Source organism: Lotus japonicus, chromosome 2 (assembly GCF_012489685.1).
Source record: "Lotus japonicus ecotype B-129 chromosome 2, LjGifu_v1.2".
NCBI classification, from domain to species: domain Eukaryota; kingdom Viridiplantae; phylum Streptophyta; class Magnoliopsida; order Fabales; family Fabaceae; genus Lotus; species Lotus japonicus.
The window spans coordinates 82,337,468-82,481,646 of NC_080042.1; the positions used below are offsets into that span (position 1 = coordinate 82,337,468).

At 36.3% G+C, this 144,179-nt stretch overlaps 9 protein-coding genes, 2 long non-coding RNA genes and 5 pseudogenes across 25 annotated transcripts in view; 7 read left to right on the top strand and 9 right to left on the bottom strand.

Moving 5' to 3' along the window:
• Nucleotides 1-7,560: 7,560 nt before the first annotated feature.
• On the top strand, nt 7,561-11,462 carry LOC130740278 (probable LRR receptor-like serine/threonine-protein kinase At3g47570; annotated as a pseudogene).
• A 2,687-nt stretch (nt 11,463-14,149) lies between these two features.
• LOC130740279 (probable LRR receptor-like serine/threonine-protein kinase At3g47570) lies at nt 14,150-17,957 on the top strand. The gene is made up of 3 exons (XM_057592819.1): nt 14,150-17,126; nt 17,230-17,595; nt 17,759-17,957. Exons 1-3 carry the CDS (start codon nt 14,432-14,434, stop codon nt 17,785-17,787), a joined length of 3,090 nt encoding a protein of 1,029 aa, XP_057448802.1. The 5' UTR covers nt 14,150-14,431; the 3' UTR covers nt 17,788-17,957.
• Nucleotides 17,958-18,956: 999 nt separating this feature from the next.
• LOC130740280 (probable LRR receptor-like serine/threonine-protein kinase At3g47570) lies at nt 18,957-22,460 on the top strand (annotated as a pseudogene).
• Nucleotides 22,461-23,414: 954 nt separating this feature from the next.
• On the bottom strand, nt 23,415-35,694 carry LOC130740283 (G-type lectin S-receptor-like serine/threonine-protein kinase At4g27290). Of its 3 annotated transcripts, none has more exons than XM_057592826.1 (10): nt 33,957-35,694; nt 33,351-33,493; nt 28,602-28,713; nt 26,108-27,341; nt 25,155-25,271; nt 24,870-25,027; nt 24,590-24,800; nt 24,275-24,512; nt 24,036-24,186; nt 23,415-23,951 (listed from the first exon to the last, which is right to left on the bottom strand). In XM_057592826.1, exons 3-10 carry the CDS (start codon nt 28,659-28,661, stop codon nt 23,643-23,645), a joined length of 2,478 nt encoding a protein of 825 aa, XP_057448809.1. In that variant the 5' UTR covers nt 28,662-28,713; nt 33,351-33,493; nt 33,957-35,694; the 3' UTR covers nt 23,415-23,642. The 3 variants fall into 3 exon arrangements, with proteins under 3 accessions (XP_057448809.1, XP_057448810.1, XP_057448808.1); XM_057592827.1 differs by having other exon boundaries at nt 26,108-27,316; nt 33,957-35,693; XM_057592825.1 differs by lacking the exons at nt 28,602-28,713; nt 33,351-33,493; nt 33,957-35,694 and having other exon boundaries at nt 26,108-27,800.
• LOC130740285 (probable LRR receptor-like serine/threonine-protein kinase At3g47570) lies at nt 28,723-32,830 on the top strand (annotated as a pseudogene).
• A 3,641-nt stretch (nt 35,695-39,335) lies between the features above and the next one.
• LOC130740282 (probable LRR receptor-like serine/threonine-protein kinase At3g47570) lies at nt 39,336-43,127 on the top strand. Its single transcript, XM_057592824.1, has 3 exons — nt 39,336-42,044; nt 42,163-42,528; nt 42,692-43,127. The coding sequence occupies exons 1-3, from the start codon at nt 39,392-39,394 to the stop codon at nt 42,709-42,711; spliced, it is 3,039 nt and encodes a 1,012-aa protein (XP_057448807.1). The 5' UTR covers nt 39,336-39,391; the 3' UTR covers nt 42,712-43,127.
• Nucleotides 43,128-45,716: 2,589 nt separating this feature from the next.
• LOC130740284 (rop guanine nucleotide exchange factor 14-like) lies at nt 45,717-52,370 on the top strand. 6 transcript variants are annotated; one of them, XM_057592831.1, is made up of 8 exons: nt 45,717-46,595; nt 47,425-47,572; nt 49,620-50,012; nt 50,490-50,647; nt 50,737-50,811; nt 50,908-51,177; nt 51,482-51,829; nt 51,922-52,370. In XM_057592831.1, exons 2-8 carry the CDS (start codon nt 47,497-47,499, stop codon nt 52,279-52,281), a joined length of 1,680 nt encoding a protein of 559 aa, XP_057448814.1. In that variant the 5' UTR covers nt 45,717-46,595; nt 47,425-47,496; the 3' UTR covers nt 52,282-52,370. The 6 variants fall into 6 exon arrangements, with proteins under 6 accessions (XP_057448814.1, XP_057448812.1, XP_057448813.1 ...); XM_057592829.1 differs by having other exon boundaries at nt 46,451-46,595; nt 47,399-47,572; XM_057592830.1 differs by having other exon boundaries at nt 46,580-46,595; nt 47,430-47,572.
• Nucleotides 52,371-53,311: 941 nt separating this feature from the next.
• LOC130740281 (probable LRR receptor-like serine/threonine-protein kinase At3g47570) lies at nt 53,312-57,466 on the bottom strand. 3 transcript variants are annotated; one of them, XM_057592822.1, is made up of 3 exons: nt 54,316-57,466; nt 53,864-54,235; nt 53,312-53,722 (listed from the first exon to the last, which is right to left on the bottom strand). In XM_057592822.1, the coding sequence occupies exons 1-2, from the start codon at nt 57,011-57,013 to the stop codon at nt 53,874-53,876; spliced, it is 3,060 nt and encodes a 1,019-aa protein (XP_057448805.1). In that variant the 5' UTR covers nt 57,014-57,466; the 3' UTR covers nt 53,312-53,722; nt 53,864-53,873. The 3 variants fall into 3 exon arrangements, with proteins under 3 accessions (XP_057448805.1, XP_057448806.1, XP_057448803.1); XM_057592823.1 differs by lacking the exon at nt 53,312-53,722 and having other exon boundaries at nt 53,785-54,235; nt 54,316-54,876; nt 55,072-57,466; XM_057592820.1 differs by lacking the exon at nt 53,312-53,722 and having other exon boundaries at nt 53,785-54,235.
• A 1,742-nt stretch (nt 57,467-59,208) lies between these two features.
• On the bottom strand, nt 59,209-60,837 carry LOC130737124 (putative receptor-like protein kinase At3g47110). Its single transcript, XM_057588893.1, has one exon. It carries the CDS (start codon nt 60,835-60,837, stop codon nt 59,209-59,211), a length of 1,629 nt encoding a protein of 542 aa, XP_057444876.1.
• A 3,644-nt stretch (nt 60,838-64,481) lies between these two features.
• Nucleotides 64,482-67,729, bottom strand: LOC130737125 (probable LRR receptor-like serine/threonine-protein kinase At3g47570; annotated as a pseudogene).
• A 4,337-nt stretch (nt 67,730-72,066) lies between these two features.
• LOC130740286 (probable LRR receptor-like serine/threonine-protein kinase At3g47570) lies at nt 72,067-75,865 on the bottom strand (annotated as a pseudogene).
• Nucleotides 75,866-77,772: 1,907 nt separating this feature from the next.
• LOC130740287 (uncharacterized) lies at nt 77,773-82,448 on the bottom strand. Its single transcript, XR_009020091.1, has 2 exons — nt 82,139-82,448; nt 77,773-81,641 (listed from the first exon to the last, which is right to left on the bottom strand). It is a non-coding gene; the product is annotated as an uncharacterized LOC130740287 (long non-coding RNA).
• A 5,973-nt stretch (nt 82,449-88,421) lies between these two features.
• On the bottom strand, nt 88,422-102,943 carry LOC130740288 (uncharacterized). 2 transcript variants are annotated; one of them, XM_057592834.1, is made up of 4 exons: nt 102,755-102,943; nt 90,819-91,149; nt 90,525-90,704; nt 88,422-89,640 (listed from the first exon to the last, which is right to left on the bottom strand). In XM_057592834.1, the coding sequence occupies exons 2-4, from the start codon at nt 91,059-91,061 to the stop codon at nt 89,008-89,010; spliced, it is 1,056 nt and encodes a 351-aa protein (XP_057448817.1). In that variant the 5' UTR covers nt 91,062-91,149; nt 102,755-102,943; the 3' UTR covers nt 88,422-89,007. The 2 variants fall into 2 exon arrangements, with proteins under 2 accessions (XP_057448817.1, XP_057448818.1); XM_057592835.1 differs by lacking the exon at nt 102,755-102,943 and adding an exon at nt 102,662-102,752 and having other exon boundaries at nt 88,423-89,640.
• Nucleotides 102,944-104,921: 1,978 nt separating this feature from the next.
• LOC130735777 (NDR1/HIN1-like protein 12) lies at nt 104,922-106,894 on the bottom strand. Of its 2 annotated transcripts, XR_009018560.1 has the most exons (2): nt 105,883-106,894; nt 104,922-105,066 (listed from the first exon to the last, which is right to left on the bottom strand). XR_009018560.1 is itself a non-coding variant. In XM_057587675.1 (1 exon), the coding sequence occupies exon 1, from the start codon at nt 106,603-106,605 to the stop codon at nt 105,934-105,936; it is 672 nt and encodes a 223-aa protein (XP_057443658.1). In that variant the 5' UTR covers nt 106,606-106,893; the 3' UTR covers nt 105,622-105,933. The 2 variants fall into 2 exon arrangements, 1 of the variants encoding a protein (XP_057443658.1); XM_057587675.1 differs by lacking the exon at nt 104,922-105,066 and having other exon boundaries at nt 105,622-106,893.
• A 1,319-nt stretch (nt 106,895-108,213) lies between these two features.
• LOC130740290 (uncharacterized) lies at nt 108,214-111,613 on the top strand. The gene is made up of 5 exons (XM_057592836.1): nt 108,214-108,710; nt 108,797-108,874; nt 109,827-109,908; nt 110,542-110,684; nt 111,101-111,613. The coding sequence occupies exons 1-5, from the start codon at nt 108,420-108,422 to the stop codon at nt 111,296-111,298; spliced, it is 792 nt and encodes a 263-aa protein (XP_057448819.1). The 5' UTR covers nt 108,214-108,419; the 3' UTR covers nt 111,299-111,613.
• Nucleotides 111,614-143,590: 31,977 nt separating this feature from the next.
• Nucleotides 143,591-144,179, bottom strand: part of LOC130740291 (uncharacterized) — a 2,779-nt gene continuing 2,190 nt past the window's right edge. For 3 of the 4 annotated variants that reach the window (XR_009020092.1, XR_009020094.1, XR_009020095.1), the window contains one exon: nt 143,591-144,179. This exon is cut by the window's right edge and continues 427 nt beyond it. This is a non-coding gene — a long non-coding RNA (uncharacterized LOC130740291). The other variant, XR_009020093.1, reaches the window with a different exon arrangement.

The following is a 144,179-nucleotide window of genomic DNA, read 5'->3' on the forward strand; positions in this document are numbered from 1 at the left end:
CTCTCTTAATTTCTTTTCATTAATTTTAATGATCTCTTTTGGAATGTAATGTTTAGGAAGAATGAGAACTGTTGGTTCAATTGGGACCTACTGAAGTTTATCTATTTGCTTATGCATGTGCTCTACTGGTGATAAGCAATGACAGCACCCCTTTATATACATTAATTTTTGCCCATTTTACATGACTTTCACTCTGTTGAATGTGGACTCAGTGTGTTTGGTTTATGGTTGAGTCCTATACTTTAGAGAATACAGCAGAGACCACTTAAAATTTGAGTGGATATTAATCTTAACTTTAGTTTTTCTTCTAATTTAAAGCATTAGATCACTGCCATTAACTAAATATTTAGGACAAAAATTTAGTATGGTCTTTATAGTACTGACTCAATTCTAGAAAGAAAAAACAAATAGGGGAAGTTGTAACATAAAATTACTCAAACTTGTAAATGTTTTCACCAGGGAAACTAATGGCCTAATCCTACTTGGGCCAATCTGATGGTTAGAGTAGGATTAGGATTAAGAGTACATGTTTCAGTAGGCCAATCCTCAGTAGCATAATTCAGCAATGTAATGAAAAGTATATACAAGATAGTACCAAAATCACCTTAAAACAGAACATGATCTCATGATACAAGAATTAGACTCATGAAACAGATCTCTGACACTCTCAACAATAAAAAACAGGGATACATATGAAGCAATAATTTCATCAAACACCTGGCATGCATGCGCTGGCGCAAACGCAAACGCACATAGACTCATTTGTTTTACACGATTTCCTCAACAATCAAGTAGCGATGCATAGAAATGAAAGCAAACACATCGAGTGAGAGATTAAAGCATGAAATTAAGGTCAAGAAGGTTTGGTTTGGTTTGATTTTACCTACTTCAGTGAGCAACAAACGATGTCATGTTCGGTTCTCACACACAATCAACTCAATTCCATTCCCTTCTTCCTCCTTGTCGTTCTTCGATTCTGCATTTTCGCACAATGGAAAACTCAAAATTCAAAATCGGAATACTCGGAATTCAGAATCGGAAAATTATAGAGGAGAAGACGCACACACATTGGAATCTAAGCAAATAGAAAAACCCTAGAGATATAGATGAGTTAGAAAGATAACCAGTAAGAGAGTGAGGCGAGGGTTGTGGTGTTCCGGAAGCTCTGTCACGGTGGTGAAGACAACCGATGCGCGGCGGTGATGCGCGGCGATGATGCGCGACGCTGAAATTCCGATCGGTGCAGAGTTGCAGAGTTTGTGCGAGTGAGAGATGAATGCGTGTGTTCGATGATTGTTCAGTGGGTGATTTTCAACTTAGCTATAGATATATTGTTCACTTTTGTTGAATGAGTGATTTTCGAGCAAGATATTTTTTAAGAAAGAGTAACCTTTTTTTTGAAATTAAAAAAAGAAACCATTTTTTTAAAATGAAAAAAAAGAAACCTTGAATGTTAAATTATCTATATATATATATATATATATATATATATATATATATTCTAACGGTCTTTCAAAAATATATATATTCTAACGGTCTTTCAAAAATATATATATTCTAACAGTGAGGTTTGTTATATATATTCTAACAATATCAATTTTATAAATAATAGATTGATATTATCACGTTCAAAAAAAAGATTGATATCATCACTTTAAAAAATTGCTTCCAAATAGCTACTAATTAGCTGCGAATCTGATCCTAAATTAGTGGCATTCTAAATAAATGCCACAAGTAATTTGCTGCCAAATAGCTACTAATTAGCTAGGGTTGCGTTCTCAAATTTGTGGCATTCTACTTAAATGCCAGATTAATATCACTTTGGGGCATTCTTTTATAAATGCCACAAATATAGTGCCACTAAAAACAGGTTTTTTTGTAGTGTCTGCAGATCGCCAAGTGGAGAAATATGATCCTTTGCTACGCTGGCTAGAGTCAGAATTCGGCTTTAAGCCTGTTGTATACTCAAACTTTTTTGGTGGAAAGCAGGACGATGGTCTAGTAATGGTTGTAGAGAATGTTATGAAGAAAACCTCAGATGACTGTGAATTGGTCTAGTTTTGTAATCGCAATTTTCTTTCTTCTTTTCAATGTTATAGTTGTAATTAATTTAATGCTAAGATAGTCTTAAATCTTAGCTGTAATTATTAACTGCCATGCATTGTAGGGTCATTTGTGTTGTGGTTGTATTAGCTATTGCTTGCTTAAGTGTTTCATTAACACATTCCAGCTGTTCCAAATGTCTATTTTCCTTTTCTGGGTACTTGGTAGTTTATTTCTTCTCCATCATTCTTCAATCATGATTTTACAGTTGTTTGGTGTGTCTTCATGTGTTCTGCATTATTTTGTAGTCACTTTTTCTTGTGATTTCACTGTTGCTGAGTAAATAGGTTTATCATTAATCAATTTATAATATCATTACTTTGCAGTTAGCTTGTTTCTCGTGAATAAATATTTTAGATCTAAAACACCATAAATGTTATTTAATTTTAACATGGAAGTGAGGCCAAAGTGAAATTGTATAGGAGTTTCCTACAGATTTTGGAACAGTTATTTCCTACAGATTTTGGCACAATTATTTCCTACAGATTTTCCTACAGTTATTCCTACAGATTTTCCTACAGATTTTCCTACAGATTTTGGCACAGAATAAATTACATACGGAGGTATTACCAATGGACAAAAATCTGTAGGAAAATCTGAAGAAAATGACTTTCCTGCAGATTTTTAGCAAAAATCTGTAGAAAAATCTGCAGGAAATAGCCAAAATTTTAGTAGTGTCCTTACAATATACATTATATATGACTAATTAAGTAGTACTGACATTTAAGAAATTTATAAATATGGCTGGAAAAAGAACTAAAATGAAGTACATATTTTTTAAGAGATTAGTTTCTATGCACTGATGGTGTAAATAAGTTTTACACAATCACAACCCTCCATTTTGTGAGCGTATAGTTAATTTTGAATTTAATAATATTTAAAATAGGAAATGGAAAGATGTAATTGAATGATTGATTAAAACTTTTTACACTGCATAAAAGTTAATCTCATTTTGTAATGTCAATTGAACTAAAATCAATTACTGCATATGTAAGTTTAATTTTTAAATTCATATTCTTTTTCTACGAAACACAAGCATCAAATCTGATCATTTCTTAATCTTAAAAAATGATCATATATTTTAAATTTTTACAGTTTTAAATTAGTCCATTCTATCCCTAAAATAATTAGTCCATTCTAACTTAAATTATCATATCAAGGGAAATATATTGAGGGGCAACTACAAGTGTGAAAACTCATGGAGTGTAAGTGATGACGTCCTTCCTATTTCTTATAAAGATTGATAATGTTTTTATTTTTGTTGTGACTTAAATTATAATATGACAGTAATTTATTATTTATAGGGATTTATTTAGGGATGGCAATGGGTCGGGTAGGGTGCGGGTTTTGCCAAACCCAAACCCAAACCCGAAATCAAAAACCCACACCCGCACCCGAACCCGAAATGGGTGGTGAACTTAAACCCACACCCGAACCCATTGGGTTTCGGGTTCACCCGACCCGTACCCACACCCGCACACAACCTCAAACAAACAGTTGAACTCGGAAACCCGACCTGAAAAAGACTGTGAAGAGAGCTATATTATGTAATGTAACATTGTAATTGCCATGTTACTGTTAAATTAATATGCAAGATGCTGCATATATTGTATTGCACAAGCAGAATACTTAGGTTTCACTTATACAGATCCGGGTTCGGGTAGGGTTCGGGTGCGGGTTTGGCCAAACCCAAACCCGAACCCGAAAGTGATCGGGTAAAACCCGAACCCATTTAACTCGGGTTTTCACCCAAGAAATCGGGTCGGGTCGGGTCGGGTGCCCATGGGTTCGGGCTTCTCTGCCATCCCTAGATTTATTGTCCATGGTCAGTGTGATTCCTTTTACACACATATTCGATTGTTTTTCACCAAATTAAAAAATAAATAGAAATGTTTGACCCTATGTGACATGATATAATTAGATGTCAAGTGTAAGAATATTTTACACTAACAATTTTACACCATGCAAGAATCCTCTCATGTGAATAATCTGAACCTTTAATTTATTTTTTAACAAAATTTGATGGTGAATATTAATTCCCGCACAATTTTAATTTTCAAAATCCAGTTTTAGAACGTATAGTTTGATTATGTGTGCTGGTGATCTTGTATTCTCGGAATGAATATTCTTCTTATATAACAAACTACGACCGAGTCCTATGCATAGTTGCAACTAACATCTACGATTTTTTAGCTTCAGTATAGCTTATATATATTTTGAAGAGATTAAGCTGATAAAGTACGTAGGGATTTTCATTCATCCACAAAACCCCCAAAAACTTACTTTTTATTCTTGCCACTTGTCTTCTACCAGGTCTTGTACTTGAGGTAAATATGGATGTTGAAGAAGGATGCATCGAAGTTCACTCATCTCACATTGAAGATGCTAGTGGCGCCATGCATCTAAGATCTTCAATTTCTGTATTTACCCCAAATTCAAGGCATGACGTACGGACTAGGAAAAATTACATTCTCTGGTTGTGTTGGTCTTAGACTTGTGTTAAACATAGAAGTTGAAGAAGGATGCATGTAGTGAAGAAGTTCACTGATCTTGCATGTGTTAGTGGCATTTCACAAGTAAATCTTCGACTTCTATATTTACCACAAGTTCATTACTATGTTCTCTATTTTGGACTCCAATCCTATGATATATCATTGGACCAATAGATCCCGCGGGTATAGTTGCATGCTAAGGTATGCCTTATTCTCTAATTTTCATGTTTGAATTCAATGAACAGTGTTGCGTCCCGAGGATTAGCTCAAGTGGAAAGAGTTAGGGGACATAAGGGTTGGGGAGGGGAAGGTCCAGGGTTCGAATCCTGGAAGGGAAATTTAAAGAGATTTTATAACTTACTAACAACTAACCACTAACATTTGCCTATAAAAAAAACGTGAACAGTGTTGCTCATACTGTACAGAAAAAGCAAATGTTATTATTAACTTGGTTTCTAGTTAATACTTTCTTTCTTTTCAAATTGTAGAAATACAGCTCCCTCTCTCTTTTTGGACAAGTCCTACCAATGGAGACCCGTAGGGATGGCAATTTTCACTTGCATATAGGGATCCCTGCGGGGATTGTCTCGTTTGGGGCCCCGATCTTGGGGAATTTTTCCCCGTGGGGATGGGGTTGGGGACCAAAATTCCCCCGAGACATGTTTGGGGATGGGGTGGGGATCACCCTCCCTGCCCCGCGGAATCCCCGCCCTGTATACATAAGTAAAAAATCAATAATACCCTTAATAGTAAATTCAATATTAGTTGAACTTCATTATATATTTTCATAGAATTTGACATGTTCCATTCTCATTTGTGCTTTCTATATTAAACTATTTGTAGTCCAAGTAGGAATTTACGTATTTTTTATATTTAATTTAGTTTTATTTTATTTTTAATGATGTGTTAATGGTCCCCATAGGGATCCGTGGGGACCCGTGGGGAGGTGGAGATTGGGGATGGGGAGAAAATTCATCGCGCCACGGGGTTAGGGAGTGGGGATGGGGACTTGAAAGAGATGCGGCACTCCCCGCACAATCCCCGCGGGGGTGCCATCCCTAGCTAGAGACATGTGAGGTACACACAGTCTTTTGATTAATTAATTTTGATCTGCTACCAATTTTATCACAAAAGGGATACTACACGAAACATCAAGATGTCAGTTCAAAAAAAAAAAAAGATGTCATTTAACTAATGTTTTAAAATCAGTGGAAGACGTACAAAATCATTGAGAATAATTTTTTTTCCAATATTATTGATCGAAGGAATATTTTAGGAAACATCAAGATATTATAAATGAATACAAGACCAACAACATAAAAAAATAAATTTGCTAATATATTTTCTCATAAAGTCATGTCATATTATTTTTCTTATTGTAACAAAAAAAATTATTTTTCTTATAAAATCATGTGTACTACATTCTCTATGACAAAACTTACAAACAGTTCCACAAGTACTATTTCTTTGTTTTCCAACTATAATAACACTTCTGTCAAAAAAAAAAAAAAACTATAACAACACTTAATATTTTTTCAATCTCTTTAAAAAAATATATTTTTTCAATCAACAATAATATAAAAATATATTTTGTTAATTATCATTGATATAATTTTCTATTGATTAGATAAAGAAGTTTTTTTAATTTAAAAAAAGATTAGAAGTTTTTAAATTTAAATAATCTTGATTATCATCGCTATCAAAATATTTATTGTCAATGAAATTCAGGTAATTGAGCAATGAGCATATATTTTCTAATTCACGAAAATCAATTTTTCATTGATATGGATTGATCCTGAAATAACAATTGCCCTCCTTCATTCTTCCAAGTCTTTTTTTTTTTTGAACTCTTCATTCTTCCAAGTCTTGATCACTCCCTTTCAGCTTAGAAATATATGATAAGGGTATATTAAGACTCGAATGGTCGATGTACTTATGTAAATACAAAAGCTTATTATATGCATATATACAGTGACGGATCCAGGAATTTTGTGTCGTGGGGGCAAATACACATACAAATTTCAAGCTGTAAAATTACAGTATATTACTCCCTCCGTCTGATATTATAAGTCACATTTTCTAAAAAAAATTATCCCTAAATATAAGCCACTCACTAATATATATGAAGCTTTGAGAAATAAAATAAAAATATCAAAATAATAGAAACTAATTGTGCAGTTTCACGATTTACAAGCATTAAATGAAAATCACTGTCTCACACTCACTTGTATAGGTTTTTCTCTAACTTTGAGAGTAGACATTCATCTTATTAAATAGAAAAAGAAAGCAAAAGTTGATCTATCAGTGGCATTTAAAAAAAAATTATCCAACTATGGGGGCAACTATTAAGTGTGTGGGGGCAATATAATATTTTATATTATAATATATAAATAGTATGAAGTAAAATGCAAAATAAGGTGGGGGCAAATGACCCCATTTCCTCCGACCTAGGTCCGTCCCTGCATATATAAAACCTCAAAATTAGACCACCACTAAAAAATTTCTATGCAGTCTCTTTCAGTCATGGATCATATGCAATGCCATAAACTAATGGACTAAATTTGTATACAAGACAAAAGGTAGACCCATCGGTGAAGAAAATCACATGCAATGCCATAAAATAATTAATCGACTAAATTTGTCTCAAATAGATATTTTAGAAGAAATGAAACAATTTTATATAATATTATTTTTTTGGTTTTTTTTTTGTTTTTTTTTAAGGCAAATGTTAGTAAATTAATCCCTCCTCCGGGTTCGAACCCGGGACCCTTCACCTTCACCTCACCCAACTTTTATGTCCCCTAACTTTTACCACTTGAACTATCCTTGGGGACATATTATTTTTTTGGTACATTTTATATAATATTACTATGTACATTGTACAATACGAAAATTAATTACAATTGAGGCAAACATAACTACATAAGTATTTTCTTTGTTACCACTCACTCAACCATCAAACCACGTATATTAGAGGCTAGAGCGCGCTTATTTATGTAACTAAAGATACTCACTCAAATTCCAGTATCCTATTTAATTTCCTCAACCAAATGAAGTTTTTCTCTGACATGTTTCCTGCATCTTCATTTTGGTTATACCTTCTCTTTAGTTTCAACCTTTGCCTAAACGCAACTGCCTTATCTACCTCCAAAAACCAAACAGATCATATAGCATTGCTCAAATTCAAGGAATCAATATCCAGTGATCCATCTGGAATCCTAGAATCTTGGAATAGTTCAACCCATTTCTACAAGTGGCATGGAATCACATGCAACTTCAAGCACCTAAGAGTAACAGAGTTGAACTTAACAGAGTACCAGTTGCATGGATCATTGTCTCCTCATGTGGGTAATCTCTCTTTTCTCACAAAACTCGCCCTCGGAAAAAACAGCTTTCACGGAAATATTCCACAAGAACTGGGTCGGTTGTCACGGTTGCAACAACTCTACCTCTCTAACAACTCCTTTGCAGGGGAGATTCCAACAAACTTAACAGGTTGCTTTAATCTCAAAGCCTTAGCCTTAAATGGAAATAATTTGATTGGCAAGATACCAATTGAATTCGGGTCTCTTCAGATGCTTCAAGTTTTGAGGGTATATATAAACAATTTAACCGGTGGAGTCCCATCATTCATCGGGAACCTTTCATCCTTAACATCTCTCTCGGTGGGTATGAATAACTTGGAGGGAAATATTCCACAAGAAATATGCCGCCTTAAAAACTTTACAATTCTATTTGCGGGTGAGAACAAATTGTCAAGTGCATTTCCTTCTTGTCTTTACAACATGTCATCTCTTATTTTCTTCGAAGTTGGAGGCAATGAATTTGATGGCACTCTTCCACCCAATATTTTCCACACCCTCAGCAATATTCAACATTTTGTAATTGGCGGCAACCAAATCTCAGGTTCAATCCCGACTTCTATTGTTAATGCCTCTACACTTTCACAACTTGAAATCTCTGAAAACAATTTCACTGGACAAGTTCCAAGTCTAGGGAAGTTGCAAGATCTTGGGTCCCTAAATTTGGAAACCAACCATCTAGGTGGAAATTCAACTAAAGATTTGGATTTTTTGAAATCATTGACAAATTGTAGTAAGTTGGAAATGCTAAGTATAGCCTACAACAATTTTGGTGGTCCGTTACCAAATTATGTGGGCCATTTATCCACCCAACTAAGTCAACTATTTCTTGGGGGTAATCACATATCAGGAAAAATTCCCGTGGGATTAGGAAATCTTACTAACCTAATTCTTTTGACCATGGAAAGTAATCACTTTGAAGGGACTATTCCGGTTGCTTTTGGAAAGTTTCAGAAGATGCAAATGTTAGATTTGTCGGGAAACAAGATGTCAGGAGATATACCAACCTCCATTGGCAACCTCACTCAATTGTTTTATTTGGGTCTAGGACAAAATAAGTTACAATGAAATATTCCTCCTAGTATAGGAAAATGTCAAAAGTTGCAATACCTAAATCTTTCACAAGACAACCTTAAAGGAATCACACCTGTTGAAGTTTATAGTCTTTCCTCATTAACAAACTTATTGGACTTGTCACACAACTCATTCAATGGTACTCTACCAGAAGATCTCGGAAAACTTAAAAATATTGATTGGGTAGATGTCTCTGAGAATCAACTGTCGGGTGATATTCCTGGCAACATTGGAGAATGCACAAGCTTGGAGTACCTTTTTTTACAAGGGAATTTCTTCAATGGAAAAATACCATCCTCTTTAACTTCACTCAAAGGTCTTAAACGTTTAGATCTTTCACGAAACAACTTATCTGGATCAATTCCTCAGGATATGCAGAACAGTTTGTTTTTGGAGTACTTCAATGTTTCATTCAACATATTGGACGGAGAAGTGCCAACAAAAGGTGTCTTTAAAAATGCAAGTGCATTAGTGGTGACCGGAAATAGAAAGCTATGTGGAGGCATTTCAGAGCTGCATCTACTGCCATGCCCTGTCAAAGGTATAAAGCATGCAAAACACCATAATTTCATGTTGATAGCAGTGGTGGTAAGTGTTGTGGCTTTTCTTCTCATTCTGTCATTTATTCTAACCATGTACTTGATGAAGAAAAGGAACAAGAAATCATCTTCTGATACACCAACAATTGACCAGCTGGCTAAGATTTCATACCACGATCTGCATCGTGGAACCGGTGGGTTCTCAGCTAGAAACTTGATTGGTTTAGGAAGTTTTGGTTCCGTGTACAGAGGAAATATTGTGTCAGAAGATAAAGATGTAGCCATAAAGGTGCTAAACCTCCAAAAGAAGGGAGCTCACAAGAGTTTCATTGCTGAATGTAATGCACTAAAAAATATTAGACATCGAAATCTGGTTAAGATCTTAACATGTTGTTCCAGCACGGACAACAAAGGTCAAGAATTTAAAGCTCTAGTTTTTGAGTACATGAACAATGGAAGCTTAGAGCAGTGGTTGCATCGAGGGAGTGGAAGTGTAGAGCTGCATGAACCACTGGACCTTGAGCAAAGATTAAGTATCATTATTGATGTTGCTTCTGCATTACATTATCTTCATCAAGAATGTGAGCAGTTGGTCATTCATTGTGATCTAAAGCCAAGCAATGTCCTTCTTGATGAAGACATGGTCGCTCATGTGAGTGATTTTGGCACAGCAAGACTTGTGTCAATAGTTGATGGTACTTCTCACAAGCAAACTAGTACAATTGGAATAAAAGGGACTGTTGGCTATGCTCCACCAGGTATTAGCTAAACTCTTGAATATTTTTTCTTTGAATTCTTCTATCTTTTGATGTTAACTTGATGTTTTACTTGTTATAGAGTATGGAGTTGGTTCTGAAGTGTCCACATGTGGCGACATATATAGCTTTGGGATTCTTATATTGGAAATGCTTACCGGAAGAAGACCTACATATGAATTGTTTGAAAACGGTCAAAATCTACATAAGTTCGTGGAAATTTCATATCCTGATAGTATTTTACAGATTTTGGACCCGCATCTTGTATCAAGAGTGGAAGATGCATCAGGAGGAGAGAACAAAGGGAATCTTACTCCAAATTCTGAGAAGTGCTTAATATCACTGTTTGGGATTGGACTTGCTTGTTCAGTGGACTCACCAAAACAAAGGATGAACATAGTGGATGTTATTAGAGAGCTAAACATTATCAAAAAGGGATTTCTTGTTGGTGAGATCATTTGCGAATGTTAAATGCTTAATTGCATAACATATGCCAACAGTTTAGCTTTGAACTTAATAAATTTCTTAAGTACTAATAATTATTTGTTTTTTTTTTCTTCTTAATCTTGGTATGTATTTCAATTTATTCCTATACTACGAAAGTGACATAGGCTTATTCTTCTATTTCAGGTGTTCCTGGTCGTTAGTAATTAAAGCTGAAATGAAATGTTGCGGACTTGCGGTCATTAATTTGAGATGAGAGGTGTATACAGTATAAAAGCACTGTAACTTTTTTGTTTTTTTTTTCAACCTGCAGTGTGGAATCGTCCAATATAATTTACACTTATAAGTTTCATGTAAAATCTGTTGATATTTGATAATAAATCCTTTCAATAGTTAATGGATGTAGTCTGTTAGTTCAATAAACAAGAAAGTATAGCAGACTGCAAATCAAGTAGATCGAAAGGCAGACAAAATTTATGAAGAAACGATGAACTTTGAGGCTACTGAACCTTCCCATTTTGAAAGGGTACCAAAGCAACGCCTTGAGCTAAATTGTATTGAATTTTTCTATTAAAGTTGTCCCCAAGTCAAGGTCGTGCGCATTAAGTCACAACCTTATTCTGATGGATTTTCCATCACCCTCGTAGGCCATGTTGCTTAAAAATGGGATAGTTAATGAATAATAAATGTCATTTTCCCTGTCTAAGTGTATCCAGAATTCCACCTTATATTAGTAATTTATAACGCCAAATGGATGATGGCTGTAGCAGCCAATGCCATTCCTAGGGGTTATTTTTTCTTTTCTGTTTTTCTTTTCCTTTGCTCTTTGTTGTTAAGCATCAAAAAAAGCCAATGTCATTCCTTTCCAAGTCTCATTTGCTATCAACAATTAATGAAATTAAATAAAAGAGAGATTTTCTTACTTCCTTGAAATCTGATTGGTTGACGGTGTAAAAACACTTTACATCGTTAGTGCATAGAAATTAAACTCTTATTATAATCTAAATTGTAATTTTCTAAGGTTAACCCCAAGTCAAGGAGTATGCATTACTCTATGCATTATTATAATCTAAATAGTAATTTTATGTTTGATACGACTTGTTTTCAAAATCAGCTTTTAAAAACAGTTTTCATTTTCAGTTTTTAAAACTAAAAACCAAAATAGTTAAAAATATTTTCATTTTCAGTTTTTAGTTTTCAGATATCAGTTTTCTAAATTTTGAAAAACATATCATTCAAACTGTTTTCTTCTTATGAAAATTGTTTTTAAAAATTGTTTCTGAAAATGTTCTAAATATCGGTACTATTTTTTTTACCAGTGATGATATACACATACTGAAATAGTGTAAATCGTAAACCCACACTTGTGAGATTAATCTCACGCACCACATCAAGTAAACTAGTAGTCAAAAGTTCTTAAACGGATGTGTTATTTATCAAAAAAAAATAATCATTAACAGATGTGGACTAAAGACTTTACCTGATAATTCCAAATTGCCAAAGAAATAAAGAATCTTTTAGAATGAAGAAAAAGAGTAATGCTAGGGACCGGGAGAGAGAAGAAGAAAAATGCTTTGAACATATATAAGAAAATGGTGCCGACACGTTAATGGAGACCATTATTTTCGGTCAAGAAGTTCCCATTAAAAAAGTATATCTAGTGTCTGTCTGCATATATAAACTTGCTTTAATGTAAACCGGGTTTGGATCCTCATCCAATCCAATTAATATATATACATACATAGAACTCCTCAGATACTCACTCAAATTCCACGATCCTACTTCCTAAAGCCAAATGAAGCTTTTTCCTCTCATGTTTCCTATAACCCAAATCCTTCCTAATTACAATGTATGAAAGCTGTAGTGTTTAGAGTAATAATTTTCTTTGTGGATTCACTTTGTTAATAATATCTGTTATGATGGAACATCATTTCATTTGAGAAATTTTATGATGGAACATCATTTCATTTGAGAAATTTTTGGTGGTGTTAGGGACATAGGGGGGAAGCATAGAAACTTCCCACTTTTTATTAGGGTGTTAAGTGAAGTGATTTGGTGGTTAAAGAATCAGAATTGAGAAGCTCACACACATTAAAAATATGTAATGTAAAAGTGACCAAGTCCTAAAGCTAATGAGAATTTAGAAAGATTTCTTTAATTTTGGAATAAGGGGAAGGTTTTGCAGGTGAAAAGTACATAATCTTTCATCATTACATATCTTGACAGTGGTAATTTTTCTATTGTTGGAATTAAGCCACTAAATTATGGTCAATGATTAAATTTCATGGCATGCTATTGATATTCTTGTTTAAGTTAGTGGAGGGGAGAGGTCTCTTCCTTCTTTCTGAATTCATTAATTTACAGGGCAGTGCAATGTGACCATCGTAGCCCTCTTTTTCATGAGCACCTGTTTTTTACATGTTAATCAGGTGAGAGGGCACCAAAGAATATCAATAGAAAATACTTTAAGTACTCTTTATCTAACAGTATCAAATATCCAATTTCTTTTGTTTGTTTCTGCGCACACAGAGGATTTCCTCTTTCACAAAACTATTTAATATTCTACATCTTCCATTTTCTTGATACCCCCTCTGTCTAACTAACTAACTTCTCTATCTGTTCATAACTACCATCTTAAGTCTTAACTATCTAAATTCTCTAGCATTTCCCTTCCCCTCTCCTAACATACAACACAAAAATAGAAACTAAATTCTCTATCATTTACTTTTCACAAAATAGCATTTCAGATTACATAATGAACCAATTGTCCAAAATAGCGAAGATGAATCAAATCACAAACCAATTGAACCATCAGTCCCAAATCAAGATAAGAAATGAAAACAAAAAAAAAAAACTAGATCTCAAAATGTGAAAGGAAGCAATTTATACCTTCAATTTAAGCTACTAAAAGTAAGAATCAGAACAAGAAGTGCAGCAAAAAAAGATCATAAACAAGGAATCAGAAATTCATCATTATGAAGAAACGTAAATGGAGGAATTGATAGTGTTTGTCAATTGCCTACTATAGGGATCAATTTATTAAAGTGAAAAACAAGAAACTATAGCAGACTGCATATCAAGTTGATCGAAAGACAGACAAAATTTATGAAGAAACGATGAACTTTGAGGCTACTAAACCTTCCCATTTTAAAAGGGTACCAAAGCAACGCCTTGAGCTAAATTGTATTGAATTTTTCTATTAAAGTTGTCCCCAAGTCAAGGTCGTGCGCATTAAGTCGCAACCTTATTCTGGTGTATTTTCCATCACCCTCGTAGGCCATGTTGCTTAAAAATGGGATGGTTAATGAATAATAAATTGCATTTTCCCTGTCAAAGTGGATCCAGAATTCCACCTTATATTAGTAATTTACAACGCCAAATGGATGATGGCTGTAGCAGCCAATGCCATTCCTTTCCAAGTCTCATTTGCTACCAACAATGTGGGGAGAGCGTTAGTGATGCTTTTTAGTCATGCCACCATCGAATGAGAGAAAGAAAGAAAAAGCATAAACGATCAGAATGTTACTTTAATGTTTGCAGTCTGTTAATTTTTCTCCTAGTGTCTTCCATGCAAACCGGGCTTCGATCCAACATTATATATACTGATATAGAGCTCTCCTAGTTACTCACTCAAATTCCAAGACCCTACTTCCTCAATTCAAATGAAGCTTTTTCCTCTCATGTTTCCTGCATCTTTATTTTGGTTATACCTTATTCTCTTTACTTTCAAACACTGCCCAAAAACAACTGCTTCTATTTCCAGAAACCAAACAGACCATCTAGCATTGCTCAAATTCAAGGAACAAATCTCTTATGACCCATATGGAATTCTAGATTCATGGAATCATTCTACCCACTTTTGCATGTGGCATGGAATTACATGCAGCTCCAAGCACCGAAGAGTGCACCGAAGAGTAACAGAGTTGAGCTTAACAGGGTATCAGTTGCATGGATCATTGTCTCCTCATGTTGGCAATCTCTCTTTTCTCACAAAACTCTACCTCCAAGAAAACAACTTTCACGGAAATATCCCACAAGAATTGGGTCGGTTGGTACTGTTGCAGGTGCTGTATCTCACTAATAACTCCTTTACAGGGGAGATTCCTACAAACCTAACAACTTGCTTTGATCTCAAAGGTTTGGGCTTAGGTGGAAATAATCTGACTGGCCAGATACCGATTGAAATTGGCTCTCTCCAGAAACTTCAAGTATTGGAACTTGCGGTAAACAATTTAACTGGTGAAGTCCTTCCATTCATAGGGAATCTTTCATTCTTAACTTATTTCTTGGTGAGATATAATAACTTGGAGGGAAATATTCCAGAAGAAATATGTCGCCTCAAAAACTTGGCATATCTACAAGTGAGTGTGAACAAATTGTCAGGTACATTTCCTCCTTGTTTTTACAACATGTCATCTCTTATTCTCTTCTCAGCTGGAGTAAATGAATTTGATGGCTCTCTTCCACCCAACATGTTTCACACCCTCCCCAATCTCAAACTTTTTATCATTGGCGGGAATCGAATCTCAGGTCCAATCCCCACTTCTCTTTCAAATGCTTCAAACCTTGATTACCTTGAAATTAGTGAAAACAATTTCATCGGACAAGTTCCAAGTGTAGAGAAGCTGCAACATCTTCGGTGGGTACAAATGTTTTCTAATCATCTAGGTAACAAATCAACTAATGATTTGGACTTTCTGAAATCACTCACGAATTGTAGTAAGTTGCAACATCTGGTTATAGCCGATAACAATTTTGGAGGTCCTTTGCCAAATTCCGTGGGCAATTTATCATCCCAACTCAGTTACCTTGGCCTTGGGTATAATTACATATCGGGAAAAATTCCTGTTGAATTAGGAAATCTAATTAACCTAACTCTCTTGGACTTGAAAAGTAACCACTTTGAAGGGACAATTCCGGTTGCTTTTGGGAAGTTTCAGAAGATGCAATTATTAGATTTGGGGGGAAATAAGGTGTCAGGAGATATTCCAGCCTCCCTTGGAAACCTAACTCAGTTGTTTCATTTGGGTTTAGAGGAAAACAACTTAGAAGGAAATATTCCTCCAAGTATTGGAAACTGTCAAAAGTTACAATTCTTAAACCTTTCAAGAAACAACCTCAAAGGAACCATACCTGTTGAGGTTTTTAATCTGTCCTCATTAACAAATTTACTAGACTTGTCACACAACTCACTGAGTGGCAGTCTGCCAAAAGAAGTGGGAAGGCTAAAAAATATTGATTGGCTAGATGTCTCTGAGAATCAACTATCAGGCGATATTCCAGGAGCCATTGGAGAATGCATGAAGTTGGAGTACCTTTATTTACAAGGAAATTCCTTCCATGGAATCATAACATCATCTTTGCCTTCACTCAAAGGTCTTATACGATTAGATCTATCACGAAACCGCTTATCTGGGTCAATTCCTAAGGATCTACAGAATATTTCCTATTTGGAATACTTCAATGTTTCCTTCAACATGTTGGAGGGAGAAGTACCAACAAAAGGTGTCTTTCAAAATGTCAGTGCATTAGCGATGACGGGAAACAAAAAACTTTGTGGGGGTATTCCAGAGCTGCATTTACTGCCATGTCCCGTCAAAAGTATGAAGCATGTAAAACACCATAGTTTCAAGTGGATAGCAGTGGTAGTTAGTCTGGTTGTCTTTCTTCTCATGTTGTCATTTGTTCTAACCATCTACTGGATGAGGAAAAGAAACAAGAAACAGTCTTCTGATACACCAACAATTGACCAACTGGCTAAGATTTCATACCACGACCTACATCATGGAACCGGTGGATTCTCAGCTGGAAACTTGATAGGATCAGGAAGTTTTGGTTCTGTGTACAAAGGAAATATTGTGTCAGCAGATAAAGATGTTGCCATAAAGGTCTTGAACCTTCAAAAGAAGGGAGCTCACAAGAGTTTCATTGTTGAATGTAATGCACTCAAAAATATCAGACATCGGAATCTGGTTAAGATCTTAACATGCTGTTCCAGCACAGACAACAGAGGTCAAGATTTTAAAGCTTTAGTTTTTGAGTACATGAAAAATGGAAGCTTAGAACAATGGCTGCATCCAGGGAATGGAAGTGAAGAGCTTCGTGAACCACTTGACCTTGAACAAAGATTAAGTATCATTGTTGATGTTGCTTCTGCATTACATTATCTGCATCAAGAATGTGAGCAAGTGGTCCTTCATTGTGATATAAAGCCAAGCAATGTCCTTCTTGACGAAGACATGGTCGCTCATGTGAGTGATTTTGGCATAGCAAGACTTGTCTCAACTATTGATGGTTCATCTGACCAGCAAAGTAGTACGATCGGAATAAAAGGGACTCTTGGCTATGCTGCTCCTGGTATTTTCTAAACTCTTGATTAATTGTTTATTCAATTCTCCTATCTTTTGGTGGTAACTTGATGTCTTACTTAGTATAGAATATTTACATTTTTATATTTTAGAGTATGGAGTGCTTTCTGAAGTGTCCACATGTGGCGACATATATAGCTTCGGGATCCTTGTATTGGAAATGCTTACTGGAAGAAGACCTACAGATGAATTGTTTGAAGATGGCCAAAATCTGCATAAGTTTGTGGAAATTTCATTTCCTGATAATCTTTTACACATTTTGGACCCACGTCTTGTATCAAGACTTGAAGAAGCAATAGAAAGAAAAAACAGAGGGAATCATACTCCAAATTCTGAGAAGTGCTTAATATCACTTTTTAGGATTGGACTTGCTTGTTCAATGGAATCACCAAGAGAAAGGATGAAGATAGTGGATGTCATTAGAGAGCTAAACATAATCAAAAAGCTATTTCTTGTTGGTGAGATCATTTTTGAATTTTAAATGCTTTACTGTATAGTTTTTCCTTCCAATAAATTGCTTATGTAGTTAATATTCGTTTTTTTCTGCCTCAATCTTTGTATGTATTTCAATTTTTATCTTGTGCTACGAAAGTAATAGGCTTATTCTTTCTCCAATTTCAGGTGTTCCTGCTCGTGTCTATGCAGCATAGTGCCCTGCAATTTGAGCTCAACCATCTTTGTGGATTTGTTCAATAAATTTCCTCCGGTTCTAGCCATTTGCATTTATGAGTTCATCTTTCATGTAACATCTATTAATAGTCAATGAATGTAATACTATATCTAAGTGATGGACTTATAATACTTTCCATACTTATGTCCATTATGATCAGACGTAATTATCCAAATTTTACAGCAAAATTAAAGCATCAGCGAAATAGCCGAGAACTCTTTCTAGCTTCAGTTTTTATAATATAAACGATGAAGTTCACAAAGGTAAACAAAAATTAACTAATCCTAACTCAATAGCAGGGTGCTCAACGGTATCAATAAACAATAAACAAAAGCAGAACACACCTCACGTTTTACTAGCTCATTGCAACTGATCTCAATAACAGAGATTTTTTTCAGAAAGCAAACTCAATAAACAGAGATATTAATTAGATGTTGTATATTTTAAACTTTTTCCTTGCCATCTTGGTGAAAAGTCATCTTTGAGAGTCACAATACTGAGCAAACTCACATTTGCATAGCATAAACTGCCTTAACCAAGTACACACAAAACGTTATTGAGCAGTCATTTTCTGCTTTCTTGCAACTGGCAAAAGGATCATTTCATACGCTAAGCGTAGACTAAATGACCGATAAAATTTGATACATAACAAACAATAAACTAAATTGTAATTTTCTAAGGTTGACCTCAAGTCAAGGAGTATGCATTACTCTATGCATTATTATAATTTAAATTGTAATTTTCTAAGGTTGACCTGCCATACAATGAACTTATGTTCAGGGTTGACACCAAGTCAATGAATGCCATGGCATATACGTAACTGTAGGATATTAGATGGAAGGAACCTCTGCTAGTATCATAATCATATAAGAAAATCAAGGTTTCATTTCACATTCGTCCTCCTCTCTTTTCTTTTGAATGGACAAATAGTAAGTTATTAAGGTAAGGAAGTCCCACTATATATCATAATAAATGTGTATGTATGTACGAAACGTATTCTGTGGTGTATTTATTTCTTTGATACCAGTACACCACACACTCAACCATCAAACCCCAACATATATACGTATATAGAGCTATCTATTTATATATGTAACTAATTAAACATACTCACTCAAATTCAAGTATCCTATATATTTCCTTAACAAAATGAAGCCTTTTTCTCTCTTGTTTTCTGCATCTTCATTTTGGCTATGCAGCCTTCTCTTTACTTTCAACCTTTGCTCAAACGTAACTGCTTCTACTTCAAGAAACCAAACAGATCATTTGGCATTGCTCAAATTCAAAGAATCAATATCCAGTGATCCATATGGAATGCTAGAATCTTGGAATAGTTCTACCCACTTCTGCAAGTGGCATGGAATCACATGCAGCCCCGCGAATCAAAGGGTTACAGAGTTGAAGCTAAGAGGATATCAGTTGCACGGATCCTTGTCTCCTCATGTTGGCAATCTCTCTTTTCTGAGGAACATCGACCTCGGAAACAACAGCTTCCATGGAGATATCCCACAAGAATTGGGCCGGTTGTCACAGTTGCAAGGACTCACCCTCACCAATAACTCCTTAGAAGGGGAGATTCCGAAAAACTTAACAAGTTGCTTTGGTCTCAAATCCTTAAACTTAGGTGGAAATAATTTGATTGGCAAGCTACCGATGGAAATTGGCTCTCTTCAGAAACTTCAAGCATTGGAGGTTGCGAAAAATAAGTTAACCGGTGGATTTTTTCCATTCATAGGGAATCTTTCATCCTTAACATTTCTCTCGATGAATCTTAATGAGTTGGAGGGAAATATTCCACAAGAAATATGCTGCCTAAAAAATCTGACATTTCTACAAGTGGGTGCCAACAAATTGTCTGGTACATTTCCTTCTTGTCTTTACAACATGTCATCTCTTATTTTGTTCTCAGCAGCAGGCAATGAATTTGATGGCTCACTTCCACCCAACATGTTCCACACCCTCCCTAATCTCAAAATTCTTACAATTGGCAAGAATCAAATCTCAGGTCCAATCCCCACTTCTGTTGCAAATGCTTCTACCCTTGCACATCTTGATATCAGTCAAAACAATTTCATCGGGCAAGTTCCAAGTCTAGGGAAGCTGCAAAATCTTTGGAGGTTAAATTTGGAACACAACAATCTAGGTGGCAATTCAACTAACAATTTGGATTTCTTAAACTCATTGACAAATTGTAGTAAGTTATTTGGGATCTCTATATTAGATAACAATTTTGGAGGCCCTTTGCCAAATTCTGTGGGAAATTTATCCAATCAAATCAGTTTACTGTATCTTGGGTATAATCACATAACAGGAAAAATTCCTGTTGAATTAGGAAATCTAATTAACCTAAATCTTTTGGTCATGCAATCTAACTACTTTGAAGTGGCTATACCTATTGCTTTTGGGAAGTTTCAGAATATGCAAGTATTAGACTTGAGTAAAAACAAGCTGTCAGGAGAAATACCGGCCTCCATTGGAAATATCACTCAATTGTTTGATTTGGGATTAGGACAAAATAAGTTAGAAGGAAATATTCCTCCAAGTATACGCAACTGTCAAAAGTTACAATACCTAAGCATTTCACAAAACAACCTTAAAGGAAACATACCTGTTGAGGTCTTCAGTATTTCCTCATTAACAAACTTACTGGACTTGTCACACAACTCTCTCAATGGCATTTTGCCGGTAGAAGTGGGAAGACTAAAAAATATTGAGTGGCTTGATTTCTCTGAGAATCAACTGTCAGGTGATATTCCTGGAACTGTTGGAGAATGCGTGAGCTTGGAGTTCCTTTTTTTACAAGGGAATTCCTTCCATGGAATCATACCATCCCCTTTGGCTTCCCTCAAAGGTCTTCGACGTTTAGATCTTTCACGAAATCATTTGTCTGGATCAATTCCTAAGGACATGCAGAATGTTTCATTTTTGGAATACTTAAATGTAATTTCATTCAACATGTTGGAGGGAGAAGTGCCAACAAAAGGTGTCTTTCAAAATGCAAGTGCATTAGCCGTGACTGGAAACAAAAATCTTTGTGGAGGTATTTTAGAGCTGCATTTACTGCCATGTCCTGTCAAAGGTATGAAACCTCCAAAACACCATAATTTCAAGTTTATAGCAGTGGTAGTAAGTACTAGGGTTGCTTTTCTTCTCATTCTGTCATTTATTTTAACCATCAACTGGATGAGGAAAAGAAACAAGAAACAGTCTTCTGATTCACCAACAATTGACCAGTTGGCAAAGATTTCATACCATGACCTACATCATAGAACCGATGGATTCTCAGCTGGAAACTTGATTGGATCAGGAAGTTTTGGTTCTGTGTACAAAGGAAATATTGTGTCAGGAGATAAAGATGTTGCCATAAAGGTCTTGAACCTTCAAAAGAAGGGAGCTCACAAGAGTTTCATTGTTGAATGTAATGCACTCAAAAATATTAGACATCGGAATCTGGTTAAGATCTTAACATGCTGTTCCAGCACAGACAACAGAGGTCAAGATTTTAAAGCTTTAGCTTTTGAGTATATGAAAAATGGAAGCTTAGAACAATGGCTGCATCCAGGGAATGGAAGTGAAGAGCTTCGTGAACCACTTGACCTTGAACAAAGATTAAGTATCATTGTTGATGTTGCTTCTGCATTACATTATCTGCATCAAGAATGTGAGCAAGTGGTCCTTCATTGTGATATAAAGCCAAGCAATGTCCTTCTTGATGAAGACATGATCGCTCATGTGAGTATTTTGGCATAGCAAGACTTGTCTCAACCATTGATGGTACATCTCAACAGCAAAGTAGTACGATCGGAATAAAAGGAACTCTTAGCTATGCTGCTCCAGGTATTTTCTAAACTCTTGATTAATTGTTTTTCAAATTCTCTTATCTTTTGGTGGTAACTTGATGATTTATTTATTATAGAGATTTACAGTTTTTGTTATATATTTTAGAGTATGGAGTGGGTTCTGAAGTGTCCACATGTGGCGACATATATAGCTTCGGGATCCTTGTATTGGAAATGCTTACTGGAAGAAGACCTACAGATGAATTGTTTGAAGGCGGCCAAAATCTGCATAAGTTTGTGGCAATTTCACTTTCTGATAATCTTTTACAGATTTTAGACCCACATCTTGTATCAAGAGTTGAAGAAGCAATAGAAGGAGAAAACAGAGGGAACCTTACTCCAAATTCTGAGAAGTGCTTAATATCACTTTTTAGGATTGGACTTACTTGTTCAATGGAATCACCAAGAGAAAGGATGAAAATAGTGGATGTCATTAGAGAGCTAAACATTATCAAAAAGCTATTTCTTGTGGGTGAGATCATTTTAGAATTTTAAATGCTTAATTGCATAGTTTTTCCTTCCAGTAAATTTCATATGTATTTAATATTTTTTTTTCTGCCTCAATCTTGGTATGTATTTCAATTTTTTCCCTGTGCTACGAAAGTAATAGGCTTATTCTTTCTCCAATTTTCAGGTGTTCCTGCTCGTGTCTATGCAGCATAATGCACTGCAATTTGAGTTCAACCTTTAGTGTGGATTTGTTCAATAAATTTCCTCCAGTTCTGGCTGTTTGCACTTATGAGTCCATCTTTTATGTAACATCTATCAATAGTTAATGAATTTAACACTATATCTAAGTGATGGATTTATAGTACTTTTCATACATTATATCTAATTCATATATTTAGATGCAAAAATATATTTGTCAAAAAACACTTCCGTTTTCTGCTACTAATGGAATACACTAAATTTCTCATGAAGATGTTAGAAATTAAAATAGCAAGGTTCCCTATCACAGAACAAATGAACAGAGCCACAAACTCCGGGGACTAAATGTTGTCGCCAACATCTTAATTAGACCAAGTTTATAAATGCATGGAAAGACCATGTTTTGGATTTAAAATGTACCCTTATAAATTCACGCACTCACTCTTGAAGTGCTCAATGTGCAAGTCAACACAAGGAAATACAAATTGTCTTATATCAAAAAAAGAATAAGAATAAAGCACATAAAGAATCTACATATCTTAAATACAAAACTCTCAAACAAGGATCTTCATATCTTAAAATTAAGTACCTGTGGACTTGGGTGAAGCACAGAATTACGGATGTGCAAGAATCAACCTTTAACTCCCATCAGCTGCATAAACTCCCTTTAACTTCTAGAATTTGCAGAACACATAAGCAATATCATCATCTGTGTATGCCATTGCCAACAACAATAGATAGCTTTCAATGTGAATTGGCAGAACCCACTACAAAACTAGGATGAAATCACACCAAATCGATATTTTAACCAGTCCAAGTACTCAGAATGATATTTCGTGGACCTCCCACCACATGTGCCACCACCTCCGGCCACCCGTCATCCACCTCCGATCACCTGTACTACATTCAAAAATCGGCCCACTAGTCACCAATTGGCTAATCTCTTGGCCAACCATCTTTCATCATCGCGGCACAATTTCCTCAAAGACAAATTGAAGTCAATGAATCTGCCTCATCTTGCAGGGTGTGTAATTGATGGGATATTTTGTTGATAGATTTGTTAAATATAAAATTAATTATTTTTTAAATTCTGAAACAACAACATCCTTGAAACATCAGATTACCAAACCAAAGCAATTTAACTGTCATATTCTATTGCAAAAAGCAAAATTACCTTCACATAATTTTTTGTTTATTTTATACACGTGTTAAGATACACTAAATAGATAAAACAGGAGTTCATAATAGAAAAAGCAACAGCTATTTCATTGATTGGTATCCTCGAATAACCTATTTATCCTACATTGGAAGGTGAAGTCTTTTCATTTTCTTGTCCCCCTGCCATATTCTATCTCGCATCTAACTCTGTGATGGTTACTTCATTAGCTGAGCACAGTTTATGATTTTCTGACCACGAATGTGATTTGAGTCTAACATCCCTTTCAGTATAAAAACCAGGAACTTTGGGTTGTGGCAATAATTTCTCACCATTTAGCATCAGAACCACATATGACATGTCTGGTCTATCTTCCGGCCTTTGTTGCACGCACAACAGGCCTACTTGTATGCATCGTATGACTTCGAAGGGTGTGCATTGCTCCCTTAACACTTCATCCAATAGTTCTAGCGCTCTCTCTTCACTCCATAATTTCCACGCCTAACAAGGTAAGAGTCAAATTAGTAATAGGAAACAATTCAAGTAAGAATAATAGAATATGATTAGCAAGGTGAGTATGCTTACATATCCAAGAAGATTATGGTCATGTTTTGGGTCTGAAAATTCCCTGTTCTTTTTCCCGCTTACAATCTCCAGTACGATCACACCGTAACTAAAGACATCTGATTTCACTGAAAAATGTCCACGCACAGCATACTCGGGAGGCATGTACCCACTGAATATATTATTTTGAAAGTAAAATAAGTATTACTTGAAAATGCAATATCAAATAAATAACCTTAATGATGTAGGGACTAACTTACTATGTTCCAGCGACCCTATTTGTGTTAGCTTCAATTTGGTCTCCCAAAAATAATCGAGCCAACCCAAAGTCAGATATTTTCGAATTGAAATTGGCATCTAGCAATATATTGCTAGTTTTCAAATCTCTATGAATAATCCTCAGCCTAGAGTCTTGATGAAGATAAAGAAGTCCTCGAGCAATGCCTCCAATAATGTTGAAACGCTTAATCCAATCCAATGACATCTTTTTGGTTTCATCTGTCAATTAAACACATTCAGAACAACACTTGTAGTCTCCATATGAAATAAGAAGAATAAAATGAAAAGACTCCAACCAAAAACAAAGTAGTCCAAGCTTTTATTGGGCATGTATTCATAGATCAACATCTTTTCTTCTCCTTTAATGCAACAACCGAGAAGCTTTACGAGATTACGGTGTTGAAGTTTAGCAATCAACGCTACTTCAGTTTTAAACTCTTCCAACCCTTGTCCAGACTTTTTTGAAAGTCTCTTCACTGCTATCTCTTGTCCATCTATCAATATGCCCTGAAAAATAATGATATTTGTTAAAAAGTTTTTAATGAAAGGAGAAGTCATCTATCAATTGTTTATCACCTTATATACTGGTCCAAAGCCACCTTCTCCAAGTTTATTACTACTTGAAAAGTTGTCAGTGGCATGAGCTAAGGCTGACAAATTGAATATTGGCAAATCAACATCTTCCTTTCTCGGTTTATTTTTGCAATGCTTGTTGTAAATATTTCTTGCAGCCCCTGGTTAGTAATTAGAAGATATAAACACCATGTCACAACCATTGATTGGAAGACATAAACACCATTGACACAGAACATGCTCATTTCTTTTGTCAATGTAAGACAGTAAATTATAATATGAATTTACCTGGATTTTTAATTATCAATATGGATAAACATGTCATGAATCCAAAAATAATCACACCAACTGTGATTCCCGCTATCTTCTTCTTGGTGTTTCCATTGTCATCCGCTGCAACTTGATCTGAAAGATATAGAGCACGTTTAGTCTCCAACTTTTTGAACAAAGTTTTATTTAACAATCTACTAAGATTAAAAAAAATTGATTAGAAACTGTGAATTTTACTCAGCTGAATTTATGTATTACAATGAACTCTCATAAGTTATTTATAGATGAGCTGATATTAGAATTAGGGAGACCTAACTCACCGAAAATCTAGCTCAAGAGTTAAGGGTTGCTCTACCTTTTATAAACACTTGAATGGTCATATCTCTAACCAATGTGGGTTTTCTAACCGCTGATGGTGTAGGAATGATACAATAATGCAATATAAATAATCTATCCTAGCAGAACCCTTATTCAGTTAGTAACCGACTCAAACAAACTAAACAAACCAAGAATAATGCTACAAGGCATGTCCTTGTTGACGCAGGAGCCAACACGACAAGTAGTGCATCCCAAAATGATTTTTTATTTATTCATTAATATGTAATTTGTTTAAAACAAGGAAGGTACAAATGATGGATCGTGGTCGTGAGTGTCATGTTAAATAGCAACGCTCACAAACTAAACAGAAACTGTTAGAGAAGTAGTTAAGCTAGCAGGACTCTCATCAGGAACAGATTCTGGTAATACTATTGACCAGAGGTGAGGTAAGGCAGTGTAGTTAACTAGGAAAATAAATGACATATAACAATTAACATGCATCAGTAATAATTTCATTTCATATGTCATACATTGCCATGTAACAACACAATGTTTGTTCAACGCAAACTTGGATGTTCTTGTATCTATTCCACCCACTTCTTTGAGAATAATGCAATAATACGATAGAAACCAAAAAGAAGTTGAGCGAGTACCTAGTTCTGAAGGTGGGACTCTAACATAAAGATCTTGTCCCCGTTGAGAGTATTTCCTGACGTCAACCATATTATGAAACCAAAGTAGACACCCAGTTCCCCCGTTAGTAACATATAAGTTTGCATATGCTACACAGGAACAGTTTCTGAGACACAACACCTTACATTCCTCAAGGTTCATGGTCTTATTGAACCAAGACGAAGACGTGTCTGGCAATTTCGAATACGTATAAGTCCAGAAACCATCCGTGTAACTGTTTTTGCAAATAGTTTTATTCCTGGGAACACAGCCGTCAGTCCAATTCTGTAAACTCCACTGTTGAGGAGACTTGGGAGCATATCCTTTCAAGCATTCACAAGTTGCAACGTAACCGTTAGCACTGCATATAGAATTTGCACCGCAATAGGCGTATTTGTCGCATTCATCTAAGCCCGCTTTTGTGACGACTTGCCGGCTGTTACCTGATCCAATTGTCCAAGATATAACCTCCCCATCACCTGAAGGGAAGAGTCTATACAAGCTGGCAGCCGAACTTTCAAGAAACTCGAACTCATAATACACCTCTTTTTCGTTGAACACAAATGTTTGATTGTATTTTGGATCTGGAGCAGGATATCCACGAAGAGACTCGCCGTTCCACTGGTCTGTTCTAGAAATTATATCAGACCCCTTGAATGCAAACACTTGTGGATATCCTCTATGGTCAATTCTCATTGTGTATTCTCCCTTGGCAGGGTCATCCGTGCTTTTCCAAGATGACAGAAATCTCTCTAGACCAGTTTCTAAGTTCCATCCAAGCTTCATTCCCGGCATCAAAGTGTCACAGGGATAATCAAAACTCTGCCACAGAAAGCTGTCGTTGTTGGCATTTTTCACTACCAAATTTCCTGAATCCAGTAGCTGAGCGGCCACTACTGGGTTATTATTCCCTGCTGCTGATATATTGGATGACCAGAGAGTACTGTTGTTTGCGCCGTCGAGAAGCAGAAGAATCCCGTTTTGATTGAGTTTTAAAACTCCAGAGTTGTTCTGCAGAGGTTTTTCTCGGTTGGCCACCCATACCACTGTTAAAGGAGACACGTTCCTGTACCACACACCCAAGTATTTACGCGTTGAATTCCCGGGGCTGAAGAAACCGGCTTCAATATTTCCACTTGCTGAAACTAAACTTTGACCGTCTCGGATAGAATGATTCACTTCTAAAGAGTCTAGTGAAGAGGAAGTTCTTGTCAGCTGGGAGAATGATAAGAACCACACTAACATGTTATGCAGTAGTAATACCATTATTTTGTCAGAAAAAGAAGCTTTGGTGATTGCAGGTTTTTTTATTATGCAATACAGAGGAAGTGAAAGAGCACGCAATAGAGGGAGCAACAACAAACTCTTGTGGCAGCACCCCATTCCATTGTAGTAGGAAGAAGACTATTATGACTTATGAGTTGAGTTTCTGAGGGGAGTGAATGAAGAGGCTTATGACTCTATGAGGAGGAGATTAAACAACTACAGCATTTCTTATTTTAAAATTTCAATACATATTATCTATTTCTTTTATTTATATCCTCATTTAGTAAATTGTCTTGCCTATCAAATTTTGTCTAGATGGATCACTTTTCTTCTGTGTCTACTAATGAGTGAGTATTAATGTGGGTTAATTATGAAAATATGTAGAAAAATAAATGATACTCGAGTTTTCCAATCAAAACTTTTTATCAATAAATGACATCTTATTTTTTTTGCGCATAAACCTTAAGCATTGCTGGGTACACTTGTACCTGGCTAGCTAACTGCTAGCAATTGAGGTAGTCTTGGATAAAATATTTTTAAAATATTTATTGTCAATAATGATAGTTGAGCATACAAATAGTGTAGACATCTAAAAAACACTCTACATTTCTCTCTATCTATTATCTTTTTAGATATATCGCATTAATTACTTCTCTTCCTATCTCACTTTAGTGTCCGGTAGATATTTATTCAGATGTCTACAAATCATTTTTCATGCTAGGTAATGGGTATAGCTATAATTGTTGCCGAACAAATTTTTCTCCAAGTGATGAAATCATTCTTAGATCAAACTTATGTGAAACTTCTCAATTTAATGCTAAGACGATTTTTCCAATTTTCCTTAGTGTTGTGATCAAACGATATTGCTTAATCTTAAAACTGACAGCATTATAAAATTCCAAAATTAAGTGTAGGACTCAGCGATGAAGAAATTTGACAAGCAACAGACAATAAACGAAATTGTAATTTTTTAGAGTTGGCCATGGAAAATTTGACACGCAACAAACAATCAATAATATAATATTCTAAAGTCAAGTAGTGTGGTGAAGGACCATGACTTAAACGTTCATCATTTCTGACTTGAAGTTAGGATGAAATTTTAGGACGTAGTATGTTCAGAGCAATATTTCAATGACATGGACTATCTCACTCAAATTTCTATGCGGTCCCTTTCAGTGAAGAAAAACTCATGCGATAGAAGGAACTTACGTGCAAGGATTGATTCCAAAGAAAATGAATGCAATGACATATACTGATAAGCTTATCCATTGGGGTAAGGCTTCAAATGATCAATGCTCAGCCTCCAAAAGTTATATACATTCTGATAATTAATTGCAAAAGCTTATGATATGAGTATATTAATAACATTATGATATAATAAAAGCAGAAAAATGATATAAATATATGTACAGTCCGAAAATCACAATTCGAGGCAAACAGAAATATTTTCTTTGTTACTATTCACTCAGCCATCAAAGGAAATATATAAAATACATACACAGAGGCTAGAGCTAATATATGTAACAGAAGATACCCACTCAAATTCCAGTATCCTATTTCCTCAACCAAATGAAGTTTTTTCCTCTCATGTTTCGTGCATCTTCATTTTGGTTATACCTTCTGTTTACTTTTCAACTTGGCTCAAAAACAACTGCTTCTACTTCCGGGAACCAAACAGACCACCTGTCATTGCTCAAATTCAAGGAAGAAATATCTAGTGATCCATATGGAATCCTAGAATCTTGGAACAGTTCTACTCACTAGTCACTTCTGCAAGTGGCATGGAGTCACATGCAGCCCCATGAATCAAAGGGTTACAGAGTTGAACCTGCAAGGATATCGGTTGCATGGACCCATATCTCCCCATATAGGCAATCTCTCTTATATGGGAAACCTCAACCTTCAAGACAATAGCTTCTACGGAAATATCCCACAGGAACTGGGTCAGTTGTTACGGTTGCAGGTACTGAGCCTCACCAATAACTCATTTGTAGGAGAGATTCCTACAAACCTAACAACCTGTTTTGATCTCAAAACCTTGGCCTTAGGTGGAAATAATCTGGTTGCCAAAACAACCTGTTTTGATCTCAAAACCTTGGCCTTAGGTGGAAATAATCTGGTTGCCAAAATACCAATTGGAACTGACTCTCTCCATAAGCTTGAACTATTGGAGATTGCAAAAAACAATTTAACTGGTGGAGTCCCACCATTCATAGGGAATCTATCACACTTAAAGTTTCTCTCAGTATTTTATAATAACTTAGAGGGAAATATTCCACAAGAAATATGCCGCCTCAAAAACTTGACATGGTTATCTGTGGGTGTGAACAAATTGTCAGGTACATTTCCTTCTTATCTTTACAACCTCTCAACTCTTACTTTGATCTCGGCTGCAGTCAATGAATTTGATGGCTCTCTTCCTCCCAACATGTTCCACACCCTCCCCAATATCCAAACTTTTGCAATTGGCGGGAATCAAATCTCAGGTTCAATCCCCACTTCTGTTGCAAATGCTTCTACCATTACACAATTTGATATTAGTGGGAAGGGGTGTTCGCGGATTGGATTGGATCGGTTTTGAGGAGAAAAATCATCCGATCCGATCTCATCGGTTTTATGATTTTGTCATCCAATGGATTTTTTACTAAATTCAAATCCGAACCAATCCGATCCAATCTATAGCGGTTTGGATTGGATTGGATTATTCGGTTTTTGTTTCACTTTTTTATATTTTGGAATTGTGTTGTATAAATTTTAAAAATATATAATATATGATACATAATTTATAACATTCATAAATTATAACATAGTAACAAATTTTTAAATTATGATTATAATTGTTTACTTTGATGCATGTATATAGTTCAAATAATTACTTGAACTTTTTTTATTAAAACGTAATTTTATAAATAAGCATGTGTGATATAATCAATATATAAACAATAAATATGTACTATGTAAGTGTAAATGGAATGATATATGTATAACTAAAAATATACATATTTGTGAATGTTCGGTTTGGATTGGATTGGTTCGGTTTTGGAAATCAAATCCGAAATCCGATCCGATCCAATAAATAATTTCGGTTTTTTCAATTTTCAATCCGTTCGGTTTTCGGTTTGATTGGATTTCGGTTTTTTTGGATCGGTTTGTCGGTTTTGTTTGGATTGGTTCGGTTATGAACACCCCTAGGAACCATTTCATCGGACAAGTTCCAAGTCTAGGAAAGTTACAAGATCTTCAGTTGCTAAATTTGGGTGCCAACAATCTAGGTACCAATTCAACTAAAGATTTGGTTTTCTTGAAATCACTAACAAATTGTAGTGAGTTGCAGCGTCTATCTATATCCGACAACAATTTTGGGGGTCCTTTGCCTAGTTCAGTGGGCAATTTATCCACCCAACTCAGTCAACTATATCTTGGGGGTAATGACATATCAGGAAAAATTCCTATGGAATTAGGAAATCTAATTAATCTACTAGTTCTGACCATGGAAAATAACCACTTTGAAGGGACTATTCCGTTTGCTTTTGGGAAGTTTCAGAAGATGCAAGGGTTGAAATTGGGTCGAAACAAGGTGTCTGGAGATATACCAAACTCCATTGGAAACCTCACTCAACTGTTTCATTTGGGTTTAGGACAAAATAAGTTAGAAGGTACTATTCCTCGATGTATAGGAAATTGTCAAAAGTTACAATACCTAGACCTGTCAGGAAACAACCTTAAAGGAAACATACCCGTTGAGGTTTTTAGTCTTTCCTCATTAACAAACTTATTGGACTTGTCACACAACTCACTTAGTGGTAGTCTACCTAGTGAAGTGGGCAAGCTAAGAAATATTGGTTGTCTAAATGTCTCCGAGAATCAACTGTCAGGTGATATTCCAGGAACCATTGGAGAATGCCTGGGTATGGAGTACCTTTTTTTACAAGGGAATTCCTTCCATGGAATCATACCATCCTCTTTAACTTCACTCAAAGGTCTTCGATATTTAGATCTCTCCCGGAACCACTTGTCTGGATCAATTCCTAAAGATCTACAGAATAATTTGTTCTTGGAATACTTCAATGCTTCTTTCAACGTGTTAGAGGGCGAAGTACCAACTACAGGTGTGTTTCAAAATGCAAGCGCGTTAGCAGTGACAGGAAACATAAAGCTTTGCGGAGGTATTCTAGAGCTGCATCTACTGCCATGTCCTGTCAATAGTATGAAGCATGCAAAACACCATAGTTTCAAGTTGATAGCAGTGATAGTTAGTACGGTTGTTTTTCTTCTCATTCTATCATTTATTCTAACCATCTACTGGTTGAGGAAAAGAAACAAGAAACCATCTTCTGATTCACCAACAATGGACCAGCTGGCTAAGATTTCATACCATGACCTACATCGTGGAACCAGTGGGTTCTCAGCTAAAAACTTGATTGGATCTGGAAGCTTTGGTTCTATATATAAAGGAAATATTGGGTCAGAATATAAAGACGTTGCCGTAAAGGTCCTAAAGCTTCAAGAGAAGGGAGCTCACAAGAGTTTCATTGCTGAATGTGATGCACTAAAAAATATTAGACATCGGAATCTGGTTAAGATCTTAACATGTTGCTCCAGCACAGACTACAAAGGTCAAGAATTTAAAGCTCTAGTTTTTTAGTACATGAAAAATGGAAGCTTAGAACAGTGGCTGCATCCAGGAAGTGGAAATGTAGAGCTTCATGAACCACTAGACCTTGAACAAAGATTAAGTATCCTTATTGATGTTGCTTCTGCATTACATTATCTTCATCATGAATGCGAGCATTTGGTACTTCATTGTGATCTAAAGCCGAGCAATGTCCTTCTTGACGATGACATGGTCGCTCATGTGAGTGATTTTGGCATAGCAAGACTTGTCTCAACTGTTGATGGTTCCTCTCAGAAGCAAACTAGTACAATTGGAATAAAGGGAACTGTTGGTTATGCTCCTCCGGGTATTTTCTGAACTGTTGAATAATTGTTTCTTCATATTCTCCTATTGTTTGGTGTAAACTTGATATAGAGTATTTACGTTTTTTATATATATTTCAGAGTATGGAATGGGCTCTGAAGTGTCCACATATGGGGATATTTATAGCTTCGGGATTCTAGTATTGGAAATGCTTACCGGAAAAAAGCCTACAGATGAGTTGTTTGAAGACGGTCAAAATCTGCATAAGTTTGTGGGAAATTCATTTCCTGATAACCTTGTACATATTTTGGACCCACATCTTGTATTAAGAGATGAAGAAGTAACAGAAGTAGAAAACATAGTGAATCTTATTCCAACTGTTGAGAAGTGCTTAGTTTCACTTTTGGGGATTGGACTTGCTTGTTCAGTCGAATCACCAAAAGAAAGGATGAACTTAGGGGATGTCATCAAAGAGCTAAATAAGATCAAAAAGGCATTTCTTGTTGGTTAGATCAATTGAGATTTATAAATGCTTAATTGCATCTGCTACAGTTTGAGCTTTTAGCTAATAACTTGTTGTGTAATTATTTGTTTGTCTGCCTTAATCTTGTTATACATTATGAAATTCCTAAACTATGGAAGTAATAGGCATATTATTCAATTTGAGATGTTCTTGCTAAAGCTGGAGTCAAATGTGGCAGTATAATACAATGTAACAGCTAAACTGTCGCTGCGGAATTGTTCATCTTTCATGTAACATATATCAATAGTATCCCAAGCCAAAATCTAATACCAATCGTGTAGAAAAGAAATGAAGGAAGGAGATCAGGAATCAGGATTATGAGCCACTGGTCTAGCTGGCTGTCAAAGTTGTGTCATTGAGATGTAGAACTGGAATGAAGGTGTGGTTGCAGAGAACTGGAGGATTATTTAAGTCCAAAACTGACTATAGAGCTCCCTAATCTAATACTCAACAGCAAACACAGACACAAAATACAGCACTATAGTATTGAGAAACAACAAACAGTTGAAGAACATACCTCAGGTTATGCTCATTGCAACTCTCAATAACAGAGATATCTGATGCATTGTATTTTAAACTTTCTCCTTGCCATCTTGGTGAAACTCATCTTTGAGAGTCACAATACTGAGGGAATCCACATTTTCATAAACCTTCCCTAACCTGGTACATACAAGAAGTTATTTTCACATGAAAGAAAAATCTTGGAACAAACAATTCTTCAGTAATTAATATAAGTGAAAGGTCTGAGTGAATGCCATATCTTAAGATTCCAATAGTCAGAAATGTATATTTTTTGCAAAAGTCTAGGTTCATAGTATCATAATTCATAATTGTTCTAAAGTTTGTAAATAAGGTGTTTCCATTTTTCAAATATTATTGGATTTAAAGGAATATTGTACAGGACATTTGCAGTATGTATATATACAAATATATATCAAATGATAATATTAACTAAAATAGAAGAGAACAAAATAAAAGTTGACTGAAGTACATATGAAAAGCCATAACATGAAAGAGGTTTTCTTCTGGACTCTGAAACTTTATAAGATTTTCTCAGCATTGTTGTTCTTGAATAACCATGAACACAAAAACTTGAACCCATTATAAGTGTATTGAGCAGTACCTGTGGATTTGGGTGAAGCACAGAATAAAGGGTGTGCAAGGATCAACCATTGACTCTCATCAGCTGCATAAATCTCTTTAACTCCCCAGATTTCACAACACAGAAGCAATATCATCATCTGTTTATGTCATTGCCAACAACAATTGATAGCTTCCATTTCAATGTGAATTGGTGAACCCACTTGGCCCCGTCCCTGTAATTCTGCCATCCTTTCAATAAAGCAAAGTAAGAGCATCTCGGATGTCGGCGGTGCCTGATCCAAGACCCGGGGTCAGGGGTTCAAATTTTTTAATGAACACGTTGATAAAAATATAATTAAAAATAACTATACATCAGAAAATATATAAGTCCATAATTGATACAAATAGGTGGATTTTTGGTGTAAGTAGGTGTAAAACTTAGTCTAATAGTATAATTTAAAATTTTCAGGGTTTAAAAAAAATTATATAGGGAAATAAGGGCAATTTTTTTTGTTCTGAACCCCCTGAACATAAGGTAGATCCGCCCCTGGATGTGGGTTCCTTAGTGCTGTTTGACATTCCGTTAGAAACGTGGTGTTTGAATTAATGTGATTTTGTTAAAATGGTTTTGAGAAAAATTGTGTTTAAATAAATGTAATTTATGTTTGGATGATTTGTAACAAACGTGATTTGGAAATAATGAATATCTTTTGGATGATATTAATTACTTACGCTTGAAAGATGTAATTAAAAAAAGAGTTTAATTTTGATGCACCGACGGTGTAAAGTTTTTTTACACTGTCAACCAATCAGATTTCAAGGATGTAGCATGTCAATTAATGAAATTAAATAAAAAGAGAAATTTTCTCACATCTTTGAAATCTGATTGGTTGACGGTGTAAAAAAACTTTACATCATCCCTACATCAAACTTTTTCTCTTAAAAAAATATCACTCCTTTTGCATTAAATCAAATTAAAGACATTTCATAAAACTTAAAATTAACAAATCAACTGGTTCAATTTTTTTTTTTAACAAATCAACAAATTAGTATGCCACGTTCAAAAACAAAACAAATTAAGTTTATAATAATGCTGTTACTCAAAATCCAACAGCATTATAAATTCATTAAGTTTGTTAAAATAAAATTCATTAAATTGTTTTAAAAAAAGGCTGAATAAAAATATAAACCGTGAAATGACTTTGACAAAAATATAAAAAAAAAAACCAGAGAGAACGCGTAACAGTAAAAGGAAGGAGAAAGAAAGGACGAGTTGAACAGAGATGGAGTCGCCGAGCGTGAGCGGCGGACGGAGTTGGCGCACGAACGGTAGATCGCGAGCGGAGTCGCACAGATCTGAGAAGAACGACAGAGCATGAACGGAGTTGCACAAATCCAAGAAGAACGGCGGAGCGCAAACGAAACTACACAGATATGAGAATACGTGCGCGCGAACTGGCGACGGCGGAGGAGGGCACAACTGGTGGCTGACAGGATGCGTCGGATCTGGTTGGTGAAAGCCAGAAAAATCAGCGTTGAACGTCAAACGCCCAACGCCACAGCTCCAATTTATCAATTCCAAAAAAACGTTGTTTTGGCCCAAATTCGCGTTCATGCGCTTAGAAAAACACCCATCCAAACGGTGTGGCAAAGCTGGTGAACCGCGTTTCTCTAAATGCAACGCACGTTTCGCCCCTCTAACGCCCATCCAAACAGGCCCTTAATCCAGTTGAAGCACTTAAACAGCAACCTTGCAGTTTGGAATATCATTTGAGCACCATGAGAGTTTGCCTGCTTATTATTATTATCTGCTTTTTGACTAAAAAATTATATTTTATCTTTCATTCGTTAACTGAAATAATATCATGATCTTAAAATAATATATATATATATATATGAGGTTTAATGAGACTCAACTAAAAGTAAAATAAACAACTGTTGTGGGAGATAAATTTACTTAAGTTGCTTAAATTTTATGTGGCAGTTTTAACCTACGAGAATAGTGTTTAGGCAATCTAACTATCAACTATGCATCGGAGATGCTCTAATTCCTAAGTTTTCTAAATTTATAAACTATTTTTCATAAAGCATTTTAAAGCCTGATTTTTAGTTACAATTATTATTAATTTAAACTATAATATATAGGCGTGATTTTAGGGCATATATGTATCCTTCTAGGAAGCTATATTGTTCAAACCGGAAATATCCAAATTATGGTGAGGCTAGCTCTTTTAATGAGAGTATGTTCATTCACAAGACTCGAATTCAAGACATTGCAAGTGGTATTAAAAATAATCAATTAATTATTAAAAAATTAAAATGCAATAAAATAAAGTAAAAATATATATATGTAATACATTTCGTACGTTGATTGGCCAATGCGCATTTTGGACCAAATTACTTCTCTCCCTTCTTCCCATTTTGCCCCCCCCCCCTTCATGTCCTCCTTCGACATCGCCACCTTCTTCAGAGGTTTGCTCTTCAACAATCCTAGGAGGATAACCGACTCCGAGCCATCATTGTTACCTCCTATAACATGTCGCCATGCTCGTCCTTCTTCTTCGATCATTGGTTTTACATCACTGCTATCATCTTCTCCAATAGAATCTTGGAGAAAAGAAAATTTGAAGTTTGTATTTTAGAGGTCAAGAAAAATCCACATTTTTTTAGGCCCTCTGAATCAGAGACTCAACCAAGCAACCTTGAAGAATCTTGCAACCAAGTCTAGGTGTTGTTTCGATGGCTGTATGTTTTGGGGCTGTAATAGCATTTTGGTAAGAATGAGTTCAATGGGGGTTTTTTGAATAAATGAGAGGAAGGTGATGGCTCGGCGCACGCTGGTTGGAGGTTGCTTGTTGGTCGTAATAATAATATTGGTGGTACGGTTCATGGGTGAGAAGAACAATGGTCATGTGGGGTGAGAGGAATGGTGGTTAGTTGGGTCTCTTTGTAGTTGTGCGGTAACCGAATGAGTGGTTGCGACACTATCCTTCATGCCAACCTCAACCACCATCCAACCCCTTTTCCTCTGGCCTTGGATCAAACCCGTTATATAAAACATTTCGCCACTTCTTTGATCTTCTACCGCAAGAACTAAGTTGTTGGAACTTCTACTTATCATCACTGTGAACCATCAATCTCGCAATCGTCTCAAACAAAATGACTTCAAACACTCGAAGAGAAAAAGAGATGGTGTAGTATATGATAATTTACATTTTTATCCTTTAATCATTAATCGAACAATCTATTTCTATCTAAAAAATATTTCAAGAATCTTGAATCAAATGATGTTTAATAAATAGTCCACCATAGACCGTTACTAAACATCCACCCTAATTTTTTTTCTGCGGAAAATTAACAAGACCCAACTTATAATATTACACTATAAATTAAGGTTTTAATATATGATCCATGTCTTAAAAAAATCTCAATAACAGATTAACAGTTTAGTTAACGCTCCATCCACATTTCACCGAATCTACCACCCCACCACCGCCACCGCTCTTCAGGCTTCCGTTATCTCCTCCACCTAACTCGTCACCACCACCGAGGGCACTGAACTACTCTATTCTTTGTTATTCGCAAGGAAGCAGAAACTGCGATTGCTTGCAAGGTATGCTTTTTTTCATTTTCTCTTTTATTGAAAGGTTGATGCTTTTCTGCGTTTTGCATTGGGTAGGTATTTTGACTTTTCAGCTCAGCATTGATTACTGACTGCTTAAGACATATCAAGGGGAGACAGTCATTGACTTTTCAGCCCAGCATTGATTACTGACTGATTAAGACATACAACAACTTCCTAAAATTTTACTATTATAAATTGTTATAAAATCAATTCCTTTCTGACACTCTATGTTTTGGTCGAACTGCTGTGTGTTGTTTATCTAACATATCATTTTCACTATGTTCGACTAATATGCATGTGATTTAGATATTTCAAAGTTTCAATGTCCCACATTGCTCGCGTGCATGGAATTTGGGCCACGATCATGTGCATTGTCCACTTCATTCAAACCTTAGAAATTTCGTTTTGGTTGATTGTGCCCTCGAAACGACTTTTTTACATTGGTGGTATATTTTTTACAAATATTTACCAATATAGTGCATTTTTTTTTAATTACCAAGTTTGGCAATACCACTTTTTTTTTTCTTTTTTTTTATTAAAATCGCCACTACCAGTGGCGATACCAGTTTTTTTTTTTATTTTCTTTATTTGCGACGGAAAATTCCGTCACAAAAATCATAGTGCAAAATATAACCAGCATTAGTGATTTTCTTCTTTTGCGACGGAGAATTCGGTCACGAAGCATATTCCGTCACTTATTTTTGCGACGGAGCCCTCTCAAGCTTTCGTCGATAATTCAGTTTCCATAGTTCATAAGGATTTTGTGACGGATAAAACTGCTGTCGCAAATACATATCCGTCGCTAAATTCTTTGTGACGAAGTACTTCTCCTCCACATTCTGTCACTAGTGCTGTTTATATTTTGCACTATGATTTTTGTGACGGAATTTTCCGTCACAAAAGAAGAAAGTCAAAAAAAAAAAAAAGATTGGTATCGCCACTGGTAGTGGCGATATACACTAACTTGGTAAATAAAAAAAAAGATACACTAAATTGGTAAATATATGTAAAAAGTATACTATCAAGGTAAAAAAGTCCCTCGAAACATCTCTGTTTTCCTCATTGGAATTAACGGTTTTTAGCTCACTTTGCTAATGATCCTCATCTCCAGGGCCACAGGCCCACAGCCCAGGGCCTCCAAAAAGAGGGGTCCCAAAAAAATAATTTTCCAAAGGCTACGGTTTCTAAATTGTTGCCTAAAATCTTTAGGCAAGAGTTTACAAACCGTAGCTTTTTATGAGATCCAGAGGGTTTCAGACTTCTGGCCACAGTTTTTTGACTGTGGCACCGCGCCCGTGGCCTTTTCTCCAAAAACCACCCCACTTTGCTAAATAATTTTTTTCCCACCCTTTTTTGCTAAATAAATATTTTTTTTTTACATTATTCAGAAAAAAAAAATCTTAAGCTTTCCAAAAAAAAAGTAGTTGCATTTAAGACCAGTTATGTACTTCTCTATTGAAGGTGTTCACAATTAATAAGAGAGAATTGCAGATACAAGTAACTTGATATTTGTTGGTCATATTTAAGAGCTTAATTAGCATTGGAACGTGAAGGTTTCCTTGGGATCTTCTACCTAATTCACTAGATAAGTGGATATGACGTTTTATTTATGTTAGTCACATTTTTGAAGTTGTTGATGATATTTACAATTTAAATAGATAATGTTCTTTAAAAAAATATTGTTAGGGTCTATCTTTATTATTTGTCCAGGGCCTAAAAAATGTCGGGACCGGCCCCGCTCATCTCTGTATATATACAGCTATATCTAACTAAAGGCATTAAAGACATTCAAACTCCACCATCTTAGAATCTTAGAGCCTTTTGTTCCTCGAGTCCTCCACCAATTGAAGATGTTTGCTCCATTTTTATATCTTGTCTTTATTTTCAACTTTGGCTCAAAAGCATCTTCCTCTACATTAGGAAACCAGACGGATCATTTGGCATTGCTCAAATTCAAGGAATCAATATCCAGTGACCCATTTGGAATCCTAGAATCATGGAATAGTTCTACACACTTCTGCAAGTGGCATGGAATTACATGCAGCCCCATGTACCAAAGAGTAACAGAGTTGAACTTAACAACATATCAGCTGAATGGAATCTTGTCACCTCATGTTGGCAATCTCTCTTTTCTGCTAATCCTCGAACTCACAAACAACAACTTCCATGGAGATATCCCACATGAATTGGGTCGGTTGTCACTGTTGCAGCAACTCTACCTCACCAATAACTCATTTGCAGGAGAGATTCCTACGAATTTAACTAGCTGCTTTGATCTCCAAGCCTTAAAGTTAGCTGGAAATATTCTGATTGGCAAGATACCACCTGAAATTCGCTTTCTTCAGAAGCTTCAACTATTTGGGGTTGCGAGAAACAATTTAACTGGTCGAGTCTCACCATTCATTGGGAATCTTTCATCCTTAACGTTTCTATCGATAGCTGTTAATAACTTGAAGGGTAATATTCCACAAGAAATATGCCGCTTCAAGAACTTGACATTTTTTAATGTGGCTGGGAACAAATTGTCAGGTACATTTCCTTCTTGTTTTTACAACATGTCATCTCTTACTCTGTTCTCAATTGTAGACAATCACTTTGATGGCTCTCTTCCACCCAACATGTTCCACACTCTCCCCAATATCCAAGTTTTTTCAATTGCATGGAATCAAATCTCAGGTCCAATCCCGACTTCCATTGCAAATGCTACTACCCTTGTACAACTTGATATCAGTCAAAACAATTTGGTCGGACAAGTTCCGAGTCTAGTGAAGCTGCATGATCTTTGGTTGATAAATTTGGGAAGCAACAATCTAGGTGGTAATTCAACTAACAATTTGTTGTTTTTGAAATCACTCACAAATTGTAGTAAGTTGCAAGGTCTATCCATAGCCGGAAACAATTTTGGTGGTCCTTTACCAAATTCTGTGGGCAGTTTATCCACCCAACTCAGTCAACTATGTCTTGGCGGTAATGACATATCAGGAAAAATTCCCATGGAATTAGGAAATCTTACTAACCTAATGCTTTTGACCATGGAAAGTAACCACTTTGAAGGGACTATTCCGGTTACTTTTGGGAAGTTGCAGAAGATGCAAGTGTTAGAATTGAATGGAAATAAGGTGCAAGGAGATATGCCAGCCTCCATAGGCAACCTCACTCAGTTGTTTCATTTGGATTTAGGACAAAATAAGTTAGAAGGAAATATTCCTTCAAGTATAGGAAAGTGTCAAAAGTTACAGTACCTAAACCTTTCAGGAAACAACCTTAAAGGAATCATACCTATTGAGGTTTTTATTCTTTCCTCATTAACAAACTTGTTGGACTTGTCTCACAACTCACTCAGTGGCAGTCTACCAGAAGAAGTAGGAAGGCTAAAAAATATTGATTGGCTTGATTTCTCTGAGAATAAACTAGCAGGTGATATTCCAGGAACCATTGGAGAATGCATGAGCTTGGAGTATCTTTATTTACAAGGGAATTCCTTTCATGGAATCATACCACCCTCTCTGGTATCACTCAAAGGTCTTAGACGTTTAGATCTTTCACGAAACCGCTTGTCTGGATCAATTCCTAAGGATCTACGAAATATTCTCTTTTTGGAATACTTGAATGTTTCATTCAACATGCTGGAGGGTGAAGTACCAACAAAAGGTGTCTTTCAAAATGTAAGTGCATTAGCGGTGACCGGAAACAAAAAGCTCTGTGGAGGTATTTCAGAGCTGCACCTACTGCCATGTCTTATCAAAGGTATGAAGCATGCAAAACACCATAATTTCAAGTTGATAGCGGTGGTTGTAAGTGTGGTTACTTTTCTTCTCATTATGTCATTTATTCTAACCATCTACTGGATGAGCAAAAGAAACAAGAAATCATCTTCTGATTCACCAACAATAGACCAGTTGGTTAAGATTTCATACCACGACCTGCATCATGGTACTGGTGGGTTCTCAGCTAGAAACTTGATTGGATCAGGAAGTTTTGGTTCAGTGTACATAGGAAATATTGTGTCAGAAGATAAAGATGTTGCCGTAAAGGTCTTGAACCTTCAAAAGAAGGGAGCTCACAAGAGTTTCATTGCTGAATGTAATGCACTAAAAAATATTAGACATCGGAATCTGGTTAAGATCTTAACATGTTGTTCTAGCTCTGACAACAAAGGTCAAGAATTTAAAGCTCTAGTTTTCGAGTACATGAAAAATGGAAGTTTAGAACAGTGGCTTCATCCAAGGAGGGGAAGTGTAGAGCTTCATGAACCACTGGACCTTGAACAAAGATTAAGTATCATCATTGATGTTGCTTATGCTTTACATTATCTGCATCAAGAATGTGAGCAGGTGGTCCTTCATTGTGATATAAAGCCAAGCAATGTCCTTCTTGATGATGACATGGTCGCTCATGTGGGTGATTTCGGCATAGCAAGACTTGTTTCTACCGTTGGTGGTGCCGCTCACCAGCAAACTAGTACAATTGGATTAAAGGGGACTGTTGGCTATGTTCCTCCAGGCATGTCCTAAGCTTAAATCTTGAATCATGCAGTGTTTCTTTGATTTTTCATTTCTTTTTGTTTAACATGATATTTTACAACTTACAAAGTATTGACAATTTTTGCTATATATTTTAGAGTATGGAATGGGCTCTGGAGTTTCCACATATGGTGACATGTATAGCCTCGGAATTCTTATATTGGAAATGCTTACCGCAAGAAGACCTACAGATGAATTGTTTGAAGACAGTCAAAATCTGCATAAGTTTGTTGGAATTTCATTTCCTGATAATCTTTTACAGATTTTAGACCCACCTCTTGTACCAAGAGATGAGGAAACAGTAATAGAAGAAAACAATAGGAATCTTGTTACAACAGCTAAGAAGTGCTTAGTCTCACTTTTTAGGATTGGACTTGCTTGTTCAGTGGAATCACCAAAAGAAAGAATGAATATATTGGATGTCACTAGAGAGCTAAACATAATTAGAGAGGCATTTCTTGCTGGTGAGTTAAATTAAGATTTTTAGATGCTTAATTTCATATGCCCCTAGTTTCTGCTCTTACCTAATAAATTGCTTGTAAAGTTATCATTTGATTTTCTTCCAGCATGTTATGCATCTCAAGATTCCTAAACTACAAACGTAATAAGCTTCTTCTTGAGTTTCAGGTGATTACTCTCTTGAGTAATTAAAGCTGAAATCAAATGCTGCAGTCAACTGGGAAAAAGATGTGTATGCAGTGTGATGAGATGATATAGCTGAGAATACTTTATAGCGTTTGTTTATGAGATATAGACATGGCAAACTTCAATATGAAATACAAATTAGTGAGTGCAAATTATATAGGCCATAATAAGTGTGCACTACCACTGTATAAGTTGCTGTGCCTACAAATGCTTCACAAAGACTTTTATTCAGTCTCTCTTTTCTTGGGGATTTCACAATTCAAACTCCAAGTCTTATGCCAACTTATGTACTTTTATTCAATGTTTATAAACAAGTGTGTTAATGTACTTGGAATTTAGTTGCATATTACTCTGACTGATCAAAAGGACTGAACAAAATTGGCATGATGTGAATGCTACCCAGACTAATTTGTTGTCATTTTGAAATTCCTTACCTGCATAACCTTGCATAAGATCAGAATAGTATGTAACAAAGACAGTTGAACTCTGGTTCTCTGCTGGTTCTTTTGAAAATTTGATCTGTTAAAGACATTGTTGGTTATGGGCCAGCATCCTCACTTGGGAAGACCCAAGAAGATTGAAATGAGGTACTTACTACATGGAATTTGGATCCTCTGCAGTAGAGGTTCTCTATAGCTCCCTCCACACAATTATTAGACTATTTGTTTTTGCAATCAATGATTAGTATTGATTTAAATAAAAATTAACTTTAGAATTAAAGAATTTATGATGATTTATTGGCTGTAGAGAATTTGAGAATCTGAATTCTGCTACATGTACAGAAAGGGTAAAAATCGGATTGAATAGCCGCTTGCTAATGAGCTTATGTATAAATAGTTGCATACTGATTATCAACTATAACTTTTTAGGCCTATTGAAAAGTGCTCAATCCAACAGATATATTACAGAATTTGCCAACAGAACCAAGAATTGATGAATGCTTGTCATGTGCAGCCATCAGTTCTGGTCTAATTGCAGAAAGGGACTCGAAGAATGAGAAATATGCAAGTACAAGCCTCATTGATTCAGTTTAATGCTTGGAGGTACTTGCGGTGACTAGTTCAAGCTTGTTGTATCATATTTGACGCATATTCAGCTTTATAAGAGAAATCATTCAGTTGTCTTCATTGTTTTCATCTTTTTTCGGAGGAGGTGGATCTAAATTCATAACATTGTGGGATGGTAATTGAAACCATTTTGATTGATCTTCTTCTTGATAAGGCATATTCTCCTTGTTCTTGAAGAATTAGTGATTGGCATATTGGTACCTTGAACCACACTACTATCACAAACCAAATAGTATCAAGATAAGCAAAAAAACTGTGAGTCATTTATAGAAAAATTGACAAAGACAATGTTGATACTTGATATGGAGCCAGATATATAGATATAGACTGCACATAGACTTACCATAGTAGGTTACATCTAGGAGTTTTATGCTCACAAATTGCAAGATGATAACATTTAGTAAATTCTGAATAAACTTCAAGGTTTTCATTCAGTGACCATAAGCCATAAATTTTCATGTTCTGAATTTTTTTACAAGAGTCGTGCAAACTGTGTCGGTTAAAAATAGCCACAAATTCATATGTTACTGGTATATATGTCACTCCGTCACTGATGTCTATCAAATGAAAATAATTATTAGACATTAGCGACAGACCAACAACATACACAGATTTGTGACTATTTTTAACCGCTTAATTTGCATTTTGCAAGCATTAAAAAATGTAAAACAAAGATTATGATAATTTAAAATTATCACAAGTACATGTGTCGCTGGTATGACAGTATGGAGGAATGTTTATGTATCACAACTCTTTGGTAAATATGTAGTAATACAAAATATTTTGTGCTTTATTCTCCTCTTGCATGGAAACACCAAAACCCAAGTGACACGGTGACACCATAACCCCATGTTGTTCTATCGTTGTTATCCCCAACAAAAGGGTAGCATAGCAAAATGGAGACAATATGTAGTGGTGGCCTAGACCATGTTGGTGGGGCAGGTTGATAAGGTTTTTGTTTCTTAGTAGCAGATAGATGGTGTGATGATAGGAATAGGAACGGCAAAGGCAAGCTACTTTGGTTCGAATTTCAAAAGGGGACAAATTAATACAGCCGCTCCAAAATCAATCCCCATATTCTTAACAGCTGCACACAACACAATAGAATGAATGATTGCCCTTTAATTCTTTTTTTCTGGTTTCTAGTTGGTGGTCCTTACTTGATGAATGCTAAGTGAGAAAATTTCTTAAGCACGCGTTTTTTTTTTTCCAATTGCAAATGGATTTGATCTGATCATAAAATGGTAAATACCGGCATGCTATGACTCGAATGTAACCATAAAATTACATGACAACAATTTTACCGTTGCATTGAGAAGAATCAGTGAAACCCACCCTCGCATTCACATATTTGGATTTGATAATAACAAAAAATAAAACCTCATGGAAATTAATATTTATAAAGTTGTACTAACAATCCCCGTAACTTAGCATAAAGTCATAAACAGCTGCACGTTTGCATTTTTTAAAGTACTAATAGCAGTGATTAATTTCATCATGGTGGATAGGGTAATGTTTCATCCGCACCTTTTTTTTGAGGTGGAGAGGTAGAATGATGAGAGAGATAGGAAGAAAAGAAAAAGTAAGAGAAAGAAAATATGAGATGTGATAGATGATAAGATGAGAGAAATAAAAATAAAAAGAGGTGAAAATGAAATGTTTAAAAAATGAGGTGTGTATATATCATTACTTACTCCGGTGGATTCCGGCAATGGCATTAAATTAAATAATAGATAACAGATTGTAAAATGTGTTTCATTTTTATAAACAAAGATTAAACTTCTCACATGACATTTAATGAATGAGATGAGCAACCACTGAATATACACCCATTTAACTACTGCCAATTCGCATTTGATACATGAGAATATGGACAAATTGAGAGACAGAAGCCCTTAGTACCGGCGCTTTTATTGGCCCTGAAATGGGGGAATTTAAGTGGAAGTTAGTAAGAAGATGGGGTATGCAGCCACTTCTCTTTCGTGCTTGTGACATATATAGGCTTTGACACTCATCCCTGCTACTATACTACCATGTGTTAAGTTTGAATTCTGAATTTTTTAGTTGGATTGGAGTACATTGCCCAAGACTTATTTTTGTATCCTCACTTTTTCTCTCTTCAATTTTTGTCTTTTATTTTTATCAATCTCTGCTTTTTTTCATATCACAACCACCAATCAAATATATTTCTATCCAAGCAAACCAATTTTACACCATTAAATAGGGTGTGAAATGTATTTTTTTCTGTATTTTTCATAAGAAAAATGTTTGATGAAGAGATCAGAGAAAAATAATAGAGATGCATAACTAAAAATGTAATTAATGTAAATTTGTTTGGCTTCCCAAGATATGCCAATAATCGACAATCATAAGACTAATCCTGTAGAAATTTTGAGAGATCACGTTAAGTGGGTATAGTAGACATCTCCCAACAAATGCTTATCCATACGCATCGCGGGAGAAACATTTGTGAATGTTAAATATAATTTCAAAAGTGAAATCCAAATGCACCATTTTGATTTTTGAACTTAAATAATAAATAGTGAGTGATAGGGCGCTCTATGCTGGTCCCCAATTTCTTCAAATAGAGCAATCTAAACCGTCCAGATTGAACCGGACCCACTAGATTCAACGGCCGTAATTCAGTTACTGCAGGGGAGCCTCCTTGTTCTCCATTCTCAAATCCATATTCTCTCTGCTATTAAACACAGCAATTCCATTGCTTAATCTCATTTCTTCTCTCACTTCCTCTTTGGTGCCATTGCTTCATCGTCATTCATCGTTTCAGCGAACAACAATGCTAGCTCTTCAATTCTGAGGTATGTTCAGTATTCTCTTCTCTTCATTTATCAAACCATTTGTAAGATCATGCAATATTGTAATCAAGGACGCCATTCTGTTACTCTGTTTGTTTTCATTTCAGCTTTGATAAGAAAAACAATTTCTAGAAAGCACCTTTCAATTCTCATTTTCATTGGATCTTCCTCAAAATTAAAAAAACAGAGTTGAATCTGCGTGACTCATAGTTTACTAGTTCAGACTTCCTTTTTCACTTTTGAGTTTTGACCATCGCTTCATAAAGTTACCATCATCAACACCTTTTCCTCTGCTCCACTAGACAGTTTTTTTTTCGGCCCTATGATTGTTTAATATTTAATTAATCAAGCCTCATAATCATGTAATTAGTATAATAACTATAAACTGAAAATACCAGCAATGTCCGACCGAAATGCGAGTTCCTTTAACATTTAGTTGAGGTTTCGATTCAATCAGTTGAAAGATAACTATCAACGTAACGTGATCTCAGAGCGTCGAGGATTAGTTTTACCGTTGCCGGTTACGGGATAACTAAATAAAAACAACTATATATATATATATAAGCTGAAAATGTTAAGAAAACTAGTTAATTATAGCTAATTGTGACTTTTTGGGTTTTTGAAATTCTGAATGTAAATGGAAGTTATTTCAAGCGTGACTTTGTACGTACATGAAATTGAATGCATAGCATAGGAATGGCGTGACATGGGGTCCTCAGTGTTAATTAGTCCTGAAAGTTTATTACTATTAAATTTGCCTATAATATGATTGTTGAAATTGGTTTTGAATAATATTTTTGGCTCAGAGTGAGAGATATTGATGATACTACAGTGCAGTGGGTCAGTAAACCATTCGTTCAAAGCTTGTACGGTGAAACACTGACTGGGGAGTGAAGTGAAAGAGATGTTAACAATGAGAAAAAGACTAGCTTGCTGCACCAGGGAGAGGACTATTAGCATCGATTTTGATCAGCAACAGAGTAAGTTCATAACTGTCAGTCAAACACTCTGTACTTGCCGCTCTTTTTTTTTTTTTAATTATTTTCTTTTATCAGTTTAAGTTGATGATTACTAACCATTATTAGTCCCCATTTTGAAAGAAGAGTTTTGAAATTAAATACCAGCTAAGAAAATTAATGTGATGATAAATTAGAAGTATGCTTTATTCTAAATAAGCCCTTTGAAGTTTGAATCAGTAGTAAGACTTGACTAAATTATATTTAAGCATTTTAATCAAGAGTTTTAGCATGAATACTGAGCATGTGATTTTTGTTTATAGAAGGAAGTGGACCAATCAATATTCCTACTTCGTTGAGTTTTCTCCATCAATTTTTTCCCAAGTGGTATAGAATACACCAATTTGAGTCCTTTGTTTGGTTTCTATTGTTTGAGATGTGACATGGGTGTGTTACCGTTTTAGTTCAGTGCAAGTAGGACCACCATGTTAGGTAAATGGAACGAAAATTCAATGAAAGTGTGATGTGAGGTCAAGTCTAAAATCTGAATATATATGAAGTCCTTTGAAGATGGATATGATCGTAGGTGGACCCCAGGAGTGTTGTTATTAGTCATAACTACTACCTGTGCCTCTCCCACTGAAAGATTGATACTGACAAATTGATGTTAATGGGTGAGGAAGTGGGGAAAAACACCATTCATTACTATTCCTTTTGGCTTGTTGAATTTGATGTTATAGCCAGCACTCCACTGGAAGCTTCCTTCTCTGTTTTATCATAATCTTTGTCCCATGTTAAAAATTACCTGGGTGCTATTGGTAAACACTTTTGTGCATGCCCACCTCATTGTGAAAAGATCAAAGCATAATGTCACCAAGTTCAAGTTAGCCAAAAGCCCAAAAGCATATTCACTCTAATAACACAAAGAATATGAAATGGCCACAAACATATTCAAACCGCTTTGCTTTACAAACATTACCTAAAAGATCTATTAACCAAACTCTAATTCGGAATCCAAGAAATCAAATTAGAATTTAAAATTTTATACTTTATTCTATTGATAGAGTATTTTGATGAGTTTTTCGTTCATTATAATCAATTATGAATCTCATAACTACTTACATAAATTTATTTCTAAAATTGATTATTATTTCAAAATCCATTGTAGAAGAGTTTACAATATGTACTTTTTTAAGGGTTGATCTTTGTTATGGAGCTGAAAGCATTGTGGATCTCTTGTACTCTCAACTCTCAAGTTCTACGATCCAACCTGAAAATTAGTAGTACAAGAAAAAGGGTTGCTGATAACACTTGCATGTGACTATATGTTCTATATTATTTATAAATTATAATATAGAATACATCTGAGATTGAGTGTGAAGAAACATTTTGTGATGTCACGGGCATTAAATATATCATTCGGACATAGACAGATTCATGAATTCTGGCAATAATAACATATATTCTTGTCAGTGGATCTGGCAATAGGTGATGACATTAGTTCACTATGATGATCTGCAGTTGGCTAGTTGCAGAGATACTTTGACTTATGAGGAATGCTTATGAAATTTATACCAACTAGGCAGTAAACGAAATCCGTGGGCAGAGAGAGATACGACAGAATCTCAATAATTCATTCTTGACCATTTCTGAGAAAAACCTCTCTGTTTTTTCTTATTTATGAATTACATTTTTAGAATGCAAATACTTTCAATTTCTACTTCTTATAAGCCTAAGGTAGCCTATATATATATGGATGTGTATAATCGGAAAAGTCAGAGCCTATGTGCTTTTTACATAAATAGTATCAAGTAATTGCAGTGATGTACCTAAGTTACTTTATGTTGGCCCTTTTATTTTTGGTAAATTTTCTGTGATGTGCTACTTGTAGTTTGTATGTATGCCTGCAACGTTTATTTGTACAACAGCAGAGAGAATATATTCTTGCATTGTTTTGACAGAGACAGCCAGAGGATTATTTGTTATATACTTATATGTAATATTTTATATTCAAGTTATAAAACCCTTTGGAAATCATAATGTGTGCTATGAATTTATTATGGAATTTCAGGGATTATGACATACAATGGCCTTGAGAGTTGCATTTTAAACAATCAGTCTTATGAAGAAGAGAGCAGAACTAGTAGAGGAGATGGGTGTATAACTGATTCATTTGATGAAGACGATTCCAGTTGTTCCTCTAGCAAAGATGCTTCTGGATCATTCTCTTCAAATTGTTTGAGAATGAAAAGAGATGAAAAGGGATTGGAAGAATGGAAAGTCTCTCAAAGTCCTCAACGTTTTTATGCCAAAGAGAAGAAGCCTGCTTATGTCATGCAACATTCAGATATAGAAGCCATGAAGGAGAAATTTTCAAAGCTCTTGCTAGGGGAAGATGTTACAGGAGGAACTAAGGGCCTCAGCACAGCTTTGGCTCTGTCTAATGCCATCACAAACCTTGCGGGTATGCTTCTAGTCTCAGTGCATATGTTTGAAAATCTTTCTACAACTTATTCTAAAGTCAAAATCAATTATGGAGAGAAGCTTCTGCACAAGTAGCTTCTGGGTGTCATAATTGATTATGAGAAAAAAGTTGATTGATGCAATCATGCTATTAGTCCATGTTACCAGCTTGTCTTGGTTCCTTTAATGATTACATTCAACTGATAAAATATACAACCAACTACCATGTTATCTCTTGTACTAGGGAGAGCACCCCTTGTACTCCTATAAATATAATTTGGCTTATCAAAAAAAATAAACTAACTGCCAAGTAGAATCTAATAATTTATGTTACAATACCAAAAATTAAAAAATGTATTACTTTATGTACAATCATAGAATCTCACTTGTGAGAGTACATGGACTGTTTCTTATTCATTTCTCTTTTTCTTCTGTTTTTATTTTTGAGCCAATGTAAGTCCTTAATGATCATATGCAGTAACGGTTTTTGGTGAGCTATGGAAATTGGAACCTTTATGTGAAGAAAGGAAGAACAAATGGCGAAGAGAAATGGAGTGGTTACTGTCTCCTACTAACTATATGGTTGAACTTGTTCCTGCTAAGCAAATCAGTGCCAATGGTGGGAGGATCTTTGAGGTATCTTTCATTTCAGCTTGATAAGAAAACAGAAAAGGACTATTTTATATATCACATAGCTGTAACATAAGAGAGTCTTCTTCAAACAGATTATGACCCCGAAAGCTCGTGCAGACATCCACATGAATCTTCCGGCGCTTCAGAAGTTAGACTCTATGCTTATTGTATGTTAATTTCATCTCTTTGTTCTCATCAAATTGAGATCTTGATTATTCTTTCAGATATCTTACAAGACTATCACATCTTTTTTGAATTGGCAGGAGGCTTTAGATTCTATGGTGGATACAGAGTTTTGGTATGCTGAGGGAGGAAGCCGTGCCGAAGGGAGGAACTCGAGTGCACGGCATAGCCAACGATGGTGGCTTCCATCACCCCAAGTACCAAAAAATGGCCTTTCTGATACTGAAAGATTGAGGTTGCTTCATCAGAGAAGGGTGGTGCGTCAGATATTCAAGGCTGCCAAATCTATCAATGAAAATGTGTTGCTTGAAATGCCTGTGCCAGCAATTATCAAAGATGCACTTGCAAAGGTGATGATAATCTTGTAATGTTGAACAACTTCCATCTGAATTGAATTGAAATAATATAGTATATCATATGATGGAGCAATTATGATGCAATTAGTGCATTTAATCACTGACACTTCTTAAAATGAGCTCAGGGTTTTGAACTAATAATATGCATCTCTTGATCATTATCACAGGGTAGACTTTTGAGGAACTTTTTCATTATTGGATAAGAAATTTTCAAATGATCATTATAATATGGTAGGCTATAGATGAATTAAATCGCGATTTTCATTGGATCATTACTGAATCTGTTTTCATGTTCCAGTCTGGGAAGACAAACCTTGGACAGGAGTTGCACAAGGTTTTGTTGGATGAATCAAGCAATGGAGAAGACATGCTTAAATCCCTCAATTTGAAATCTGAACATATTGTCCTTGAGACCATTAATAGATTGGAAGCTGCTATTTTCTCATTGAAAGAAAAGATTACAGAACAAGTTAGTCGCAAATCCCCAGCTCGAACCTCATGGTCTTTTGTGAAGGACTCTCTGTCAGAAGTAGATAAAATGGGGTTATTAATGGACCGTGCAGAAACACTCTTACAGCTGCTTAAAATCAGATTCCCAAACCTTCCTCCAACATTTCTAGATGCTACTAAAGTTCAATATGGCAAGGTAAGGCCATTGTGAAAATTTTATGTGAATTTTTTGGCTAAACATTGTGGTAATGTTAGTTGATTAGTTGGTTTCTGTCTAAATCTGTGTAGGATATTGGACATTCCATTTTGGAAGCTTACTCCAGAGTTCTTGGAAACTTAGCTTTCAGCATATTGTCTAGAATAAGAGATATATTGCAGGAGGATTCTTTTAGCAATCCCAATTCGCCTGCGGCGGCGATAAATCTCTCTGAAACTTGGGTGGTGGGTTCTCATGTAAGACACTCCTTACTTGACAAAATGAACAAGGCAAATGGACAATGTTGTGATTCTAGTTTTGATAGTACTTCAGATTTAGAACTATCTATTGATGCCAAATCCAGTGTTGAAATAGCTACACCAAGCCGGAGTAGTGCCTGGTGTATTAGTAGAGAGGCTTGTACAAGTGTGTCTCCTCAAAATTCCCCATAGTGGGTTTTGTTTATTTGCTTTTGTAAATGATGTTATTATTACATGCTTAGTATGAATAGAAGCAAACTCATAGGTTTGCTGATCTTGAATTTTGGGTGTTATTTTTTTGCTAAATACTCATTAGTGATCATAGATTATGGTCTTTTTATGTATCCCAGAACTTCCGTTTGACTGAGTTTACAATACAAAATTTTATATAACCAAACAAGTGGCTAAATTCACCAATTAGTAATTCTCTTGAGCTTCGGCTTTTAAGAAAGTACAACGTTCAAGATCATGATAATCAGGATGAGTCTGACTGATCTTTGTAATTTTATAAATAATTCGATATATGTACAAAGAATATTTGGAACAAGGAGAAACACACTTTATGACACGCCATTTTCTAATACACTATCTATTGTTGGATGAAGTTCTATATTATTTGAGCAATGTGAGACTTATTGAATAAAGGTATTTTTTAAAGCAAAAAGGAAAGTATATTTCTGAATAAGAAAAGAGCAAAATTTACAAATAAAACTGCGCCCTAAAGTTCAATAAAAACAAAACAACCAGCCAAAATGAGGGAACACCCAACCAACTCAAGAAGAGCATCCACCACCCAAAAAGCTATCTCCAAAAAATCTTAGAACCACAACAAAGCCTTTATGAACAAAGAACCCCAAACAAAAAACCAGCAAAATCATATTCTTGCATGATACTCCACCATCTCAGCCATTAAACATAAATTAGTTTCCTCATTGAAGCCATCAAACACCAAGCCAAACTACCTTCCTTACTAAGCACGATGAGCTCTAATCATAATTTATGGGAATAGATCCTCTAGACATTGTAAAAAAAAGGTTAATATATGTGGAGAAGACACTAAAGAATCGTTCTTACAAGAAGAAGATGAAGTAGATTGTTAAAATGGATCGAACACCAAACACATTAGATCAATTCATACCAGATTATTTTAGCTTAAGCAGATGTCTCAATTTCTTTAAATCTTTATTAGTGCAGCTACATTAAATATTTAATATCAAAAACTTTGTCATCCATAATTATCATACTCAACTCGAAGAAAATAATTCAATTTAAAAATAAAATGGTCTTTCATTTTTATTTTTATTGGTTTAACAACCTCAGCATGAAAATTAGTTATCTGACCTGGCCCAGCACCCAATGGGTACGGGATAGAACGCAACTGAGGAGATTCTCCGACACGGCGGCGCCGCCGTCAACATTAAACTTAGCCCATCCATCGTCCGGAGGATACTGCCGGCGACAAACCAGTTCAATTTGCTCGGGACCCAAATCAACATCTTCATCTCTATGTAAGGAGAACTAATTGGTGAATTTAGTTCTGCCCAAGTAGGTTTTCAATGAATGATGGTGAATTGAGTTCAATCCTTCATGTTGCTAATTTTGAGGGTTTTGATGATGAAATTGAATCTGTGTTCTGCAAATTTGGGGCTATTATTATATATTATGACATTATCAAGACAAAAACAAACACTGAAATTTGAGAAAATTGCATATGTATGCAACTACTACTGAAATTTTGCAAAAGCAAAGCAACATTGTTAAACTGGCACATTACATGTTGTGTTTCATAGGTTCTTAGCATCATGAAATGCCTTTTTGATCATGTTTAGCTCTCTAGTGACATCCACTATACTCATTCTTTCTTTTGGTGATTCCAGTGAACAAGCTAGTCCAATCCTAAACAGTGATGCTAAGCATTTCTCAACTGATGTGTCTTCAATTGCTGCTTCTACATCTGTAGGTGCAAGAGATGGGTCCAGAATCTGTGACAAATTATCAGGAAATGAAATTTCAACAAACTTGTGCAGATTTTGACCGTCTTCGAACATTTCATCTGTGGGCCTTCTTCCGGTAAGCATTTCCAACACAAGAATCCCGAAGCTATACATGTCGCCATGTGTGGACACTTCAGAGCCCATTCCGTACTCTGAAGTATGTAGCAAACTGTTTGTGCTTTGTAACTAATAAAATAGGAGAATTTAAATGATTCGAGAGTTTGAAACATACCTGGAGGAGCATAGCCAACGGTCCCCTTTACTCCGATAGTACTAGTTTGCTTATGAGAGGTACCATTGATGGTTGATATAATTCTTGCTATGCCAAAATCACTCACATGAGCAACCATGTCATCATCAAGAAGAACATTGCCCGGCTTTAAATCACAATGGAGGACCAAATGCCCGCATTCGTCATGAAGGTAATGTAATGCACAAGCAACATCAATGATGATATTTAGCCTTTGATCAAGGTCCAGTGTTCCTGGACGCTCTCCACTTCCTGTCACTGGATGTAACCACTGTTCTAAGCTTCCATTTTTCAGGTATTCAAAAACTAGAGCTTTAAATTCTTGTCCTTTGTGGTCTGTACTGGAACAACATGTTACAATCTTAACCAGATTTCGATGTCTTATATTTTTAAGAGCATTACATTCAGCAATGAAACTCTTGTGAGCTCCCTTCTTTTCAAGATTTAGGACCTTTATGGCGACAACTCTATCTTCTGACTCTAGAGTTCCTTTGTAGACAGACCCAAAATTTCCAGATCCAATCAGATATCTAGCTGAGAACCCTTCAGTTCCGTTGTGTAGGTTTTGATAAGAAACAATAGGCAGTTGATCAGTTGTTGGTGAATGAGATGATGGTTTCATGTTTCTTTTTCTCATCCAGTAGATAGATAGAATAAATAGCAGTATGAGAATGAAAGCAACCCCACTAACTATCACTGCTATCAACCTGAAATTATGGTGTTTTGCATGTTTGTTACCTTTGACAGGGCATGTCGGTAAATGCAGCTTTGAAATACCTCCACAAAGGTAATTGTTTCCAGTTACCACCGCCGCACTTGCATTTCCAAAGACACCTTCAGTTGGTACCTCTCCTTCCAAGTTGTTGAAAGACACATTGAAGTATTCTAGGAAAACAATATTCTGCAAACCTTTAGGAATTGATCCAGACAAGCGGTTCCGTGATAGGTCCACTCCTTGAAGATCTTTGAGAGAAGCCAAAGAGGACGGTATGATTCCATGGAAGGAATTCCCTTGTAAATAAAGGTACTCCAACCTTATGCAATCTCCAATGGATGCGGGAATGCCACCAGACAGATGATTTTCTGAGACATTTATCTTCTCTATGTATTTTAACTTGGCCATTTCACTAGGTAGACTTCCACTCAGTGAGTTTTGTGACAAGTCCAGTAAGTTTATTAATGAGGAAAGGCTAGAAACCTCTGAAGGTATGGTTCCTTTAAGGTTATTCTGCGAAAGGTCCAGGGATTGTAACTTTTGGCAGTTTCCAATTGTGGGTGGGATAGGTCCTCCTAACATATTTTGTGCTAAACTCAAATAATACAAGTGACTGAGGTTGCCTATGAAGGCTGGAATATTTCCTGACAACTGGTTTCCACTCAAGTCTAATACTTGTATCTTCTGAAACTTCCCAAAAGTAGTTGGAATAAGCCCTTCAAAATGGTTATATTCCATTGTCAAAAGAGTTAAGTTTGTTAGATTTCCTAATTCCGAAGGGATTTTTCCTGATATATGATTGCCCCCAAGGTATAGCCGACTGAGTTGGGCTGACAAACTCCCCAAGAAATTTGGTAAACTACCCCCAAAATTATTCCCTGCTATATTTAATATTTGCAATTTGCTACAATTTGTCAATGATTTTAGAAAATCTAAATCATTAGTTGAATTGTCACCTAGATTGTTTATAGACAATTGTAGGAACCAAAGATCTTTTAGCTTACCTAGACTTGGAACTTGTCCTGAGAAATTGTTCAGAAAGATATCAAATACTGTAAGAGTAGAAGCATTTGCAACGGAAGTGGGAATTGGACCTGAGAGTTGATTCCTACTAATTGCAAAAAACTGGAGATTGAGTAGGCTGTGGAACATATTGGGTGGAAGAGAGCCATTGAAGAGATTCATTGCAGCTGCAATCACAGTAAGAGATGACATATTGTAAAGACAAGAAGGAAATGTACCAGACAATTTGTTGACCTCCAGTACTATTATTTTCAACTTTCTGAGGCGACATATTTCTTTTGGAACATCTCCCACCAAGTTATTATAAGCCACTGAGAGAGCAGTTAGGGATGAAAGATTCCCTAGGAATGGTGGAACTCCTCCTGTTAAACTGTTTTTTCCAACGTTTAACAGTTGAAGCTTCTGAAGAGAGCCAATTCCAACAGGTATTTTGCCAGTCAGATTATTGCCATACAAATCTAAGCCTTTGAGATAAGAGCATCTTGTCAAGTTTGAAGGGATTTCACCTACCAAGGAGTTATTGGTGAGAAAGAGCTTCTGCAATTGCAGCAACTGACCCAGCTCCTGTGGGATTTTTCCTAAGAACTTGTTGTTTCCAAGGTTGAGGTTTCTCAGAGAAGAGAGATTGCCAACATGGGGAGATATGGATCCATGCAAATCATACCCTGTTAGGTTCAACTCTGTAACTCTTTGATGCATGGGGCTGCATGTGATTCCATGCCAGTGGCAGAAGTGTGTTGAACTATTCCAAGAAACCAAGATTCCAAATGGATCTTTGGATATTGATTCCTTGAATTTGAGCAATGCCAAATGGTCAGTGTGGTTTTCCAATGCAAAGGCACTCGTTCTGTTTGAGTCAAAACACAATAAATGAATAAAGAGAAGCAGGTGAAGAAGGTATGTATACCAAAACATAGGAAACAAGAAAGAAAAATGCTTCATTTGGTTCAGCAGTAGCAAGAGGCTGCTGGCTGCTGCAATCGTTGGTTATCTTATGCTAGATTGCTAATACAGTAATTAGGTTTCTACTGAAGGAGCATATGCTAATCCTTTGTTAGTGTATGGGTTCAAATACTAGGTGGAGTCAACATGTGGTGCAAATTTCAAGGTCTTCTAAATCAAGTCAATGGATCTTACAGACAAAGAAGCATGTGATATGGAAGTGAAACTCACTCAATTATATCACTAGACAAAACTTGGAAATTACATGGAAATTTTCATCAACTTCTGGAGAATGAATTTGCCACCGATCCTATTTTTCCTTCAACATAATTAATTTTTCTAGTCACTTTTGTTGAACTTTTGTAAAATTAAGGCATAAGTCCCATTTTTGCTCATACCATCTGTCTTTATTTAAATTTAGTATTCTTTGACTTTAATTTTGTATTTTCATTTCTTCGCTTCATTTTCATTTTTATCTCAATCTCAGTTTTAGTTTATTTCTCTATTTCAATTTAAACTTTGTTCAATAAAATATTTAATAAATGAGACTTACTTTATTAGAAAAAAAAATCTAAAATCAAAAAATAATTACCAATTAATTAAATGTTAAATTAAAATATTAATTGGTTATAAACTTAAAAAAATTAACTAAAATAAAATAGAAACATAAAAATGAAACTTTGAGTTAACTTAAAGAGTTTAATTACTATACATTGACAATTTAAAAAACTTTTACAGAATCATTTAGTTAGAATTCATCAATTTGTCATGTTATAATTAAATATGAATTTAAAAATATTGAAATGAGGAATTGAGAAAAATGATTGGATCCATATGTAAAACTCTATATAATGTTATAAATTAAATCATAACTTAAAAAGAAATAGCCAAGTGATACACCAAACACTCTCAAATTAGCGCAAAAATCCCTCATTCTGTCGCTTTTTGCTGATGCAGCCCCAATTTGTATGAGAGGAGGATTGTGCAGCCCAGCCCCTGTTGCTGCTATTGCCGCATTTTCTGAAGGTTAGAGACTGCAACTTCCACTGCACTTTCAATTAATCTAGTGTTACCATTTGTTTACTATTATTTCTTATCCATCTTGGTTTGTAATCTGTTTCTATTTTGCTTTCTAAAACATACATTTGAGATTAAGTCTCTTCATAATAATTTGGACACATTAAAGCTTCTACAAAAATAAAAATAAAAAATACATCCATCCATTGCAAGCCTTACCAACAAGTTTTATTAACTGGTTTATAAAAAAGACAACAGCAACAAGGAAAGGATAATTGCTACCAGTAATAATACAATGTTACCACTACATCATGTGCTTTGTGGTTGTAATGCTGCTTAATTGCCTCAATTAAACACCAGTGCAATGAAAGAAACTTTTGATTATATTAAGCTCCCTTGTGACATGAACCATGCTCATTCTCTCTTTTGCTGATTCCATTGAACATGCAAGTGCAATCCTAAATAGTGAAAGTAAACATTTCTCTACATTAGGTTGCAATTGCATAATGCCAAGGTTCCCATCCTCAGTATCCTGGTTGAATTCATTGAGAATAATGGGGTCCACAATTTGCAAAAGACTATCTGAAATTGAAAGTTCAACATAATTATGGAGATTATGACCATCTTTAAACATTTCATCTGTGGGCCTCTTTCCGGTTAACATTTCTAAAATCAGAATTCCAAAGCTATACATGTCACCTTCAATTGACACCTCAGAACCCATTCCATACTCTACAAAGTAATGAATATCAGTTAGTTCTTGTTAAGTTAACATTGATGCAAATAAAGGATCCAGAAAACAAGAGCTAAAACTTGAAATTAAAAAAATTCACTACTTAAAACAGAATAATGTTATGCCATACCTGGAGGAGCATAGCCAATAGTTCCCTTTATTCCAATTGTGCTACTTTGCATCAGAGAGGCTCTTGCTGTTGAGAGCAATCTGGCTAAGCCAAAATCACTCACGTGAGCTACCATGCAATCATCTAGAAGAACATTGCTAGGCTTTAAATCACAATGAATGACAGGCTGCTCACATTCAAAGTGAAGATAATGGAATGCTGATGCAACATCGACAATGATATTGAACCTTTGCTCAAGATTCAATGTTTTGTGTTGATCTGTAGTTTCTTGATGCAACCAACTGTCTAAGCTTCCGTTGCTCATGTACTCAAAAACTATAGCTTTAAATAAAGGTACTCCAAGCTCATGCAATCTCCAATGGTTGCAGGAATGTCACCAACCCGATGATTTTCTGAGACAATTATGTTTTGAATATGTTTTAGCCACCCCACTTCACTAGGTAGATTGCCACTTAGTGAGTTATGTGACAGGTCCAGTAAGTTTGTTAATGAGGAAAGACTAAAAACCTCCACCGGTATGGTTCCTTTGAGGTTGTTTTCTGAAAGGTCTAGGTATTGTAACTTTTGACATTTTCCTATACTACGAGGAGTATTTCCTTGTAAATTATTTTGTCCTAAACCCAAATGAAACAACTGAGTGAGGTTTCCAATGGAGGCCGGTATATCTCTTGACAACTTGTTTCCTCCCAAGTCTAACATTTGCATTTTCTTAAACGTCCCAAAAGCAACCGGAATAGTCCCTTCAAAGTGGTTAAATTCCATGGTCAGAACTATTAGGTTAATTAGATTACCTAATTCCATAGGAATTTTTCCTAATATGTCATTACCCTCAAGATATAGTTGACTGAGTTGGGTGGATAAATTGCCCACAAAATTTGGCAGAGGACCTCCAAAATTGTTGTAGGATATAGATAGAATTTGCAACTTACTAAAATTTGTCAGTGATTCCAAAAAAAATAAATCGTTAGTTGAATTGTCACCTAGATCATTAGAAGACAAACTTAGGAACCAAATTTCTTGTAGCTTCCCTAGACTTGGAACTTGTCCGGTGAACCTGTTTAGAGTGATATCAAGTAGTGCGAGGGATGAAGCATTTGAAACAGAAGTGGGGATTGGACCTGAGATTTGATTCTCGCCAATTGCAAAAGCTTGGATGTTAGGGAGGGTGTGGAACATGTTGGGCGGAAGAGAGCCATAAAATTCATTGACTGCAGCTGAGATTATAGTAAGAGATGACATGTTGTAAAGACACGAAGGAAATGTACCTGACAATTTGTTCACACTCACAAGGAGAAATGTCAAGTACCTGAGGCGGCATATTTCTTGTGGAATGTTTCCCTCCAAGTTATTATAATTCAGAGAGAGATACGTCAAGGATGAAATATTCCCTATGAATGGTGGGACTCCGCCAGTTAAATTGTTTCTAGAAACTGACAATACTTGAAGCTTCCGAAGAGAGCCAATTTCATTTGGTATCTTGCCAACCAGAACATTTCCAGATAGTTGTAAGCCTAAGAGATCAAAGCAGGTTGTTAAATTTGTAGGAATCTCCCCTGCAAAGGTGTTATTGGTGAGGGAGAGTTGCTGCAACTGTGACAACCAACCGAGTTCTTGTGGGATATTCCCATACAAGTTGTTGCTTGTGAGGTCGAGATTTCTCAAAAAAGAGAGATTGCCAAGATGAGGAGACAATGATCCGTGCAACTGATATCCTGTTAAGTTCAACTCTGTTACTCTTCGGTGCTTGAAGTTGCATGTGATTCCATGCCACTTGCAGAAATGGGTTGAACTATTCCAAGATTCTAGGATTCCAGATGGATCACTGGATATTGATTCCTTGAATTTAAGCAGTGCAAAAAGATCCGTACGGTATCTGGAAGTAGAGGCAGTTGCTTTTGAGCCAAAGTTGAAAATAAAGAGAAGATATAAAAACGTAGCAAACATCTTCATTTGGTCGATTAACTTGAGGCTATTAGATGGTGGAATTTGAATGTCTATTGTTCGATATAGCTGTATATATATACACACTATGCAGGTTTACTCAATGGTATATGATAGCTTCTAAAGTGATGATACTGATTAAAGATCCCAATGTTGACTTCATATGGATCCAGATAAGATGAAACTAATACTGCAAATGAACAGCCATGGCCTGTGGTTGAAAGCTCTTCAGTTAAAGGAAAAGGTAACACATAACACGTACATTTAAACTGTGATAGGTGTGTTGAAAGTTGAATTTGATCTCCCTGTTCACAAATAGTTCCACATTTTTAGCCTGCACTTAATTGTTTGATCCTTGTATGATTCTTGTATACTGAGTTCATTTTTATTATTTTCAAAAGTTCTTCCCCTTGGATAGATTGAAAGATCATGGCATAGGAAGCTGGCTTCATTTTAATTATTTGTATGTTTTCTTCTAATTAATTGCTGATTTCTAACTGTTAGAAATCACATGGATTTCTTCAATGGGATCCCAAACATAGCAAAAGGGAGAATAGGAAAATTGATTCCAATATTCATTCATTATTAAAATTGATAGTGAAAAATTACAATGAATATGCTATTTATAACACAACTTCCTAACTAACTATTTCACTTCTAACAAACTACTAACACTCACTACTAACTATTTACAATGTGATTCTTATATTTCTAATATCCCCCCGCAAGCTGAATGTGGTATGCAATAGCACATCCAGCTTGAGAATAGAACTACCCAAAATGTAATGATGAAAATCAAATCCAGTATATAAGCAATAGCAATCTTCAGAGTCTGCAACTCTTAATGGTATGTATGAATTTCTGAATTTGTAGAATCTCCACTTCATGTACTCATAAACTGACAGCCTTCTCTTATCCTCTAAACAGAATCCAATCAGTATAACCAACATAGTGCTTGATCCATCTTGAACCTCGGTTCCAGGGAGGAAAAATTAATTATGGGAAGTCTGCAGTATTAATACATTGCTGCACTACTTGCTGAATTTTCTTTATTGCTTCCAAGTACTCATCATGCAAATACTCTGAGAAATGATGTGGCAGCACAACAAACTTCACCATTCAAGCCTTCAAGGGCAATAGCAAGAAATATGGATATTATCTTGAGAGTGATTTCCTTCCATTTTATTCCCTTGAACATCTCACAAGGACATAATGAAACATATCCAGCACAAAATTCAGCAATCAACAACTCTATCACTATCTCAGCAGTGGTAGCAATGGAGTAAAATGAATCAGTTCGGAAATAAGGAGAAATAGGCACTTCTAATGAAAACTTGACATCTTCAACGCATAAAAACATATCTCCTACATTCACAATCAACAATCTCAAGAGCCCAAGTTCTTCACTGCAACTGTTACAACAGACAAGTACCAATGCATCCCGATATATGCTCAAATTTAAAGCTCCACCTATTCGTTTACCAAACAACTCGAACTGAACCTGCTCCAACTGCTTAATGAGCATCTATCAATCATTGGAGCATTTACGCAAGAATATCCTATCATTGTGTCATTTTCACAAACAGCTTGTGAACAATCCCTAAATCCTCCAGGATCAAATGAAAGTTTCTTAGGGAGATTTACTATCTCAGAGTAATTTCCACAAACACTTGGTGTGCAAATCCAAAGACCATCAATCTCAAGCAATAGGTTCAAATCATTCTTCCAACCAAAAGAAAAATTCCTTAATCCTAGCCAATACAATTCCATTTCTGTCATGGCTGATTTTCTAGCAAACGGACAACTTAATTAACATGTAGGCAAACTGTGATTGGAAATAGATCTTTGGTCACTTCAATTCCATCAAACCTATAAGTTAAGGCATCATCTAAAGTTATTGGATGTGAATTGTTATGCCCATTTCACATTTATTAATTATAACAGTGATAGATGTGTTGAACTTGAAAGTGGAATTTGATCTCTACACTCAATAGTTCCACATTTTCAGGATTCACTTCATTTTAAATGGTATTTCCTTGCCTAATATTAACGTATTTAACCGTTTTAAAGTGTGGAATGATTACTTGCAGGTAGATAATAAACTATGGTGGCTTTTAAATATTTAGTAATTATTAACTGTTGATAGGCGAAGGTGCACTCTTTTCTTTTAAGCATTTCATATTCCTCGTATAATTTGATCCGATTCTTGTAAAAGTTGTTACCGAGTCTATCCTAGATCTGTTTATTGGAAACCAGCCATATATGGGCCCTCGCAGATGTCCTACAATTTCTACGCTCCAGATGTATAATTCTGGGTGTGAGGGGTGTGCTCAAGTCCTACATTGACTAGAGATATAGCTAAGATAGTTTTTTTATGTACGGGAAGACAATCCTCACATTTAAACTAGCTTTTGGGGTAGAGTTAGACTTGATCCAAATAGTAGTTTTTCTTTCTGGCCTTTCGCATGTCTCATAAACCACACAGATAGATTTTACACTTAATACAAAAAGCAAGTTTATATTATCACCACACCATCTGTCCAAGAAAAAGGTGGGGTCAATAATATGGATCTTAGTTTGAGAGCACTTTGATGCTTTTAGTGTAAATTTTGAAAATTCATATATGGGATGAGTGAGGTTTCCAAATAAATCTCAATTTTTTGTAATGGCAGCAACTGAAGCTAGAAAATTAGGAGTCATGTAATCTGGAAATTCGATTGAAGAGAGTTAATTATAAGTATAAGATAGGAGAAATGTAACAATTGAAGAGAAGAGGAGGAGGAGAATGCCTAGTGACTTGAATAACCCCTCTGCCACTCATTCCTTACCAAACTGGAGTAGTGCCTGACTGCCTGTTACATTAGTATGAGATGGAATGCAGCAAAGGCATATGTGACACCTCAGATTATAGTTGAGGTTGCAAAATTAGGATCAAGTGTTCAAAATTTTACTGAGGTGACCAGATTTAGCCCACAACTTAATTTTAATATATCATAATTAGATAGGCATGACATCTTGTTTAAATTTCTACATGCATGTGATATGTGTAGATGTGCTACTTCCTCCCTCTTTTTTGCCTCAATTAGATCATCATCATGTTTGATTCTCTGGTTTGATATCATTGTCTGTTGTCTCTCATACTTTACTAACTGTATTCATTTGTTGCTTTTGTGAATGCCCTAAGTTAACCTAATATAACTGTATATATATATTACAAGATGATATTTTTTTTGTACTTATAATCTGAGGGAAAACATAAAGACGATGATACTTAGAGTCCCTTATATCATTTCCTTGCATCAGAACTTTTCAAAAGACTTCAAGTCTACAACACTTATTCATACCTAACCCCATAGAGTTTTTATACATAAGCTGACAAAGCTGTTATCTTTTTTTACTATTTCAAAATTTGATGTTAACAAATTAAAAATTTAATCCTTAGAATGTTGCACATGTATATCACACTGACTAATAATTTAGGCATAATTTATATAGAAAGTCTCTAAGTAATAATTTAAACACATTAAAACTCGGAAAAGAAAAATTAATCACAGGCTTGTTACAATATTTTATTAAAGAAGGAAAATACATGAACAAGAAAAGGATAATTGGTAGCAACTGTATGATGACACTGTTTGTCTTTTACATCATATCTTTTGGGGTTGTTATGCAGTCTGCCTCTGTCTAACCACTGTAGGGAAGAAACTTTTGATTAAGTTAAGCTCTCTTATGACATGAACCATGCTCATTCTCTCTTTTGCTGATTCCATTGAACATGCAAGAGCAATCCTAAAGAGTGAAAGTAAACGTTTCTCTACATTAGGTTGCAATTGCATAATGCAAAGGTTCCCATCCTCAGTAGCCTGATTGAATTCATTGAGGAGAATAATCGGGTCTACAATTTGTAAAAGACTTTCTGAAATTGAAACTTCAACATAATTATGGAGATTATGACCATCTTTGAACATTTCATCTGTGGGTTTCTTTCCGGTTAACATTTCTAAAACCAGAATTCCAAAGCTATACATGTCACCCTCAATTGACACCTCTGAACCCATTCCATACTCTGAAATGTAATGCAGATCATTAATATCATCAAAGTTATCATCAAATTTACTCAAATAAATCAAAGATCCAAAAGAAAGAGCTTAAACTTGAAATTAAAATATTTCACAACTTTACCGAACAATATAACGTCATACCTGGAGGAGCATAGCCAACCGTCCCCTTTATTCCAACTGTGCTACTTTGCATCTGAGTGACTCCAAAACATGGGAGCAATTTTGCTAACCCAAAATCACTCACGTGAGGTACCATGCATTCATCAAGAAGAACATTGCTAGGCTTTAAATCACAATGAATGACAGGCTGCTCACATTCGTAATGAAGTTAATGAAATGCTGAAGCAACATCAATTATGATATTTAGCCTTTGTTCAAGGTTCAATGATCTTTGTTGATCTTCAATTTCTGTTGTTGGATGAAGCCATTGCTCTAAGCTTCCATTTTTCATGTACTCAAAAACAAGAGCTTTAAATTCTTGACCTTTGTAATCTGTACTGGAGCAACATGTTAAAATCTTTACCAGATTTCGGTGTCTAATATTTTTAAGTGCATTACACTCAGCAATGAAACTTTTGTTAGCTCCCTTCTTTTGAAGATTCAAGACCTTTATGGCAACAACTCTATCTTCTGACACAATGTTTCCTCTGTACACAGAACCAAAACCTCCTGATCCAATCAGGTTTCTGGCTGAGAACCCATCGGTTCCATGATGTAAGTCTCGGTATGAAACCTTAGCTAACTGGTCAATTGTTGGTGAATCAAAAGATGGTTTCTTGTTTCTTTTTCTCATCCAGTAGATGGTTAGAATAAATGACAGTATGAGAAGAAAGGCACCCACACTAACTATCACTGCTATCAACTTGAAATCATGGTGTTTTGCAGGTTTCACACCTTTGACAGGGCAAGGCGGTAGATGCAGCTCTGAAATACCTCCACAAAGGTTTTTGTTTCCAAACACTGCTAACGCGCTTGCATTTTGAAAGACACCTTCTGTTGGCACTTCACCATCCAACTTGTTAAAAGAAACATTCAAGTATTCTAAATATTTAATGTTCTGCAAACCATTAGGAATTGATCCAGACAAGTTGTTTCGTGATAGGCCTAAACGTTGAAGACCTTTAAGTGAAGTCAAAGAGAATGGCACGATTCCATGGAAGGAATTCCCTTGCAAATAAAGGTACCCCAAGCTTATGCATCCTCCAATTGTTCCAGGAAGGCTACCAGAAAGATGATTCTCAGAGACATCTAGCCAATGGATACTTTTTAGCCTACCCACTTCATCAGGTAGATTGCCACTCAATGAGTTTTGTGACAAATTCAATAATAAAGAGGGAAGGTTAAAAACTTCAAAGGGTATGGTTCCTGTAAGTTTGTTTTGCGAAAGGTCTAGGTCCTGCAACATGTGGCAATTTCCTATGCTTGGGGGAATTTTTCCTTCTAACATATTATCTTTCAGACCCAAACGAGTCAACTTACTGAGATTACCTATGAATGCTGGTATATCTCCTGAAAGTTTGTTATGGACCAAACTTAATACTTGCATCTTCTGAAAATTGCCAAAAGTTTTCGGAATAATCCCTGTAAAATGGTTCCTTTCCATACCCAAGACAATTAAGCTATATAAATTTCCTAATTCTATAGGAATTTTTCCTGTTATCTGATTACCTCCAAGGTAAAGCATTCTTAGTTGGGTGGATAAATTGCCGCAGGAATTCGACAAACTGCCTCCAAAGTTATTAGAGGCTATAGATATTTTTTCCAACTTACTACAATTTGTCAATGATGTTAAAAAATCCAAATCCTTAGTTGAATTGCCACCTAAATTGTTCAATTCCAAATTTAACCGCCAAAGGTCTTGTAGCTTACCTAGACTTGGAACATGGCCAATGAATTGGTTTCGACTGATCTCGAGTACTTTTAGGGTTGAAGCATTTGCAATTGAAGTAGGGATTGGACCAGAGATTTGATTATCACCAATGTAAAATTTTTGGAGATTGGGGAGGGTGCGGAACATGTTCGATGGAAGAGAGCCGTTAAATTCATTGGCTGGAACTGAGATTATTGTAAGAGTTGACATGTTATAAAGACAAGAAGGAAGTGCACCTGAAAGTTTGTTGCTTGATGCGGACATCTGCATCAAGCTTCTGTGTCTACATATTTCTTGTGGAATATCTCCCTTTAGGTTATTGAAAGCCAGCCCGAGAGCAGTTAAGGATGAAAAATTCCCTATGAATTTTGGCACTCCTCCTGTTAAATTGTTTTTTGCAACGATAAATCTTTGAAGCTTCCAAAGAGAACCAATTTCAATTGGAATTTTTCCAATCAGTTTATTTCCCGCTAAGTATAAGCCTTTGAGACCTGAGCACCTTGTTAAGTTCATAGGAATCTCCCCTTCCAAGAAGTTATCGGTGAGATTGAGCTTCTGCAAGTGTAATAACCGACCAATCTCTTGTGTGATTTTTCCGAAGAAGTTGTTGTTGGCGAGGTTCAGGATTCTCAGGAAAGAGAGATTGCCAACATGGGAAGATATAGATCCATGCAAATCATATCCTTCTAGGTTCAACTCTGTAACTCTTTGATGCTTGGGGCTGCATTTGATTCCATGCCAGTGACAGAAGTGGGTTGAACTATTCCAAGAGACCAATCGATCTTTGGATATTGATTCTTTGAATTTGATCAATGCCAAATGGTCAGTATGGTTTCCTAATGTAGAGTCAGCTATTTTTGGGCCAAAGTTGAAAGTAAAGAGAAGATATAACCAAAATGAAAATGTAGGGAACATGGTACACAAAGGCTTCGAGGAACAACAAGAGGCTCGTAGGTTGTGAAATTTGAATATCATTAGTTAGATAGCTATGTATATATAGATATGCAGGTTTGATTGTTTGACTTGGAACAGAGAAGATTCTTCCCTCTGGCTGTGATACTGATTGATCTTTTTATTGTTTGTCTGATATTGATCAATTTAATTACAAGAGATAACATATATTATGGTGTCTTAAAATTAGATTTTTAACTACATTGTATGTCTCTTCTAATGAATCAATGATTTGTAACTTGATCCTTCCATTTTGTTGTCGCTGATTTGTTAGCACTAACACCTTCACATGTAGGCAAAAGGCCAAAATAAATCTCTGGTCACTTCAACTCCATCAAACCTGTAAGTTAAGCCATTATCTAAAGTGATTGGATGTGAATTGTTATGCACGTTTCTCATTTATTTATACATGGAAAAGTTTTAACTCTAAACTTGGTCCAATTTTATCTGGTCTAAGAAGTTGGGACCTCTCTTTCATCATCTTCCTGAGAATGGATTTGCCACTTAACCTATGTTTTAGCTGCAACAATAAAGGTGTGCCGGCAAGGATTTGTAGCTGTTTTTTTGAAAATCTTGACCATATCATATAATGTTGAGAATTGAGATAGACTAGATTTTTTTTCCATATGCATAACTTATATATGTACATTGGCCGGTCATTCTTGAACAAAATTAATTGAATTTCTTTCATAACATGATAGTGGTATGCTTGAGATGAAAATGTTTGAAATTTTAAATAAGATTTTAACCTTTATAACTCTTGTTTTTGTAATGCCAATGTTTTACTTGTGTGAATTTCATTTTATGCACTCTGCAGTACATATATCATCATGGAAAATGATTTTAACCAGAATTGTCAATATAATTGTAAGGTTTGTTGGGTATTCATTCTTTAATTGTAATTGACTTGAGCAATGTCAAACAATCACGTTTCATGATGCAGACAAATACAATGAAAGATTCAAGTGATCATAACATTGCACCTGAAGGCTTCATTTGATTCGAAGATCAGAAGGTTAAGACTTCAGAGAATCAGAGTGTGTGTATGCATTATGGATAGGGATTCTACAATGACTTGACTTTAAGATGGAGTTAATTAGGATAAAAAACGTATACTACATGTGAACGGCCATGCCCTAAGGTTGAAAACTTTTCAATTAAAAGAAGAGGCAACAAATAATACACATTTAAACAGTTATATTTGAAAGTGAAATTTGGGTAGCGTTTGGTGACGGAACGAAACAGGACAGAATAGAACGGAACGGGACAGAACAGGATGACACAGGACAATAATGTTTTGTGTGTCGTGTTTGGTAACTCCAAGTCAATAGAACGGAACCATGATTTTAATTACATATATAACCCTGCATGCTTAATATTTGATTGAGAAAAACAAATTGAACATTTTGCATATAAACTGTTTGTTATTGCTTACTTCATGAAATAATCACTTATTTCTTTAAAAAAAAATTAAAGAGATTTTGAGAAAAGCATAAGTTGATTCGTGTTTGACTACTCTAATTAAAATCACTCTTTTTTATCTCCTCTCATCTATCATCATAGATTTTCATTATAAGCTAAAGTAACTGTTTCAAATAATCTGCTTCAACTGAAACAAACACAAAAAGTGATTTTTTGATTAAAAAGTGATTTTTCCAAAATAAGTTGAATCAAACACACTTTAATTGGCTCGTTTATCATTGCTTACAAAAACATATTTTACTTTTGAGAAAATAATTGATTTTATTTTAATTAAGTTGATTCGTGTTAGACTACTCTAATTAAAATCACTTTTTTATCTCCTCTCAACTATCATCATAGATTTCCATGATAAGCTAAAGTAACTATGTCAAATAATCTGTTTTCAACTTCACCTGAAACAAACACAAAAAGTGATATTTTGATTAAAAAAGTGATTTTTTGATTAAGAAGTGATTTTTTGATTAAAAAGTGATTTTTCCGAATTAAGTTGAATCAAACGCACTCTAATTGGCTCGTTTATCATTGTTTACAAAAAGTGATTTTACTTTTGTAAAAATAATTGATTTTATTTTAAGTGATTTTTTTGAAAAAGTAGATTTTCATTTAACTTTGTCTACAAATATAATAAGTGCTTTCAATTTTATAAGTGATCTTAAACTGTTTAGATACATAAAATTTCAAATATAAATTAGGGGTATTTTTGAACTTATCAAAGTTTTAAGAGAGTGTTTCGTTCCGTTCCCTTCCGTTCCACCATTTTCCAGGGAACCAAAGTGTCCCGTTCCTAGTGCCTTTTGTCCCGTTCCGTTCCATCTTAAAAACATGACAAACACAAAACGGAATTCATGTGTCATGTTCCGTTCCCTTCCCACCTGTCTACCAAACGCTACCTTGATCTCTACACTCGATAGTTTCACATTTTCAGGCTATACTTGATTTAATGGTATGATCCTTGTATGAATTGCTCAATGTCTGAATTCGATTTTAATTTTATTGCTCAAGTTCCTGCCCTTGGACATATGAACATTTTACATATTATTTTTATTAGTAAGCCACTATTAGAAACTGCGACTGGTAAACATTTACTTAGTTACTTTCGACTTTGTTCTGTCAACCACATGAACTTTTATTTTTTTATTTACCTTTTATCATTTATCAGCTTTAAGAAAAATACAAGTTACTTTATAATATGATAGTTATATAATTATCAATATTGTGATAGGATAACGTATAAATTGTAATTTGAAAAAATAAAATATATTATTCACATATTTTGTGGTTACAAAGAAAAATTAACAAAAGAACAAACAAGCTACACAATTGCATCTTGGCACAAGGAAGCAAGAGCAATAGAAGGAGGGCTGGGGATCCTCTCAATTTTAAGGAGGAAGCTTTTAGACACGACGATACGTACCCTCTCGAAACTTGACGGGCTAACACGTCTGCTGCATTGTTTCTATCCCTAGGAATATGAATTACAATGACATTCCAACCCCAATATTTTTACTTAGGAACAATATTCTTATTTAGGGAATATTTGACTTTTTTTTAAAGTGTGAAAGTAACTTTAAAAGTAAAATGGAAATAAAAAATTGTAACTAATTATAATCATTTTTCTTTTTTGTGGTAAGTAATTGTAAATTGTAGTTATATACGCACAATTTAAATAATACTTCAACTGGATTTTGCGCGGGAACTATAACTTGAGACAGTTATATACGAAACGAACGAAACACAACTGCGATTTTCAAGTTCAACTACCTAAGCCAACATCATCCTCTAAAGTACGCTAAATCAGAGACAGAGCACAAGACACAGTAACATGCTCTCCGTGTCACCAACAACAAGCTCTGTCTCCTACAATGCCATCATATCTGGGTACTTGAGGAACGCCAAGTTCACTCTTGCAAGGAACCTGTTTGATAAAATGCCTGAGAGGGACTTGTTTTCCTGGAATTTGATTTATTACTTACTGGGTATGTCAGGAACCGAAGACTCGACGAGGCTGGCAAGCTGTTTGATTTAATGCCTGAGAAAGGATGGTGTTTCCTGGAATGCCATGTTGTCCAGCTATGTCCGGAGCAGGTACAGTGCTTTCAACCGAAAGTGAACCAGTAAGAACCAACGGAGGAAAAATCAGCTCCCGCGAGGAAGCAGGTTTTCAACTGGTGGAATCATTCTGACGCGGCAAGACTGGAGCACTTTCTTGCAGCTCTTGAAGTAGCTTTACCAGACGAAGGTGCACTCTCTTCTTTTAAAATGAAGCGAAATTTGTTCTCCACACTCGCATTTTTAGCCTGCACTTCTATCCTTGTTTGATTCTTGTAAACACTGTTACTGAGTTCAATTTTATTGTTTTTACTTTTTACAAGTTATTGTTGCCCTTGGTTAGATTGAATGATTATGACACCGATGGCTGTCTTAATTTCTCTTGTTATCGTTATATCTGAAAATCGGATTTCAAAATACGACTTCACATAGCCTTGCACTCTCTGAAAATGTGAAATCCCTTTTTTTGGTCCAAGAAAATTTGAAATCTTTGAAAATTACTGAGATAAAAGCATTTGTAAGCATCAGTTCAGGATATATAATGCTTTAGTTATTACTGAATATTTCATATGATGTAGTTTTTCTTTCTGGACTTCTCATGCAGTTCATTTCATGTCTCATAAATGAAACAGAGATTACCCTTAATACTAAAAGAAAGTTTTTATATACTATTATAACCCTATCATCTATCCAGGAAATAGGTGGGGGTCAAGATATGGATCTTAGGTTCTGCATCATAATGCATATAGATTTGTTTCCAAATGAACGTCAATCTTTTGTAATGACAGCAACGGAAACCACAAAATTAGGAGTCATGTAGTCTGGAAATTCAATTGAGAGTTAATGATATGTATAAGATAGAAGAAGGGTAACAATTGAACAGAAGAAGAGGAGAAGAATGCTTAGTGGAAAGAAAGAAACTTTCCACAACTTGAATAACCCTTCTATCACTCAATCCTCACATGATATACACACATGCAGTGCAGCTCACTGTATGACTTTACATCATGTCTTTTGTGGTTGTAATGCAACCTTCCTCCATTAAATTAACCTTAGAAACTGTAGAAGGAATGAAGAAGCTTTTGATTATATTGAGCTCTCTTATGACATCAACCATACTCATTCTTGCTTTTGGCGATTCCACGGAGCATGCAAGTGCAATACTAAAAAGTGAAAGTAAACATTTCTCTACATTAGGATGCACAATGCCAAGGTCTCCACTGTTAGTACCCCAGTCTAATCCATTGTGGACAAGAGTTGGGTCCACAATCTGCAAGAGGTCATTTGAGATGGAAATCTTAACATAATTATGGAGATTATGACCATCTTCAAACATTTCATCTGTGGGTCTCCTTCCAGTTAACATTTCTAAAACTAGAATTCCAAAGCTATACATGTCACCTTCAATTGAAACCTCAGAACCCATTCCATACTCTGAAAATCAGTTAATACCATTAAAGCTATCATCAAAAGATTTACTCAAAAAGAAACGAAAGGTCCAAAAGCAAGAGAGCTTTAAACTAGAAATTAAAACATTTTAGAACATAACCAGACAATGGCAGCCATACCTGGAGGAGCATAACCAACAGTCCCCTTTATTCCAAGTGTGCTGCTTTGCATCTGGGAGACTCCAATAGATGGTAGCAATTTTGCTAAGCCAAAATCGCTCACGTGAGCTACCAAGCAATCATCAAGAAGAACATTGCTGGGCTTCAAATCACAATGAATGACAGGCTGCTCACATTCATAGTGAAGATAGTGAAATGCTGAAGCAACATCAATCATAATATTTAACCTTTGCTCAAGGTTCAATGATTCTTGTGGATCTACAATTTCTGTTGATGGATGCAACCAACTTTCTAAGCTTCCATTTTTCATGTACTAAAAAACTAGAGCCTTGAATTCTTGACCTTTGGAATCTGTACTGGAACAACATGTTAAGATCTTAACCAAATTCCGATGTCTAACATTTTTGAGTGCATTACATTCAACAATGAAACTCTTGTGAGCTCCCTTCTGGTGTAGTTTTAGAACCTTTATGGCTACAACTTTGTCTTCTGACTCAAGTTTTCCTTTGTAGACAGATCCGAAATTTCCTGATCCTACCAAGTTTCCAGATGAGAACCCCTCTGTTCCGTTGTGTATGTTTTCATAAGAAACCTTAGCCAACTGGTCAATTCTTGGAGTTGGGGAACCAGGTTTTTCTTTCTTGTTTCTTTTCCTCGTCCAAAGGATAGATAGAATAAGTGACAATATAAGAAGAAAAGCAACCACACTAACTATCACTGCTATCAACCTGGAATTATTGTGTTTTGCATGTTTGTTGCCTTTGATAGGGCATGGCGGTAGATGCAGCTTTGGAATACCACCACAAAGGTTATTGTTTCCTGTTAGCACCACCTCACTTGCATTTCCAAAGACACCTTCAGTTGGTATCTCACCTTCCAAGTTGTTGAAAGATACATTGAAGTATTCTAGGAAAGCAATATTCTGTAGACTTTCAGGTATTGATCCAGACAAGCTGTTTCTTGATAGGTCTAATCGTTGAAGTCCCTTGAGTGAAGCTAAAGAGGACGGTATGGTTCCATTAAAGGCATTTCCTTGCAAGTAAAGTTGCTCCAAACTTGTGCATCCACCAATGGTTTGAGGAATATCACCAGATAGATGATTCTCTGAAACATTCAACGTATTGATGTTTTTTAGCCTTCCCACTTCCTCTCCTAGACTTCCACTAAGTGAGTTTTGTGACAAGTCCAACAATTTTGTTAGAGAGAAAAGACTAAAAACCTCTGAGGGTATGTTTCCTGTCAGGTTGTTTTGTGAAAGGTATAGGGTTTGTAAATTTTGGCAGTTTCCTATACTTGGTGGAATATTTCCTTCAAACCTATTTTGTGCTAAACCCAAATAAGACAACTGACTGAGGTTGCCGATAAAGGTTGGTATATTTCCTGAGAGTTGGTTCCCACTCAATTCTAACACTTGCATCTTTTGAAACTTCCCAAAAGTAGCTGGAATCATCCCTTCAAAACGGTTATTTTCTATGGTAAAGAGAAATAAGTTGATTAGATTTCCTAATTCTATAGGAATTTTTCCTGATATATGATTGCCCCCAAGGTATAGGTAATTGAATTGGTTGGACAGATTTCCCAAGGAATTTGGTAAATGACCTCCAAAGTTATTGTAGGATATATCGATCAAATACAACTCACTACAATTGGTCAAGGATTCTAAAAACTCCAAATCTTTAGTTGAGTTGCCACCTAGATTGTTCTGAGACAAATTTAGGAGCTCAAGATCCTTCAGCTTCCCTAGACTTGGAAATTGACCGACAAAATGGTTTACAGTGATACCAAATGCTTTAAGGGCAGATGCATTTGTGATGGAAGCTGGGATTGGACCTGAGATTTGATTCCCACCAATGAAAAGTGTTTGGAGATTGGGAAGGGTTTGGAACATTTCAGGTGGAAGAGAGCCATTAAATTGGTTCACAGGTATAGACAATAGAGTTAAAGATGACATATTGTAAAGACAAAAAGGAGGTTTACCAGATAGCTTGTTTATACCCAATGACATCCATCCCATGTTTTTCAACCGGCATACTTCTTGTGGAATATTTCCCTCCAAGTTATTAGAACCCAAATTAAGATAACTAAGGTATGAAAGATTCCCTACTGATGGTGGAATTTGTCCTGTTAAATCATTGTTCCAAATGAACAAATCTTGGACCTTTCTAAGAGAGCCAATTCCAATTGGTACACTGCCAATCAGATTGTTCACCGACAAGTATAAGCCTTTGAGATTAGACCAACCTGTCAAGTTTGAAGGAATTTCGCCAACCAATGAGTTATTGTTGAGCCGAAGTAGCTGCAGTTGATACAAATGACCCAATTCTCGTGGGATCGTTCCAGAGAAACTATTGTTTCCAAGGGTGAGATTTCTCAAAGAAGAGAGATTGCCAACATGGGGAGATATGGGTCCTTGTAAGCGATATCCTTGCAGGCTCAACCCTGTAACCCTTTGATTCAAGGGGCTGCATGTGATTCCATGCCACTTGCAGAAGTGTGTAGAAGCATTCCAAGAATCTAGGATTCCATATGGATCACTGGATATAGCTTCCTTGAATTTGAGTAGTGCAAAATGGTCGATCTCGTTTGATGATGCAGAGGCTGTTGTAAAAAACAATGAGTTCAAAGTAAATAGAAGTAAGATGTGAAGGCACACAGACCAAGATGCATGCAAGTGCAGCATGATCAAAAAGGGCTTCATTTGACAGAGGAAGTGAGGAACAAGTAAACTAGCAAGGCAACTAGAATGTGTGTTTGCTTCAGCTGTGTGAGTGTCTGTATCTATATATAGAGATTTGATAATTTGGAGGAACCACAGAAGAAGCAAGTTCATTCCTTCTGTTAATCTATGTGATGAACTCATGAGTGTGACAATTTCAATTGATTTCTGAATTACCCACTACAATGTAAACAGGTATCCTTAAAAGTCAAATCTATTGGGCTATCTCGTACATTAACTGATTAACTCAAAGAATATACTATGTTTCGTCTAAACAGCTCCCAGTTTATAGTCAAGATAAGAATTATGTATGTACCAAGATAATTGGTTTGATTTAAATAATCCGTTCCATATACATGTAGCTTATCTAGTATTAATATGTAAGTTATTCTAGTATATATTTATTTTTCTAAATTTCATTTCTTAAGTTCTTAACTGTGATTGACATTATGTGTTTTTTTTTTCTTTTGACTAATGAATTTCCTTTTTCCATTTTCCTCTTACATTCAGTTGAAAGTGTACTTAAACAAAAACTAATTATTTAATTTTATGTATGATCTATGGATATATAATTGATATAACTTTTGTTTCTTGATAGTGATTAACCCTTGACATTTTTATTCTTTTTCTCTTCAATTGTGTTGTCTTTTTCTACACTGATGTAAGGTAATTTCAATATATTAATCGTTGAACTTTTTTTCTCATTTCCCGGCCGTCTACGTTCTAATTTTTTTTCCCCCTTCAATGTCATCATGAAAAAGGTGCGGCATGTCGTTACATATTTACTATTTTGTACTCCCTTCATTCCTTTTTAAGTGTCATTCTACCAAAAAGCTCTACAAGATAGTGGGTTATTGGAGTTTTTTTCCCATTCTACCATCCCACATCCTTATCATAAAGTTATAAGGTTTTTCAACCAAAATAGTGGATAATTAATTTTTTGTTCCACTCTCTCTCATATCATTAAACTATTTATCATTCTTCCCTCGCTAGTGGCTAGTAGCAATAAAAATTTATAACTTCCCTCCAATTTTTAATGTTGACACATTTTTCTATGCAACTTTGAAAGCTCTTTTGGGTACTTTCATTGGAATTTAATTTTCACTTATTAGACAAGACTTTGAACTAATGTAATGAGAATTTAATTTCCACTTACTAGCAAGGGTATAATTGACAAAATAGACCTTAAAACATCTAAACGACAGTTAAATAAGAACAAAAAATTTCTTCTAAAACGACACTTAAAAAGGAACGGAGGGAGTAATTTTTTCCAATTCAGTCTTATGTTTAGTACTTGAGTAATTCAATTTATCCCCAAGTCCAATTCAAAGTGATCAGGCTGTATGATGAAAGATTAATTATTTTATTCTTGATCTATAATCTTCCACTAAAAATCATTATGTGCCTTTTATTTCTAAATTCTAACTTTCCAAATTTTCCTAATTGAAGTGACAATATATAAACGGTGACATCCGCAGGTTGAATTTTCTTTTTTCTTCAAGTTGAATTTTGATTGCGACTACAACAATAATAATAAAAGAATAATTCTTTGTTCACACTCATTTACCACCTACATTAAGAGAAAAAAAAAAGAATAGAGAAATAAGAGATATTATAGATGACGAAAAAAGAAAATATAATTGTCACTGTCAATATGTGATGTCGAAAGAAAAGAGAGATACAAAAAAAGTGAGTGAAAATTAAATGGAAGAAAAAGAAAAGTGTGAATAAATTAAAAATCATAAAAAATATCTTGCCATATGTTCGCATTGTTTGATTTCGAAAAAGTAAATACAATTGTTGATTGAGTTGCTTTAAGGTTTAGATATTCAAAGTATGGTAACCATTTGTGTCTATATTGCTTTGTTACTATCTTTTTTTTTGGTCAAGCTTTGTTACTATCTAAAATGACTTTCTCTGACTCGTTGCCATGAAGCGCTTTATTTTTTGGTCAAAAGGGTCTGGTATATTAAAAAGGCCCAGAGGCCGAGCCCAAAAGAGGGAATACAGAATCTAACTCGAGTCCAACAACTCGAGCCAGACAAAAACTAAAAACTCTTTGACCAAAAAAAAAACTAAAAACTCTTGCTGTGATACTGAAACTTCTTTTGCATTTTACTGAAATATACCAAATTATTGTTAGGTTTTGGGTTAATGAATCTATACAGAAGATTTGTAATTGAAAGAAGATGATATACCAAATTACTGATCATGCTCTATGTACAGAGTAAATGCATAATATAAAAACTACTAACAAAATGATATGAAATCTAATTTATAAATGATATGTTACTTATGATCTTTATTTTCATTGAAACCATGTGGGCTGAGCCGCCTAATCTTTTAGCTATCACCACTAACTACAAGCGTGAGACTCCTTCAATACAACAATAAATGAATGATTTTTTTTTTTTGGTTTACAGGAGGAAAATTAAAGGCAGAACAAAACTAATTAGACGCATCTAAATAAAGCGAAGCATAGACAATTGATGGAGGGTTGCTCCAAACTCGTCGTTGCGAGCCCTCACTAGCCGCTTCCCGTGCTAGTTGGTCCGCCGTGTTATTTCTCTCCCGCTCAATGCTCCTAACCAAGCAGTGTTGTATAGCTCCCATGGCGCATCGCACACAATCAATGGCTTAACGACCCCAGTAGTCAGCTGTATCAAAGGAAGGTTGAAGGTCAGATACCACTTGTAAGCAATCGGTGAAACAAACTACGTCTGTGTGTCCAAGCTCAATTGCATGGTTGAGGCCCAGTTCTACAACCAAGAGTTCAGCGAGGAAGGCACTTCCATGGCTGTGACTCATTGACAAGCCTAATAGCCAACGGTCACCACTGTCCCGAATAACCGCCGCACAGTCCATCTTTCCCTTTGTCGGGTTCCAGCTACCATCTATAAAAATGTGAACTGTAGTTCAAACGGCAGGAAGCTCTCCCCCTACTGCAACAGAATACGTAATGTGACAGGAAAAAAAAAGATAAAAAGAAAAAATAAATGAAAATAGTATGAAGAAAAAGAAGGGTAAAATATCATATACACTTCCGTGCTTTATCATTCATGACTAATTAACAACGACCTTACATCCCCGGAAATTAGAAAAAAAACGCGTAGAAAATAAGTATGACAGCCCTCAATGTCAAAAAGTTGTGTTATGCAATTTCCCAGGCATCTAGTAAGAAATTGCACATTGCTGAGGAATAATGAGATACTGTCAGAATGACATATTAATATTCAATTTGTAATGAAAAATCTGACAAGCTAGGCATGAAAAGATAGGGTGAACCTAATATGCACCATTTTTAGGTGGTGTAATTTTACACCACCTACTTTGACCGGGTATAGCAGGTCAACACATTATTTTTTTTAAGAAAAAATATCATTAAAAATTTGTCATATATTAAATTTTTTTAAAAAAAGATGTGTTCACCTGTTATAGTAGGTTAAAAAAAACGGTCAAAATTAGACCACTTTAAAAGTGGTCCACATTAAGGGTCACCGAAAAGATAATGCTTTAAAGCAATAATTGATTCAATTTCAACGTAAATTATTTATCGCAAAGGGAGAAAAGTTTTAGTTAGGCGTTATTTTAGGAGTCTAATGCAATGAAGGTTGGTAGTTGGGGGTCGAAAAAGAGATGATGAATGTTAGGTGACACCAATGGTGTTAGCAAGAGAGATATTTTTAAAAGATTAGGCCTATTAAAAGGTCATGTTCTTCTTTCACAAGAATTTCTATAAAAAACACCTTGTTTCACTTTTATCATGTGTGAAGTGAACCACCGAAAACCTTGACCAAATGCTAGTAAGAAAGATGTCACGGACACATACTGCTTTTTCGTTTTGTCGTTTTATTTGACTATTAAAGTCAGGATCATCTTAAATAGTAATAAAATACTACCTCAAGTAAGTTTCCTCGACACGCTTTTGTACACCACCAACCATGTAGATCAATTGATACGAGATTGTTTTAATTTAAATTAAATAAATCCTAAACGATTCAAACAGGATCCAAAAACATGCTTCCATACCTATATGTCTTTGATCTTTATAAGCACGAGTCTTTTATGGGATGAAGCATGGGTACTTAACTGATTATATAAATTCTTCCAACCCCCCACATGTCTCACGCATATCCAAAAGAGAGGTGGCAAGCAAAAAAGTCAAAAACAAGGAACCAACATATATACAGTAAATAACTTACATGAAGAATTTGACTCTTGGAAGCATCTTTCAGATAAAAGGAAACAAATTCCAACTCTTCAGATCATATCTACTGTTACCAAACAGTAAATCGATAAATCAAATCTTATTTGGTCAAGGAATCCTTGCTAATCTTTTTTTTTTGGTCAATTGAATCCTTGCTAATCTAAACTTGCACGCTAATTATTATTATAAAAACAGCAACATGCTATAGGCCCAAAAGCCCAACACAAACCATTTGTTATGTCAAAAACAAAAAGAAAGTAAGAAACCTTTGCTTAATCTAAATTTACACAGTATTCCAGAATATGCAATCGTATCCAACTTCAACATATGTTGAAATCCACGTAACACCTGAACCTTGCATATAACAACATACCTGCTGCTCTTCTGAACTTTTGCTATTTTTGTGGACTGTTCCCATATCAAGAAGCAAAAGAAGAGTTCCAAGTTATAGATTTCTAACCAACCATAGCGTACAATTTCTCTAGCAAATTAATTACAAGGTTGCCACTACACCTGCAAAAGGTTAGTTATAAGCACACAGCAATAGATTATAATTATATACCCTGGCCACTGCGATGAAAAGGTTTGACACAGACATTATGATTCTCTTCCTTCCCAGCCTTCTAAGGTTAAATGTATTTTACAAAATGGTTCCATCAGATGAGGTTGCTAATTTCGTCATAGAATAAAATAAAATACATGTTGGCCAAGATGAGGTTACAAATTTCATCATAATAAAAACGACATGCTTGTCAAGTCAATTGATCATTGATGACACAATAACGATAGGTTCTGGCATAAAATTCTTAATCTGGAAACCTGCAAGTCTGAATTCAAAACCGTTTCCACATAAGTAACTTTGTCAGTCATAAAAATCTGCATGTCTGAATTCAATTTGTTTCCACATAAGTAAATTTTTCTATCACAAATAAAAATAAAGACAAATGATGATAAAAAATTTAGCAGGTAATCCATGGGCTTATAGAAGATAAAGAAATAAACTTAAAATATTTCTTTTCTACGTAACCCTAAATCATAAACTTGATTACTCTGTTACTGCCAATAAATTGCAAATATAAAGCCAATCATGCAATTGGGATTTTCCTAAGAAGGACAGCTCATTGTACCCAAATAAACAGTTTATTATTTACTTTCATAAGCAAAAACAAACTATAATGAACACTTATTTCATATTGGCATGCTGTTAAATGTTAAGCTATTTCAAATTTGTGTATGCCCATCTAATAAATAGAAGAAAGGCACTATTCTTGTATCAGTTGTATGAAAATATATTAGTAGCTCATCTTATTGAATCCTAGAGATAAAATCACTTATTTTGAGATACAAGTGTTAAGGCCTAAGGGGGAAGGAATTATGTGTTTTTTAACAAGGTAAATAGCATTCTCATACTACCAAATAACAACATCAATGTTCTACATTAAGTCTAAGCCTACAATGTGAATAAGACACCCATCATATAGCAGGACATATGTCCCCTTAGCACCCATAATTACTAACTAAACACAGGGTAAATACTTTTGCAGACTGTTTATAGAAGATGCCTATAAAGGAAAAGACAATCAATGCAACATAAATGGCCAGAAACATAGACAAAATGGATCTCAAAACTTTCAGATCAGTGATAAGTGATTGGAATCCTTCAAAGTCCTTATTTGACCTCATATTAGGAACTGAAGATCAGATCTTAACTTCACAAATGTTAGACAACTGGACATATGACAACATGAAACAAATAACGAAATCAAGCTAGCAACTATACATTCTTCTTCTTATGCATCAAACTTTCAAATAAACCAATGGAACCAATATCAATTGCTTCGAGTTCGACTCAGCTAGTGCTAAATAGTCCATAAGTCTCAGCTTAGGTTTCCTTTTCAAACAGCTGGAAACAGAGCAAACAGAGTCAAACAATTTCTACACAACTTGCCTCTTATAGTATCACAAACTAAAACCTTGTGTTCAAAAAGCAATATCAAACAATCTAGAAATAGCATGAACTAGAATCAGCACAAGCAGCAAAATCAAATGTGTCAGCATCAAACACTTGTGGCTAATTCAGCACAGAGCTAAACTTCATCATAACCATTATTTCTCAATTCAGTATGAACCTTATAGATATTTCTTAAGCTGCTATCAATGGATACAAAATCACAATTACTGGAATCAAAATCCATGTTCAAGAAAGAATTGAATCTCGAATTTCAATCGATATCAGAAAACACATCAATGAAAATCAAATCTAATTGTAAACACTCAATTTTCGTTAGATTTGGAAGCTATGCATCAGGATCTATATCAATAATTGAGGTTTCCATGGAGACGATAAGCTGCAAAAACAGGAATGAATTCGGATCTAATAAACAGGAATTGAAAATTTACTCGGAGATGAGATCTGAGCGGAAAACGAGGCAAAGCTTCAAGGCGGGTTCCGATTCAGTTGATGCAAGGCGGGATCCGATCCAACCGGCGGCGGTAACCGCTCCTCCGGTGAGTGATTACGCGCGAAAACGGCAGAAGCAGCAGCGGTTCCCGACCTGCACCAAGCGAATTAGAGACCGCGAAGCGAGAGAGTGAAGAATCAATCAATCAATCGCATACAGCGTTGTGATGAGAGAGAAAGCTAGAGAGAGAGAAAGTTTGGGAGAATCGCGAGGATAACCCAAACTAACACAAAACACCCTATTCGGTGAACGGGGTGAAGATTGGGTAAGCGAGGGGTATTTATATAGAGTACAGACCAAGGAGATGCGGACACGTGTCGATGCTTGATGCAATGTGCTAGGGGTGTACAAGACCCGGCCCAACCCGTCCCGGCCCAAGCCTTTCGGGCCGGGTTCAACCCGGCCCGATCATTAAAAGATGTCGGGTTAGGGTTGATCATTGATAGGGATGGCAGAGAAGCCCGAACCCATGGGCACCCGACCCGACCCGACCCGATTTCTTGGGTGAAAACCCGAGTTAAATGGGTTCGGGTTCGGGTTCGGGTTTTACCCGATCACTTTCGGGTTCGGGTTTGGGTTTGGCCAAACCCGCACCCGAACCCTACCCGAACCCGGATCTGTATAAGTGAAACCTAAGTATTCTGCTTGTGCAGTACAATATATGCAGCATCTTGCATATTAATTTAACAGTAACATGGCAATTACAATGTTACATTACATAATATAGCTCTCTTCACAGTCTTTTTCAGGTCGGGTTTCCGAGTTCAACTGTTTGTTTGAGGTTGTGTGCGGGTGTGGGTACGGGTCGGGTGAACCCGAAACCCAATGGGTTCGGGTGTGGGTTTAAGTTCACCACCCATTTCGGGTTCGGGTGCGGGTGCGGGTGTGGGTTTTTGATTTCGGGTTTGGGTTTGGGTTTGGCAAAACCCGCACCCTACCCGACCCATTGCCATCCCTAATCATTGAGTTATTTGGCTTCGGGTCGGGTCGGGTTTGGGTTGACATTCGGGCCACCCGGCCCGTCCCACATATATATTTTATAAAATTTTAATTTGTTATAATGGTTAAAATATGATAGATGATTCTCAAGTTTATCTTACCATGTGGATGATATGAAATTTTTTAACATCTATCTTACTAATTAAATAAACGTTGGTTAAAAGATGAACACTTTCATGCTTTAACAAGAGAAAATTATGTAATGCACATGTGAGACAAGTGAAGAGAGATCAAACAAAATGAGTGACACGTGCATATAGATCAAATAAAATGTAAACCTCTCAAGTGCAATAGATTATGACATAGACTATGCAAGAATTGGATCATTTCAAGCTCTTTCTTCTAAAAAATAGTTCTCACTTGTAACCCTTTTAGTATGTTATTGTCTTTAAATTTTATAATTAGTATTAAATAGTCTTAGATTTATTGTCCCTCGGGTCAAACCGGTCCCGTCCTACATAGACCCGTCCTAAATTGGACCCGCATATTGTCGGGTTTCTTCGGGTCTAGGGACGGGTTAGGGTCTAAGAATTGGCCCGATCAATATTTAGGGCCGGGTTAGGGTTAACTAAAACCCGTCCCAACCCGTCCTTTGTACACCCCTACAATGTACTGTTGAAGATTTCCTAAAACTTCAACTTGTTATTTTTTTTTAATTAAAAAATATAGGAAATTAAAAGGGGCCGAAAGATACGTGAATTCGGACATGGATTTGGAGTAAATTACTGAAAAAACTCAAGTGATGCCATTTGTTGAAGTACGTGGCAGCACGTGCGCGTGATCTGACTGCAACGTGTGTTCTGTTCTGTTCCTCAAAACTCAAACTCATTTCTATGCTCTGGACTTCCTTTACAAACTGCCACCAGTTTTGGGCCAATATGGGCTGCTCCCTGCACTTCTACCTGGTTTCGACTACAATTTAGTTGAGAAAATGAAGTGGTAGTAGTTCACTTAATTCTTTGACTCTTTGGATCGTGTTTTTTATAGTCAAATGTTAGTTGTTAGTAAATTAATTTTCTTCAAGGTTCGAACTCTGGACTCTTCACTCTTTATCTCACCCGACCCTTAAGTCTATAATTCTTACCACTTTAACTATCATTCGGGGACTGACTCTTTGAATCGTGGACTCGTGGTTATCGCATTGTGGATTGTCAATCGGATTCCTTAAATACTGTGACTTTTGTTAAGTATGTGCATTCTTCTTATCACTTATTTGCTTCTCTTATTTGGGTTATTGAGGAGTTGTTGTGTCGTCCTTTGTCAGTGGAGATTCGCCACACATTGAAGGAGGATAATGCTTGTGCTTATTTTTTGGCTAAGCATGGTCCGGAGCAGAGTGCAGGCCTTGCGGTGATAGAGCAGCTGTTAGCGGGTTTGAGTTTGTTTCTTCTGACTACTGCTTCAAGGTCTCCTCTGTGAAATTGTAGTCTGGGATCTTTCGGTTTCTTTGTTTTTTCTTTACAAACTGCACCAAAAAAACTTAATCCTTTGACTATGAAGTTGGAGGTTTGATCATCATTCATGAAAATAGAGCGTATATTGTGTTCAGCCGTTTATCATTCAATGCAAGTACCCACAATAAAGAAATTAATTACTGTTGTGGACAGTTAATATCATCAACTCAACCCACTGAAAAAAGAATTTTGTTGAGAAAAATTACTAAATGCTATATATATTGATTGAACACACAATGAACTACTCCTCTGCGGACATTACATTGATAAAAGTAATGTTAAAAGTTTAAGTGCTCACATAACCTGTTCATATGGACTTTAATTTTCACATTAATCACTTTCAGCATTCTACTCCATTTTTCTCTTTTTCCTCCTCCCACCCAACCACCAACCACCACTCACCCCTTACCGGTGCCAAAAATAACTATTCACTCAATCACTTGCTTTTCTATGGTTGAATATCATAATCATAACGTACATAAAAAATCATGCCAAAAGAAGCATATATTGCTTCATTCACACAGGGTAAAAGTCACTTTTATTTTCTCGTAATAATTTAGTTTCCTGATCGTTTGATCAACAATTTTGGTAGATGAACAGCAGATGAATATTTACATCCACTTTATGCGAAAGGCATGGAGGGATATTCTATAACAACTATTAATTTATGTTTCCAAATGCTTTTATAAGTCGTAAAGTGATGGAATAATTATGTCTTTACTTTATATTTGTTGTTGGAGGTGATGGCATATAACATAAGAATTCAATCTGGTTCCAGATAATTCTTTTTATGTCCTCTTTTATTTTTTTATTGTAATCATTATTATTCACATATTTATGTAATTAGTATATATATCATTTAATTTTTACAAATTTCATGTGACATTCAAAAATATCGTGCAAGTCTTCTCTCCCTCTTTTTCCATATTTGTTTGTTGACTAGGTTCTTATTCCTATTCGTATTATTTTATCAATGGTGTCTTGAGCTACAAACCAAAGAATATTAATGTCTTATGCAGTTATGCTGATATCGCAACTTAGATGGAACCTATCATGGTGCCAATTAATAGACCAAATCAGTATCAAATAATATTGGGAATTATTAGTAGGTATCTTTTTCTACAGGGGATCGGATCAACAATGCACATGAGAGTTGTCATTCGTTAATTTATTCATGACCTTCCTAACACTATTATAACCTCTGCTATGCATGCCCTCTTGAATTTAGAAACTTTTACAACTCGTTTGGTGATCAACAGTAAGATAAAGAGTAATAAGATAAAAGAGATGAATAAGAAATACAAGTATGATAGTTAAGCTCTTATCTTATATGTTATAGGTTCCGGTATGGAACCACAGACTGAAGGCTAATCAAATTAGAGAGCAGGCGAAGTAAACAAACGAATGAAAAATGCGTGAAATGATAGGTCCCCCATCGCTTGGATGGTGCCTGTTATTTATAACTTGGGTTTTAGTCCGACTGGACCATGGGTTGCCCGGCCTATTTGGTACATAGTTTTGGTCAGCCCAATTGTTAAATAAATCGGTGCGCCCAGACAATTATCCTACCATTATCTGAATCGAATTTATCATAGATTTATATATGAATAGTTAACAAGAAAATGATTTAATATGTTTTATGTCCCTCTAAATACGGTGAGAAATTCCTGTTTTATCCCTATTTAGAAATTTTTGACTTTTTATAATATTAATCTAAATTCATTACATGATTGACTTAATCAGTACACCCAGTTCATAGAATTTCTTTGTAAACATGCATAAGAACATGTTTGTGTCATATAGAGGAGAAAAGGAAAAGCAGCACTCCCACTAGTTTCCAACCTCCATAACTCCCACTAGACACTGCTTTTGGATTGAAAGGCAATAAATTAATATATATATATATATATATATATATATACTAATTAAAAGATCCTTGAATTATTTTATTAGAAAATGATTTGAATACATCGCACTTCAGAAATAAAGAGAAGAAAAAGAAGTGATATAATTAATGTGATCAATGTAAAAAGAGAAAAACAAAGAATAAAATGAGTTATATCTTAAGTGTTAATTAATATTTGTTTATTCTCAGCACAATGTGTCCTTGTAGGATAACTCAAGTGGTAGGAGATAAGGGACATATGAGTTGGATAGAGGGAGATCCAGGAATCAATTTCTGGCCGATGCAATTTATCTTTCCAATGTAAAAAAATAATAATTCCCGGCACAATGTATATATTGATCTATTTGCAAAGAGGAATATATCTCAATATTATCGCAAAACAGAGCACCTACTTTTTTTTAAGGAAGGAAGCACCTACTTCAATTAGAGTATGTTGTGGTGTTTGTATTGTTTGTCACAAAAATATGGTACACCAATTATTTTCTCATAAGAAATAGGAAAATTTTGTGCTTACACATCAAATCCGCCTACATTAAGAGGGAGATCGAAAAAGAATAAAAAATAAGATATATAATATGTGATGTAGTAGAAAAAAAATAGAAAGTACAATGAAATAAACCGTGAATGTATCAAATACCCATTGACAAATGTTTGAACAACGACTAAATGGGGTTGCCCCCCAAAGATTTTTTTTTTCTTTATAGAATAATATATAAATGTTGTTTCCGCTCCCTTTGAATTTTTCACACAATTTTTTTAAAATTTTCATTGCTAATTTTGTTAAATGTGTTAAATTTCCTTCGGGTTCGTCCCCTGCTTGTGGAAAAGCTAATGCCAACTTAATTAATATGTGCTTTCTTCATCTCCTATAGAAAGATAGATCATTGACGTTATCTGGACAAATTAATCCAAAAGACTTGGTCCCTCAAGGACCATCCACTTCTAAATTCAATATTGGGAAGATGGTGACAGGAGTGGCAAAAGGGGATGGAATTATCCCAGCCAGATTTGTATATGCTTATAGCACTAGGTTAACCTTACGCCACCCATATCTCATGCTGCTTTATTAGGTCTACCATATAAAGAGCCTTAAAGCATGCAACTACTATATTTTCTCATGAATCATGATAGAGCAATCAATTAAAGACAAGGGGCCCCCAACCTCAACTTGAAGCAGAATAGTCAAATCTCAGCCTAACATATGTTTCATTCATATCACTATGTTATGGAAATGTCCAAAGTGTTCTATATAAAATGGCCATTGCTATTTGTCACATTATCTTTTGGCTCAAAATCTATCTTCCAATTTCTTAGATAGGGACCTGATCTTTGAAAGTACAATATGTTAAAAATAATATATAAAAAATCCTTGTGTCTTTATCCTATTTTTTAGGTTTTTGGGATAAGTAGTTTATGGTAGGATATCAAAGTTCTTATTACTAAGTGAGAGTCAGTTCTTGATGTCTTGTTCGTTGTGGATGAGATTCTTGACTCATCCCGCTCCACATTAGCAAAATCCATGTTGGTCCATCCTACTCACCCCAACTAGGGAGCTCTGCGGTTAAACATAACTATTTTGGCTCAAATGTGGTGGATGTCAAAGATAAGAATCTCATTTCCTAGAGTCACTCCTCGTATATATCAAACTATTCAGATAAAATGAATGAACCATTAAGTAACAGCCTTGCCAATAAATATGTGATCGCCGACCACAATTAAGGTATGCACATTTTCTATATATGGCACGTTCTATCGTAAACTTACTTGACCTTCAAAGTTTATTTGGTTTATCACCTCGTTGTTTCAAGGAATTGACTTGATCTTCAAATTTCATGGTTTATCACCTCATTATTCCAAGAAATTTGAAGTCGAATTGACTTGATCTTCAAAGTTCATTTGATTTATCACCCCGTTGTTCCAAGGAATTTGAAGTCAATCCACCAACTCGACCCAAAAGTTGAGTCAATTTTACGCGCGGAGTATAAAACAGATGTCGTTTATGACATGGTATTAAAGCACTTATGTGTCTTTAAAAAAAAAAGCACTTATGTGACCAAATGATCTACCCTTCCATTATTGATGTCCCCTTATTATAATAAATTTTATATTTCATAAAAAAAATTATGTCAGCTCAAGATATTAAGTCCCAACTCTGGGAATTAAAATAATAACAGAGGTGAAACTTTGATCAAAGTTACAAAATAACAAAGGCAGTCTGCACTCTGAAAAATGAGAGAAAAAAAAGATTTACTATCTCCTTTCCATGTTTGAGTGCTGGAAACTTAACAAAACATAAATATATCATCACAGAAAACCAAATTACAAACATTCCTCATATTGTACTGTAAGTATATAACAAGTGTACACCACACAAAAGAAGAAGAAAAAAAAGCTTGTAATTCAGATTATACTGCACATAGTAGAACACACAACTTCAAATAAGCAAGGTCAAGACAAGGCAAGAAGACCAAAGCGGTTCATGGTTTGGTCTACAAAGCGTAACACTAGTGGAGATAGCATAGTGGCTACCCTTGGTAGTGTAGGATAGCTTAGAGTGCCAAGAATAAACCAATTCAAGCTCAGAAGAGCAACAGCATCAGATGCAGGTTTATTTCTAATGGTGAAGAAAAACTGAACCACGCTCTTCAAGGACATGCCTACTACAGTGAAGAGAGCTACAACAAGAGGCATGCAAGGGTCCTCTGCTTCCCACACAGTGATTCCAACTACAAGTGATAAAATGGCACTGAAAAGTGATTGTGAAAGCGCAACGTCGCGACTGTGATCAAGTGCTAATTCTACATTTTTGGAGATCATTTCAGGTTTAACTTGGGGAACAGAACCAGATTTTGGTCCAGTTTTCAATAGTTTAAGCAATTCAGATTTAGTTTTGCTATCATCTTCCCAACTATCTTTATGCATCAGCAGATCCTGAAGGGCACCACTATAACTGGATTTCCATGACAAGATAGGTTGATCAATGTCTTGGCTAATGTCTGTTTTACTTTGATCTTTGGAGCTCCAGTATCCCTTTCCCTGAATTTCTTTGAGCCGAAGGTTTTCGTTTATTTGATCCCGCAACTGTCAAACAAGAGATAAGAATCAAAGCATCAAATCAGAACTTTTTTTCACTGGACATAATTTGGAAACTTAGTTCTCACTTGACAAAGCAAGTGGAGATTTGAACAGAACAATGATTCATCTGAATCAGTAGAAAACCAACAAAACCAAGTAATTTTCATATGTTTCTGAATATCTGTTTTTACACAATATCAAGCTATTGAAACTATAGCATCTTAACCAAGTTTGTAGGCAACTTTTTGATCTAATGGAGCTAATGCCAGATTTTAGAAAATCTTACAAAAACATATCACTTATTCTGAAGATAGGTCAATCTTGACAAACTCATTATTAAATTACTAAACTCACCAAATAATTACATCAGAACAATACTGATTTTTTTTTTTTTTTTATCATTGTAGACATTAGTATATTGCCCATTTTTTCAGTGTCTCCTAGAAGCTAACTCTGCACATCTAGGTACCAGTCTTTGTGAAGGCTTTTTTAAATGTATTCTGATTTTACAGTTTACAAACTTCCAACCAGAAAGTGAAAAATTCAACTATAATTATCTAGAGAAAACAAATTATATACTAGGACATAAATTAAAAACTGTAGCCTCTCTGCCTGTTTCTCTGTTAGTCCATTCGACTTTGAAATGCAAAATGCAATGTATGCTGAAGTAAAATACTAAAATCCAAAACAGAAAATGGTATTGAGCATTTAATTTTACTAAGGATTTAGCAAGTTCTCCTTATGCCTTTAAAGAAATAGCATAAGCTCAGCAGGATAAGACTTCCAACAAGTAACATCAAGCAAGTAATAAATTCCGATATTCAGATAATCTTGACAGTTACACCGATGTGTTAGTTACAAGGTAGGAACATGGAAATAGAATATTTTACCTTTCCCTCTAACTTTTCAATTTTGGCAATGGCCATATCATGCTCCTCTTCAAGTTCTGTCAGTAGCAGCTCCATCATTTTGCATTCTTTGACAACCATTTGGAAATGTTCTTGAAGCTTCTTCCGATCCCACTGTAGATTCTCCAGCTCAATCTGCATTTGGCATAGTTTTCCTTCCAGCTGCAATCACAAATTAATCATCTCATAATTTAATTTAGGGAAAAGTGAATTGTATTATTCAAAAGGCACATGTCATAAAATAAAACAAATACAACTAACAGGAAGAAAACTAACCTGCCTCTCCCTTTGAAAGCTATTCACAAGTCTTGCGGGTAGGGAGATAAGCCCGAATGTCCATGTGATAATTCTCAATATTATGTTTACATTGAAGCTAATTGTAGTCCTAATCAACTCCGTCCAAGTAGAAAAGAGAATTAATGTAGTTCTGATACCAAACAAGCATACCAGTTTAAGTAGAGAGAAAGCCCTAGTCACCAGGAGTATTACGTTAGTCAATAGCTCAGAAATCAATGCCATTAGTCCCTAATATGAGTGTTCTTTCTCCTTAATCATTAGATATTTAAGAGATCCATAATGTTGCACTGATACAGTTCATCACAGCCTCCTGCAAGAATAAACAACAATGGTGCGAATGAATAAGTAGAAAACCTTCAGCTATTTGACTAGACTAAAATAAGCACATGCCTTAGGAGGGAAATGGCACAATTATAAGATATTATGAATAAGAAATCCATCTCACGGTATAACTGAATAGCTTTTAGTAGAAAACTTGATGTCTTGTTGTGTTTATCACTCGAAATTGGAAGAAATAACTGGACTGGGCGAGCCCCTAGAGGGGCAACGCCCAGCATGTATCCCGCCCTGAGGCGGGGCCCTGACCTTCAGATGGGCCTTGATCTCGGAGGCCCAATTGGCCCAATAGGTAGTACCCAAGCTCTATAAATAGGAGGTAGTTATCAATTGTAGAGGACTTTTGGCTCATTTGATAAAATAACACATGAAATTCAGCATTCTCTCTCTTACTCTCTCTCCCTAGCACAATCTCTCCACCCTTTGGTACTATACCTTCCCTCAATGTTCATTCCCAGAACATTTGGCGCCGTCTGTGGGGACTCGAAAACTTTCTACTCCCATTCACGTGGATTGATTGTGCATGAAGTTACCTCTGATTGTGATTAGGCAATTCTCTGGTTTTCTGATTTTGATTCTCCGATCGAGTTTGCATCGTTTCTGGTTTGGATGGAGACTCGACGCAGGAGGCAGCATCATTCACCAATGCGACAGCGGATTTCGCCGCCTCGGCGGCCTCATCGTGTGGACCTGGATTCTCCGGTACGAACGACTGGAGTACAGTCGCCTTCTCCTCTTCCATCACCACCACCTCCTCCATCGCCTTCACAGGTGGGATCTCTGGAGCGCTCACCAGAGAATTCACCTGCTCCGGAGCAACAGCCGGCGGTGACACAGGAGCAATGGCGCCATTTGATGCGCAGTATTGGCAACATCCAGCAGCGGAATGAGCATCTACAGGCTCAGTTAGATTTCTACCGTCGCGAGCAGCGAGATGATGGAAGCAGAGAAGCAGACTCCGTGGCTGAGTTCCGTCCGTTCTCGGAAGATGTTGAGAATGTGGCGATTCCGGATAACATGAAAACGTTAGTTCTGGATTCTTACAGCGGAGATTCCGATCCGAAAGATCATCTTCTGTATTTTAATACGAAGATGGTGATAATTGCGGCGTCAGATGCGGTGAAGTGCAGGATGTTTCCATCGACGTTCAAATCAACGGCGATGGCGTGGTTCACAACTTTGCCGCGTGGATCGATTTCAAATTTCAGAGACTTCTCATCCAAGTTTCTAGTGCAATTCTCGGCAAATAAGAATCAGCCGGTGACAATCAATGACCTATACAATATTCGCCAGCAGGAAGGGGAGTCACTGAAAGAGTACATGGCAAGGTATAGCGCGGCGTCGGTAAAGGTAGAGGACGAGGAGCCTCGAGCTTGTGCTTTAGCATTTAAAAACGGTTTGCTGCCGGGAGGGTTGAACAGCAAATTGACACGTAAGCCGGCGCGCTCGATGGGAGAGATGCGTGCTCGTGCCAGCACTTATATTCTCGACGAGGAGGACGACGCTTTCAAAAGAAAGCGCGCGAAGTTGGAAAAGGGCGACACGTCGCCCAAGCGCGTGAAAAAAGATAGGAGCGGCGAAGATAAGGGGGAAGGCAAACAGCAGAGGCCGGGTAAGGGGAAGTCGGTATTCAAACCGACCAAGGAACAGTTGTATCCACGGCGCGATGATTATGAACAACGTCGGCCTTGGCAATCTAAGTCTCATCGCCAGCGGGAGGAAACTGATATGGTGATGAACACAGATGTATCGGATACGCTCCGAGGGGCAAGCGACGCAAATCTAGTGGATGAGCCGGAGGCCCCAAAGTATCAGCCACGGGACGCCAATCCCAAGAAGTGGTGCGAGTTCCACCGGTCCGCCGGGCATGATACGGATGACTGTTGGACTTTGCAGCGGGAGATTGACAAGTTGATTCGGGCGGGATATCAAGGAAATCGTCAAGGCCAGTGGCGCAATGGAGGCGATCAAAACAAAGCGCACAAGCGGGAGGAGGAGCGAGCGGACACTAAGGGCAAGAAAAAGCAAGAATCAGCGGCTATCGCCACAAAAGGGGCTGATGACACGTTCGCTCGACACTCAGGACCGCCCGTCGGGACCATCAACACCATCGCTGGGGGATTTGGCGGCGGTGGCGACACTCACGCGGCGCGTAAACGCCATGTTCGTGCCGTAAATTCCGTTCATGAGGTCGCTTTTGGATTCGTACACCCTGACATAACAATCTCGATGGCGGACTTTGAGGGGATAAAGCCTCATAAGGACGACCCGATTGTGGTGCAGTTAAGGATGAACAGTTTCAACATTAGAAGGGTACTCCTGGATCAGGGTAGTTCGGCTGATATTATCTATGGTGATGCATTTGACAAGTTGGGACTAACTGACAATGATCTAACTCCATACGCGGGAACCTTGGTAGGTTTCGCGGGGGAGCAAGTAATGGTGCGGGGATACATTGATCTAGACACAATATTTGGGGAAGACGAGTGTGCTAGGGTTTTGAAGGTAAGGTATCTGGTTCTCCAGGTGGTAGCATCCTACAATGTCATCATTGGGCGAAATACGTTGAATCGCCTTTGTGCTGTAATTTCGACAGCCCACTTGGCGGTCAAGTATCCGCTAAGCAGTGGAAAGGTGGGAAAGCTGAAAGTGGACCAGAAGATGGCGAGGGAGTGTTACAATAATTGCCTTAACTTGTACGGCAAGAAGAGTGCGTTGGTTGGTCATAGATGTTATGAGATCGAAGCTTCGGATGAAAATCTTGATCCCCGGGGCGAGGGGCGAGTAAATAGGCCCACGCCAATTGAGGAAACGAAGGCGCTAAAGTTTGGCGATCGCACTTTGAAGATTGGGACCAGACTGACGGAAGAGCAGGAGACGCGCCTGACAAAACTGCTTGGGGAGAACTTAGACTTGTTTGCTTGGAGCTGCAAAGACATGCCTGGAATTGATCCAAACTTCATATGCCATCGATTAGCATTGAATCCAAGTGTCAAGCCAGTTTCACAACTTAGGAGGCGCTTGGGTGGCGACAAAGGGAAGGCGGTGCAACAAGAGGTCGACAAGTTGCTGGCGGCAGAGTTCATCAGGGAAGTGAAGTATCCGACGTGGTTGGCGAACGTCGTAATGGTGAAGAAGGCGAACGGGAAATGGCGAATGTGTGTAGATTACACAGACTTAAACAAAGCATGTCCAAAAGATTCATATCCCCTTCCCAGCATCGATAGCCTTGTTGATGGTGCCTCGGGCAACGAACTGCTTAGCTTGATGGATGCTTATTCTGGCTATCATCAAATCCGCATGCACCCGGCAGACGAGGACAAAACGGCTTTTATGACTGCCAGAGTCAATTATTGCTATCGCACCATGCCGTTTGGACTAAAGAACGCTGGGGCTACCTACCAAAGATTGATGGATAGAGTTTTTGCTAGGCAGGTGGGAAGAAACATGGAGGTTTACGTTGATGACATGATTGTTAAATCAGTACGAGGTTTAGACCATCATCAAGATCTGGAGGAAGCATTTGGCGAAATAAGGAAGCACAGTATGCGCCTCAATCCGGAGAAATGCTCTTTTGGTGTTCAAGGGGGCAAGTTTTTGGGATTCATGATCACATCCAGAGGAATCGAGATAAACCCAGAAAAATGCAAGGCGATTCAGCAGATGAAAAGCCCTTCCAATGTGAAAGAGGTCCAACGTTTGACGGGGCGAATAGCAGCTTTATCTCGGTTTCTTCCCAAGTCTGGTGACAGATCTTTTCCTTTTTTCAAGTGTCTTCGCAAGAATGTCGTATTCGAGTGGACGGCGGAGTGTGAGGAAGCTTTCGTTCGCCTCAAGGAACTCCTATCGTCACCGCCGATCTTGTCGAAACCAATACAGGGACACCCGCTGCATTTGTATTTTGCTGTGAGCGATAGTGCTCTGAGTTCTGTGATGTTGCAGGAGATAGATGGCGAGCATCGAATTGTTTATTTTGTTAGTCACACACTCCAGGGCGCGGAGGTCAGATATCAGAAAATTGAGAAGGCGGCGCTGGCGGTCCTCGTCACCGCCCGGCGGTTGAGACCTTATTTTCAGAGTTTTCCCGTGAAGGTGCGGACGGATTTGCCCTTGAGGCAAGTATTACAAAAACCGGATTTATCAGGTAGATTGGTCGCCTGGTCGGTTGAATTGTCAGAGTATGGTTTGCAATACGATAAGCGGGGCACGGTTGGTGCGCAGTCACTAGCTGACTTTGTGGTCGAGTTGACTCCAGATCGGTTTGAAAGAGTGGACACTCAGTGGACTCTCTTCGTGGATGGATCCTCCAATAGTAGTGGCAGCGGCGCGGGAGTAACGTTAGAAGGGCCGGGGGAACTAGTGTTGGAGCAATCCCTGAAATTCGAGTTCAAAGCAACGAACAACCAAGCAGAATATGAAGCTCTCATCGCCGGATTGAAGTTGGCGCGGGAAGTGAAGATCAGGAGTTTGTTGATAAGAACGGACTCACAATTGGTGGAGAATCAAGTGAAGGGAACTTTCCAGGTCAAAGATCCTAATCTGATCAAGTACCTTGAGCGGGTACGGTATTTGATGACACTCTTTCAAGAGGTCGTGGTAGAGTACGTTCCTCGGGCAGAAAATCAGCGGGCGGACGCGCTAGCCAAACTGGCGAGCACTCGGAAGCCCGGCAATAACAAAAGTGTGATTCAGGAAACGCTGGCGTACCCAAGCATCGAAGGCGAGCTCATGTCCTGCGTAAACAGAGGGAGAACATGGATGGATCCCATAATATCTATCTTGGCGGGGGACCCGGCAGAAGTGGAGCAATGCACGAAGGAGCAGCAGCGGGAGGCGAGTCACTATACTCTCATTGACGGACACTTGTATCGCCGTGGTTTCTCGACGCCATTGTTGAAATGTGTATCGCCAGAGAAATACGAAGCGATAATGTCTGAAGTACATGAAGGAGTGTGCGCGAGCCACATCGGGGGAAGGTCTTTGGCTTGCAAAGTGTTGAGGGCGGGTTTTTACTGGCCCACCCTCAGGAAAGATTGTATGGACTTCGTGAAGCAGTGCAAGGAGTGTCAAGTGTTCGCGGATTTGTCTAAGGCACCGCCAAAGGAGTTGGTAACGATGAGCGCCCCGTGGCCTTTCGCCATGTGGGGTGTGGACTTAGTTGGACCTTTCCCGACCGCCAGGGCACAAATGAAGTTTATATTGGTGGCGGTGGACTACTTCACTAAGTGGATTGAGGCTGAACCCTTGGCCAAGATTACTTCTGCAAAGATAGTCAATTTCTACTGGAAGCGTATTGTTTGCAGGTTCGGGATCCCAAGGGCGATCGTATCTGACAATGGGACCCAGTTTTCAAGCAGTCAAACAAGGGAGTTCTGCAAGGAAATGGGCATACAGATGAGGTTCGCCTCTGTTGAGCATCCGCAGACGAACGGGCAGGTGGAATCTGCAAACAGGGTAATCCTACGAGGACTAAGACGACGGCTCGCGGAGGCTAAGGGAGCTTGGTTGGATGAACTTCCGGCGGTGCTGTGGTCGTACAACACCACCGAGCAATCTACTACAAGGGAAACCCCCTTTAGAATGACTTATGGGGTAGATGCCATGTTGCCGGTGGAGATTGACAACTTTACATGGCGGACTCGACCAGGTTTTGAAGAGGAAAATGAGGCCAACATGGCGGTGGAGCTGGACCTTTTGTCGGAAACGCGCGACGAGGCGCACATTCGGGAAACAGCGATGAAGCAGCGCGTGGCGGCAAAGTTCAACAGCAGGGTTCGCGTCCGAGATATGCAGGTTGGCGACCTGGTCCTCAAGTGGCGATCGGGAGCCCCGGGGAACAAGCTTACTCCCAACTGGGAAGGGCCCTACCGCATTATTAAAGTTCTTGGTAATGGGGCCTATCACTTAGAAGAGCTTGATGGGAGGCGGTTACCTCGATCGTTCAATGGTTTGAGCTTGCGCTACTTTTATAGTTGATTGCAGGCGAGAAAGTGAACAAGTCGGAATCGCCGGAGCCAGATATCTCCATCTTTCATTTGATTCCCTTCTCAGTTGTTGTATTTCCTAATTTTCTTATTTTGAAGTTGGTATTAGAAGTTATATTGTCTTCACTGGTTTTGATTCAGACAGAGAGGAGCAAATCGGATCAAAGAGAAAGAGTGCGTGAATTGAGGCACACCATCAAAGTTTTGTGAAACTTGGAAGACTCTTCCATAAGCGGTTTGTTATTGGGTGGGACAAGCTCCTGATGGCGCGATTTAGTTACAAAGTGAAACAAGTTTCACGATGAACTAAATTAGCCCCGGAAAAGCCCACGTAACAACCGGATTCATTGGCGATGTGTGGGGTACAAATTACCCATTCTACTGAGCACCGCTTTGGTAATCCAACTGGCCATTGGAACCCAAAGCACTTTGAGTCCCGAAATGGGACGATCACACCAAGGGTGGCGACCTACCGCTAGGGTGGTGACCTCATGCCAAAGGGTGGCGACCAAACGCTATGGGTGGCGACCTGTAAGACTCAGTTTAGACACACAAAAGTCGCCAAAAGGGTGGCGACCTCACGCTAAGGGTGGCGACCTACCGCAAGAGGGTCGCGACCTACCGCAAGAGGATGGCGACCTACCGCTAAAGGGTCGCGACCTACCGCCAAAAATGAGGGTAGCGACCTACCGCAAAATGGTGGCGACCTACCGCAAGAGGGTCGCGACCTACCGCAAGAGGGTTGCGACCTACCGCCAAAAATGAGGGTAGCGACCTACCGCAAAATGGTGGCGGCCTTACGCTGAGAATGGCGAGCAAGTCAAACTAATTTCTTACAAGGCTAAAGCAAGATGGTGATGACGATGCTGCGGCGACTAAAAAATGTACGGCGGAAGCATTCCAACATGATTTACAAAATATCCAACGGCGATATAAAAGCTATGGCGAAGGGTTGCTTAAACATAGACGAATGGCGGAAAAGTACACTACAAGGTGACAGTAAAAGATAAAAGTAATGTTAAAAATTACATTATTCATTGTTTTCTTTCTCCTGTTCTTCTTCTTCCTCTTCTTCTTCAGTCGCTGTCCAGAGGTTTTGGTCAATCAGGGGAGGATCGTCGGGACCAACCAGTCCTGCGGCGGTTATCTCTTTCATTACTCCCATGGCGCTAAAGTCAAAGTTCGGGTACAAATGTTGGGCCTGATCTTTGGCGAGGTAGAAACCGCGCTCGCGGTTGTCAAGGGCGATGTCAGCGGCTTGTTCCCTCGCCTCAATGGCTTTGGCCTTCTCCGTCGCCAGCTCGTCCTCTAGACTTTTGATCTTTGCTAGTTGGGAAGCAATTTCAGCATCTTTCGTGGCGAGGGCCTCGGCATGAGTTTCGGTCGCTTTCTTGATCTCCTCGGACGTAGCCTGCATCACCGCCTCCATGTCAGATTTCGCCAAGGCCAAGGACTCCGCAGACTTTTTCTCTTGCTCTGCCAACGCCTTTTTCACTAACTCCAGCTCAGCGCACAGTATGGCAAGCTCTGACTCCTTAGCAATCAGCGCCTCGCCTCGGGCAATCAAGTCCTTCTCAGCTTGCTCTTTTTCCTTCTTGCAAGCTTGAAGGCTTGCATCCAGCTCATCTGCTTCTTCCTTCATCAGCGCCAGCTGATCCTCCAGCTCGCCGATTTTAATCCCCGCCGTGCCAATCATCTTGTCGGCATAGACTTTGTCTTTTCCTGCCTGCGTCGCCAGTTTGACGAAACGCTTTTCCCAAGCAGCGGCGGCTTCTTGGTGCTTCGCACTTTCGGCCTTCAACCGCTCAGCTTCAATGTTGGCGGCATTGAACTTCTCAAACGTGTGAGCAAATATGCATCCAGCGCGTAGGAGGCAAGCAAGAGTCTCCTCCTTGGTGTCATTCAGGCCCCGACTCAGAACTTCTTTTTCTATGACGTCACGGTTGAGACCAGCAAGTAAGAATTCTGAGGGTTCAACGGCGTTGGGGAGCATATTATAATAGCTTGAAGAACCGACCTCGGGAGCAGGGGCTTGTTCAATTTGAGCCGCTTCAGAGGTAGTGGCAGCGCCAGGACAGGATTTTTCCCCTTGATGAGGCGGGGAAGGCATGGAGCCCGCATCACGTGTTGAGGGCGGGCTAAGAGGCGCCTCTTGGCGAGGGGGAGACATTGGGGTTTCATTTTCTTTTTCCTTCTCTCCAATAGGAGTGTCGGAAGACGCAGCAGCTTTTGTGGCGTTAACGCCGGCGGAGGCGGCTGTGGCGCCAACAGAGGACTCAGCGGCAACAGCAGCGGTCGCACCGGCGGAGGCAGGAGTAGAAGCTGGTACGGCGGTTGGCTCGGTGGCTGCGGCGACAGAGGCTTCAGCGACATTTTTGCCTTTAGGCGCAGCAGCAGTGGTGGGCTGAGCGCCAGGGTTGGATGTGCCGGCGCCGGAGGAGGTTTTGGCCAATCTTCTCCTCTTGGGAGCTTTGGTGCTCTCGGCTTGGTTCTCAGCACCGCCCCGTTTTTTCGCGTCGCCCTCAGTGTTGAATTTTGGGGAAAAGCGAGCCATTCTCCTCTCGCGGGCCTTCAGGAGCTCGGCGTTCGTGAAATTCATATCTTCTGTAACAATAAAAAAACGATCAGTGACAACATAGGAGTCGAGAAAGGAAATGTCAATAATAAAAGTGAGCTATGGGCAACCTAAATATTTGGGAGTTCTTGAGAGGTCAGCGCCTTCAAGGACTGTTGTGCAGTCAAGGATGGGAAGTGGGGCAAGGAGATTAAGAAAGGCTTTATCGTTGGCGGACAAGGATTCCTCTGAAGGATCGGTGATCCCGTTGGGCTTCTCCGTCCAGTAAAGAGGAAAGAGGGCGGTCCCGTCTCTGAGGGTGAATGCCTCTGGGTAGGCGGGATGAACCGCCACACGGAAGTACTTTCGTGCGAAGGAGGACTTCGCGTTACTTTTGTGAGGATGCAAACACTTCCGGCCGGCCCGGGCCTTCAAGGAAATCCATCCTTTGTTTTTGATGGACTTGGGGTCGACGTCGTAAAGGTAGAAGAAACTGGTGGGGGATGGGGCGATGCCGACAGCGGCGCTTAGGATTTCAAAACATCGAATGAAAGCCCAGGCGTTAGGGTGGAGTTGACAGGGAGCCGCGTTGATGTCGCGGAGGACGGTTTGGACAAAGGGCGAGAAAGGAAGCCTGATTCCAAGCTCGCTAAACATGTATTCGTACGCAAAGAAAAAATGGGATCTCTTTACGTCGCCGTCTGGCTTGTGGAGCCAGGGACGATCCCCGGGACTGCAAACCCAGATCCTGAGTTTGGCGTTAAACTCATCGTCATTGGACAAGCCACCCAGGGAGTTCACGAATTGCACAATGGGATCACTGTCTTGGAAGATGGAAGGTTGATCTATAGCCTCGTGTTTGGGGGCTACTTGGACTGGAAGGGGCAGAGTGGCGTAGGTTTTTAGGCGGTGAGCTGGGATCTCCGGAACCTCTAAACGGAGGCCGCCGGCAGCGGTGGAGTCAGGGTCGCTTTCGGAGGAGGAAGAAGAGTGATTAGGGGAGGTAGGGTTTGAAGCCATTTTTAGAAGACAGTGAAGTGAAAGAAAGGAAAAGATAAGTATGTGTGCGATGTAAAGATAAGGACAGTGGGACTCACCGGAGTAGGATGTGAAGAGTGGGTAGCGGAAAGGGTGATAAGCGACGGCTCCGGAGCGGAAGTGGGCAGAAGGAGTTTGGTAAGCGATTAGGGAAGTGAAGAGGGGTCTCGGAAAGGGATGACAGTGGGGAAGAAGGGTTTTTATAGGAGAAGGGGAGAAGCTGGAAGGGTGACGCGTGTTGGACGCGTGTGGAAGGTTGGAAGTCATGATGGTTTTGGGGAGGTGGGTCGCGTGCAAAGGGGAGTTACTGCGCACGATGGGACGGTTATGAAAGGTGAAGTGACGGTTCCGGAGAAAGAGGGAAATTGATGTAACCAACACATCACGTGGGGCAGCCACGTGAGGCAGATAGAAATTTGAGAGGGTTTTAAAATAAGGGAAAGCGCGGAAAGCCTCGCCACTATAAGGATCAAACGCCATCGCCTGACGATTGACACCAACAACGAAGTTCAGTCGCTCGCCGGGGTCGCCGCAGTCAATGATTGAATGATCGGCACATGACCCATGCCTGCCACCTTTCCCGCCGGCGAGCGATCATGCACCTGCCCCAACTTATCACCAATACAAAGTAGTCGTTCTCGCCGCTTGTGGACTTGTGGACTTGCCAGCTTGGTTTACTCGTCAAGTCGGTGGACTGGGTAACTGAAAATGCTAGTTTCCTTTTGCTCACGCCATGTTGGCGATATAGTTAGCTTCTCTTTTCTCAAGCCATGTTGGCAGTGTAGATTCTGGTGTACAATAAGACATGTAACAGCATTTAAAAGACACCCTTAGCTCTCGTACCTCGAGCTCGGTGTCTTGTGGACTAGTGGACTGGGCGAGCCCCTAGAGGGGCAACGCCCAGCATGTATCCCGCCCTGAGGCGGGGCCCTGACCTTCAGATGGGCCTTGATCTCGGAGGCCCAATTGGCCCAATAGGTAGTACCCAAGCTCTATAAATAGGAGGTAGTTATCAATTGTAGAGGACTTTTGGCTCATTTGATAAAATAACACATGAAATTCAGCATTCTCTCTCTTACTCTCTCTCCCTAGCACAATCTCTCCACCCTTTGGTACTATACCTTCCCTCAATGTTCATTCCCAGAACAATAACACAATGCCAGAATCAGAAATTGATTGATAACTTAAACCTAGAAGCCATAACACCAGACATAACCTCCAAACTGAAACCATAATAGAAGTCTAGGATAATTTTGAAGATTCCAATTAGAACAATGAATAATGAAAAACCTCAAACCCCTCTGCATGTCTAGCAAGGAAACCCCTAAAATTACCCCTGGGCAAACCCCAAAGTTAGGTCAAAATAGTTTACCAAATTACCATGTACTATTGCATAGGCAAAAACAGAAAAATTCTCCCTAAACATATCATCATGGTTTCAAATCAAGGTCCACAAAAATTGCAGATTCAATGTCAAGGTTTGAAGGTCTATGTAGCAGCAATTTTAGCTGCATCAATCACATTTATCCATAAATTTTCACAGTACTAAGCATTGTAAGCAGTAAGCAATTTAAAACCTAACTTGCATTGCATATTAGTATTGGTCTTTAAGACTTTAACCAAATATTAAGGCATCAAATTGCTACAGAAATGGCACACCTCCAGAGAAAACTATTAATAAAATTAGAAAACTAAGTTAGAAATATGCATAGTTGATAAACCAAGACCAATTAGGAATGAACTTTCACAGAAATGAACAATGCCCAGATAACAAGTAAATTTGGGTTTGAACTAAAAACCAAATCCAAGAAAATGCAGAATAGAACACCCAAAACAGAAAAGGAACAACATGAAAGCAAAGGAGTAGCAAACAGATACATAGACAGCAACAGCAAGAGACCAATACTTACCTGGCGTGGAAATAGGAAGGGATGGAAACAGGGGAGCAGAGCATAACAGAGGAAAAAAGTGAGAGTGAAAGAGAAAGACAAACATGGAAAGACCTGAAAAAAGGTAAAGGAACTAGTTCTTGTGTGAGTTTGAAGGGATTGCATGATGCATAGGTGGCAATGAAAGCGTCTTCGAGCTGCCACGTAAACTGCATGTAGATAGATATACTTTGTTTAAGGTTACATCCATCCACCGTTTATGGGTGTTCAAGATTCGGCAGCTGCATTGACTCGTCGTGACTCATTTTCATAGGATTTTTCAAGTTTAGTGACAGATTCAGGTTTATAATCCATATTTAGAACCATGTGAAAATCAATTTCAATCCATCTCACAAACACTAATTTTTTGATTTTGTATACTTTTCATTAGTGGCCAGATTCAAGTCAATAGTATTTATATTCTTTTCTCTAGTTAGCATTTTATTATGAAAAACTCCGTGTAGTTTCTTTCCTAATTCATTAATTAATATGGTTAGAAAATAATTTTTTTACAGAATAATAGTTTCTTATAATTCTTTAATGAAATTTGAAATTCACATTTAATTTATTATTTGGATCAATCGGACTTATTCTTTTGTGGGCGATCTATATTAAACCAACACATTATCGAATTTCTTCAGATCTAGCAACGGGTTCAGATTTAGAAATTCATCAGGTCAATATTTAAGGTCAGATGAAAGTCAAGTTCAACTTATTTAAGCTTATTCCACAAACACCCCTATCATTATTAATCAAATAGGATCAAGATTCTTTATCCACAAATGATGTTACCTTTTATATTTCACTAATGAAATTGTGTTATATTGATTAAGAATCAGTCATATAATTAAGTTAGTAATGTCATACCACGCCATACATTTTGTGATTGACGTGTCACAATTTTATTGATTGAAACTAGACATGGGACATCATTTGAGGATAAATGATATGAATCCAATGAAATTTATCAATTTAATTTAATTTTTTTGGTTTAAACTATATGTATCATCCATCAATATTACATTTATAAAAGCTCAAACTCGAAACATCTAAACAACTCCATGTCAATTATAGTTAGTCATTGACGATTTAGTTCAATTTAATTATTCAATTTAATGCACTAGTTTCAATTGTATAAATTATATTTTAAATAGCGAATTACATTATTTATTTTTTAATTATATTATTTTAAATAGTTTTTTCTCATCATTTATTATTCTCATAAGGGTATTATTTAGAAGAAAAAAATTTGTTAATGATAAATTTAAATGAATAAATAAATAGAAGTTTTTTATAAAAAAGACTGTTGATAAGGAACAAAAGTAAAGTAGTGATTAAAGAAAAACATATGTAATTTTATTTTTTATCATAATTTTTAATTATAGTTTTTAATTAATTACATAATTCTATTTTAAATATTTTTAATTTACTTCTAACAGTTTACTTGCTTTAATCACACATTTCGACTTCAATAAAAGAATCACAAATTTTCTTGCATAATTTGATTTTTCAATATTTCATTTGAAGTTATATATTTTATTTTATTTAAAAGTGTTAGTTGAATAGTAGTATTTAGTATTTATGAAAGTAGGTGGACGACGTCATTCCTCAGACAAATTCATAGACACGTGCCTCGTTGAAGCTCTCATGAGTGTCCTTGTTTTGGATCTCTTTATTTCAGTGTCAATTTAGTCCTTCCACTTGCAGCAATTAAGATAAGTTTATTTTTAGTAAAATTGAATCTAGTGGTCTCGTATTGATTCTTCTGAAATTCAGATTCTACTAAAAATAAAATAGTGAATGGACGGGCCGGGATCGGTGTATGATCATAGGATCCGCTCAGAGTTAGAGGCTTAGAGCTTAGCGTGACTATAAGACAGCTAGATAGTTATGAATTAATTTTTACTACTTTTCTTCTTTTTGGCTTTTGTCCAATACTAATTGGACATTCTGGTAGCTCCCAATTGTAACTCTTCACATCAGATAGTCCCATGAAGTGACCCTAGTTAATGAACTTTGTTAACGTGTTATGCACATAATTTTGACCTAAAGTAAAAGGTATATAATGTGTTGCCCTTGCGCAACAGAAAACCTAACAAGAAAAGCAGGGGTGCCAAACGTCTCCATCTACAAGGCTTGATAGAAAAAGGCGATGATTTATAGAAAGGAATCAAAACAAGTGAAAGTGCAATCTTTGATACCCTTTTAATTTAATGTTGTACAAGGTACATATGATATGCTTGGCTTTTCTAGCTCTCCTTCCACCTGCTTCAATCTCTACCTTTGCTAGTGCTAATCGACTTTGTTAAGTTTTGCTTTGCCCCATTTCTTGGCTACCTTAGCTCTGAAGAAAATCTCCTTTTCCCTTTCAATCAACAAATTTTCCACTGTATGTCCCATGATTAACAACCGTAAGATATTAAAACTCTTCTTAATAAAACTTACTTTCTTTGAATTTGTATATTTGGAAGATGTCTACAATGCTCTAATAAACAAAAATCAATAGTGGAATGGAAGAAAAAGTATCATTAACAAAATATATATCCTACCACCATGATGTATCTACACCGCTAGAGGGTTTACATCATCAGATATTTGTTGTGAGTATCTGACAGCTACAAATTGCAGAATTTATAGAGAAAAAACTTAATAATTGTGACGATAAAAAACCGCAACAAGCGGCAGAAGTGCAGGTGTTGAATGACGCTGACACTATGGCCGTGTTTACGTATTAATGCTGATATCCCTAAACTTAAATGGATTAATCTTCTAGCTCAAAGGTATAAAGTAATGTGATCTAATATTTTAGAGTAGCTTTTTCAAACTCATTATATTGTCAAAGCGTATGAATCATTTATACCTTACACAATGAATATAGCAGGCAAATTAATTGATACATTATTGTCTTCTTTGGTGAATTATTACTAAATTGACAACTTGGATGAATAATCTATTAATCATTCACTATTATTAAAGCCATAAGCTTCCTAAAAAGAGTGTCTTCAGAATACATTTATGCAGAGTATCTAGCAGGATTGAAATATCTCCTGCAAAAGCAAAGAATCTAAAAGATACACTCAATTTTATTAATTACCCGTGAAAATCTATGTCTTGAAAGAAAAAGAAGAAGAAGAAGGAATTAATTAATCAATGGAAGTTGAACATGATGAAGAACTTGGACAGAGGCAAATTCAGATATTTACCAGAGTGCATGTCCAAATTTCTGCACAAACAAAACAGAGAATGAATCAATTTCATTTCGATTGAGAGGTGCATCGCGAGGGAATGTAACTCCCATTCAAAGGATGAAATTTCAGGTGACACTCAAGGTGACAAGAGAATTTCATAGAACCAAAAGCCCCTACCCTCCACCTTGTTCTACCATTCCCCTTCAATTCAAAACCAATCATGTTCCTCTTCCAAGACTCATCCACTTCCTCCATCTGATCAGGGTTTAATGGAATTGAATTTGACTGAACAACATAGGTGAGGAACTTTGAATTGTTCTTGGGAACATCAAAGGGATCATGAGCAACCAGCGTAGCAACATCTTGACCCTGGTAGCTGAGATTGAACCTCAGGTCAGAGAATGTAGCATGAGCTTTAGCATTCCCATTCTGTGCCATCACAACAATTGTGAGCTGGGTTTGAAGCAAACCAGCATAGTCATTTCTGAGAAGATCAAGATGAGCATAGGGGATACTGATTGTAGGGAATCTGGGATGAATCACTATGTAACCAACAAAGACTAAGATTCCTAAAATTATGACTGATATGGCCATGAGGGTGCAGAGAATTGCTATAATCCAGATTAAAGGGTGTGTGTAGTTTCCACCATGTTGGTGAGTGACTAATCTTCTTCTGGGCCTAATTTGATGATGATGTTCTGCCTCATGGACATGGTCATGGTTGTGGGAATTAGGCATGGAGATTTCAGATTTGATGGATGAAGAAGATCAATTCAACCCATGTGGGGTATGTTGTGTGAATTTTATGTTGGATTTGGTGAAACTTGAGAGGGAGGAGATGAGGTTGGCAAGGTTTGTGAGGGAGGGAACTGCTGCAGAAAAAAAACTGGTTCTTTATCTCTGATTGGTGGGAAGGTTTTGGTATCTTCTTTTCCTAGCTTTAAAGCCTTTCCTAGCTTGTGCATGTTTTTATGTTTTGTTTTGTGGTGGCTTTAGAAGTTCAGTGCATGTTGACAACAGAGTCAATTGAAAATTTAAGATGTATTTAAATAATTGTAAAAAATATCATGATTACTAAATATTTTGGGTTTTTTATGAATTGTGTTTTTATATGATTAAGTTGGTTGATGCATGAACTAGTGCCTTTATGTTTAAGCCTTCAAAAAGGCTATCATGCACTAGCATGCATTTTGTAAATTAGAAGTTTTTTTTTTTAAATAAACTGATCATACTCTTAATTTTGTATTACACACGCCTCTCCTAGACTCCTACGAGCAGGCATCTTAGCTAGCTACTGCTTCATCTCAAAAAGCAAGTAATATGATTTTTCTGCTCATATTTGTCACACTTTTCTTAAACTTGTGTCGGGAAAAAACCAAAGAAAGTGAAGAATGCACCTTGTATATGTTGCTTAACTTATTCAAAATACTGTGAGGACAATAAATTTAAACTATTGTGTGAATATCATCGTACGAAAAAGTAAAATGCCAAACTTCATCGCATATACCAAGTTACCACTAATTTCCTTTGCAGATTTGCTGGCTTTAAAGCTTTGGTAAAAAATGATTTCGTAGTTGGATGGCAGCCCAATTCATTAATAAGGAATGGGCCTCAATCTCTCGGACTCATGGTCTGGCCCAAATTTGTTGCAAGCCCAAACAAGTTTCCAGGATCATATTACACCTTTTTGCCTCATCCTCAAATTGATTTACAAGAGCTAAATTAAATACACTATTTAAAAAAATTGTTTGCTAATCATTGACACACATTATTACACTATAGTCTATACACGTGTCGCCCAAATTAAAATTATGGGTTTAGTTCAATTAAGCAAGAATATGCAAACTTGTCTAGCCGCAACTAATCGTAAATTCAAGTTTAACTTTAATTTCCTCATAAATTGAGTGTTTGGACTATCTGTGTCCAGTAAAATTCAATTGATGAGCAACCCTCCAAAGCAGATTCTCGTGCTCCTATTGAGAAGCTGACTCTGCAACTCAGTGGTTGTTTTTTTTTTTGTTGATACATCGGAAAATGACAAGAAAACAGAAAAGCTAAAAGACTCCTATAGAGTCTTGGAGCAGCAAAACTTCCAGCTCCTTAGGAGGAGAATCCAAGACAGTGAACGACGACACACGATCTTAATAGCTCCGCTTTGCAATCCAATCCGTCGGGCCATTGATCTCACGAGGAATCCAAACAAGTTCTACTCTCCATCCTCTGTTGAGCAGAGCACGATTTTCCTAGAGTAGTTGTTTTCTCTCCGTACCACCAATTTTATTTTATTTTTTAAAAGCAAGAAGATATTTTATGTCAAAAAGAAGGAATAAACTTCTCTTCTTGGAGTCTACCTCTGACTCACTCACACACAAACCTCTCTTGTTGTAACTAGTGGCAGCAACACAAACACAAGCAGCTTCACTGTTAAATGTCTGTTTCTGTGTGGTTGATGCTCTTGATTTAAGACAGGTACATGAACACACACTAATGTAGTTTCCCAAACCCTCACTCAAAAACTAGGTAAACCAGTCTCTCTTTATCGATAATCAACCATGAAACTCTTGCAGACATTGGTACGGTTACCCTTCACAACAACATCACCACCAGCATCATCATGGCACAGTCAAAATTCCATCTTGACCTCAAATTCCAAAAGGGTCTCTGCGTTTGGCCGCAAAGGTCCTAGATTTCCAAACTGCGCATGCACCAGCTCAGGACCTGCAGTTTCTTCACCTGCGTCGAATCCTTCGACGCAATTTGCTGCTTCTGATTCTGGTTTTGATCCAGTTGTAACTCAGACGGAGTCAGGGTATCATGACAGAGTAGAGGAGGGCATTGAGAAGGTAAGCCTTGGGTTTTAGTTCTGAATCTTGCTAGCCATTCAATGGTTTTGGATAAGGGTACTTACTTATTTGCCTGATTTTTACAGGTGATTTATAGATTTCGGTTTATGGCTATTCTTGGAGTTTTCGGCTCTTTGTTTGGATCTTTTCTATGTTTTATGAGGGTATGGTTTTTCAACCTTGCTATTTACTTTGCCTTATCATTTGGTATATCATTAATTTTACCAAATATTTTGCCTTAATGGAATATTAGTTACTAGTTAGACTAATCTTATAAATGAAGTTCTGATATAAAATCCAGAGAAGAGATATTGTTTTTTGTGATTCTGAAGTGTCATTTTAGGATTTATAGGTTTAGGTTCTATTTGATTCTTGTTGCTTTCCTTCGATCACTAAAATGTAATGTAACCAATGCGACCAGTTCCGTTAGAAACGTGAAAATCCTCAATAATCCTACTATAGTATGTGTCTTAAGGCTCAACCAATTTGTAAGTATATGTTAGCCTGAAACATTTACATGGAATTACGATGAGATTAGCTACTCACCTAGTTCATTGGTCCAACTTCACCCCAAGAGAATAACTGTATATCAGGCCTGAAGAAGTCTGGCTTCACTAAAGATAGATGCCATGGATAATGCATGGTTTTTTTCCAAAGGAATAATACGGTAATGCTTAGTCCTTATGCTTTTTCCCCCTGCATACATCTTAAGGTCTTGCGTCTATAGGAGGTGATTGCAGCATCCTTGTATGGGATTATATTTGATTTCCTCAGATAGCCTTCCAGCTATAAAATTGTAAACAAACAGTCACCTCGTGTGTATATTTTGCTTCCCTTATACCATTCAGACCTATATGAGGAGATGAAGTTGTGTGTTGAAAAATGAATTGGGTGGTAGGGGAGGGCGCATAGAAAGTCCGGAAGGATAAACTCACGTGTGTACATTTGAAATCTGAAATTTTAAATAACTATGCTTAGAAAGTTAAATTAATTGCTGAAAGTGGTTGAGTTAATCGGACCAGTTTCAAAAGATTAAGTGGCATTACAATCATTATGCTCTGATGATGACTTTGGTTTTGATGTATTATGATGTTTTGTTGATCTTTTATTACGCAGGGCTGCACATTTGTTGCAGAGTCATTTATGAAATACCTTGTAGACCGCACTAAAGTAATCCAAATGCTGATAGAAGCTGTGGGTAAGTGTTAAACTCCTTTAAGTTTGTGCAGTTTGCTGCTTCTTCTCCATTGTCTTAACTATGTAACACTATTCTTCATGTAATCCAGGTCTTTGTTGATAAATAACAGAAATCCTTGTCATCAATGAAATTAAATTGGTTTCCATAAAAGGGCATTTTGGTATAATCTTAGTTAGCCTTAAGCACATTTTATAACAGAAAATCACTCAACTTCGAGAGCCAAATCATGATATTTTATAATTGAAGAGCCTAAATACTTTGTGAACTTGGATTCATTTTTGTTACTAGAAGTTTCAGTATCATTACATGGACAGTAATTTGTATATATGTTCAATCCATATGTGAATAAATGACCTTAACTTATCCGGGTGCGGTTCATATGTATGTATTGACCTTTTCTATGGTATAAGTTGTATTTTTGGATTACTATGGGTTTCTGATAACGGTTTATCAGAGGTTATTTACAGGATTTACAGAGGTCCTGAAGAGCTCTTTGCCTCTTTAAGCTATTTTCATTTATTCTTTTATTTCTTCTTGTGTTTGTATTGTCGTTCTCCTCGTAGGATTTATTATGTTTTCTACTTTTCTTTGCGCTTGTCTTCTTTGTACCTAACTACTTCATTGTTCATCTAGATGTCTATCTTTTAGGAACTGTTATGCTGGTCTTTGGAATGGGTCTCTATGAGCTCTTTGTCAGTACTCTTGACAGTGCAAGCTCTCTGTCAGATAAAAAACCTTCTGGCAGATCAAATCTCTTTGGCTTATTCACTCTAAAGGTTAGCTCCGGGACATTCCATTTCTTGGTCAACGTTATCTAAGTCACTAAGAATTTATGTTCCACATGTTGCTACTGGCCATTGTATAATTTCTGCATTCAACAACAGCAAAGCCTTATCCCACTATGTGATCGGCTATATGGATCATTAGCCATATTAAAGATATCAACATGTTTTACGTTGGCTGCCGAAGGCTTAACACAACCTTCAGACCATTTAAAGAAACAAGAAAATAAGAACTTGAATTGAACTAAATGTAGGGAAAGATGCACAGAATGTAGAGTTAATTTATGAACAAAAGAAAAATACAGATAGACGGGTAACCAAAAGATTCAGGAATGTTTTCAGTCTTTGTTTTCTTTCTAAACTGTCTTTTGATGTCAGTTCTTCTTTGCTTTTTTTTTTTCCCTTTTCAGGAACGGCCGAAATGGCTGGACATTAATTCTGTGAATGAACTGAAAACCAAGATTGGTCATGTCATAGTGATGCTGCTTCTGATTGGGTTGTTTGACAGAAGTAAGAAGGCTGCTATAAACACTCCAGTGGATTTGCTATGCTTCTGTGCTTCCATCCTTTTTTCTTCTGGTGGCCTCTTTTTGCTGTCTAAACTGTGAGGCTAGATTAAAAGTGATACATATACCTGCATAAGAAAAGGGTAGGTATCCTTTATATGTATTCTTATTCTGTATATATTAGGAAGAATATACAGTGCACTTAATCAAAGCCATGAATGAGGTTAATTGGATTTGGACCTAATCCAGTTCATGCACATTCTTGAGTCCTAGCCGTAAACCTTGGTTGTCATATAGAATGATAAACTCTTCTATACACGAGTTAAGTACATTAGCTAAACGATGTTAATTTTTTTGTACTCTAAATCTTTGCATGACATAAATATCTAATATTTTAAAGCAATGATTTATTAGTAATTGGTTGGCATATACACAAATGTATGCTCAAGATGTACTCAAGAATCTCTGATCTCATGCAAACAAATTTACCAAAATCCATTTCAAGTACAACACTATCCCCTTACCTTAATGGCTTAATGCATTTTCCCTTATGTTTCAAACAGAAGAATAGACATGACAAATCTATCAGCTCTGTTGGCTTAGCATGTCATTCGAAATCCAGTAGATTTTCATGTTAGGAGGTGACGTGAATCAACTGATTATGGGAGAAACTACTAGAAGTAACTTTAATGGAAGGAAAAGTGATCTTGAGAGATTTATTGTGAATCTGAACTCACTGATAGTAGGAGTTTCAGAATGACAGAATCACATTTTGAGTTTCCCAGCAACTTTTATTGAATTTGATGGCTCGAAAATGATTATTGTGTATTATTATTACATGAATATACATGGGTGCATGCATTACACCAATCTTATCTATACGTGTCAATAAGACTTAATGGTGACTGTAACCGTCAATAACTAACAGTTAGGCTGCACATGGGTTGGGTTGGATGGATTTTCAGGCTAATCAGGACCCGAACCGATCATAATTGTTTGGGTTGGGTTGGGTTGGATTTTGTGAATTTTCACCTACGAATCCGAACCAACCCAATCCGATAATCTTCGGGTTTGTTTAGATGGATTAATTTGATCGCTATATTAAGATAAAATAAATCTGAAATATTGAAAAATATTAAAAAACAAGTACTTCAAGTCTCTAAGATGTGATTACATCATAAGTTAATAACTACCATCTACACACATCTATACAACAACACACAACTAAACAAGTACTTCAAGTTTTTAAATATGATAAGTAATTTCAAACAAATTAGTCTCCAAGTCTCCTAAAAATCACTCAAATAATAGGATTCAAGTCTCCATAAATTACATACCATATTAGTAGGTTAGGCAAAAATTAAAATTATTAAAAATATATATTAAATAATATATTATTATTACATGATTGGATTTCGGGTTGGGTTTGATGGATTATTATGGAATCCGATATCCGATCCAAAGATGATTGGATCGTAATAAAATTCATCCGGTGGACCCGTTGGCCCAATCCAACCCGCATTTTTAGTTAGTAGGGGTGCACATGGCCGGGTCAACCCAATAAATCCATCCAACCCAATCCGACCCGCATTTTTACCATTGGATCGGATTGGGTTGGATGGATTTATTGGGTTGACCCGGCCATGTGCACCCCTACTAACAGTCATGAAGTTGTCTATAACAGAGTAAGTAACTTCGACTGAATGAGTAATAAATTACTACTTATTTCATTTCTTTCTCCATTCTGTTTTCTTGTATTGCCACCAAAGAATTAAATTTCAGCTTAATTGCATCATTGGAAAATTGGCACTTAGAGTTCGACTAGAAGTCCACTTGCTAAGATTCTTGGGTTAGAACTTAATAATTGTGACGCTTCTTAAACTACTATGCTTAATACCTGTTTTTCTTTTTTCTTTTGGTCAAAGCTCAATTCATGAATTTAGTCTTCAATTAATACTTTATTTTTGAATGAGAGTTGAACTCTTTACAAGATAAGTCATGTGTGGGCGAACTTTGCAAATATTTGGGTGAAGTTATGCAAATACTTCTCCAATTCTATATAACTATCACGGTTACTATTTTTTTTTTATCTTTTGCTTATTCCTATTTAATTGTACCCTTAACTTAATGGTGGTAGGAAAATTAATAAAACAAAATTAATAAGAGAGATAAAAGATATACAAAGAAGTTAGATAATAATAATTTTAATAAAAAAATAATACTAAATATTATTTTTTAATACATGTGTCACAACCTTAAAGTGACATATATTAAGAAACAAATGAAGTATCTTATGGTCTATTTATAAATCATAAACGGTTTTGAATTTATTTTCATACGATGTTAATATTAGCTTGTGAATAATAATTTATACTTACCAATAACTTATTTGCAGCTTATTTCAATTAATTGATTTCCTATAATTTATACTTACCTATAATTTTCACTTATTTACCCAAATGCATCCTTATTCTTTTGACTTCAGTGTCCTAGAGCTTGTTCCACACTTTAATGTTTATATTTACCTTTGCGCATTTATTTCTCACTAACTCCAATTTAATTACTACAGTATGTTTTCTTAAGATTCCACTACCTCTCCCTATTAGTACTTGATTCATCTAGCAATAAATTTGTGAAGTGGTAATTTAATATCAAAATTAATCAGTACTTCATTACTTAGCATTGGATTCCTACTTGTATTGGGTTGAAGTACCCCTTGTACTTCATTTCAATATTATTCTCATTGCTTATTAAAAAAAACTTAGCATTGGATTCATTCAATCCAAGTCTAATTATTCTATGTTCATCTGAAATTGTGTTTCATCATTTGTAGACTTATGAATGAAATTATGATTTCCAGTCCAAATTCTGCAGAAATCACCGACGTTTTGAGTGAGCTTCATAACATGTTTAAACTTAAAATCCTAGGCATTTTCAAGTATTTTCCTTGGCTTGGGGATTGCATATTTCAGGAAAGGTATTCTGCTAATACAAAGGAATTCTACATTTGGCTGATGGTATCTGATATTCGGATTGTAAGTCACCTGCTCCACCCATGGATCCCAATTAGTAGCTAAGTGCTAATTATAGCTTCTTACTTTTAGCAAATTCAAATCTTGAGCTGAAAGCCTATGTGGTTGGGGTTATTGCCTTGATACTAGGTAATCCACAACCAGATGTTGTGTGTTGCCACTAGCTAGTCAACTCATTAGTGTCATAGATATCAGAGAAATAACATAGACTACGATATTTTGGTAGATTTTTTGAAGTTGCACTAGATTGCCAATTTAATTTTCAAATTACACCACTGCAATAAAACAATCCATTTTCTTTGCTCAGATCTTTACATCATAATCCAAATTCTTGCCCCCACCTTCAAACTTTTCTTTTTCTTCTATAAAGTCAAGTTGAGCACCTAGAAATCACTAATCAGATACCTAGACCACAAATGCAATCTCATCAACCACTCAGTACGATGAAAAACATAAAGAATATTTATTTATTTGACCAGTTTACATGTACAATGCTCTAAACTAATGCCCCTTTTACTTCTGCAGCAATGGTTGTGAAGAATAAGATCACTCATCATTACAACAAGACAAAGTAGCACCCCGTTTGTACCCTCTTAACAGATGAAATTAGCTGAATTGTTTATTATATTCATCTTTCCACAAAGCATAATTATTCCTCAAAACAGAGCAAACTTCTTTAAGTCCACTTGGTTTAGATTATTATATAATTGAAAAAGAATAGATGTTAAAAAAAAGTAAATTTATATTTGAGACTTGAGTGTGATATTTTTAAAATAATATATGTCTGGTTGGATATGACAAAATAAAATCACTTGAAAATTTAACACAAGTTAAGGCTGCAGGAAATTACCCAAGCAGTGGTAAAGCAGGTTAAACATCTTGCAGCACAGCAAAAGGGTAATATAGCAACCAGCAACAATGAGCACCCCTAAGTCCTAACATGTCAAGTTAATTAGAAAATATTGCTACAAGTAGAACTGATTTGATTTTAAACGCTTGTTTAAATGGAAAAATTAGGAAACATGTCTAACTACCTAAAATCATATCGGATCAAAATCTCTATTTACTTTAGTCTCTCATTTTCTATTTCACTAATAAAATTGTGTTGTGTTATTTAAAAATCGCTCAAGGAAGGTTATAATTAACTATCATTTCCATATCTTTTTTCATTAATATGTCATAACTCTATTGGTATAGGATATGGAATGGAACACCGTTTGAATACATAAGATCTTAATCTTCAAAAATGTAAACCAAGCATCTCTTAATCTGCTAATAGAATATACTTCAAATTTAATTTATGTATTGATTAAAAGTAAAAAGTTAATTGTTATTCAATTGTTAAAAATACAAGTTGACGGGTTAATCAAACATACATAAAGATTTCTTTGTACAAAGTTGTTCAAATCTAAATAATCTCATTTTCATCTGCTATTGTAGATTCTTTGCAGGTTAAATGAACCCAAAGTTGACCTCATCCTAATTAAACTTGTCCCTGCTTGTTTTTCTTTGTCTGTTTCTGTGTTTTGCGGTGGACCGTAATCAACCACTAACTAGTAGCAATGATATGTCACTAAGTTGAAAATTGTCAAAGCATATCACAAGTTATGATTTCATTATTTTTCTTAAGAGAGAATTTTTATGCTCTTCATGCTGTCAAGCTCTATATGGGAACAATTGTATATCGTTTTAGATTCTCTCAATCTTTGCTGTGTGCCCGTGTCTGGTTTTCATTAGCATTCTATCAAATAGAAATGGAAGTTTTGCATTGTGGAGTGAAGATGTCACTGTCGATTATCAGTAGTGAAAATGAAGAAATTGATGATGATTCCTGAGTTTTGACACATGGGAAATAACAATGATAAAACAAGCAGACAGTTAGAAAGTAAAACAGGCCACTAGCTACATCTAGGAATCATGTGGAGATAAAAAAATTATGAAAAGAAATGATTTAGCGGAGAATCTTTTCCTCCTTTTTATAAACACTTACTGTCACAACATGCTTTACCTATGTTGGAGTATCAACTTTAAGATGATCAAATGAAGCAAAAAATAAAATTATAAATTATTCAACCCACTGATAAATAATAGAAATATAATACATTTGGAGATTATCAGTGTTTTTTTTTTTTTACAGAAGAAAAAGAAGTTTTTACCCAATATTTTGAGACTCCACTTTGTGAGGGTAAAAAAATAAATGTCAATATAACACAACAAAATGTGTAAAAATATGTTTGATTAATAAAAAACCGACTCATGTTACACTTATTTTATTAAAAAATCATTTTATTTCTCTTATATATCATCTACTTAAAAAAAGTTAAATAAAAATGAAGAAAAAGTTAGCTACACAAATCGGTTAGACGATTCATTTTGATTCCAACTTGTTTTTTTGTCTACTGGGTTGGGTGAACTGAGAAAAAAAGTCACATGAAATCCGAAAATAAGCTTTTAATTAATTTAATTAAAATAAAAAGAAATGTAATTATTTTTGAATATGTGACATTCAATTATTAGACGTACTGATAATGCACAACCTTTAAACTCTTATACTTATATTTTTTTATACATCAGAAAATTAATAAAACAAAACAAACTACCCAACCCAGAGGGAATCCCTCAATAGTAGGACTTCCAGCTCTGGCGGCTGAAGACTCAACTATTCTGAAATCTGAACCTGGATATATATGACTTTTATTTTTGGAAAAATACTAATTTTGGCAGACAATGTTATAAAATCTTATAATTAAATATGATTAAAGCAAAAATAACTATTTTTTGTGATAAGTGGAATTGATTATGTTTCATTGATGCGCCGAAACATCATTCTAACCTAGAAAATAGAAATCTAGAATTAAACTCTTGGAAGAATCTGACGCCTTTTTTTTTTTTTACTTTATTGATAAATTCTGACGCATTCATTCTGGTAAAGTTTATTTGGGGAAACCTAGGTTTAGCCGTTAACGAGGTCAGGTGGCCTACAGAACCTAGTTGCTTTAATTTATAAAAATGAAATTTCCTGAAAAAAAAAATTATAAAAAGGAAATTGCATAAACAGAGCATTTTTTTTATAATGATAAATAGAGTGAAGAGTATTTCATCACGCACATACATACATGGAGAAATTAATCATTTGTTTCACATTACACACCACTTGGTACTAAGCATAAAGTCTGAGTCATCATTTTCCATTTGTCACCAAAAAAAAAAAGTCTGAGTCATCAGAGTATATAAATATTGCGTGACAACACTATAAGGCAAAAAGATAAAGGACATATAACAACGAAATCTAATTGCATGTTCAGTGTTTCAGGCATGCGATTGGGTAACCAAAGAAAGTGGAAAAAGGTTTTTTACTTCCCAACAACACTACTAATGATGTCCTAGGATACTACTAGCATACATAGCATAGCAGCACACAAATTGAATCACAACGGTGGCTAGCTTCATTTTTTAATCTACAAGACGCAAATCTAGCATGATCAGAAAGTAAGGTTTGACCTGGTTTTGTTCAACCTCTTTGAAAATATTTTAAGGCAAATGAAGCCAAGTTGAACACAGATACCCACAGATTTGGTACACCGTACACCTCATTGATTTGGTATTGGAAATTAAAAGTAGCTATAGATGTAAACCCAACTAAGCATACAATCTCACGAGTAATGATATATACACACCTCATTTTTAAAACACTTCATTTCCACCTCTTTTTGTTTCTATCTCTCTCCTCTTACCATCTATCACATCTCATACTTTCTCTCCCTTACTTTTTCTTTTCTTCCTATCTCTCTCATCATTCCACCTCACACACCTCAAAAGAGAGGTGTGTGAGTAACATTACTCCAATCTCACAACTCCAATTTTAATAGGAAAAGTCGCTTTAGACGGATTTTGTGGGGGAGATGGGGAGTTCAAAGAGTGTAATATTGAAGACGGCTAAGAGAACTGACACTATAATTTTACTTAAAATTTCAAGGAATTGAGTTTAGTCGGTCTTCACCTCACACATTTTTAATTAATATGAGATTTTAAACTCACACTTGAATTTTCAACATTCTCCTCCTCAAATGCAAGTTACCACCATATTACCATGTTTCACCTCAGCGGAAGCTATCCACACTTGCATCGTTGTTCGCTTCTTCGTGCCAACGAAACACACTGCCTAGCCCTACCGCTAAAAAGACTTTCGACACAAAGAGTCGTCTCCATGGTACACCAACCATCCACTTTAATATCACTTATTGGGGAGACCTGAGGAGCTGTGGGCCAAGGAAACAAATTAAAATACCAAGAGAAACCGATACAATATATTTACTCAAAACCTTAAGACATTTAGTTTATGAGCCACATCTTCTATAAAGTCTTCATCTCATTCATTCTTAACCAATGTGAGATTACAACTAATAATTAAATTCTCAACGGTTTATGGAAAAACGCGATCTGCATATAGTTTTCAAGGTTTGTGTCCTATCCAAATATAATTGAGACTATTTTGATGAGACTTTTTCCTATTACTGCATATTAAGAAGATCTATCTCTTTCAATATATTGTGTGTCGTTTCTTTTTGTTTATAGCGAGTATATTTTTACAATCACTCATTGTGTTGTTGTCCAACGACAAGGTTGTATCATTCGCTCCATTTTGACAAACCAATTCATAACATAAAGACACAATCTAACAAAATGAAACTCATACGAATCAACATTCAAAATCTGTTAAGTACATTAAAACTCAAAAATAAATCAACATACCACGGTAGCTATGATCTCCTCTATTCCACTTTGGCAAACCAACACATAACATATTTCATTCGGTTTCGTTATCACAAACAAACACAACATAACAAACTAAAACTTCAAATCAACATTCAAAATCTATTAAGCGAAATAAAAGTTATAAATCAGATGGCTAATAAAAAAGAAATCATATCAGAATACCAACAAATTCACCGGAAGGTCGTGGATGTGGTGGCAACATGTGGAAGTGGGGCGTCGCGCGGTAGTTGTATCTAACAATGGGGCGACGACACATAGGGGGGTGACAGACATATTTGGTGACCGAGGGAGAGGTGATAAGTGTCATTTTTACGTATATTTGAATATCATTTTAGGCACTTATTTAACTTGTGTGCTTCAATTTATATCATTTTAATCCTAAATTTATTAGTTTAGTTATTATTTAGGTTTATGATAGGTTTTATAATGATTTTAATTCTAATCCCAACTTTTTGATGCAGAAAGTTAAAAGCGGTCAGAGCAAAATTGGAATCCCACATTCGTTAACCATTGGATCGAGCTAAAACTTAGATATGTGGTTTATAACACATGGGACTTCAACTTGAACGGTTGGATCGGGAAAAGATGCATGTTTTGGCATGAAAAATGGAGTTTGAAGATGTGCTGGGCGCTCAGCGGGTTACAGAGGTTGCCCAGCGCCCATGGCGGTTCCAGAAACCCAACCTTGAAGGAATCTGGCCGCCCAGCGCCCAAAATAGGCCGCTCAGCGCCCTGTACTGCGTTTTACACTATAAAAATGTCATTTTCAGATTTTTGATAGAGATCTTGATCAGAACAGAACCCAAACAGAGGGGAAACACAAGAGAAATATGGAGAGAGGCTTAGGAGGCTAGAGAAGAGGCTTGGACATCGGATTCGGCGGCGAGACATCGCGACGGTTTCGGTTCTTCTCATTCTTCTTCTCTATTTGTAAAGTTATCCATGAAAATGGATAGTTAATCTCTCTTTTGTTGGGATTTGATGTAGTTGTATGATACTTATGCTCTCTATGTGATTCTTTTCAATATAAAGCATGTTTTTAGTTGTTGATTTAGTGATTTTCTCTTGATCTTCATGCTATATCTTAGATTGATCACCTAGGGTATTTTGTTTGATTCGACTTGTGAGCGAAAGCTACAACGTTTCGAGTCCGAACTAGTGTTAATCACCTAATAATCCTAATTGCTAGACATAGAGTTAGGTTTGTTAGTCACTTAAACACCTAAACTTCATGATAACTATCTTTCCTAATCATGTGAGACATCAATGTTTAGGATTAGATAGTTATTGTTATCCACTCATGCGAGACATCGATGATGTAGGGTTGAACTGGTGTAGATGAGTCATAAGCATAGACTTGGTTGTATTTGAATCACTAGAAGGCACAGAGGTCATTCAATGAAATCTCATCCCAACAATTCCTCATACCTGTTGTTTCTCCGTTATTTTACTTGTTTTCATTTACTTTTATGTTTTTAAACAAAAATCAAACTATTGTGCAACCATCATTTAAGCTTGATAACTATTGAACGGCATAAGTATTACACCTCCCTGTGGATACGACAAAACCCTTTACTATACTACAATTGAGTCTTGAGAGATTCAAACGTAGAGTGGTAAAAAATCTTTCAACAAATTGGCGCCGTTGCCGGGGAGGTGTCTCAATACTTATTGCATTGCAGTAGTTTTCATTCTTGAATGTTTGTGAATATAGTGTACAATTTTTGTTTTCTGTTTACTTTCCTTGTTGTTACTAATCTCTTGTGTTAGTTATCTAGCTCAAGAGGAGAATCAACAAGAAGCTTCTAAATCACCAACTTCTCTAAATGGATCAACCATCTCAGTCATTCTATCCCTCTAAAGAGGATAGGATTTCCAAGCTTGAGAATACCTTAGTGCAATTCATGCAATTGTCAATGATTAATCAAAGGAATACCGAGGCTTCGATCAAAAACTTGGAGGATCAAATTGGAAAGCTAGCTACCATGGTAGCTGAACATGGAAGAGATGTGGTTGAACCACAAGGGGAAGTGGAAGAAAGTGAGGAAGAAGAGAAAAAATCAAAAAAAGAAGAAAATGATCCAACCCTTCACCACTTACCGATTTCTTCAAGTCCTCCAACGGTAAAACGTGAAGAGGATGAGGTAAGCTTTGAAGAATTTGATAGTATATCACATCACCAACACAATGATGAAATTCTTAATGTTGAGCCTATAGACGTTGTATTTGGTGATAGATTTGATGAGCTGACTGAATCCAATTCTTCAAAGAATTGTAAATTCGCATTCATTCATATGCATGTAAATAGCTTGGCATGTGAGTTGAGTGTAGGTGAATTGGTTTGGGTTGAGAAATTGAAGAGAAATAAAGAACTTTTGCTGGCTTGGAAAGCTTTTGATAGGAAATTAGATGAAATCCAAGTCAAACGGCCTAAGAAGCGGAAGGGGTTATATTATAACCCTTGTTTATGGTCACCTTGATTGTGCAAGCGTCAAGCTAATAACGTTAAACAAGCGCTTCCTGGGAGGCAACCCAGTGTTTTTATTGCTTTTATTATACTTGTGTTTTTATGTGTTTTAGTAAGTGATACTGTGATTTTGTGAAGCTTTGATTAAATTTGTGCTTTAAGGTGCTTCACAAGTTTTGATAGATATATTGAGTGAGTTTAAAGGTTTTGGAAGCAATGAAAGTGATGAATTTGGAATTTAAGGGATTGACTTGTGAAAATGCATGAAAACTACCTGAAATTTGGATCATGTGAAATTTCTTTTCAAAATCTGCTATTGAGACTTGTAACAAGTCCAAATTTTGATTTAGTATGCATATGGATGGTTGGTGTGTATGACTTGAGTGTTTTTCAAAATTTGGGGTTTGTGGTTGTGAGTTTCGGATGAAAAACTAGTCTCTCCTAGCCATTTTCTGCATAAACTGTGAAAACGTGCTTCCCATTACTTATGAACCATCTCATGTGTGAATCAATGTTGTTTTTCAAGTTTAAGAATAGTTTTGTAGTGAACCCTTTGATGATGTGATGAAATTTCAAAAATGAAGGTCAATTTGCTCTTGTACTGTCTATGGAGTGTGTCATGAGAAGTTGTGCTTCAATTGTGTGTTCTAAGGCTCTCCACAAGTTTTAAATGACATGAATGAGTGATTATAAGGCAGAGAATGCAAGGAATTTGAGCAATATAAAAGATAAGGTGTTGAGTTGTGAAATCATTAAATTTGACCCTTAATGGAACCTAGAATGACTTTTGTGCTAAATGTGCTTCAATTGCTAATTTTTAGGTATGTACAAGTTTCATAGGGTATTTGAATGTGTTTGGACCAAGCGACATGTGCTAAAAGTGAATACATCAAAATATGGCTTATTAAGTTCCGAAAAAGCATAAAAACTTGTATTTGGAAGCCTTGCATTGTGAATCTTTGATAAACTGTGCTTGATTGTTAAATTTTAGGGCTTGGACAAGTTTTAAATGACATATGAATGTGAATAAATCCGTTGGCATGATGGGGAAGTGTAAAGCTCAAAATTTGACCTATCTGGTTGTGGTTTTTAAGTTTTCTTGAGATTTTACACTGGCCAGAGCGCCCAGCGCCCATCTGATAGGGCTCAGCAGCCTCAAACTCTGATGTTGACCGCTCAGCCCTATGCAGAGGCCGCTCAGCGTCACCCCCTTCTCAGCAATCCACTCTTTTATTCAAATGAGCGTAACTTCTTCATTTCTTATCGAATTTGAGCAAATGACCACTCTCTGGAAAGCTCTTGAAGTCTATTTTCATATGGACTAGGATTTGACTTGTTTTAATGCTTTGATCTTCTCATTTATCCCTTGTACTCTAACATGTTTTTCAAGTGACTGTAAGGCAAATTAACAGGATAATCATACAGTTTGGCCTGAGGACAGTCCAATTCCCATGGAAGGGGAGAAAGATCAAGGATTTTAGTAGAGAGCTTGGATTCAAATCATTAACATCACAAGGGAGTCCACTTCACCTTTTTTTTTAGCTTCTTTTTAATAGGATAGTTTTATACATAGCACATGTGTCCTGGATTACATGATTCTCTGACTTTCAATACTTGCATGACTATTGTGAGAATTGCTTGATATATGCTATAAAAATGAATGATGCCATGATTTAAATTGTGCTTGCACTCATTGATGCCATGACTTGGTATGATTGCATAATTTACTTGGAATTCTTGATGCATACATGAAAATTACTTGAAAATCAGGGAAATTTAAAACTGTTTAGCTTGTGAGGGAGTGCTCCTATACACTGTGAGTTGAGAGAACATCACTGAATTATATGGTTAACTTTGTTTGAGTCTCTTACGAACATTGGTTGCATGGAATTTCTGGGAAAGGATCAGGGCATGTTTTGTTATGTATATATAGCTACTTAGCCAAATAGCCTACCTATGTCAATTAAAATCATTTGTTATCCCTTTGAGCCATAAATTTGAAGATTTTTGTATTGTTCTTGATTATGACCCTTGAGCCTAAAAGAAAAACAATGACTTTCCTAAGCTTAATAAGCAAAGAGAGCATTCTTACTGTGGGTTGTATGCAAGTTGGGGGGAGAAGGCTCTTGTGCTAAAGTTTCTGTGCGATTTCAGATTCAATCTCTTTGTAAATATTGTCAAATCTGCTTATACTTCAAAAGAGAAAGAAAAAAAAAAAGAAAGGAGAAAAAGCCAAAAGAGCAAAAAGAGAATAAAGAAGAGATTGATGAAAGAACAAAAGGGTGAAATCCAAAGAAAAAGGTGAAGAAGAAGTTGGTTTTTAAATCAAAAAAGGAGTGTGTATCATGAAAGTTAGCCTTGATTGCTCTCTTGGTTTATTGAGTTCCATTGCATATCTGAAAAACCAAACTCGTTGAAGCCTAGCCTCATTACAACCCTATAAAGACCGTAGTGATCCTTGATTGAACATGTAGCTTTGATGATTGTGGAGACAGGTAACAATCTTGACTTCTGTGATTTAGTGATGCATAGGAGTGAAACACTGACCTAGCCTGAATTGCATGTTATATTTTGGCTTGATAGAGTGGTTCCCTGATCAAGAGCAATTGATTGTATTTCTATTGAGTTTCAGGTTGAATAAGTAGTTGTATTAATGTTATGCATTCTCTTGTGGGCATCATATTTCTGTTTTGGATCATTGATTCAATCTTTGTGAGATCATGCAAATTGAGCTTTGTAAAAGTTTCAGTTCTGCTTGTTTCATTGAAGTCTTTACCTTTTGTTTGAGGACAAACAAAGTGCTAAGTTGAGGGGAGTTGATAAGTGTCATTTTTACGTATATTTGAATATCATTTTAGGCACTTATTTGACTTGTGTGCTTCAATTTATATCATTTTAATCCTAAATTTATTAGTTTAGTTATTATTTAGATTTATGATAGGTTTTATGATGATTTTAATTCTAATCCCAACTTTTTGATGTAGAAAGTTAAAAGCGGTCAGAGCAAAATTGGAATCCCACATTCGTTAACCATCAGATCAAGCTAAAACTTGGATATGTGGTTTATAACACATGGGACTTCAACTTGAACGGTTGGATCAGGAAAAGATGCATGTTTTGGCAAGAAAAATGGAGTTTGAAGATGTGCTGGGCGCTCAGCGGGTTGCAGAGGCTGCCCAGCGCCCATGGCGGTTCCAGAAACCCAACCTTGAAGGAATCTGGCCGCCCAGCGCCCAAAACAGGCCGCTCAGCGCCCTGTACTGCGTTTTACACTATAAAAATGTCATTTTCAGATTTTTGATAGAGATCTTGATCAGAACAGAACCCAAACAGAGGGGAAACACAAGAGAAACATGGAGAGAGGCTTAGGAGGCTAGAGAAGAGGCTTGGACATCGGATTCGGCGGCGAGACATCGCGACGGTTTCGGTTCTTCTCATTCTTCTTCTCTATTTGTAAAGTTATCCATGAAAATGGATAGCTAATCTCTCTTTTGTTGGGGTTTGATGTAATTGATTGATACTTATGTTTTCTATTTGATTCTCCTTGATATAAATCATGTTCTTTGTTTATGAGTTAGTGATTCTCTCTTGATCTTCATGTTATGTTTTAGTTTGCGCACCTAGAACATATATGCTTGATTCGGCGTGAGAGCGAGAGCTATATCGCCTAGAGTCCGAACTAGAGTTATTCACCTAATAATCCTAATTGCTAGACATAGAGTTATGTTTGTTAGTCACTTAAACACCTAAGCTTCATGATAACTATCTTTCTTAATCATGTGAGACATCAATGTTTAGGATTAGAGAGTTATTGTTATCCACTCATGCGAGACATCGATGATGTAGGGTTGAATTGGTGTAGATGAGTCATCAGCATAGACTTGGTTGTATTTGAATCACTAGAAGGCACAGAGGTCATTCAATAAAATCTCATCCCAACAATTCCTCATACCTGTTGTTTCTCCGTTATTTTACTTGTTTTCATTTACTTTTATGTTTTTAAACAAAAATCAAACTATTGTGCAACCATCATTTAAGCTTGATAACTATTGAACGGCATAAGTATTACACCTCCCTGTGGATATGACAAAACCCTTTACTATACTACAATTGAGTCTTGAGAGATTCAAACGTAGAGTGGTAAAAAATCTTTCAACAAGAGGCCAGGGGAGAAGGTGAGGGTGTAGGAGGAGGAAGGAGGGGCGGAACAATGATGTGACTAAATGGAGAATGAGGGCGGAGGAGAAGGGAGAAGGCAGACCATAACATCGTCAGAGGGAGGCCAGGAAATGGTCACCAGAGGAGAGTGATGAGTGCATAGAGATAAAGTGAGTGAAAGAGTTTGATGAGAATGAGGAAGAGAAGAGGTAGATAGGGCAAAAAAATTCAATGTTGATTAGTTTCAGTTGGACTGACACTAACTTTCAACTCCACAAAATGGGTCGTATCGATTTGACATTAACGTCAATTGGAGCTGACGCTAAGTTGATCTGTGATTTTAGTGTTTGTTTGACCGAGGCTTATTGCACACAAGTCGAGGCCAAAGCTAAAATTAAGTGGGTTTTTTTATGCTTTGTGTTGGCTTAGCATTTGAGCCAAAAATAACGTTCTGGTCGACACTATTTTTTAACTCTAAAACGAATGTTTCTTTGAGTTAGAATGTGAGGATTATAAGAACGATCAATTGGATAATCTGTTGAAGGGGAAAATGTTTACTTGTGAGCCTAAGAGATGAGTCAGACCCATCAACGCTAAGTAGACCGGTGAAGTAAGCGTCGTCTCGGATCGCTGCAATGAACGATTTGCATATGGTAAATTGATCGATGATTTTAGCGTTGGTTAAGGGCCAACACTTAATTGACTGTACGTGAGTCGACGCTATAATTAGGTGGATTGGAATTTTAAATCGTTCATTTGCATTGATTTAGCCCACGTTCCCAACGCTAATTTAACCTTAAAATGACCCTTTCTTACCGTGCGACAATTTTTGGCCGTTAGTAAGTTTTATTGTAGTGTTTACCCCTTTACATATCTCAAATGGAATTGGCATAAGTTCAACCCCTGCATTTACTTAATGACGCGGGAGTGAAAAGGAAAAAAGGTTAAGGTTCTACAATGTGACTAGGAATATTAATGCCGTGAATTATGACATTAAAATATGGTGTTTCTTCAGCATAAAGCCGAAGACAGTAGCAGCAAAGTTAGCTTTGGTGGTTCTCGTGTCTTACAATTAGCCACTCTTCCTTGTGGTGAATAATCGTCTTAATATTAATAATGATCGATGATGTGATGATTATGCTATGAGAATAACATTCTGTAGACCAGCTTCAATAATCTCTTTAATTATTCCAAGGGTGTATATATATATATATTTGGTCATTGTGATCTTCTCCAAATCGAGTAGAGTCATGTATTCTTAGAATGAACCAAAATGGAGTGTTTTTAGCACTTGAAGCAAAGTGACAGTTGAGAGAATCAACTCTGTCTGATCAATTTCCAGATCAGACGCAAGCTACCTCAATTTAACCCAAAAAAAAGTGTATGGGAAGACTATATATGTCAGCTCAATTAACTGAGAGGAAGAAGCATTTTCTTTATAAAACTAATTTTGAATCATAAATATTGCTGAAGCAAGGTACACTAATCACAGTTACCAATTCTTAGTGTTGTCTAATCATGATTAATAAGAGCACCCTTTAATTTAAAATGATTAACAGTAATATTTTGTTGTAATGAATGGTTATGAGGAAAGAGTTGTTTTTGGAGAGAGTTTCAAGAAATATTGCAGCTGGCTAGGACTTGCTTCATCTGGAAAATATTCGCATGCTCATTTCTATTTATGCAATTTCATCAATATTTAAGAGACAGCACCATGTGCATCAAACTCTTATTTTATGTTCATGTTGTAGCCTAATGAATATCATGGTTTCACGTGGGACCGTAGCAGTCATGTTAAATACCACTTTCAGCTGATCAAAGCATCACCATTTCAGTGGCTCTTGTACATTGTACTTTGATTCAAGAGCCCCCTTGTTTTCTCTCTGCCCTTATTGAAAAAACTTCATTAAATTTCATTTTTGATATGGGGGAGAAAAAAATCTTAATACCATGTATTGTCTTCCTTATGATCATGCTACACAACTTTCGTTCAGTGGCATCATCAAGGGTACTAAACGTTCACCCGCCAGATATCCCAAGAGAGTTATTGAGGAGTCCTCCCCAACCTCCTTCCCTTGGTTGGTATTCCAAAAACGACGATAAGGCTGATGAAGGGGATGCGTTCCGGCCTACAACTCACGGTCATAGCCCCGGTGTGGGACATGAAACACCACCGCATTGACCTATCCCGGCTAGTTTTTGGTGTAATACAGGTATTCTCCACAGAAGATAATCATGTTTGAGCTAGAAACATTCAGGTCATGGTGTGGCTATCATTAATCACAACGAAAGTTTTCATTCACAGTCAAAACTTTCCTTAATGAAATCAGTCATTTGCGTCACTTGTTTCAACCAACCGTTGATGAAGATGCTAGCTAGTTTGATATTTTGGTATTGCATGTGTTTTTTCAATTATTTCTATTTTTTTGTAACCTTTTTTTCTGCTGATGAATTAGAGTCATATGTAGTTTAAAATCTAGTAGTTACTACAGGTTAGAGTGTTTTGGGAATTTTTTTGTTTTGGAAGAGGGGAAGGAAAATTAAATACCTACTTATGGTCGATGCTTTTGTTTTCATACATTATTTTGCTGGATATTTTATGAGTAGTAATTCGAACCAAATTAGCTTCAATATGAGAGTTACTCTCTTACTCATGTAGTCATGTATGTTTGTATGATACAGGGATTTATTTATTTTCATGAAACTGAAATGATAGCTTGCGATCTCTTTAATTTCATTACTCAATATTTTCTTAATAACTACGATTATTCTTTTTTTTTTGGTTACATAACTACGATTATTCTGGTAGAGGAATAACTGATCAAGGTTAATTATCTTACTTATACGAAACATAATTATCTTAATTATTCTTTCTTTTGGTGAACTTGTTTGTACTGAAATCAAATCATCCTTTAATTATAACCTGAGCAGCATATATCTGTGTTACTTTGTATCTACACTAGTAATTTAATCGTCCATTAATTCATTTATCATGTAGAATAAATAGAACTCTCATACATATTAATATAATAATAAAAGAATTAAAGTGGGTTTAACCTTTGTTCCTTAAGTAATTAGTGGTTGAAGGTTTGGATCTTTAACACTTGTGATTGAAAATAATTTTATCAGCTTCTATCATTTAGTGCAGAGAGTGTAGTGCGAGAAACCTTTTTTTTTTTAAACAGTAGTGGCATAGTGCGAGAAATTAATCTCCTCAGTATCGACTTAAAGCATCTCCAATGCTAGTTCTTAATTCTTAGTTCTTAGCACTATTTATGTGGGCCCGTATTACCACATATGCTTAAGCAACTCTCAAGCAATTTTGCTCCAACCATGAGTTCTTAGTTCTTATACCACTATTCATTTGGTCTAACCAACCACATTATTTATATTTTTTATTTTTATAAAGTAATAAAACAAAACTCATAAAGTAAAAAAGTAATTTGGATGAGAAAGAAAAAATAATTTTTTATGCTAAGAACTCATACAGTAAAACTCCTTATATAAGAACTGAGTTCTTATTTTTAAGAACTAAGAACTTCATGTCAGCAACTCCAATGATTAAGAACTCAGTTCTTAGTTCTTAACTCAAAAATAAAAACTAAGAAACTTATATTGGAGATGCTCTTAGAACCTTAATCAAAACATTATACTCCCTCCGTTCCTATTTATCTGTCCAGGAAGAGAAGGTTCACACAAATTAAGAAAAACAATTAATTGTGTTGATTTTCATAATAACCCTTTAAAATGTATTTTATCTTTCTTCATTTATTGTTTTTGTAAGGGCATTTCTTGGAAAAACATCAATTAATTAATGCTCTTTTGAAACTTTAAGTGGACAGATATATAGGAATACAATTTTTTCTTCAAATTGGACAGTTAATAAAGAACGGAGAGGGAGTATATATAAGACAACATGCAAAGGAAAACCATTTATTAAATGACTTTCTTTTACACTGAATCATGAAACCTTAATCAAAACATTAGTGCCCGCATCTTCTCTGTACCGTTTTTCCTTTCTTTGTTTCGAGTATGTAATAGTTTAGCTGTTGGTAATAGCTTTTTATCTTTTATCTACTGTTCTGTGTTTGCTCTTTTTGCAAGGGGCCTATTGAACTTTTATTGGTCTTTTGCTTTGTTTGTATCTTTCTCTTTTATTGAAATAAATTTCTTTCTAAAAATAATAAGTTAACAGGATTATTCGGTTTCAGACAAGCTACTAATTATTGGAGAGTCGTATTAAAAATATGGTTCAATAGTGGATAAACATAGTGTACCATGCATATTTGCATTTATTTGATATATACGATATTTGTAGTTGAGAAAAAGTTTGATGCACGACGGTGTAAAGTTTTTTTACACCGTCAACCAATCAGATTTTAAGGATGTGAGAAAATCTCTCTTTTCATTTAATTTCTTTAATTGACATGTCATATCCTTAAAATCTGATTGGTTGACGATGTAAAAAAACTTTACACCGTCGGTGCATTAAAATTAAGCTCTTTGTAGTTATATATGAGATAGCTTCTTTTTCCAAATTAAAATATATGATATTGATATTCACAATTCCTTTTCTATATTCTTAATTTTACTCCTAAGTGGCAAATCTGAATAATTAAAAAAATGGATTAGAGATGGCCACTTGGTTATTTGATACCCCACCATAAGATTGGATGTGTATCCCTAGTTTTTTTTTTTTGACAGAGTGTATCTCTAGCTATTATAAAAATGATATGATATCATATTTATAAATGTATGGAGATTATAATATAACTAGGATCGCAATCGGTAATATATTGTCATCACTTGTCATAGGGTAAAAATTTGCTGCATACTTATATATTCATTAAGTAGATTTTAAAATAATTTTAGAATATTCACGAGTATATGTTGATACCCATAAGCACTCATGAATACTTATTAAAATTAAAAAGTTAATCAAAAGTAAATTCAAGTTAAGTAAACTTTTTATTTCAAAAAAAAGTTAACTAAACTTTTTAAAATTATACTGATGATATATTAAGTTCAAACATTAATACATATAGTGTAAAAATGTTTTACACTGATAGTACACAATTATTAAACTCTATTTATATTTAACTGTCACACATGTACATATAAAAAATGAGATTGAGAAGGTTTATTATTTATTTTTAGAAGAGTTTTAGGTATCGTGTATTCACAGGATTGAATATACCAATTTCCGTACCCGCTATTAGAAAATTGTATTGCGTTGAAGTACTCCTTGTACTTCATATCAATATAATTCTTTACTTATAAAAAAAAGAAAATGGTTTAGGAAACATCTATTGGATAAATTTGCAGATTTTCGTGGTATGAGTAATATTACTCACAGTTAATTTTTAGTTTTGAGTATCTCGTAACATGAATAATTTTGTCAGCTAAGTATAACAGAACATTTTTGTTTAACAGAACATATATTATTGAAAGAATTTTGGTATATCACCACATTATAATCTCTGTCATCTCATTTTCGTTTATATGACGATTATTATATTGTTTTAATTACCAATAGGTATGAAGGTAATTTTTCGGCTCACAGTCAACACACTCTCGGTAGATGGCAGATCAAAAAGTTTTTTACATTTACAAAAGTTAGAAATTAAATCTCTAACCACTTTTTAAAGAGACGAACCACTATATGTCAACCTATTTTATTACATTAACATCTTCATCACTTTATTGGAGACTACAACAAAAAGTTATAAATTTTACCGAGAAGAAAACATATTTAACCCTCGCTGGATGATGTCAAAATTCTATAAATTTTCATAATTATTTGAATATCATGATGATCGATCATCAATTTTTTTATTTATTTTGATAAATATATCCAGAGATATAAACACTATAATGCTCCATTGGGATTTTCTTTTTTCTCAATTAATGGGGATATTTTCTATGCCTTTTTTTTTTTTTTTGTCAAAGATCAAAGATCAAAGATCAATTTATTAGAAAGGCACAAAGGCCCAAAGAGCAACATGCTGATCCCACACAGCCTAAGGGCTCGTTTGGCACGCCGTATTAGGCATGATAGTATAAGCTTATACAATACATTATGAGTTTATCCATTGTTTGGTGATGACATTGTATTGTATAAGCTTATCCATCAAAGTCCCCTTATACGTTAAAATGACGTATTATTTAATCCATCATGTGAGTGATGGATAAGGCATGATAAAGTTGTGATGTATAAGTCACCATCACCACCACCCTCTATTGCTGTCAACTTACACCATCATTGGCACCACCACCGCCACCACCCGATCACCGTCGCCGCCACCACCACCACCACCGCCGCCACCCGATCACCGTCACCGCCACCACCACCACCACCATTGCCTCCACCCTCCACCGTCGCCGCCACCACCACCACCACCATTGCCTCCACCCTCCACCGTCTCCGTCACCCGATCACCGTCGCCGCCACCACCACCACCACCATTGCCTCCACCCGATCACCGTCGTCGCCACCACCACCACCACCGCCACCACCCGATCACCGTCGCCGCCACCACCACCACCACCATTGCCTCCACCCTCCACCATCGCCGCCACCTTACTAAGCCGCCACTGCCTTACCACCACCACCACACTCTATCGTCGCCAACACCACAACCACCATCGCTGCCACCACCGCCACCACCCGATCACCACCACCGCCACCACCGGTGTTGCCGCCACCGCCACCACCACCGCCGCCGCCCTACCGCCGCCACCGACACCACAACCACCACCCTATCGCCACCACCACCATAATCGTCGTCACCACTCTATTGCCACCACCGACACCACAACCACCACCCTATCGCCACCACCACCACCATTGCCTCCACCACCGCCTTACCACCACCACCACCACCCTATCATCGCCACCACCATCACTGCCACCACCACCTCCAACCTATCTCCACTGTCACCACCACCGCCACCAACACCAACCTACCACCATTGCCACCACCACCACCAACCTACCACTACTTCCATCACCACCGCCACCACCGTTATAATCATCTCCATATTTGATTTTTATTATATACCATTATTCAATACTTCATTAAACATAAAATTGCATCAATTTAAACGATATGGTAAATTATACAGAGTATGTCCAAACGCTGGATAGTATAAAAAAGTTATCAGGGCTTATACTATCATGCCTAATACTATCAGGTCTTATACTATCAGGCCTTATACTATACGTCGCACCAAACGGGCCCTAAGAGATAAACAGTAACCATATGGCTATGCCAGCAGTTGTACAGTGTACACACATGTGTAGAAACAGAAACATTAAAATTAAAATCTGGTCTAGCAAAACGATAGCGTACAGGGAACCAAACCCTAGCCCTCCACAGGAGAAAGGAGGCGGAGCGGTGGAAGATATAGACACGACAGCGTCACCAAGGCACAACCCAAGAAGCGATCTGCTGCAGAAGAAGCGAAAAAGAAGATGAAACTTTGAAACAACGCTTCTTCAAAGCCTTGCCGGCTCTGCCGACTTCAGAGAAACAACTCTGCTACCAGGCCATCAACAAACAAACCAGAAGATCAGATCTAAGGAGAGCTGAGACCAAGGGGGGCAGTCACAGACGATGGCGGCCAAGAGGTGGATGATGGTTGAGGGTGAAAGCGGTGGTGGCGTTGGAGAAGGTGACAAGGTGGTTCCTGTGGTGAAACTGAGGGAGAGAGAATGATGGATGGGGCAGTAGAGGGGGTTGTTGTTGAGATGAGGGCGGCAGAGGCATGGAGGTGGCGGCAGTTGGTGGAGGAGGGCGGAGGGAGGGACAAGAGGTAACAGAAAAGGGGAAAAGAACCAGATTGGAAAGAAGAAAACCCACTTATTGGGTAGTAGATCCACCTACTGTGGAAGAGAACCCACCTATTGTGGGAAAGAAACCTACCTAACTGCTGGAAGAGACCTCCATGAAGGAGAAGGAACCCCCAATGGGGGTGAAAGCCCCCAAAGGGGGTGGTGGCTGCTCAAAGCGTTTGTGCCTTGAGATACATTGCTTTGCACGTGGTCCTCTCTCTTTTTTGTCAAGTTCTCTTTTATTTTTGGTAAAATGGTTCTCTGTTTTTGATCAATAAACATTCATTATTATTTGGGCTGAGTCCAAAAGACAATACATTCGAAAATAGCTGATCATACAGGGCCCAATTAAAACATATTCACATTAGCTATTTTGAAATGAATCAATCCGTTATCTACAGTGTCGCTAAGCCGGCTGTTTGTACCTTGGGCCTTAAGGCCTTATTAAATGGAATACCCACTTTCGTCTTCCAATTAAAAGCTATTTTAGAAGTACATTGACTTAAACACCACGGACTCTAAATTAACCACAACAAACTTAGGACTTTAGGTACATGTATCATGCTCATGTTTAGGGCAACTGAATAAAATTATGGCTAGACTTTTTGTACTAAAATTGTAAAATTAAGGGTATTTCACCGTCGTATTGCGTTGTTGTTGGCAACCTGGGTTGCCCAAGAGAAGAGGAGATAATAGAATTGACGATAATATTGTATATATAAGGGATTTTGACCTAGTAATGCATCAATGAGCCGACCATATTTAAATTAGTTCATCCTAAAATCCGCACCTTGAAAAGAAAATGAATTGTGGAACTTACAATAGTTTCAGACTTTCAATACATATTACATTTAGAACATCATGTTCAAGAATTTACATTTTATTTTTGTTTTTTAGAACTTGAATTTATGAAAATACAGTTACACGTGCAAAAGCTGGAATTTTAGAAGAAAAAATAATCCTAAAACTTAAAACTCATGAAGTGCATTTCTACTTATAACTTTTCTTTGTTTCGCTGCTTTTTATGGTTGATTTTCTACATTTTGTCTATCTTATCAGCGAGCTCTAATATGGTGTTTTTAAAACTTCTTAAGTTGCTCTAAATCTTTTAATTTTACTAAATGATTGAAACAATTCATACTGATTATCCCACTATCAACAGCATGCCAGACCCATCAAGGATTTGGATAAAATAGCTAGATACATCTAGGATGATCGACAACTATTGCAGTTTTGCCCAATAAGTGAACATCTAGTTTGTTCTCTTTAAATAACACATCATGTGTTTTTCTGGCATATAGTGTGCATATATACTTGCATATAGTACTCAAATATAGGATCCAAAGCCCTTAATTGCAAACATTTTATTCTGAAAATAAATAAATAGCAATAGTAGGTAATTAATTTTCCTCCTACCACATCCCACCATTTTAATGAAAAAAGTTATAAAAAAAAGAAGTCAGAGGATAAAATATACGATACCAAGCAAGAGTCAGCAGCAGTGTTGGCAAACTACATGGCTTCAACAACAGAAAAATTATCGACATATCTTTAGGAAGATTTTATTGCATTGACAATAACCATAATATTACAAAATATATTAAATTATAAAGTCAAGTTCCTGCAGGTTTGAGTGTAGTATATATATATATATACTAGAGAAGATTATATATGAAGTGCGGTTGTGGGTTGAATAAATGCAGAGCAAAGAGATACTATTCCAGAAGTGAAGATGTGGTATTGCCACCATTTGGTGACCACGATTTTTGAAGATCCCACTCCAAAATTAGAAAAACATGACTCAATTGGGTGACCACAAAATTTGAAGATCCCACTCCAAAAGTTTCAACATTTATTGCAATTATTTGTCAGTGTACACATCATGTATAACTCCCAACAATAATTAATCATTCAATCAGCTGGTTGTTGCTTTAGTCTACATGTGTGCATGTCGGAATCTGCATAATCCTTTACTACTATCCAATCAAAATACATTTTTTATACATTCAAATAATTAATAGAATGTATCCATAAACATGAATAAACCAGACACCCGGCCCCTAACAGCAGATTCCAGCAGCAAAATTCGATAGGCATTAACATAATACCAATCTGTAACCTGGCAATCACACAGCAGCAAAAATTGATATAAAATTGAATGCAATTGCATTCAATATTTGGTAGAAGAATTTTGTCGTTTATAGTGGTTATATTCAGTTCAAATAAGATTGTCTCAATGTTGGGGAGCGTAAAGCAAGAGATTAATCTGCACCAATGAGCTAACACCAAAGACGAGTAAGAAATTTCGACATCATATCTTTACCAAAAACCATTAAAATGTTGAGTTTATGAGTCACATCTCTTGTACTGCATGTCTTCATATTATCCAATTTTAATCCACGTGAGACTCCAAACTCGCACTTGAATTTTCAACATTCTCCCCAAGTGTGACTCACCATAACATTACATCATCATGTTCCTCTTAACATAAGTTACACACTTGCACACACTTGCACAGTCATGCACGCTTGTTGGGTTTCGTACGTGGTCTAATTAAAATGATGGGGTAAGTCAAGGAAAGTGACCTGATGGAACTAGAGGAGAAGCCTAGTCCGAAATGCCTTAATGCAATTGAGGGTGCATCCCACTAGCTCATAAACTATTAAGTTTGTCACCAGCTGAGCAAATGTGAGATTTGGTTTATATTATTTTATGAGCGTGCTTTATCATCACATCAACAGAACACGTTGTCTAGCCATCTGCAACCTTAATTTGCTGTCAAAAAAACCCAAAGTAGTTGGAATGGAATGAGATAACTTCCATCACAGATTTGATATAGTTCATTAAGAGGAGTTTAATTCAATCTTCAGGATCAGAAATCAGCAAGGGTGACCGTTTACTTTGTGTCATTAGCAGAGCAACCAACAGTTTGCCTCTTCTGAAACAGAACCAGGGGATATTTTCATACAAATCATGGTGCACGCTTCTAGGTAAATTAATAACTAGTGAACAGGGCGAAAGGTATATGTGACAGCTGAAGAGGGAGTGTTCTGTTTTGATTTTTGAGCTGAAAATCAAAACTTATGTCCATTTTCAACATGACAGGTGAGCTGAAAAATGAAAATGAATTTTTTTTTTTTTTAAATATAAAGAAAGTTGGTAATTGTACTTTCAATTATACAACAACATAAATAAACAGTAGACAAAGTGCCGTATAAGTTTTTTTTCTTAAATTATGACTTTGAGAAGATTAAGAAAAAAATGGTTCATAAAACAAAAATGATTTCAAAATTTATGTTAACATATAAGGAGTAAATTTAGTGGTTGGGAAATGATTTTTCCTATATGAAATCTAGCTACATACACCTAAGTGACGACGATTATCGCTAATTTTTGTGATTGTTAAAATCAGTCAATATCAATATATGCTTGTTGAATGCACATACGCCAAATTTCATATGTTCACATTTCAGTACTCTTTAACATAACTCCTCACTGTGAATTGTTTTTCTGAGTATATTCTAGATTATATGTTAACTCATTAAAACCTTGATGTGACTGATATCTATTAACGAAACACCTATATTAACAGGTCATCACCATTATCAAATTCAAAAAGGAATAATGAATTGGTTTGAAGAAGCTTTCAAATTTCAATGCTCATAAAAAAAGTGGTCCCAAATGTATAATTAAGACCCTGCATGTTACTACAATGAGAATCAACGTTCCTTTAGAACGAGAAAAAACCTGATTGGGACTGAAATTTCGTGGTTATCCGGGTGTCACGGGGTGTGTTCATCAAAATTAATTTATCTTGACATAGCGATATCATGAGACTCTGGATTCAATAATCTCATTCATATTTTGTGGTTCTCAGCACTGCATATATGAACTAGTACTTTTGTTGTATTGGTAAGTAGTTAGTAGCTTAGAAATAAAGAGAACATGCTTATGAGTTATGAACGAATTGGGATCCTCTGCTTGAGCTGTATATGTTGCAGACAATGTAAAAAGCAAATTATAATTTGTCTCTCACTTTTAGCAAACATGCATGACAACAACCCGTTTCAAACAGAGTTGGAAAAATCTTACAATGAGATAGAACCCTTACACATCACAAGAAGCTCACAAGAGTCCACAGATCTACTAGAATCCTATTTAGCTAAACTAAGAGCAAAATTGTTTTTTCCCCTCTAAAACTAATACAACATCAATGCAATTTAACTTCCTCCCTAAGCATACTAGCTAGCTATTTAAAGATTTCACAAGCTTTCGAGGAACATTCTACACATTATTCATCTCATATAAATGCAACTCCAACTACTCCAAGTATAAGAAAAAAGCATGAATAAACTAGCTATAAGACTTGATGTGCAAGATTCCTTCACTTTATTATAACTATTTCTATTTAGGAACTCTAGTATTAATCGTGCTTCACCAAAAGAAAATCGCGCATCGCTCATTAGTAGGTAAAAGTCAATGCTATAACTGATTCGGGGGTGCCGTTGAATGACTTGAACACTTTGTATCGATCATGACGGTCGACGTTACGATACCGATGCAACTGCCTTGGAACAATGGTCAGCGCAAATTCATACCAATTATCATTGGTCATATAGTCCGACTCTTACTAGCGTCGTCCAAGCAGATGCTATTATATTTGTGGTGTGTAACTTCTAAAAGTCTGCGTCGGCCATGGCTGAAGCTAATAGATGCTGAAAATGCAAAATTGATGATGGGTTACAAAGAATATATTCTCACACTTTATTCAAATGTGAAGGAGCTCGAGAGTAAAGGGGCTTATGCAAATGCTAAGGAGCTCGAGAGTAAAGGGGCTGATAAAAATGATGAGATGGAGAAATCATCGAAGCTTAGCGTCAGCTCGGGGGAAGTTAACTCATGGGTCTGCAAGTTGCGTTGGACTCAATATCATTAGCATCTGTCATAACTTACGCTATGTTGGTCGATATATAAATGCATTTAGCGTTTGCTACAGAGTGGCTTATATCTATATTTATGAAGAAAAAAAACTCTTAAATGGCTTATAGATATAAATAAAATGAGTAATATTGATTATGCTTCGTGTATCAATCCCTACCACATCTATATACTTTAGAAAAAAAGGAAGGTTGTGAGACCCACCTAGCTGATTTGGCACTCCAAAAATAACTCTCACCCAACCCCCCTCTTTGGCTGACAAGTGTCACCCTCATATTGATTTGAACCAAAATATTACCAGCCCATTTTCATTTGAATTTTGTATGGAGGCTCATTATTGAAAGTCTTTTGAATAATGAATCTCTTAAAAAGTCTATTTAAGACTCTAATTCATCATTTCTTTCCCCATAATTTGAATCTCTGTCTATCATTTGATCTCCACAACTCTCAGCATCTCTTGTTCTTCGGCATTCATTCTCGGTATTCTTCTCTATTTTCCATTCAATCGATCTGTTAGATCTGAATTTTATCCGTTAACTATTAATAAGTTGAGTGTTTTTTCAATTGCAGGTGGTGATTACCAGATCATGGTTTGGAACTACTTATGCACAAGTGAAGTCTAGATTCTATTTTTTAAAATATTGTCTATAATGTTAAAATCGATTTTTTCTCCCCTTTAATATTCACTCATAACGATTGATTTTAGAAAGAAAAGTTTCATGTCATATATCATGTGCGTTAAATGTCTCTTGAAATAGGAAAGGTAGAGAACATTTTTTTAAGCTCTGGAAATAGGATTGGCAAAAAGGTGTTGGAGGAATTCAATTTTTCTGAGGAGCCTACCTCTGAAAATTTTCGGCTGGGTAGAGCAAATTTTCAGGCCGTTATGTAAGAACAACCCAAAACCTATACTCTGTCTCATGTTAAACGAAATTATAAAATTTGAATAACACGTTTATTATATAATATAATATTGTACATACAAGTCCATTCAAATTTAGTGAATATATGCTACTTTACCTTTTTTTTTCTTGATTCATTCAATGGTATTTTGTTTGTTTTTATTTTCGTCAAACTCATTCTTCTTCTTCCCTCAATTACTTCATTATTTTTTTTCGTTTGTCATTTAATTTATTTCCTTTCTCAATCTTAAAAATTCTTATTAATTATGAATTATTAAAAGATACTAAAGTGGTCAATTAATTGTACTTTAAAAAGCTTGACTAATTTTGAATTTTTGTGGATTAAGTGCAAAATATAGGATTTTGTCCATTTTTATTTTTTATAAAAAAAGGAAATGATGACCAAATCAATTAATCAGTTTTAGTATCTTTTCAAAATTAGAATCAAGACATTATTTCTATTTAATTCATTTTAATTGTATTCAATTTATTTCCTTATTTGTAGCAAAATAAATGACGACATTAGTTAGTGATTCAAATTTTAAATTTTTTATTTTGTCAAAGCATTTATTACACATTAATACTAAGTCAAAATTTCAATTAATTATATCATTAATAATTATTTTCTTTAAATATTTTTAATTAGTTTTAATTGCTTTTAAATCTTTGTTTTATAATAGAAAAATTAGTGGTAACGTTAAGTTCATTTATTTTTTAAAATTAGTGATTACAAATTGGTTTTAATACCTTAAATACGTTCATTTATTACTGTAATCAATCCAAAAAACCCATCAACTAGACAATTAATTATTAATAATTGACTAAAAAATTATATTTTTTAATAAATTACATTTTTTGACTCCATCTAATTCTGACATTCCATTCAAATTTCAGCGCAGACAATTCCGTGTTACTTTATGTTTTGCAATGACTATAAATAAAAGTCAGGGGCAATCTTTATCTTATGTTAGACTGTATTTGCCAAGGCATGTCTCTACTCACGGGCAGCTATATGTTGCACTTTCTAGAGTTAAATCTAGAAAATGGTTAAAGATGTCCATCATAGATAAAGAAGGAGTTATATCTAACACTACACGCAACATCGTGTATCAAGAAGTCTTCGATAATATTTGACATGTAAGTGCTGATTTATCTTACAATTAATTTCAATTTAAATTTTACTAATAGGAAAACTGATATGGTTATTCTTTTTATTGTTGGCAGCATAAAAAGACGTCAAGCAGTTTATTGATCATTTAATTCGAAGGGTTATTGACGTTTCTATAAGGTTTGTTTAACATTTTCAAATTATACATAATTTATATTTGTATTGGTTACTGATTATTACTCTTATATAAATATTTTCCTTTGTAGGTTCTATAGCTCAAATATGTTTGATTGACAACAAGATCATTTATGCAATTTTTATCATTAATCATGGACTACAACTTCTAATAAGCGTTTATGTTGTTGTCATTGCTGTGTTTATTTTATTTCAATTTTAATGTAATGCATTCCTTAAAAACTTGGTTCTTATTACTATTCAAATGTTGACATAATGAAGTCTATACAACCTTATCGAATTAATACTTTACTGTGATCCATTTATCTACATATTTGTAATATATGTTCGGTTTCATATCTCTTCTACTTACTAAAAAGAATCTAAACTAAATAAAAACATATTTTTACTGATTCATCTTTTTAATAAATTTAATTGTCGTGGAACGCACGGGTAAAGAATACTAGTTAATGATTTAAAGAAGTGGCGGATATAAACCTCACCTGACCTTCATACATCCGGACACTCTTTTTTTAAGTAAAAAGTGCTTCCGTTTTCATATATTAATATTAGTATCCAAAATAGGGGCAATTCCCTTCTTTTATCCAATTAATCTATTCAAACTGTTGTCAGGAAATAAAATTCAAGTCGGTTCCGTAGAGTGGAGAAATCGAATACAGTAAATAATAAGAAAGAACGAGAATTTATAAGAACTGAAATCGGGATTAATTATGATCACTCAAATCATATTCCTTTCAACAACATAAAAATCACTCAAATCATATTCATAATTAATCTATGATTTAATTAATTTGTAAAATGACTATTTTCAGGGGCGGAGGGAAGGGGTGGCCCACCGTGGCCCTGGCCCCTACCTCCCCCCAATTTTCAATTTTTTATACTGTAGTGTATATATGCATCAGTGCTTGCTATTGCTAATTAATATGTACTGTCACAGTTACACACATACACATATGGCCCCACCCTCGGTCCAATTGTTTATTTTTTTTTTACAGTTGATGCGTTATTGCGTGGTATTTAACCTCATAAAAATAGCAAAATTGAGTTATACAATATTCGAGACCCTATCGTTAGAGCTACGAAGAAAGTTATTTACTACGCTTGATGATATTTTGTTCAATAGTGCACATTTAATACATATATATAAGGCTTAATTGCACTTTTGGTCCCCCAACTATGGCCTTCCTGCGAAAATCGTCCCTAAACTTCAAAATTAGCAAAACTCGTCCCTCAACTATACACACAGTTGCACTTTTGGTCTTCCGTTAGCATTCCGTCAGAAATCTAACAGATTGCTGATGTGGTATTATTTAATAATATTTTAATTGAAAAATATTAATAATATAATTAAGGCTTAATTGTACTTTTGGTCCCCCACGAAAGCGATATGTGTCATTAGAGTCCCTAAACTTTAAAAATCCTATTTTGCCTCCCTGACGTTAACCCCCGTTAGCACTTTTGGTCCCTCCTCACTTTTCCATCCAAAAACTAACGTTTTCTGGATTTTTCCAGAAAAATTCATCCACTTCTTCATCTTCTTCATACATCCTTCAATCATGTTCATCATACTCTTCATCTTCTTCATTTTTTTTCCAGAAAATCTAAGTTCTTCAAAACCAAAAACTCTACAACCTTCATTCTTTCTTCATCTTCCCAAATTCATCATCTCCAAGCTTCACTAAGAATACCATAACCCCCATAGGTCTTCTCCAGAAAATCCAAGTTCTTCAAACTCAAAAATATCAAACCTCAATTTTTTTCCAAATTTTTTCATCTTCTTCCTCTATCTTCAAAATCTTCATCATACACTTAGCAAACAACCACCACAAAAATCCTCAAACCATCAATAACTGACACATTGAATCTGTTATACCTTAAAAAAATAAAATATGTGCTCGTTAATTATAGTCCAGGAAACTTTGGACCAAGTTAATTGATTATTTGCAACTTTGCAACCACAAATCAATGACCCCACGACCCATGATTAATTTCTCTCATTCTCTGTCAATCTTGTAGCACAATTTTTGAATGGCAAGCCAAGGCCGAGACACTTAGAATTGGTTACCTTTGCTGATAAACCCAATTAAATGTTGATTAAAGCAAATTGGAAATTCAAAGGACGACTCAAAAACCCTTCTCTGCCAGTTTCCAAAGCATGTCCTGTATCTACACCACAGTTTCCAGAACCTTCTCCCTCCCATGCTCAGATCTGTGACTTCTCCACCATCCTCAGATCTGCGAGACCTATAACCCACTATCATGATCTGCGACTTCTCCACCATCCTTCTTCTCCTTTTCATCGATCTGTGAAGATGGAGAAGATGGGTTCTGTTTCTAATCATTAATTTAGGGTGTAACTATGCATATAATTAATTTAGGGATGGGTTCTGGTGCAGGGAAAGGGCGAGATGGGTTATGTTTCTTAATTTAGGGATGAAGAAGATGAATGATGGGATCTGAAATTCTGGAATTTGGGTTCTGAAGGAAGAAGTTGAAGATGAATTTAGGGTTAAGATGAAAGAAGAAGATTTAATTAACTAATTCACTAATCATTAATTAATAAATAGGTATTTTTGAATTTCTTAAAAATACTTTAATTTTTTTTTTAAAAAACCTGCTGTTATTTAATTAAATTTTTTTTTTTCAGTTAAAATTAATTAAGAAAGGTCATGTCATCATTTTCAGTTAGATTTCTGACGGAATGCTAACGGAAGACCAAAAGTGCAACTGTGTGTATAGTTGAGGGACGAGTTTTGCTAATTTTGAAGTTTAGGGACGATTTTCGCAGGAAGGCCATAGTTGGGGGACCAAAAGTGCAATTAAGCCTATATATAATATCAACACATTCCTTATCATGTCCTACTTTTCTTATTTGTAATTTATACACATTTCACTTTATTTTATATTATTATTAGGATTTTAACCCGTTTCCGTACGATGCACAGACGAGCTACTCGATGTAATATCAATTTTAATTCTGTCACTTATAAAATGACCAAATATATTTATATACCCATGGTAAATAGTTATCTACAATGAACTGCATTGATTGTTGACTTTACTGTATAGAAAACATATAAACATTTGGAATTTTTTTATCCGTGATTGCATGCCACAAACACAGCATAACCAGCCAACAAATTCTACAAACAATACCAATTTTTCCAAGCCACATCTCTGCTAAGCAACATTAACATCAGAGGCTACACCGCTACAAGTCTAGCAATTAAAATGAAGAGGCCTCTATGCATCCTGCAATCTCCCTACATTTGACACCAAAACATGCCCATAAAAATACCACCATCCAGCCACTTGTGCACACAACGCCAACAAAGGCCATGTGACCAAAGCAATTAAAACGAAAATTTGCAGAGCACTCCCAGCACCCGGAATTAATCAACCACACCAAAATTGCAGAAACATACAGCACATAAACCAGCTCCTCAGTTACGAATGTAAAAAGCAGAACAATATGCCAAAACAAAACTTCTGTCCAAGCAAAAATGCCCACTCCCAGCACCCTGAATATATCAACCACATCAATAATGCAGAACATAAATCACATATAACCAG

Coding starts and splice junctions, on each gene's coding strand:
- LOC130740279 (XM_057592819.1), top strand. CDS start 14,432: ATGAAGCTTTTTCCTCTCATGTTTCCTGCATCTTTATTTTGGTTATAC. Junction 17,127..17,229: donor TCTTGGCTATGCTGCTCCTG/GTATTTTCTAAA, acceptor TTTATATTTTAG/AGTATGGAGTGCTTTCTGAA. Junction 17,596..17,758: donor CAAAAAGCTATTTCTTGTTG/GTGAGATCATTT, acceptor CTCCAATTTCAG/GTGTTCCTGCTCGTGTCTAT.
- LOC130740283 (XM_057592825.1), bottom strand. CDS start 27,509: ATGGGGTGCTGCCACAAGAGTTTGTTGTTGCTCCCTCTATTGCGTGCT. Junction 25,028..25,154: donor ATTGATAATTAAAAATCCAG/GTAAATTCATAT, acceptor ATTACTAACCAG/GGGCTGCAAGAAATATTTAC. Junction 24,513..24,589: donor CTTGGACTACTTTGTTTTTG/GTTGGAGTCTTT, acceptor TTTAATTGACAG/ATGAAACCAAAAAGATGTCA.
- LOC130740282 (XM_057592824.1), top strand. CDS start 39,392: ATGTTTGCTCCATTTTTATATCTTGTCTTTATTTTCAACTTTGGCTCA. Junction 42,045..42,162: donor TGTTGGCTATGTTCCTCCAG/GCATGTCCTAAG, acceptor TATATATTTTAG/AGTATGGAATGGGCTCTGGA. Junction 42,529..42,691: donor TAGAGAGGCATTTCTTGCTG/GTGAGTTAAATT, acceptor CTTGAGTTTCAG/GTGATTACTCTCTTGAGTAA.
- LOC130740284 (XM_057592828.1), top strand. CDS start 49,445: ATGTATGCCTGCAACGTTTATTTGTACAACAGCAGAGAGAATATATTC. Junction 49,545..49,619: donor TATTTGTTATATACTTATAT/GTAATATTTTAT, acceptor ATGGAATTTCAG/GGATTATGACATACAATGGC. Junction 50,013..50,489: donor TGCCATCACAAACCTTGCGG/GTATGCTTCTAG, acceptor GATCATATGCAG/TAACGGTTTTTGGTGAGCTA.
- LOC130740281 (XM_057592822.1), bottom strand. CDS start 57,013: ATGAAGCATTTTTCTTTCTTGTTTCCTATGTTTTGGTATACATACCTT. Junction 54,236..54,315: donor CGTTGGCTATGCTCCTCCAG/GTATGTTTCAAA, acceptor TACATACTTCAG/AGTACGGAATGGGCTCTGAA.
- LOC130737124 (XM_057588893.1), bottom strand. CDS start 60,837: ATGTTTGCTACGTTTTTATATCTTCTCTTTATTTTCAACTTTGGCTCA.
- LOC130740288 (XM_057592834.1), bottom strand. CDS start 91,061: ATGGCATTGATTTCTGAGCTATTGACTAACGTAATACTCCTGGTGACT. Junction 90,705..90,818: donor GCTTTCAAAGGGAGAGGCAG/GTTAGTTTTCTT, acceptor TTGTGATTGCAG/CTGGAAGGAAAACTATGCCA. Junction 89,641..90,524: donor TTGAAAAGTTAGAGGGAAAG/GTAAAATATTCT, acceptor CTTGTTTGACAG/TTGCGGGATCAAATAAACGA.
- LOC130735777 (XM_057587675.1), bottom strand. CDS start 106,605: ATGCCTAATTCCCACAACCATGACCATGTCCATGAGGCAGAACATCAT.
- LOC130740290 (XM_057592836.1), top strand. CDS start 108,420: ATGAAACTCTTGCAGACATTGGTACGGTTACCCTTCACAACAACATCA. Junction 108,711..108,796: donor TAGAGGAGGGCATTGAGAAG/GTAAGCCTTGGG, acceptor TGATTTTTACAG/GTGATTTATAGATTTCGGTT. Junction 110,685..111,100: donor TTGGCTTATTCACTCTAAAG/GTTAGCTCCGGG, acceptor TTCCCTTTTCAG/GAACGGCCGAAATGGCTGGA.